At 60.0% G+C, this 121,896-nt stretch overlaps 1 protein-coding gene across 7 annotated transcripts; it reads right to left on the bottom strand.

Moving 5' to 3' along the window:
* Nucleotides 1–56,421: 56,421 nt before the first annotated feature.
* DISP3 (dispatched RND transporter family member 3) lies at nucleotides 56,422–107,742 on the bottom strand. 7 transcript variants are annotated; one of them, XM_041765258.1, is made up of 25 exons: nucleotides 107,628–107,736; nucleotides 101,686–101,840; nucleotides 100,522–101,498; nucleotides 91,160–92,222; nucleotides 89,528–89,747; nucleotides 80,851–80,987; nucleotides 79,828–79,962; nucleotides 79,392–79,552; nucleotides 78,046–78,185; nucleotides 77,039–77,187; nucleotides 76,658–76,819; nucleotides 75,716–75,877; nucleotides 73,783–73,896; nucleotides 72,991–73,127; nucleotides 72,005–72,189; nucleotides 70,395–70,525; nucleotides 70,149–70,321; nucleotides 68,922–69,048; nucleotides 68,368–68,513; nucleotides 66,580–66,709; nucleotides 66,263–66,376; nucleotides 65,681–65,847; nucleotides 59,078–65,012; nucleotides 57,635–57,849; nucleotides 56,422–57,437 (listed from the first exon to the last, which is right to left on the bottom strand). In XM_041765258.1, the coding sequence occupies exons 3-23, from the start codon at nucleotides 100,642–100,644 to the stop codon at nucleotides 64,650–64,652; spliced, it is 4,239 nt and encodes a 1,412-aa protein (XP_041621192.1). In that variant the 5' UTR covers nucleotides 100,645–101,498; nucleotides 101,686–101,840; nucleotides 107,628–107,736; the 3' UTR covers nucleotides 56,422–57,437; nucleotides 57,635–57,849; nucleotides 59,078–64,649. The 7 variants fall into 7 exon arrangements, with proteins under 7 accessions (XP_041621192.1, XP_041621190.1, XP_041621197.1 ...); XM_041765256.1 differs by having other exon boundaries at nucleotides 66,580–66,739; nucleotides 107,628–107,734; XM_041765263.1 differs by lacking the exons at nucleotides 100,522–101,498; nucleotides 101,686–101,840 and adding exons at nucleotides 105,014–105,392; nucleotides 105,503–105,614 and having other exon boundaries at nucleotides 66,580–66,739; nucleotides 107,628–107,684.
* Between the last annotated feature and the right edge of the window lie 14,154 nt (nucleotides 107,743–121,896).

The following is a 121,896-nucleotide window of genomic DNA, read 5'->3' on the forward strand; positions in this document are numbered from 1 at the left end:
GGGCCCGATGTGGGAATCGATCCCAGGACCCCAGGATCACACCCTGAGCCGAAGGCAGGTGCTAAACTGCTGAGCCCCCCAGGGATGCCCGGAGAGAGGATCTTAAGCAGACTCTACACACAGCATGGAGGCCGACATGGGATTTGATCTCATGACCCTGAGATCACAACCTGAACCAAAATCAAGTCAGATGCTTAATGGACTGATCCCCCCAGGTGCCCCTCTTCTGCCCATTTCTTAACTGGATTATTTATTTTTTGAGTGTTGAGTTTTGTTTTGTTTTGTTTTGTTTTTTGAGTGTTGAGTTTGATACGTTCTTTGTAGATCTTGGAGACTAACCCTTTACCCTGTGTGTCCTCCGCAAATACCCGCTGCCATTCCTGCTGCCTTTTAGTGTTGTTGACGGTTTCCTCCGCTGCGCAGAAGCTTCTGCCTTGATGAAGGCCCAACACTTCGTTCTTGCTTTTGTTTCCCTTGCCTCCGGGGATGTGTCTAGTGAAGTCGCTACGGCCGAGGTCGCAGAGGGGCTGCCTGGGTTCTGCTCTAGGATTTTGATGGTTTCCTGTCTCACATTTAGGTTTTTTGGCTATTTTGAATTTATTTTCGTGTGTGGTGTAAGAACGTGGTCCAGTTTCATTCTTTCGCCGTTGCTGTCCGACGCCATCTGTTGAAGAAACCGTCTTTTTCCCGTTGGATAGTCTTTCCCGCTTTGTCAATGATTAGTTGACCGTGGAGTCGTGGATCCATTCCTGGGCTCTCTATTCTGTTCATTGATCTCTGTGCCTGTTCTTGTGCGAGGACCACACTGTGTTGGGATCACAGCTTTGTAGTAGAGCCTGACGTCCAGAGTGGCGATGGCCCCAGCTTTGCCTTTCTTCTTCATGGTTGCTTTGGCGATTTGGGGTCTTTTGCGGTTCCATCCACGAACTTTAGGATCATTTGTTCTCACTCTGTGAAAAATGCTGGTGGTATTTTGATGGGGTTGCATTAAATATGCAGACAGCTTTAGGTAGTGTAGACATTTTAACGATGTTTGTTCTTCCAATCCATGAGCATGGAGTTTTTTTCCCCATTTCTCTGTGTCCTCTTCAATTTCTCTCATCAGTGTTCTACAGTTTTCAGAGTACAGGTCCTTTACCTCTTTGGTCAGGTTTACTCCTAGACATCTTATGGGTTTCGGTGCAATTGTAAATAGGATCGATTCTTTGATTCCTTTTTCTGTGGCTTCATTACTGGTGCATAGAAACGCAACAGATTTCTGTACGTTGATTTTATATCCTGTGACTTTGCTGAATTCATGTATTAGTTCTAGCACATTTTTGATATTTATAAAGATAAAGCTTTCCATCGGAGAAAATTCGGAAAACACAGGATAACATTAAGATAAACATAAAAGTCATCTTGTCGATAGGATCGCGCCGCCTTTACTTCCTTTCCTGAATTAGCCCCACCCACCTGAGCCCAAGGACCCACCTCCTCCAGCAATTATAAGTAACATTAAAACTGCCTCCTGGACCAAGTTATTACTTCCAAGAATAATAGTCTCTGTTACTACAAGAAACTAATTAACAGCATGCAATGAGGGGGAAAAATTCAATTAATTAGTAGCTTAATAAGCACTAGCAAAGACTCTGGGCTTGGCTTGGGAGTTGGGGTGGGGGGCTATGGAGGCCCCCAGAGGGCGAGGGGTGGGGACTCGAGAGGTGGGGGTAAGCACTGGCCTTGGGATCGTGGGGTGCTGAGGGAGCCTGAGCAGCTGCAAGAGCGTCGTCCCCAAGAGGAGAACCCATTTCTGTTTCTGGAGGTTTTCTCTGCCTCCGGGCTGAGGCGCTTGGTGCACTAGCCTGGCGGGACCTCCTAGGCTGATCCCAACGCCACGGCTCGCCCGGTGGCTGCAGGGGAGTCGAGGGAAAACCTTCCTTTGTCCGCTGGGTGGAAGGGGAGGTGGGCACCCAGGGTCTCCTCTTCTCCCTCACGGCCCCCGCTCCTGGAGCCCTGCTCCCCCCAGCCCTCCCACCTCTCAGCCAGAACCTCAGAGTCACCCCTGACATTGCGCCTTCCTCAATCCCACCTCCAATCTGTCCCACGTCTTGTGGTTCTCCCGCCTGGCGCTCGCGCTTCCTCTCAGCTCTCCAGCTCTTCCCGGGACCCCCGCAAAAACCTTCCCACATCCAGCCCTTCCTCTACTGTCGGCCGCCGGACACCTGCTGCGACCTCACCTTGTCACTGTCCCATTCACCACTGGTAAGTTGGATGGGTCCCAGGCCCGGCCGTCCAGCCCGCCGCCGGCCCCATCACCCTTCCAGGCCCGCTGTGCCCCAGGCACTGCACCTGCTTTGAGTTACTTGAACAGGGCAAGTGTGGATTTGCCCCAGCTCGGCGCTCAAGGCTCAGGGCGCTTCTGTTACACGGGCCCTTCCCCTAACATCGTGTCCACAAGGTCAGGTGTGTCTGCAAACGTGGCTCATGGAAACGTGCCCGTTGCAACGGTCGTCTCTGTCCACTCAGATGCTCTGCCTCCTGCGGCCTGCGGGCCGGGGGCTAGGCCGTGGCGGCGTTAGAATCCATCTAAGGCCAAGTTGAGGGGACACTTGTTTAGTGTGGGTTCAGCGGGATCTACGTATCCCAGAGTCTCTGGGTCCAGTTAGGAAGCCCTGTTCTCACCCATTCATGACTCGCCCAAGGTCGTGCGATGAAGACACGGGCCGGGGTTGGTCTGACTTGGGAGGTGTGTGTGTCCTGAGGTCTCTGTCTCAGCAGGCTTGGCGTGTGCTTCGGCACGTGTGGAGTGGGAAGCCAGTCACCAGTCGTTGGATGTGGGTGTGGAAATGGTTTTCTTTAAGTAGCCTCCACACTCAGCACGGAGCCCAGTGGGGGGCTTGAACTCACGACCCTGAGATCAAGACCTGAGCTGAGATCACCAGCCAGATGCTCAGGTCACTGGGCCATGCAGGTGCCCCAGATGTGGACATTCTTAAGTGGAGGGTTTGGTTCTCACAGAGGCCTCGTCCAAACCAGTTCTCTCCAGTCAGGACCATCTTGAGAACATGAGATACCAGTTAAACACTCTGCGTGTGTGTGTGTGTGTGTGTGTGTGTGTGTGTGTGGTTCCTTACTCAATGTGATCATGTGAACTGGAATTCATTAGAATTCCTGTGTTTGTGGGTGCATTCCTCTTTTTTTTTAAACGATTTTATTTATTCATGAGAGACAGAGAGAGAAGCAGAGACACAGGCAGAGGGAGAAGCAGGCTCCATGCAGGGAGCCCCATGCGGGACTTGATCCCGGGACCCTGGGGTCACGCCTGAGCTGAAGGCAGACGCTCCACCGCTGAGCCCCCCAGGGATCCCTTACATTCTTTTTTTTAAAGCCTCGTCTCCTACCCAGGTTGTATAAACTTCAGATCCCACAAAGCTAGGATCTCTCACCCCAGGGCCTTTGCACACACACTCTTTCCGATGCTGAGAGATCTTTAGGCTTCTCCCAGCCTCTTGTCCTGTTTTGTTCCTTTGGACCTCAGCTGGCGCTTTAGTTTTTTACGAAAATCTTTCCGACTGGGTTGGGTCTTCTGGGCTTCCCCTTTGTGGCCCCTCCACCATGTAACCAGTTCTTTTTGGTGACATTGCCTGCTGTGTCTGCTTCAACCCCACCATCTTAGGTGTCTTGCTCGCTGCCAGTGCCCCCCGTGGTTGGCAGGGTCTGGCACTCAGTCCAAACCCCATAACTATGTGCCCAGTGTGGGAATGAATGAAGGACGGGTGGACGGTGCTTTTAGGGTGGGAGGGAAGGTGGATGTTCCCGAAGGCAGACATGTGGCCACGGCCAGGCAGCTCACGTGGGCTGAGGCTGGGTTCAAACCCAGAACTCTGCGTTGTCAAAAGGCCCATCACTGTCCTGCGGCGGAGGCTGCTTGAGGAGGCCCAGGGTGTGGGCGGCTGAGGCCTGTGTCCACCGTCCACCGCTCCTAAGGCAGGAAGCTGATGAGCAGCGAGGCCAGACTAAACCCTGGGGCCACGGGAGCCGCTGGTTCTGGAGCCTCATCCTTGAGGGAGGGGCTCCCTCCTGCCCCAGCCCCTCAGCTGGGCCGGCAGCTGAGCCGAGTCCCCCCCACTGCTCCCGGAGCCCACCGGGGTCCCACAGCCCCTCCTATGCTGTCAGGGCCAGCGCAGGGCCAGCCGCCTCCACGGGGAGGCCGATAAGGCGTCTATTGAACGTATGATTTTAATTTATGACAATTCTAATCCCATTATGGGCTCCCTTTTGTCTGCCGCCGTGCAGTGGCGGAGTTAATTACAGCCAAGCAAGACTTCCCTGCTTGGGGGACCTTCCCTGTCAGGCCTGGAGGTCCTTCCCAGCTCCTTGAGGGAGTTTAATTGCTGGATGGGGAGGGAGGGGGACGGCGGAGGGCAGGGGAGGCTCCCCTAGCACTTCCTGCAGTGGCAGCCGCCGCATTGCATCCTGTAGGACGCATTGCGATGCCTAGCGAGTGACAATTAGGACTGCAGCATGTGGCGGTGCTGGGGGAGCAGTGCACAACCTGCACAGCTGTACGGACAGTCCTGGGGTATCCACCAGGGATCCAGAGTCCTGGGGAAGACCGGGGAGTGGGAGCTTGGGGATCTGCTGGGGCCTCTGTGTCAAAGGCTCTGAGAAAATTACTTTTTTTTTGAGGAGGGGCAGAGTCCAAGTCTCCGCTGCCCACTCCAGAAAACGGGGTGTCTTCCAAACGGTTGGGGTTCCCAGGGGGAGTCCAAGACAGGTCACAGTGATGTCGCAGGGCCCCTTCCTGGCTTCCACGGGGTGCAGTAGGGGAGGGGGGAGTAGAGTCAAACAGGAGTCGGGGGTCCGGGGCCAGTGGGGCTTTGGGGGAAGCAGCCGTGACCTCGGCCCTGTTCAGCTTCTCTGAGATACTCCTTCGTCCACTGGGAAATTTGGGGCAGAGTCAGCTTCGCTTCTGCCCAAGAGGAGAGCGTCACTGGGGGGGTGAACGGTGGGGCCAGGGGAGTCCATGGGAGCCCTAGGCCCGGCCCCCCACCCCGAGGCTGTGACGGGGCCAGGGCAGGGGGCAGGATGGGGCGGGCCCAGGCCTGGTCCCGGGGCTCCGGGGCTCCAAGTGTAACGAGGAGTCAGGAGGGCAGAGAGGATAAGCAGCCTGGGCTCGGGGTCAGCAAAACCCCGGGAGTGAGGGCAGCCCGAGTGTGGCGGGGAGACCCGGCCTGTTGCCCAGTGGAGTGCGGACGGGTGCCCTGGGCTCCCCACGGCCTAGGAAGGGGAGCAGGGACCTTGTGGGCGGGGAAGGGCTTCATGGGGGGGCAGCAGCAGCGTTAGTGGCTCCTGGGGCCCCAGGCTGTCGTCTGTGACCCTGTGACCCAAGGGTGAGGCCGGGATGGCTCGGACCTGGAGACGGGGGAGGGTTACTCAGGGAAGCCTTCCCGGGGAGCTGGAGGGAAAGAAGGGGAGGGCGTCGCCTCCTTTCGGACCTGTAGGCCCCGATGGGTGGGGGGCAGGGGCGGGGGCAGCGCAGGAGGAGGCAATCTGCCCCAGGGCTATAGACTCAGACACTTGCAGGGGTGAAGCAAGGCCTGCGTGGGCCCCGCGGCCGGGGTGATAGAAGTAACGGGGCCCGGGCAGACTGAAGCGGCCCTGTGCTGCCCAAAGCCGCAGCCGTTCTCTGCCGCGGGCCCTCGCCACGCGAGACGCTCACCTCTCGGTCCGGGGGTCCAAGCATCGGGCTCCGTGGCCGCCCTCGGCCTCGCCTTGTCCTGAGTGGCCGCGGACGTGAGCGAGGTGCGGGGGCGGGGGTGGGGGCGCAGATGCTGGGGGCGGGGCTGCGGCGATGCCGACTCCCCTGGATCCCTTCACCTGGGGGCTGCCGAGCCGAGACACGTGGGCAGGACGATCTGTGCGGCTGAAGCCTTGGGGCGCGGCGTCACGTGGTGAGGCTCGGACCCGCCAGCTGGAGAGGGGGTCTGATTGTGAACCTACAAGAGACTCAATTGTGTCCAAGGACGGAGCGAGCGCCGGGCGCGGGAGGCCGGTGATTGTCTAGCCCGCTCTCTACACCGCCTGCATCCCTAATCCTGCCGGGCTGGCGGCGGAAGGAGGGTGTGAACGCGTGTGAGCGCACGTGCACGCGTGTCTGGCAACCGGCTGCTCCCCCCCCGCCCCGCCTCCCCCGCCGCTCTCCTTGGTTAACCCCAGCCTGCCTGGATCCCTCCTTCGCCGCCTCTTGATTTCCCGTCCCGGATCTTTGGACATCGCGTGTGTCCTCGGGCAAGTCATTACCCCTCGTGCCTCATCTTACCCGTGTGGAAGGACAGAGGCGCATTCTGGGCCCACGGTGCCCAGGAGGTGTCGGAGGAGGCCCTCGACGGTGGGGTCCTCGGAGGAGCGCCGGGGCCCCGGTGGCTTCAAGGCTTTTTACCCCGCGGCAGGTGGGGCGGGTGCAGCCCCAGGCCCGAGACGGGGAAGTGAGGTGCAGAAGGTATTGTGGGGTCTTAGCTGTGTGAGAGCAGCGGGTCAGGGAGCAACCGCTGTTGAGGACACAGTTTGTGACTCGCAGGTCCCACCGGGGGCACAGCGGTCAGCGGGTAGGAGCTCGGGACAGTCCGGTCCCATCACCACGTCCCCCCACAGGTGTGTGGGAGACAGGGAGGGACGGGCAGGGAGGCCCCAAAAGCACCGTGGCCGAGCTCGTTCAGGGCCCCGTGGGACGGGGCGCGCTGGGAGCCGGCCCCAAGGCCCCCAGGTCAGTGCTCTTCATTCCCATCCAACAGCCTCTGCGCCGAGCGGGGCCTGGGGGGCCCGGGTTAGACCCTGCCCCGAGGCAGCTCCACGCAGGGGCCAGCGCCCAGGCAGGGAACGCGGGCTCCGCGGAACAGCACCATCACTGAACCAGGCCAAGTCCCCCGAGCCTCAGTTTCCCCATCTGTGCCAGGGTGGACTGGGCTACAGGGTCCTTAGATGGCACCAAGTGTGACCCTCTGTGAGTGATGGGCTCTGAGCAGGGTCCCCAAGCCTGCAGGCCAGACACAGGTTCCTGCGCCCCCAGACCTGCACGGTCACACTGTCTTGGGGGGAGGCCCAGGAGGGTGTATTTGGCAGGACGCTTCGGACGCAGTGGGCGAACCTGGGAGGCCTGGCTCCGTAACTGGGGCGCTGAGCGCACTCCTGTTGGGGGCACGGGGCACGTCCTCCTGTGCCGGGGCACGTCCGGGGTGCGGCCTGCGCCGGGGGGAGGCAGCAGCTGCTGACCTCCGGGTGGCGACGTGGCCACGGGGGACCCAGGCCGGCCGGCTGGTGGAGCACCTGGGAGCCGAGGCTCTGCCTGGAGCTGCCCGGGGATGGGACGGGACGCAGGCAGGAGCCTGTGACCTTGGCCACGTCAGGGCATCTCCCTGTGGCCTCGGTGTCCCCGCCCGCAGGATGAGCAGGGCAGTGGAAGAGGCGACTCGCCGGGTGCTCAGAGCTCAGACGTCCGGAGTCTGGGTGCGACCGCCGCGGGCTCGGCGGGACTCTGGGTTTTGGCTCAACCACCGGCTTTCCTGACGTGCGTGCCGTGGCGTGAGACACACACGTACTGGGCTTGGAGTCCAGGGCCTGGGTTCGAGTCTCAGCCCTGCCAGGACTTGCCCTCTGCCAGCCGGGGCCTCCGTGGTGACGACGACAGCGGCAGGACGCTGGGAGGTTTAACGGAAAGGGTCGCGCTGGGGCGCAGGGGCAGCTCCTTCGGTTAAGCATCCGACTCTTGGTTTTGGCTCAGGTCGTGATCTCAGGGTCGGGAGATCGAGCCCTGCGTGGGCTCTGCGCTGAGCAGCGGCCTGCTTGGGGTTCTCTTTCTCCCTCTCCGTCTGCCCCCCTTCTCTCTCTCTCTCTCTCTCTCTCTCTCTCTCTCTCCCCATCTCAAATAAATAAATAAATAAAATCTTTATAAAAATAAAAGAGCAGAGGTGGCTGGTGGCTTTGGATGCTGGGCCAGGCGGGCCTGCAACTGAAGACTTGAGCTCTGCCCCCCAGCAGTGGGGTGACCCCGGGCAGGTCCCCCCCTCTGAGCATCATCTCCCCCCGGGGACAGAGATGCAGGCTGCCTGGCGTGTGGTGCGTGGGAACGCGCGGTGGGGGTGAGGGCCTCGGGCCGGCCCTCGGTCAGGGGAGGCAGGACAGCTCGGGGCCCTCTCGTCCCCCCGCTGCAACCCCCCCTCCCGCCAGCTGTCCTCCCGTCTGAGTGGCTCCACTTGCTGGCTCTCCTCTCCCCTTTCCGCGTCCCCTGGAGTTTAAGATGAGACTTCAGGGCTCGCGTCTTGAGGACGTGACACGACGCGGGCGTCTGCAGGTCCCTCCCCGCCGGCCTCAGCCCCCCACGCGCCGCACAGGCCGGGGCCGGGTCCTGCTCCTCCGGCAGCGGCGCCGACCTGCAGCTACACGGGGGCCTTCCTCCGGCTGACGTGTGCCTCTGGCCTCCCTCGTGCCCTGTGCTACATGGGCCCCCCTCCCCTGTGATGCTCCAGATTCTAATTAAGTGGAAAAGGCTTTTACTCCTTACAATTCCCCGCTTATGAATAATGATACTGCCTCATAAATGAAAATTGCTTTTCTATTTAAATCCTGGTGTTATTATTATTATTTTTTTTTTGTTTAAAAAAAGAAGGTAGGAAACCAGGGCTCTTGGGTCATTTGCAAGTTATTAATTCCGAGCGGCGCTCTCCGCGAGCTTATTGGCGGCGCGGGCATCACAGCCCCGTTAAAGGGCGAGGGTATTAATTACCTGCAGGCGGTTATGTGCGGGGTAACGGCTTAGTTCCGTGCTGGCGGTGGTCTTGGTGGGAACCCGCGCCTGCCCTTCCGGGAGGCATGAGGGAAGTGGGTCCTGGGGGGACGTATAGGTAGATAGTGCGCCCGGGCACCGGTGCGGGACTCTTCCCTGGGGCCTGCGGGGTCTGGGGCGAGGTGGCTACGAATGCCGAGGCCACGTGTGCCAAAGCCGGGCGCGGGTGGGGGAGTGAGCGCCTCTTCCCGACACGCGGGACTGTGTCCCCTTGGCCCTCGCCTCGCCTGGGGACGGGCCAAGTGGACGTGGGTTGACGTGGTCGCAGGCGATATTTCGGTCAGCCCAGCGTCCCTAAAATCTGGCTTATTTCATGTCTGTTCTGGCCGTATCGACAGACTGCCTGTCCCATGATTTACGGACTATTTTTATTTCCATCGACTCACTTTTTAAAAACTTAAATTTGGTTTGAAGGGAAACTTTCTATCACCTCCGTAAATGGGAAGCCAGCGTCCCTCGTCATAAATTCAAAGCAACATAAAAATGAATACGTGACCACGAAAATAAAAAGCGTCTATTTTGGTGCCACCTGAGGGAACTCCCACGTGGGCCGCGGTGCATTCGCCTCGTGGGAGAAAAGGCCTCCGTCGGGGGTGGGGAGGTGGGGTCAGGGGACGGGAACCGAGCCGCGAGGACCAGCGCCTTCTGGGCCCTTCCCGAGGAACGCAGCTGAGGCTCGAGGCTCAGGGTGGGGTTGACCCCAGGGATGTCGTTGTATTTTGAGCTTTGGGGGACAGCACGTGAACAACACGCCGATTCCGGGCCGGCCGGCACTTCTTCTGGAAGGGCTGCGGCTCCAGGGTGTGGACTGGCAGCGGGGCGAGCCTCCCTGGCCCCTGCTCCCCCTGGTCCCCGGGCTCCCAGGGGCCACGACGGGAGCAAAGGGGCCGTGCAGAGAGCACCGGCCGGTGAGTCAGGACGCAGGCAGCCGGGCTCCGCGGCTCCCGTGCCGTGATCGTGGGTGGGCCCGCGGGCCTCTCCGGACCTCCGTGTCCTCATCTGTACCCGGGCAGCTGAACAGGGGGCATCTGGGGACCCTCTGACGTTGCTCTGTTCTGCGTGTCAGTGGACGGGGCTGTGGCGTCCAGAGAAGCGGTCCCCGCGAGGGTGTTTGGGGTGAGATGAACGTTTAAATTAGTGGGCAAGGGCCTTTGAGTAAAAACAGGTGGCCCTCGGCAGGGTGCGGCTCTCAGCCAGCCGGCGGAAGGCTTGACTAGAACACAAGACCCACCTCGGGGTCAGCAGACCCCCGTGGACCCGAGCTCCAGCCTGCTAACCGTCCCGCACGTGGGACTTGCCGCCTCCGTCATCCCGGGAGCCCAGCGCCACCTTCCTTGGACGTCTCGGGTCCTGGAGCCGCCGAGCGCCGCTTCTGCAAGAACCGGCTTGGGTGGGGCGTGGGGCGTGGGGTGTGGGGCGTGGGGCGTGGGGCGGGCACGCTCACCTTCGGCTGTGGCCCACCTCATCAGCACATACTCAGCTCTTGCTTGGGCCAGGTGTGGCCACAGGTGCTTATTGTCACCATCCCCACTTCACAGGTTGGGGACGGAAGCCCAGGGGTCGCAGCAACCTCCCCAGGGCCGTTCACCCGGCACCGGCAGAGCGGGGACCTCCGTCCTGGGCTCGCCGGGGCTGCTCCGTGCGCGCCTTTGCACCCGGAGCCCAGGTCACCGAAGCAGCCGCCAGCTGGCGTGCAGTGAGCCCCCGGGCACCGGGTTCGGAGCACTTCGCTGCAGCGGGCACCTCATTGGCCCAAAACGGCTGCATGGCCCTGTCGTACACCTGAGGTCTCGGGAGACGAGCTGGGACGATGCGGGCCGTGCTAAGGATCACCCAGCACCTACGGAACATGCGGCAGGAGCCGGCTCCTCACCGGACCCCCTGCTTCCTCATCTCTGTGGGTGGGGACGTCCCCACCCGCCCCCGCCACTTGTCTCCCCCCACCCCCAGCCTCCCAGCCGCGGCTGCTCCGGCCCCAGGACTGTTCTTCCCGCCTCCCACCTCCCGCCTCCCTTCCTGTTGCTCACCCTCCAGAGCAGCCAAAAGGATCTTGTCTTTTATGGGTCTTCAGAAAACATCTAATTCATATAACATAAAAAGCACCATTTTAAAGTCGTATCATTCAGTGGTTTTCATGTAGTCATTATGCGGCGCAGCCATCACAAGTGGTTCTAGAACGTTCCAGCCCCCGGAAGGAAATCCTGGAACCCACAGGCAGGTGGGGGCTCCTGCTCGGGGTCAGAGGGCAGCCCGTCCTCCGCCGGCCTCAGGGCGCCGCGTGGTCACCCCCGAGCCTCCACCACGCTGGCCTTCTCCCTCCCCCTGCCCGTGCCCCGTTTTGTTTGCTTTTACTTCCCCCCCTTAAAAAAAAAAAACAACAAGAGAGAAAATAATGACGCTCCCCTCCATCCATCACCCAGATCCAGTGATTATTAATTCACGACCAATCAGCCTGGTTTTATTTATAGCCCTACCCGCTTCCCCCACTGGGTTTCTCTGAGGCCAAACGCAGGCACGTTGTCATTTAATCTGCGGATATTTTAGCTTTATCTCCAAAGGATAAAAAGGCTCTTTACCAGAACCTAACCCCAGCACTATTATCACACCCAAGAAAGAAACTCTTTCTCCTTAGCATCATCTGACATCTAGGACGCGTGTACATCTCCCCTACAGGCCCACACATTCTTTTTCCCTTTTGGTGACGTTTTAATTTATTTTTATTGCGTTTCGACTTGGGACACCATGGGTTCCTGCCTATCTCCAGACTCAGCTGGCTTTTTTATTTTTATTTTTTAAGATTTTTTAATTTATTTGAAGGAGAGAGAGCATGGGAGGCAGGGGCAGTGGGAGGACGTCAAGTGGACTCCCGGCTGAGCGTGGAGCCCCATGCAGGACTGGATCGCACGACCCTGAGATGGTGACCTGAGCTGAAATCAAGAGTCGGACGCTTAGGGGCTGCTGTGAAGGCGAGAGGGCTGCGGGGCCGACTGAGGGAGAAATGACAGAGGAAAGGGCGTCTCTGCAGCGTGGATAGGGGCTTGCCCGCCCAAGCCCACCCTTGGCGGCCCTGCAGACTCATCCCTGGTCTGCTGCCCCGGCACCTCGTGCCCAGTGTGGGCAGGGCTGCCCCGTGTTGGGCAGCAGTGGGGTGGGCGGCCAAGACGCCCCGCAGAGGTCGGGGCCTCCAGTTGCTCCTGGGAAAGTGGCCCGGGGTGTGGTGCCGGGCTGGGGGCAGGAGAGGGAGCCCGTGCGTGTACGTGTGTGTGGACTCGGAGCCTCTGGTGCCACCGGCCACGATGTGCTCAGGAGCCGATGGCCGCGTGCCGCGTGGCTGCATGAGCCTGCCCTTGCTCTCCTCTTGCCCGGGCCACAGCCTAGTCTCTTACCTTTGGCCCCAAACCTACTTAACCAGGGAAGAGGGCACTGGCCACCTGGCACCCCCAGCCCTACCGGCGAGGAGCACAGCAGACCCGGCCACCTTGGTGCAGAAAAGACGCCTGGAGGTGGGGTTGGGGGCTCCCCTCCAGCTAGCGCCCCATGCCGAGGTCTAACCCAGGTGCACGATGAAGCCTCCCCCGTGAACCTGCCCTTCGCCGGGCTGCGCCCCGACCTGCTGCTGTCAGCGGGCTGCTGTCTGGGCAAGTGTTCGGGCTTTCCCCCTTTTTTCTTTTTTCCCCCTTTCTCTCCATTGAATTGAAAAAGAGTGGTCATAAACGTGGCAGCTTCATTAACTAGAAAATACACTCCAAACCACACAAATGAAATTCAACCGACTGGCAAAATAACATTTTTTATTGCTTTGCTCTTCATGGGTGAGAGGGAGGTCGTTGTGTCTGTCTTCGCGTGGTTCGGGGCGTCTTCATCGTGGGACCGACGGGCTGGCGCTTGGCCTGCGCAGCTGTGAGTCTCAAATGCTGCCCCTGGGGTGGCTCAGCCCTGCGGGGCCCCGGGGAGCAGGACAGGGGTGGGGGCTGAGGGGGCGAGCGGGCCGCTGAGGCCTCCGGAGGCTCCTTTCCGCTTTCAAGGTCACACTAGGTCTTTGGGCCTATGAACTTTTAAGGATCTTGCAAAAGTAGCTGGGAGCTTAACATATTCATTGGCTCCAAACCGGGAAAAGAAAACCGTGAGATCGAAATGAATAAATGTTAAATGTCTACGAAATGTGACGTTAGGTCAACGGCATTAATTACCACGTTAGGTATTCATAAAAGTGTCACTTCCCGCGAAGGCAATTTGTCGGCCGCGTGTTCTCACTTGCAGCCGAGAAATCCCGGGTAAGCAGGGCCCGGAGGAGAGGGAAGGCAAACCCGACTGCCAGTCCCGTCAGCGCCTGGTAGGCAAACCATTCTGAGAACAGGATGACAAAAACCCCACAGAAAATCGTTGGCAAAAGTGTTATATTTAATATGAGCTGTCGGTGCACTTTGCTCTGATCGAGGCGAGGACCTCAAAAGTCCTCCTGTCTGGGGCCTGGCCAAGGCCCGAGGTCCCCCGGCATTCGTGGGGTCCGGCCTGCACCTTCCTCACGCCTTTGCTGCCCGGGATCCGTCGCCAGGGCTGGGGGAGGGCTGTTGGCGGAGATGGGAAGAGCCCTGACTGCCCCCGATTCTTTTTTATTTTGTTTTTAAGATTTTGTTTATTTATTCATGAGAGACACAGAGAGAGGCAGAGACCCAGGCAGAGGGAGAAGCAGGCTCCCTGCGGGGACCCTGACGCAGGACTCGATCCCGGGACCCCGGGGTCATGCCCTGGGCTGGAGGCAGACTCTGCACCTGCTGAGCCCCCCGGGGTCCCAGGAAATCCGGGCTTCGGCCGCCTCTCCCCTGTAGTGGACGTGCGACTCGGAGGAGGCGCTCAACCCGATTCTGAGTTTTTCATCTATAAGAAGAAGCAGACACAGGCTCTGCTCACCCTGTGGGGTGGCGACAGCTACCAGCGGCCCTTCCCGGGTCCAGGCCTCCCCTGCAGGAGGCACCCCCTGCCCACCCGGGGGAGGGGTCCTCAAATCTATGATCCCAGTGCATCTGCAGAGGCAGCGAGAGCCGTGCCTGCGGAGCCCCTGGTGCCAGCAGCTACAGACCCCACCCTAGGGACCCGGGAGACGGGCAGGGCCCCGCTCTGACTCCCGCCTGCCCCACCCCCACCCCAGCGCCCCTCACCCCCATCAGAGAACCCGAGGGCCCAGAGTTTCTGGATGTGCCAGGAACCCCCTGATTAGCTCTTTGTGGGACCGTGGTCCTGGCTCCCCGGGGTGGGGTGGCTGGGAGGTGGGCTCCTTGCCTGGGCATTACTGTTCCGGGGGGCAGGGGCCGCACGGTGAGTAGGAACGTGTTTCCAGCCTTTGGCCAGCTGACCCTGGAGAATGTTCCGGATAACAGCGAACGAAGGCTCCCCTGAGCCGAACAATCTGGGAGGAAAGAAAGTGGGGGATGGCATCCTGGGGAAGCCGTGGTCCTCTTTCCTCCATCTCTACTTTGTTCTAAAAAGGATGAGCCCCCCGGGGGTCCCAGGAATGCCATCCCCCACTTTCTTGTTATGATTCCATCTTTGGAATCATAACAAATGTTGCTATTTCTCAAGCACTTTTGTGCCATTTTACACAGATTCTCTGACTTGATCCTGGCCTTCCCCATCCTGGGCAAGAAGTTGTCCCCATCTTCTGGGTGGAGAGGCTGAGGCTCGGGTGACTGTCCCACGGCCGCGCGGCCAGGAAGTAGCAGGGCAGGGGTTTGGGGTGGATTGGGACACGAGAGCCTGGCACTCATCTCTAGGTCCCGCTGCCCTTGCTGGCACTTTGTCGTCAGCTCCTAGGGCCCGAGGCCCCTCCGGGGACCGTTGGGATGGTGCCTCGCCTGTGAGCCTCCCGCCCCTGGATTGGGCCTGACTGGTACGGGGGCTCCAGCCGCCCTCCCGTCGGCTCTCTTCGGCGAGAGGGTCAGTGGCCGGGGCTGCGGGGCCGCGCTCGCCAGCAGGGAGCCAGGGACCAGGAGCCGTCAGGAGCGAGTGGGGTGCTCAGGAGGGGGTGTCGGGTTTAGGGAGGACCTGGCCCCACAAACGCCCCCACTAGGACAGTGTCTCCGCCTGGGGCCCTCTGGCGCGGGCTGCTGGCCCCATTCAGCCCCAGGGATTGGCCGGGGTCCCACAGAAGCTGAGGGGCAGGAGGATTGATGTCCGACGGCAGGGGTGGGGGGGTGGGGGCTGTCCCTGTGGAGCAGAGCGAGGGGAGAGGCTTGAATTGGGGCCCCGGCTGTGGTCCCGATGACCCCTCGGAGCCCTGTCTGCAGAGGGGAAGGGGGTGCCTTCCTAGGAGATCACGTGGTGGGGGTCCCACCTTCATGGGTCCCCTCTGGCCCCTGGGTCACGATCCCCGCCGGACCGTCTGGCCAGCGCTTGTCCCCAGGTTTCTCCGCCACCTGCTCGGAACCCGCTGTGGCTTCCAACTGCCCCCGGTTCTGACTGAGCCGCTTCCCGCTCTTCACGCCCTCTCGGGGGGCTCATGCGGCCCCGTGTCTCTGGCTCCCACAGCTCTCCTGAGGTCCCGGCCCGCGGGTCCCCCGCCCGAGCAGCGCTGGCCGTGCCCGTAACCTCCCCGCCTCCTGCCTCTGGGCCCCACGTCTCTCCTTTGCAGCCAGTGCCAGAGACACCCACTCGAGCAGCACGGGGACCCACGCGTGCCTCAGATGTCCCCCGGGTGCGGGGAGCCAGAGGGGCTGAGCCATGGGAGGGACCGGGGGCCCCGGAGCAAACACATCTGGTTGAGGGCCGAGTGGGGGGACCGAGTTTCCGAGCAGGGGATTCGAGCGCGGAGGCCCTGGGGTGGAAGCAGCGGGCGGAGTTTGGGAAGCGGCAGGAGGCGCAGGCGAGGCTGGCGGGTCCGGGATGCGGGAGGGGGTCCGGGGAGTCAGCGGCAGCTCCGGTTCTCTGGGTGCGGAGCCGCGGGACGCCTGGAAGCCGGGGGCCGGGGGGGGGGGGGCGGTCTCTGATTCATGTTTTTAAAAGCTCCCTGCGTGGCTGAGTGGGCCGGGCTGCTGGAAGCGTTCAGGGAGTTGACTTGGGAAAGGAATTTAGGGACAGGGGCGTCTGAGGCGGCGTATTTTGGAACATGTTTTGGAGACAGAGGGACACTAAGCAAGATAAGGAGATGAAGAGCCCTGGGGATGTTCCGTAGGGGGCTTGGGGACGTGTCTGAGGAGCCCATCTCTGAACAGAGGCCGGAGGGAAGGAGAGGCCAGCTGTGTGGTTATCCTGGGAGAAGGGCAGGGACGCAGGAGCAACAGTGAGTGCAAAGGCCCTGGGGTCGTAACACAGATGTCCCTGTGCCGGAGGCTAATGGCACGGCAGGTCAGGACGGACACACTGTGGGGCCAACCAAAGTGGGGGAGCATCTTCCTGTTTCTTATGCTCATGAAGATTCACCAGCAAGGGGGACCCCTGGGGGCTCAGCGGTCGAGCATCTGCCTTCGGTTCAGGTCATGATCCCGGGGTCCTGGGATGGACCCAGCTCCCAGCTCCCAGGTCCCAGCCGCCCCCGGACGGGGATCCCGGAGCAAGCGCTCGGGGCCTGCAGCCCTGCCCCGGCCATGCTGGACCCTGCTCTTTTCTTCCCCCAAAGAGGCTTTGACCTTCTTCTACTCAGTGGCTCTTTCTTAAACCTAGAAATAACGGGAAAGAAGAAAAACTGTTCAGCTCACGAATTTTCTTTCTTTCTTTCTTTCTTTCTTTCTTTCTTTCTTTCTTTCTTTCTTTCTTTCTTTCTTCTTTCTTTCTTTCAAGATTTTATTTATTTATTCATGAGACACAGAGAGAGACAGAGAGAGGCAGAGACCCAGGCAGTGGGAGAAGCAGGCTCCATGCAGGGAGCCCGATGCGGGACTCGATCCCGGGACCCCAGGGACACAGCCTGAGCCGAAGGCAGACGCTCACCCGCAGAGCCCCCTGGGCGCCCCTAAATCTTACTATTGATAAGATTCAGGGAGCGGTGATTCTTGGCGCACTCCGGAGTTCGAGTTAACCCCACCTTCGTTGACTCGCCAACATCCCAGGGTGCAGCTGGGGTGGCTGGCGTAGCAGACGGCTTCCGTGCTTCCAGGGGCTTGAGGAATGGGCTGCGGGTGATTGTGGCAGGCAGCACCTCGAGGGGAGTGCCAGGTGCCAGGGGGTTTGGGTGGGACAACAGCATGTCACATGGGGGGTCGTGTCAAAGAGTAGGGGGACAATCAAGAGGGTCTCGGGGGCGCAAATGCTTCCAACTGGTGGGAGTCATCCTCTAAAAGGAAGGGATCACAGTTAATACTGAGTGTGAAGCCCCCCGACGCCTACAGCACAGGGTGACCAAGGGCCAGCGCACCCGCCTGGTGTCACTCTGGGCAAAATGACAAGGGAGGCTTTGCTCGGTTTCCAGGTGAGAGATTGGCTTCCTGGGTCAGGAAGCCGCTCCTGATGTCTGGCCGCTGGGTGCTGCCAGAGGCCCCGAAGGAGCCCCCGCCCTAGGGCAGGACGCCTGCTCTCCCAACGCCCCCAGAGCTCTGCCCACCTCGGCCCGTCTCCTGTCTTCCGTGTCCCCAAAGCACGACAGAGCGGGGCAGCCTGGTGCGGCGGCCTGGGGAGAACCCGGAGGAGGAAGATCTGGGGACGTAAGGTTTCAGGCGTCCGGAACGCATCCCGTCGTCGACAGACTAGCAGGTGGGCAACAAGAGACGCTCAGTAGATTCTCCCTTAATTTGGGGGGGAGAGGAAGAGCTTTGTAAAACGTCTCCACCTTTTTTTTTCTTTTTTTTTAAAAATTAATTTATTTATTTATGATAGAGACAGGGGCGGGGGGGGGCCCAGAGACACAGGCAGAGGGAGAAGCAGGCCCCATGCAGGGAGCCCAGTGTGGGACTGGATCCCGGGTCTCCAGGATCGTGCCCTGGGCCAAAGGCAGGCGCCAAACCGCTGAGCCACCTGGGGATCACCACCTTTATTAGTGATGAATAATGACTAATAGGTAATAATGAAAACCTGGGGCCCCCCTGAGTGGCTCGGTCAGTGAAGCATCTGACTGTTGATGCTCGTGACCTCGGGATCATGAGGTCAAGCCCCTTCCAGCTCTGGGCAGGAGGTGGAGCCTGCTCTCCCTCGCCCTCTGCCCCTCCCCCACTCACACACCTGCTCTCTCTCCAAAAAAAAAAAAAAAAAAAAACAAAAGGAAGAAAAGAAAAGCACAGGTACCGTCCTCGAGCCCGAGGCACCACCCGCTTGTCGTGGGTGATTTATGACCGTCCTTCTTACTTGATCCCCTCACTCCAGAGAGGCCCCTGGTAAGGACCTTGGGGGCCTCCCCAGGGGGTTCGTCCTGCGTGGTCCCCTTTGCGGCCAGGAGGCCGTGGTGGGGATTGGGTGGTGGCACAGGCCCCTGGAACCTGGTTCCTCCGGCCAGAGCACTTGTCTCCGTGACTCGGCCTCGGGGTTACCGGGGTGGCCGGTGTCTGTAAGCCCCAGGACGAAGCCTGCTTTTCTCCCAGGCGTCTCTTTACTGTTCTCATGGTAGGATTTCATTCCTATTTGCCGAATAAATGAATAAAGAAGCCACAGGGTCTGTTTCTCCGGGACCTGTGACAGGCTCCCCCAAGGCCCAGGAGCGGCGGTTCTCCTGGGACATCTCAGTCCAAGTGGGACCACGTGAAACACAGGGGGAGCGGCCGCACCTTCTCTTTCTTTTGAAAGTCTGTGATGTGCTGATTATGACCTGCTGTGTAACAAACTGCCCCCAACTTAGTAGCTGTTTTAGTCAGTGTTCTCCGGGAAGCCAGGGCCAATAGGAGATATATATACACACGCACACATATATGTATGATTTTTTTTATAGGACTTGGCTCATGTGACTATGGAGACTGAGACATCCCACCATCTGCCGTCTGCAAGCCGGAGGAATGGGAAAGGTGGGGGGGGGGGCGGTATTCCGCGGAGTCCAAAGGCCCGAGGACCAGGGGAGCTGGTGGTGTAAGTCTGAGTCCAAAAGCCCCATAATTGGGGGGGGGGATGGTGTAAGTCCCAATCTGACCCGAAAGCCCAGGAACCGGGAGCTCCAATGTCTGAGGCAGGAGACAACGGACGTCCCAGCTCAAGCACAGAGAGGAAATTTGCCCTTCCTCTGCCTTTTTGTTCGATTCCTGCCCTGGGTGGATTGGACGATGCCCGATGCCCACGCACGTCTGCGGCCCGTCTTTTTACTCAATCTACTGATTCAAATGCTAATCTCTTGCGGAAACAGCCTCCCCGGACTAACTTTCACTGGCGATCCCGTCATCCCTTAGCCTAGTCAAACTGACACACGAGATCGGCCATCGCAAGGCCACCCCTTGTCAGCCTGTCACCCACACCTATCCCCGTAAACCACATTTAGTCTCCAAATAAAGACCGTCTCAAGCTCATAACTCCACCTACCACGGTACAGCGATGCTGCCTCCGAGCAAAGTCAGGCTAACGCCTTCCGCCTCCTCCCCAGAGGGGCCACATCCTTGGGTGATGCTTGCTCTTCCCCTGGATGCCGCATCATGTAAACACTGTGACGTAAAACCAACAAGACGCGAATCCTGACACCAAGTCGGTACATCTTATGCTACGGGATCAGGGAACAGGAGAGGAAAGAAAACAAAGGTGTTTGCTTAACACACGTCCCGGACACACAGGCGTATTCAGGACAAACAAAGAGGAGGTGCCGGTGGCGGTGGCGACCGCCCTCCTTCCCGTAAGTGGTCACGCGGTCCTTGCTGGTATTTACGAGCACCTTCCTCTACTCGCGGTCTGTGGCCCCTGCCCCTTCAGCAGGCGTCTCAGCTCTCACGGCCTTTCACCGGGTGGGACGACCCAAAGCTTCACCCTGAAGGGCCGGGCCGCTCATAGTCCCGCCTGAATTAGGTTGATAGAGTTCTCCATTGGCTTTAACCACAGGGCACCACTGAGAGATGCCCTAGGGGACCTCCCGTGTGCTGGGCATATGCTCTCCCACCCTTCATCCCGTGTGCAGCAATAGTCCAGGTTCCCCTGGAGGTCAGGATCCATCACCCCGGCCAGCACTGTGATCCCCTTCTCTGCCCATCGACCCAGAGGCTCGGAGATGGCAGAGTCACCAGGCAGCAGTCTCAGCTTCCAGTTCGCCGGGATCGTTGTGGCTTCTGGTGGATGCCTTTTCCCCTCTAGGCCAACAGAGCATGAAGTCTCTGCGACAGGAAGCAAAACTCCTGCTGGTGAGTCACCAGGTAGAACGGGGAGTGCTACCACTGTCGCTCTGCCCCTGGATTTTTGGACTGGGCACCCAGCCTGCTGGACGCCCTCGACCCAGGCCTGCAGAGCCTTGCCACCTAGCTGACACTGGACTGGGTCTTCGGAGGACCATTCCGCTGTTCCACTGAGACGGCTGCTTCAGGATAGCGGGGAACATGCTAAGACCAGTGAATCATCGCGGCTCCTTGCTACGCCTCCTTCGCCGTAAGCTGGATCCTTGCTCAGGCGCAGTGTTGCAAGGAATCCGCGACAGCGAATGAGGCATTCTCCAAATCCACGGGTGGCAGTTTTGGCCGAAGTATCACCCGCAGGAGAGGCAAGTCTAGATCCAGAAGAAGCGTCTGTTCCGCTGAGGACAAAAAGCTACGCCTTCCATGATGGAAGAGATCCGGGGTAACCAGCCTGCGGCCGGTAGCTGGCTGACCCCGTGGGGAATGGGGCTCCCCGGGGGGCTCCGTGTTGGCCTCTGCTGCTGGTAAACGGGGCACTCGGCCGTGGCCAGAGCCAAGTTGGCCTTGGCAAGTGGAAGTCACGTGGCTGAGCCCATGATCGTCTTTCATCCCTGCGTCCATGGCTGTTTGGTTTGTGGGCCCACCGGGCAACGGCAGGGCTGGCCGAGGGGAGAGGCTGACCGGGATCGTGGAAGGAGTCACCCTATCCCTCCGGTCATTAAAATCCTCCTCTGCGGACGTTGCCTTTTGGTGAGCGTTCAGGTGGAACACAAACGCCGTCACGGTTTTGCCCATCCAGAGAGGACCATCGCCTTCCCCTTCCTCAAATTTCTTTGTCACCAATTTTCAAATCGCATTTCTTCCAACCATCCAGCTGAGCCATCGGCCGCAGTCATGAACCGGTATAGAGCCACACATCTGGCCATTTTCCCTTCCGAGGAAAGCGGACAAGAAAGTGCACAGCCCAACATTTTGCCCACTTTGCCCTCTTTGGGAGCTTTTGCTTCACCGTGTCTCAGGGATGTCCCGCAGCGGGGCTGCCAGGGATGTCCCGGGGCTCACCTGCACCTGTGCAGAGCCTCGTGCAAACCGGGTCTGAGTCTTCTCTTCCTCTGTCAACCGCTCGTGGGGAACGCTCATGAGGCCACAGGTGTGGGCGGGGAGAGAAAGAAGTGTAGCAAGGACGGGGACCGTGGGCGTTTGGGCCGTTTCTTCGTGTAACTTGTGCCTCCAGGGCTCCGATCTCATATGTACCACTTCCATTTGATGACGGAGTGTCGTGTGCACACCCAACTTTATGGCCTGCCGGTCACATGACACCCAGAAATAATGTTTCACCAGCCATCTGGGCATCCCTTACACATAAAATGAACCATCACAGTAACTGAAAACAATTTATTATTAACTCTCACATTTCTGTGGGTTGACTAGACTCCGCTCCCTTGGGGTCCCTCATGTGGTTAGAGCCAGATGGTGGCTGGTGTTGGAGTCATCCAAAAACTGGCTGGGGCTGGCTTCCAAGACGGCTTCTTCATGCACACGTCTGGTGCCTCATTTGAGATGCCCCAGAATATCTGGAGGCTGCTCAGCAATCTCTCCCTCTTTTTTTTTTTCCAATTTTTAATTTTTTAATTTTTATTTATTTATTTAATTTTTAAAAAAAAATTTCCCAATTTTTTAAAGATTTATTTATTTATTTGAGAGAGCGAGCCAATGAGCGGAGGGAGCGGCAGCGGGAGAGATCTTCCAGCTGATTCCCACATGGGGCTCGATCTTATGACTCATGAGATCATGATGAGCTGAAACCAGGAGTCGGATGCTTAACCCACTGAGCCGCCCGGCGTCCCAATCTCTCCTCTTTATGCAGCTTCTCCGGGTGGCTAGCTTGGGCCTCCTCAGCGTGGAGGATACTTGGACTTCTTCCACGGTGGCGGCTTTCCCCGGAGCGTTCCAAGAGTCTTAGGTAGAAGTTATAGGGTTTCTGGTGACCCAGCCTGGAAAGTCCCGCGGCATCACTTCCATCATGTTCTGCTGGTTACGAGCAAATCATAAGGCAGCTCCGATTCAAGGGGAGGCGCCGGTTAGGGTGTGCACGTCAGGAGGTGTGGTTCCTGGGGGGTCATCTCTGGGGACCGACTAATATGGGGGAGGAGACGTGGTGAAGTAGGCAGGTCAGAGACTTTGATCCTGGCTCCACGGGCCGCCCTTGGACAAGTCTCTTAACCTTTCTGGGGCTCAGCTTCCCGAGGCATATACCATGGCAGATGTGGCCTAGCCGGGCTGGAAGGTGCCCCTCTGCTGACAGACCTGCGCTCGGCTCTCCGTGCCCTCCAGGCTGGGTCTCTGTAGGGTAGGTGGCCAGTTGCCCCCCTCCGACTCCCGGAGCCCACGAGCCCCAGCTAGGCTCCCGGCCGTGAGAACTGCAAGCAGCTGGGGCTTTAAGTCCTCGGCTTCGGGAAAAACCTCGGCCGCCCCAGCCGTCTCGGGGCACATTATTCACAAGTTCATTACTATTTAATTCAATCACCAAATGTCATCCGAATGCCATTTATCCTGCCTTCTCACCAGAGGTTTACCTATTTATTTTACATTTCAAATGAATTGCTCATTGCTCATCGTTTGGGGCTTTACGTTGTAATTCATTTGGCAAGTTCTGACAAGTTGAGAATGATGCTGTACTGCACACAGAACCTTCTGGGCCCATCCCAGCGGTCCCTTCCCTGAAAGCCACCCCCTCGGGAGGCCAGGCTGGACACTCTCCACCTTTGTGACTGGTAATGGCGAGAGAGACAACATCCTGCTCTTCCCGCAGGTCTAAGCCCTGATCCCTGTTGCCAAGGGCTGAGCGAGGTAAGGACGCCCAGCACGAGCGCTCACCCATCTGCACCACAGGGGGGGGAGGTCACCCATGCAGCCACTGCCCAGGCTGCGGTCCCCACTTACGCCCAAATAGGTTACTGTGATCCTTGAAGCTACAACTCCCAGTATCTTCGGCTCAAGAAGGTAGAAGACGAGTTCCCCAGATGCCTGGACATCGCGGCGAAGGGGCTCCATGTGCCACCAGCTTCGTTGAAGTGATGGTAGTGGCGGGGGGTTGGTTCACTTCAAGAAGAGAAGTGATGGGGCAGCCAGCCCGGGTGGCTCAGCGGTTTAGCGCTGCGTTTGGCCCAGGGTGTGACCCCGGGGTCCCGGGATCCAGTCTCATGTCGGGCTCCCTGCGTGGAGCCTGCTTCTCCCTCTGCCTGTGTCTCTGCCCCTCTCTCTCTGTGTCTCTCATGAATGAATAAGTAAAATCTTAAAAAAAAAAAAAAAAAACAGAAGAGAAGTGATGGCTACGTGGACACACAGAGCAAGTTTCCAAAGCAGGTGGCGGCCGTCAGAGCCACCTAGGCTCGGGGCTAATGGGCCCTAGAGTCCAACGACCTTGGCCCAGCCCCAAAAAGGATTGGAATGTCTTGTGGATGCCTGGTCTTTCCTTGATGTCCCCGTGGCCACCGGGAGGGGGCAGAGACTGACACCCCGGGTCCTTGCGCGTGCACGTGTGTGTGTGTATGTGTGTCCGTGTGGGGGCGTCTCTGTGTGTACGTCCCTGGGAGTGTAGCTCTGCACCCTGCCCTGCAACTTCCTCTCCCTGCTCTTCCCCAGCTTCCTGCATCCCCCCTTCTCCCTGGCACTTGGGGTGGTCCTGCTCCGGACCTCCTCGTCCAGAGGCAGCCGCGAGAGGGATCTGAGTGAGTGAGTTGCGGGTTTCAGCAGTGTTGGCAGCAGCTCACTATTTAATGACATTGGATGAGTTAAAAAAGAAAAAGAAAAAAGAAAAAATAAATAAATAAATAAATAAAAAATAAATAAATAAAAAAGTGAAAGCAAAAGAAAACAAGCTGGGGACGGGATGCACAGCGCAGAGACCTTGGTTGGGGCTCCGCCTTCACCACCTGGTTATGACCTTCAGGCCCTCCTTCCCTTGGGCGGACGGCTTAGCCCTCTGGGCCAGCTTCCTCATCCGTGTAATGGGGCAGCAGCCGACCCCGGCACCTGCAGGGCTGTTGTGAAGGTTCAGGGGATGCGGCGGTCGGGTGCTCCCCCGCCCCCGGGCGCATAGCCAGTGCTTCCAGAGGGCACGAGCTCATTTTATCCGAATCTCACCAGGATGACCCAAATCAGCGGTTGCCAAGACGTGGGACATTAAAGGTCTGAGGGCTTGAGAAACCTAATGCAGCCGTTGGTTCCAGGGCCCGGCGGTGTGCAGGGCCCTGCCGGGGTCGGGGGAGCGGTGCTGGCCCTGTCCTGCAGCCTCAGGTCTGTCTGGGAGGATCCCGGTTGCGGATCTGTCCCTTCCCAGGCGCCCTTGCCGCCGCCCGAGGGTGGGTGCTGAGCCGGCCACCCTGGAGGGGCCCTCAAGCCAAGACGGCGACGGCCTCGCAGCCTGCACCTGGTGCCCGCACCTGTACGGCCAAGCCTCCCGCGTCTCCAGGCGGCCTTACGAGCTGCGCACGAGGCCAGGAGGGCCCTCAGCGGGGCTCCCTCCAGAACCGTTGGGAACCCCCCATCATGCTCGAGATTCTGATTCTTAAGGCTGTGGGGTGGGGCTGGGGTGACTCTCAGGGGACTCAGAACGACTAACTGCCTGCGTGTGTCCTTCTCCAACCCAGAAGCTTCCCAGGCCTCCTGGAGTCTTGAAAAAAAAATGTTGTATTTGCTTTTCTAATTACAAGATCGATACCCATAGGTGGAAGGAGACTCCGGGAAAGCGCAGGAAAACCCACAGGAGGGGAGGGCCCTGCTAGACCCCGAGAGCGCGAGCGTTCCTGGTGGTCACTCCCGGGCTCTGTCTGGGTGCAGGTGACACAGAGCGCACGTCTCCAACGTGAACCGGAGCGTTTAGCTTGTCCTTTCCGTCACGGCCGCGGTGCCCGCGAACGCCCCTCCGCCCCCCGGGCTGGCTCAGTGTGCTCTTCCCTCCCTGGCAGATGTGCCTTCTCTTGGACGTCCGGCAGCCTCCCAGGTTCCCCGTCCTCTCCTCCTCTCCTCTCCCCAAGCCACGCTCCTTGTTCTCTTTCCCGCCGGCTTCCTGAAACAGCTGCCCCCGCCCCGCCCCGGCCCCCTGCCCCGGCCCCCGCCCGCAGGTGCCTCCTTGGCCTCCTCACTTCGCGGCCCCCAGATGGAGGCTCACGCTTCTCGCCGTCCCTGAGACCCCCTAGGGCAGGGCCGTCCCGGGACAGAGCTGGGATGCCGGCTACATGTGGACTCAAACAGTCCCTAGCAGCGGCCTTCAAAAAGCAAAAAGAGACAAGTAAGATTAATTTTGATTATATATTTCATTTAACTCAATATGTCCAAACTAGTATCATTTCAACCCATAACGTGGAGTCAATAAAAACATTATTAGGGGGATGTTTCCATTCTTTTTTTTTTTTTTTTTTTTTGGTACCAGCTCCTGGAGCCCCGAGCCTATTCCTGCTTCTAGCACATCCCTGAACCACGCGTGCTCAGTAGCCACGCGCAGGCAGTGACGGTGGCATCGGATGACGCATACGCAGTGTGAGTGCTCCAGCAGTCACTGATGACACGTTTCGAGAATCCAAGGGAAGGCTCAGGGGAGCTGGGTTTGGAGTTTGTGCGATAAAAGTAGGCAGGGCCACGGGGAAGGGACAGCCAGCTGCCCTGCCCGGCGTCGGAGGCGAGGGCGCTCAGACTATTTCAGGGCAAAGAGGGGACGTCTCTCAAGGTGGTCGATGGCCTGTAGACTCCTCGGGGGCTGAGGCTCCAGACTCCAGCGTGAGGCTTCAGGGCTGGGTTCTACGATCACACCTCAGAGGATTTAGAAAAGGGGAGAAGTTTCTCTTTACAACACGGAAGGGGGTGAGACTTCAGAAGTCTGGCTTTGCCACGTGAAAGGTGGAAACAGTGTCTGTACTAGTCCAGGCCGCCATCAAGGTCCCGGCCACCGTCATGGTCCTGGTCACCGTCAAGATCCAGGCCGCCGTCATGGTGCAGGCCACTGTCATGGTCCTGGTCACCATCAAGGTCCAGGCCGCTGTCATGGTCCAGGCCGCCGTCATGGTCCAGGCTGTCGTCATGGTCCAGGCCGCTGTCAAGGTCCAGGCCGCTGTCATGGTCCAGGCCGCCATCATGGTCCAGGCTGTCGTCATGGTCCAGGCCGCTGTCAAGGTCCAGGCCACCATCATGGTCCAGGCTGTCGTCAAGGTCCAGGCCACCATCAAGGTCCAGGCCGCCGTCATGGTCCAGGCTGTCGTCATGGTCCAGGCTGCTGTCATGGTCCAGGCCGTCGTCATGGTCCAGGCTGTCGTCATGGTCCAGGCCGCTGTCAAGGTCCAGGCCGCTGTCATGGTCCAGGCCGCCATCATGGTCCAGGCTGTCGTCAAGGTCCAGGCCGCTGTCAAGGTCCAGGCCGCTGTCATGGTCCAGGCCGCCATCATGGTCCAGGCTGTCGTCAAGGTCCAGGCCACCGTCAAGGTCCAGGCCGCCGTCATGGTCCAGGCTGTCGTCATGGTCCAGGCCGCTGTCAAGGTCCAGGCCGCCATCATGGTCCAGGCTGTCGTCAAGGTCCAGGCCACCGTCAAGGTCCAGGCCGCCGTCATGGTCCAGGCTGTCGTCATGGTGCAGGCCACTGTCATGGTCCTGGTCACCATCAAGGTCCAGGCCGCTGTCATGGTCCAGGCCGCCGTCATGGTCCAGGCTGTCGTCATGGTCCAGGCCGCTGTCAAGGTCCAGGCCGCTGTCATGGTCCAGGCCGCCATCATGGTCCAGGCTGTCGTCATGGTCCAGGCCGCTGTCAAGGTCCAGGCCACCATCATGGTCCAGGCTGTCGTCAAGGTCCAGGCCACCGTCAAGGTCCAGGCCGCCGTCATGGTCCAGGCTGTCGTCATGGTCCAGGCTGCTGTCATGGTCCAGGCCGTCGTCATGGTCCAGGCTGTCGTCATGGTCCAGGCCGCTGTCAAGGTCCAGGCCGCTGTCATGGTCCAGGCCGCCATCATGGTCCAGGCTGTCGTCAAGGTCCAGGCCGCTGTCAAGGTCCAGGCCGCTGTCATGGTCCAGGCCGCCATCATGGTCCAGGCTGTCGTCAAGGTCCAGGCCACCGTCAAGGTCCAGGCCGCCGTCATGGTCCAGGCTGTCGTCATGGTCCAGGCCGCTGTCAAGGTCCAGGCCGCCATCATGGTCCAGGCTGTCGTCAAGGTCCAGGCCACCGTCAAGGTCCAGGCCGCCGTCATGGTCCAGGCTGTCGTCATGGTCCAGGCTGCTGTCATGGTCCAGGCCGTCGTCATGGTGCAGGCCGCTGTCATGGTCCAGGCTGTCGTCATGGTGCAGGCCGCTGTCATGGTCCTGGTCACTGTCATGGGCCCGGCCACTGTCACAAAGTTCCTCCGACAGGGAGGCTCAAACAACAGACACGTGTTGCTAATAGTTCTGGAGGCTGAGAAGTCTGAGAGCAAGGTGCGGGCTGACCCGGTTCCTGTGAGGACTCTGCTGGCTGTGACGGCTGCCTTCCCGCAGTGTCCCCGCGTGGTGGGAGAGCGAGGGGGCCGGAGCAAGCTGTCTGGCGTCTCCCCTCTAAGGGTGCTAACCCCTCTGTGGAGGCCCCACCCTCATGACCTCATCTACTCACCTCCCAAAGTCCTACCCTCAAATCCCATTGCACTGGGGGCCAGGGCCTCCATGTATGAGTTTTGGAAGGACACGATGCAGCCCGTTGGCGCCTTTCAATCTGTAAGATCACCGGGGTTGCTGAGATGCAGGGGAGCCTGTGGAATAGAGCGGGTTTTGGGGGAGGGGCATTCCAACGCCGCCAGAAGGGGAGTTGAGTGGTGCTGGCGTCGTCTAAATGGGCATCACCCGAGGGTCCGAGTGGACCACGTGGAGCTGATGCCCCACCACAGACACCCTCAGCATCCCTCACTAACACGAACCCCTACTGCTACTGTTAGTTCTCGTCTGTGTGTGCGTGTGTGTATATGCGTGTGCATGTATGTGTGTGTATGTGTAGCACACGCAGGGGGAAGGGCAGGGGGGAGGGATAGAGAGAATCCCAAGCAGTCTCCACCCAGCGTGGAGCCTGATCCAAGACTTGATATCATGACTCTGAGACCACGACCTGGGCCAAAATCAGGAGTTGGATGCTTAACGGACTGAGCCACCTGGGCGCCCCTATTTATTTTTCACAGATCTTATTTTTATTTATTTCATTTTTTTTAAAATTTAAGAAACATTTTCTTTATTTGAGGTAGAGAGAGATGAGGGACAGAGAGAGATGAGGGACAGAGAGAGGATGAGCAGCAGGGAGGGGAGAGGGAGAGGGAGAAGCAGACGCCCCGCTGAGCAGGGAGCCCGACGCAGGACTCGATCCCAGGACCCTGAGATCATGACCTGAGCTGAAGGCAGATGCTCAACCGCTGAGCCCCCCAGGGGCCCCTCCAGGTCTTGTATATTTTAATCAATATCTATTAATACCCAGAAAAATACCGAGATCGTTCTTAACACGTAGCTCCATGACTCGTTCTCCCACTTGCCATATTGTTGAACCTTGTCTCATGTCAATAAACGTTCACACCATCAATTTAAAACAACTCCCCATATTTCAGTCTGGATAAAACCATAATTTATTGAACCAAATGCCTATTGTGAGGATTTTTTTTTAAAGAGTAAATGTAGGGGATCCCTGGGTGGCTCAGTGGTTTAGTGCCTGCCTTTGGGCCAGGGTGTGATCCTGGAGTCCTGGGATCGAGTCCCACGTCGGGCTCCCGGCATGGAGCCTGCTTCTCCCTCCTCCTGTGTCTCTGCCTCTCTCTCTCTCTCTATGTCTATCATAAATAAATAAATCTTAAAAAAATAAATAAATAATAAAGAGTAAATGTATATGGATCCTAATTGTCCCCTATTAGAAACGGAATTAGGAAACCGCAAATGAGAGAGACCTTGTTCTTGGATGTGCATCACTAATCCGTCCTCCAGAAAAATTCTATCGAGTTCTCACCGCGGATTGTGTTGGAGAGCGCTGCTTCCCCATGTCTTCGACAACATTGTGTATTATCACCCATTTTTTCCCCAATCGATAGTGAAAAATCTCCCCACCCTCCCCCACCCCTCTGGTGTTCTTCCTCTGACCTCAGTGGTGGCCCTGTCTGCACCCCCGACCCCCTTCCTTGCTCGGCCCACAAATGTCTGTGCTCCCAGCTCTCTGTCGGCCGCTTGCTTTCCTTCTTCCACATTCTGTTGTGAATTTGAGCAAAACCAATGTCTGCAGTTTTTCTACGGCTGACACCCACCCCCAAAGCCACCAGCACCACGTCTATATCCCCTCCTTGGCCCCAAATAAGTGTGTGATGAATAAGTGCATGAGAAATAATCCTTTTGGGATCCCTGGGGGGCTCAGCGGTTGAGCATCTGCCTTCGGTTCAGGGCGCGACCCCGGGGTCCCGGGATCAAGTCCGCGTCGGGCTCCCTGCATGGAGCCTGCTTCTCCCTCTGCCTGTGTCTCTGCCTCTCTCTGTGTCTCTCATGAATAAATAAATAAAATCTTAAAACAAAACAAAAAAAAAGAAATAACCCTTTTAGTGAGAACTTGCAACCAGAAGTGGAGGCGCCGTCCTTAGGCCTTGTTGAGATCCTAGTGGCCTTAAGGCGAAAGTGTTCACGCTCACCACAGTCAAGGCTACGTCACTGAGAACAAAGCAGAAAGTCTTATTTTAGAGAATCAGCTTTCAAGGGCCTTCCTGCAGCTTCCCGGGAGCACAAGACAGATTTGCAACAGAACCAGGTGGTAGTTCCTAGGAAACACATCCCCAAAGAGGGGGAGCTCAGTGCACGTCTTGTTGGAGAGCTCCTGCAACACGGTGTTTCCAGGGATGTGCTTCGGTTCAGTGTCAAACAGGTCTCGTTTCTACCTCCAACCAGACTCGGCCCAACCTATTTCTGTTTCTGTAAATCTTTGGAAAATAAAAACCAAACAATAACAAAATCCCCATCTCTTCTCTGTGGGCGATCCCCAGCGGTCTTCTCCGGTCGTTTCTCTTGAGCCTTAGATGGGACGCTAGCTGGATGCTCTGCTGGGACCCCAGGTCCAAGATGCTGTCATGTCATCAGCTCCTCCTCTTCTGACGATTGTTTTGAGACTTTATTTATTTACCTTAAAGATTTTATTTATTTATCCATGAGAGACACAGGCAGAGGGAGAGGAAGGCTCCTCATAGGGAGCCTGATGTCGTTCTCCATCCCAGGACTCCAGGATCACGATCTGAGCCGAAGACAGACGCTCAACCACGGGGCCCCCAGGCGTCCCTAAGACTTTATTAAGTCATCCCTGCACGCAGTGTGGGGCTCAAGCTTACAACCCCGAGATTAAGAGCCACATGCTCCACCAACCAAGCCAGCCAGGGGCCCCCTTCTTCCTATCTGAATAGCTGACTTCACTGAGCCTGCCTGGGCTGAGTTTCCCCAGAGGCAGGCCCAGGGAACACGGGCCGGGAGGAGCGACTTGGAAAAGGAAGGGGAAGGAAGGCGCCGCAAGGGGTGTTGAGGAGGAGGTGAGCACTTCTGGGGACCTCCGGAGCCTTCTCAGAGCAGAGTTGCCCGGCAAGGGGTGAAGAAGCCACGGATTTCTCTGCCAATTCTTTTTTTTTTTTTTTTTTAAGATTTATTTATTTATTTGAGAGAGAGAGAACGAGCACAGGAGCAGGGAGAGGGGCAGAGAGAGAATCTTCCAGCAGACTCCGTGCTGAGAGCACAGCCCTTGCTCCATGAGCCGAGCTGGAATCGAGAGTCGGATGCGTGACCGACTGATGCTGTCGGCGGCTCTTGACCATCATCCCCGTGAGCGTTGCAAGGGTCTAGGCAGAGGGTGCAGGGTTGGGGAAGGACCCACAGAGGGTTGGTTGTGGGGAGCGTTGGCTTCGGCTCGAAGGGCGCGTGCCAGGGACCCCGAGGGGCGCCCGCAGCATCCGGCACCCCAGGCCTCGTGCTATTGGACGGCTCACGCCATCCCCCAGGAAGTAGAGACTCAGGAACCTCATCGACGGGATGGAGAAACTGAGGCTTGGAAATAAATGCCAAAGGACCGGCTCGGGCTCTCGCCTGCCGACACCCGGGAGGCTTTGGCCTGCGGAGCCCGTGCGGCCCGGGGCACACCCCTGCGCCCGGCACGCGGCACCCGGTGGGGAAGCAGGAAGCAGACGGAACTCGGGAGCCGGTTTACCCCCGCGCCGTGTGTTTCCTGACATCACGGGGCTCTTGCAATTTTCCGAGCTGTCAGCTTCCCGCTTGGCGAGGTCCTAGCCCCCGAGGTGGGCGTCACGCTTGCGAAGGCCGGGGAGGGGCCGTGGCCGGCGGCACTGGGGCGCGGTAATTGCCTCAGCTTGATTTTGATGAAAGAAGATACGTGTGCGCGTGACACGTTTCCATGCTGCTGCTTTTTTCTTGCCCCTTGGCTGAAGCACAGTCGTTCTCTGTGCCTGGGTGGTCTGTTGTAAGGGAGGCTCCTCCTTCTCACGGGTTCAAAGCCTTGGTGAGGCGCAGGAGGGGGCATTTTTATTCTGATTTCTTCGGCTTCGCTCTGCCATTCCCTTTGGTAGCAGAGCAGGGGCGGTGGCAGCAGCTGGCGCCGCCGGAGGCCCTCCCGCGCCTGTGGGTGGTGCGTGGCCGCTGAGCCCCGGCCCCGGATGGCGCAGCAACGCGTCCGCTGACTCCCATCTCGCTACACGAGTGTCCCACGACTGCACCTCCTCAATAGCCTTGGGAGACACACGTCCCGGTTTCCAGAAGCTGAAACCGAGGCTCAGAGAAGTGAATTTGTCCAAGATCGCGGAGCCTGGAGCTGAGATCGATGCCCGACTGTCCGGCGCCAAACCCGGGGCTCGCACCCCTGCCCGCCTGGCCTCCCTCTCGCCCACCCCAGCACCCCTCTCGTCCTGAATGTGCGGCCCCTGCGTCCTTCGGGCTCTGATTGCTCTGCCCCATTTCCCAGACGGGACCTCGGTGGAAGCCTGGCTTCTGCTGCAGCTCACCTGGCACACTGGCAGCGAGGCCGGGCACTCCAGGAGCCGCCCCGGAACCCGGCTCCCTGCTCTGTGTCCTCGGCCTCTGCCCAGAGCCCCTCATCACACACAGATACGTCACAGTGTGATTTGTGAAGGGTGTCAGGACCGTGGGTATTTTCTTTCCCCTTTTCCTCTGACTCCCATTATTCTTTTATTTTTTTATTTTATTTTATTATTATTTTTTTTTAATTAGAGAGAGAGCAAGTGAGAGCACGGTGGGGAGAGGCAGAGGGCGAGGGAGGGGCGGGGTGGATCGTGACCCGAGCCCTAGGCAGCCCTTCGCCCATGGACCCCCGCCCCGGGGCCTCTCGATTCCCCTCGTTGCTCTCCCGCAGGTGCGCTGAGAAACCCGACACGAAGCGTTCATCTCCCCTTCCCGTTGTGTCTCCTGCTGCCTCCCTTCTGCCTGTGGCTCGTGCTGGACGCGGACCCGCAGCGCTGGCCCAGAGCAGCCCCCGACCCTCTGACCACTGCCCGGCTTGGGGACCGTGGTTCCCGCTCTACAGGCGACAGTTGCTCTGCGAAAACCTAGATGTAAATGGCTCTAGGAGATGTTCTAAACCCCTAACCCGCCGCAAAATCGGAGGCAGGGAGCCCCGCGCCCTGCGCCTCGCTGAGCCCCCGTGTGGGCCTGGAGGGAGCCGTCCAGGGCTGAGAAGGGAGGGGCACGGAGCCGAGCGCGGCTCCTCTCCCTCCGAGCTCGGCTGGGTCACCCACTGGCTCAGCGAACGTTCTCTGAGCACCTGCTGTGTTCCAGGCACAGTTCCGAGCCCCGGGCGCGGCAGCCCAGCACTCCGGCCTCTGCAGAGCCTGGGTCCTAGCGGAGAGAAAAAAAAGGAAAGAGAGGAAAGATGAATGAGGAAATGGGAAATGGAAATGGTTTGTGAGACGGTGACAAAGCAAGTAGGGGGTGGGGCTGGTTGGCGGTGGGGGGGGGGCACGGTTTAAAGCAAGAGCGGCCAGTGACGCTCTCCCTAAGGAGAGGCCTGCAGCTAGGGTGGGCCTGAGCCACGTGGGCCTGTGGGGGCGAGCGTCCCCAGTGGGAGGGGCCTGGGCCCCGAGCCATGGGCCTGCAGGGGGGCTGGCACGGGCAAGTGCGGGCGGACAAGGGGTGTGACGGGGCCAGAGCCCGCAGGAGCTCGGGGACCCCAGGACTCTGGCACCGGCTGAGCAATGTGAGCCTGAGCGATGTGAGCGACCAGAGGGTTTGAAGCGGGGCAGGGGCGTGATCTGACTTAGATCAACTGATCCTTCTGGGCCTGGTGCTGGAGAGGAGTTGTGGGGGCTGCAGGGGTCCCCGAGACGGTGGGGGAAGCAGACTGTCGGTGCCTCTGAAGGCGGTGCCCTCGGGGCTCTGCCACCGAGTTGGCTGAGGCCAGGAGGGCACGAAGCAAGGTGGCACTTGGGGTTTGGCCTGGGTGCCCAGAAGGATGGGGTTGCCTGAGATGGGACGGGCTAGGGGAGCTGTGGGTTTGGGATGGGGAGGGGGCTGCCCGGTGACACGGGAAGAGCTTCCGGGGGGTCCTGGAGGGCTGGGCCCTGTTCCCCATGGACCCCGCTCCCCACGGGCCTTGCTCCCCACAGGCCCCGACCCCCATGGTCCCCAAACCCACGGGGCCCAACTTCCACAGGCCCTGACCCCACGGGCCCCAACCCCATAGGCCCCACTCCCCATGGCCCCACTCCCCACGGGCCTTGCTCCCCATGGGCCCCGACCCCACAGGCCCCGACCCCACGACCACTCCCACTGCAGGGGATCTCGCTGAGCCTGGCTCCTCCCAGGAACCTTGGTGGCTCTTCCACGGGAGCTGTCACGAGGGTCACAGGGGTCCTGCATGGCCCCCCTGTGTGCCCGACACGCTGAGCACGCCGTGAGCGTCAGCGCCCCTACTCTTCGTGGCAATCCTTGGGGAGGTGTGATTATCATCCTGTCCCTACAGCAGGAACCGCAGAACGGAGACACAGGCTCAGCAGCTTGCCCGAGGCTGGAGCCAGGGAGAGCCAGAGGCGGGGGGTAGTGACGTGGATGGACACACCCTGGGGGGCAGTGGGAGCCCCTCCTCTCTGCTCTTGCCCCTCTGACATCTCAGATGAGCCACGAGGCTCCTCGGGCAGAGGGGGTGGCGGGCAGGGGCAGGAGCGGAGTGGGCGCTGGGGCCGAGGAGGGGTTGTCAGCGGGCACGTGGGCTCCACAGCTGGGGGACGGCCGCTGCGCTCAGGCCCCCCCGCAGGTGCGTGTCCGTGTGTCCGTAGGTGTCCGTCCGCATGTCTGCACACGTGCACAGTGGAGGTGGGGGGAGGGGGCTCTGGGTGTGGGGTCGTGCCCTCTATTCCCCCAGGTGTTGCTGTTCTCTAGAGAAAGATCACCTGGTCATTCCATTGTTTTGCTATTTTCCTTCTTTTCCTCTGGGGCTGATGCTCTAGAATTAGAAGAATAAAGGGCCACGGCTCCCGGGGTGCCTCCGAGCCCGTGTCCCCTCACGGTGCCTCCCGAAGTGCTGCCCTGACAGCTGCTCTGCTGGCTGGGAGGGTAGAGAAGTGAAGCCACTTGCCCCGGGGCGCCCCCGAGTCACGGAGAGGCCGGGATCTGGCCGAGGGAAGGGCCCGCTGGGTGGCCGTGGGGTCTCCGTGGGGCCCCAGACGGCCAGCAGCGCAGGGCCCTAGGGTGGGGGACGCCCGCACGCCTCCCCCCGCCGTGGCGAGAGCCCCCGTTCCTGAGCAGATTCCTGAGCAGCCCTAAGCGTGATGGGTGGGGGCCCCGGGAAACGTCCGGTCCTCGCTGAGAGCCGCGGGCGGGAGAGACCTGTGACACGTTTGTCCCAGCAGGCGCCCCCGCGGACCCCCGGCGAGGAGGCGGCCCGGACCGGCGGTGAAGGGCCCCGTCGGTTGGCTGTGGAGGGCGAGCTCCGGGAACCCCAGCAGGATCCCGCTTCTCGCCGGCACAGATGAACAGGTCAAGGCACCGGGGCTGGCGGGGACGCGGAGCCACAGGGCCCGGGCACGCCGCTGGTGGGGCGCGACTCGAGGGCCCCCGGGGAAGTGGGTGGGATCTCCTGCAGCGGAGCCCGACGGCCGGGCAGCGGGCGGCCGCCCCCTCGTGCTGTGCGAGGCTGGGGCAGGTTCTGGTTTTGTCTTTTTGGCGGGACCCTCGTCTAGACAGACCATTTCACTAAAATATTCTGCAGCGCGCGGGCCCGCGGGGGCCTGGTGGCTTCCTGATGGAGACTCAGATGAAGGCCGGCGAGCTCCTCGTGTGCTGGCTTCCTGCACGGTCACTTCCCTCGCGGCTCTGGCGAAGCTTCTTTCTGGTGACCGGACCCCAGGTCTTCCGTCGGCGTCCAGAAGCCCGCGCTCCGGGCTCTTCTCCGTCAGATGGGCCGTTCCCGGCTCATTTTATTTCTCCACCAGGAGGAGAGGGTAGGGACGCTGCTGTCTCAGGACTGTGGCTACGGAGGTGCGTGGGCCTTCTGGGCCCCGCGGGTCCCTGGCGCGCTTACCAGGATGCCTCCGGGGCCCCCGCGGCTGACTTCTGACGGCTCTTGGACGCTGCCACCCACCCTGGTGACAATGAGCACGGATGCGGGGCTCACCCAGCGCGTGGGCGGGAACGCGTGCTCGGGAGCGTGAGGCCTACGGCTGGGATGTTTACAGCACACACGGGCAGCGGCTCGTCTTGGGGGCCGCAGGCACGGCATTCCCAGAACATGGGGTCTTTCGGGGCCGGCTATACTCCTGCCTCCCACGCCAGCTCCCACGGGCAGAAAGTGGGGGCGTGGGCTCGAGCAAGGGGTGTTTGTCCTTTGTCCCGAACGACTCAAGGCCGATAGAGCACAGCAGCCTCCTGGACAGTGTGACAGGTGGAGCCTGGTGGAGGAGGCCGGGTCACTGGCCTGGGTGGCAGGGGCTGGAGGACACAGGGTCGGGGACACCTGCCTCCAGCCCTGCTGTCCTCGGTGCTGTAGACCAGAGGTGTCACTGCAGCCAGAAGGCAGATGGGCCCACGGCCCAAGGGGAGCTGGAGCCCCGAGCTTGCCCCATACCCAGGGTCAGTGAGGATGTGAGTCAGCATGTGAGCACCATCCTCGTGGCCTGACCTTGCACAGTCTCCCGGAGGAAGCGTGTCGGCCAGCAGGACTGTTCTGGAAGCCAGGCCGCCCCCCAGAGCCCGAGGCTCGCTGTCGGGCCCCAGGACCATCCACGGACGTGAGTCCAGAGCTCTGTGGGGGGACCTGCTTGGTCCTCTGTGCAGGGCAGGGGGCCAGAAAGCACACCAGCGGGGACACGGGGACCCAGGCCCTGCAGATCCCGGTCTGGGGGTGGGGTGCTTTGTCCAGAAAGCACCAGCTGCCTCAGCCACCAGGCGAGGGGTGAGGAATTTCAAGAGAAGTTTTCCAACGTGAGAGGCCTCCGACGGCGCAGGGCCCTAGCCTGGGTGTGAGGGGCCACCTGCCGGGGTCTCCCTCCGGGGCTGTGACTAGCCGGGGCATGACGGGCCCTGGGAACCGCTGGTCTGTATTTCGATCGGGGATCTATTTGTCTGGGCCTGGGCTTGAGGAATCCTCTGAGCTGAACGCTTGGAATGCGCGCTGGTCCAGGTGCGTGCTGAATTTCCATAAAGAGTTTATAGAAAGAAAGAAAGAAAGAAAGAAAGAGGGAGGGAAGGAAGGAAGGAATCGCAGCCAGTTCTGCCCACCCCGTCCTGCGCTCTGATTCCTGGGACCGCCCCACCCCAGGGCCCGTGGACACCAGCAGAGGCCCCGGCCCCGCTGGCGGTGGCCAGGCTGCCAGGGTCAGAGCCCACCGCATGGCGACCTGGACCCCCCAGCAGGGAGGACTCCCGATGTGGCTGGGCCTGCAAAGTCGGCTCTTCTCTCTAAGAGAAGGTGTAGGGACCGTCTGTGTGTCTATTAATGCCTCGCTTGGGGACGCCTTTTCCTTTTTCTATTTTTTAGGGCTCTACCTCCGGGGGCTGAGGGAGAGGACTCCCTTCCCACGGGAGGGCTGTGGGGACAGCGACGGGGGAACTCCCAGGGGTCTGGTACTGGTGTTGACTCTGACCCCGAACCCACCTTCGGGGCCGTAAGGCAGGAAGGTTGCGTCTGGGGCTGTGGCTGGGCGTCATCCCAGCGCTGCCCTAACAGAGGACACAGGCTGGGCGGCCTGGACGACAGAAGGTTATTGTCTCAGGGCAGCTTGGGGGGCTCAGAGGTGGAGTGTCTGCCTCCGGCCCAGGGCATGACCCCGGGGTCCCGGGTTCGAGTCCCACACCGGGCTCCCTGCATGGAGCCTGCATCTCCCTCTGCCTGTGTCTGCCCCCGCCGCTCCCGTGTCTCTCATGAACAAATAAATAAAATCTTAAAAAAAAAAAAAGAAATGTATCGTGTCACAGCTTGGAGGCTGGGAGTCCGGGATCGAGGTATCGGCGGACCTTGTTCCTCCCGAGGCCTCGGTGCCTTCTTCCCCGCGTCCTCGGGTGGGGGCAGTGGGCAGGCGGGTGGCCCACTGCCAGTCTTGGCCACTTCCCAGCCGTGTGGCCTCGAGCAAGTTGTTCGACGTCTGCGCCTCAGCTCCCTTCCCTGTCCTGCTCCCACAGAGACGGGCCGTGGGGTGAGCCTGTGATTTCACAGCACCTGACACGCGACCAGGGCTGCGCTGGGGGACACCAGAGCGGCTGGGGGCGGCGGCTTCAGAGTCCCGGCACCCGGCACCCGGCACCCGGCGGCCCCGACAGAGGAGGCAAGGTGGGTGCTCCCCGGGGACCCGGCTGCCCTGAGCGCCTCGAATCTCCTCCAGCCCGGGAGTTCCTCTCCTCCCCATTAACCCGCGTCGCGCGTGGGCTCTATTAGAGGATCTTTTGGGTTCCGTAGGCACAGACTTCAGCTCCCGGGCAAACGTGGGCCCTGCTGTGCCCCTGCACCGGCTACACGGGGCCCAGGGCTCCTGGCACCCGGAGGCCCCACAGTCGCGGCTCGAGGCGCACCTTCCCCCACCCCCACCGTGCTGCAGCCGGTTCTCCGCTGAGTCTGAGAGGACGTGGGGGCGTGTGAGGGAGAGAGCACGCACGCACATGGGAGGGGAAGTAAGCTTTTATTGATTTACTTATTTAAAAGATTTTATTGATTTATTCATGAGAGACACACAGAGAGACACACACCTCAGGCTCTGCCGACGGCCCAGGGTGACCCGCGTGCTCCCCTCGCTCCCAGGGACGTGTGTGGTCCCGTCTGGACAGTCCTCACCCGCCCGATGCCACGCTCAGGACGGGCACAAAACCCAGCTCTGGCGGCTTCCAGCAGTTTCCAGCAGCTTCCAGCTGCAAGGAGCCAGTGGGTCCCGGGCGCTGGAGAGACCCTCCCGCCCACCGCCGGCCAACAGGCTCCCATCCGCGGTGGCATCGTGGCTGCCGCAGCCCCTCCCAGGCCCAGGCCAAGGCCCGTGGTGGCCGAGGCAGTGTCACGGGTCGTAGGGCCCACCGGGGTCATGCGTTTACGGGGCTTCGGCGCCGCTCCTGTGGCTCAGGGTGCCTGGGCAGGCGTTCAGGGGGAGGGCGCAGTCTGGGCCGCCCGGTCCCTGGGGGGGTCATACCCCCCCCCTTGGGCCCCAAGCCTGGGCATCGTCTCACCGAGGCCCGATCTCCCCAAGGCGTGAGCGCTTTGGTTTTCTCGTCGGCAAGCCCAGCGCCCGTCCAGACGAGGGGAAGCTCAGTCCACCTACTGGGGGGTGTCACATGCCTCTGCACCCTGCACGTGACCCTGCCACCCCGATGGCAGCCGGTAATCGCCTGCACCGCCGGCGGGACTGACAGCTGCCAGCCCTCCCCGCAGACGCTCGGGTTCTTGGCCCCAAGTGAGGGCTTGTGTCCCGGGTTTCCTGCAGATGCGCGGAGGACAGCTCGGGGTCGGGGGGGGGGGCCCACTGTCCTGCACGCAGGGAGGCGTGGGGGGACGGCAGCGCCCTGTGAGGTCCTCCGCTTGTGCCTCGACAGGGACACCTCTTGGGGACGGTCAGCCACAGGCCCTGGGGGCTCCTCTGAGGTCGCAGAACCCCACTGCGCTGGGCCCAGACAGCGAGTCTGTGGGGCCCTCCCTTCACAGGGACGTCCTGCTGCCTCAGGCCTTCCACGCAGCCTAGGCCTGGGCCGGGCCCCCCCACTGCCCACCCGGACACCTGGCCCACCCTCGCTCGCCCCGCCCCCTTCAGCCCCCCCAGCACACCCCAAGTCCGTATCCCTCTCACCGTCGCCCTCGACGTCTGATTCTCCTCCTAGACCGTGAGCTCCACCAGGACTGAGGCGGTGCTTGAGCCGCTTGTTCAGAACACGGCCCAGGGCGCCTCCTGCAAATTCACAAGCGTGCCCCTTCCTGAGGACGGCTGACGGGCTGACCGACGTTTTAGACCACAATCCTCACCCACACACAAATCCAAGACGCCAGTGTGAGCAGTGGCTCCCAGATTTGCACAGTGCACAGCCTGCGCAGCAGGACGTGCCCACCTCAGCGGGCCTTGTATTTGTTAACTGACCCGCGGTCGTAAATAAAGCATAATTAAGATGCTCAGATATGTAAACTGAATAATTTAAATAACAAACGGAGTGTCTGCTCAGGGCTGAAGAGAATTCAACCCTTGGAACACAGGGAAGGAAACTGGGTCGGGATGAATGGACGCCGCTGGAGAGGCTGTGTTCCGAAAGGCAAGCCCGGAAGTGGGTCAGAGCCGGATCCTGTGCAAATTAGCGACTGTTTACTTAGCGGCGTTTCTCCAACTGAGTGCGGCTGCAGGGCTGGAGATTTATTGGGGGATTTAGTGTCAACAGAGTAACGAAAATCCTTTTAAAAAACACGTTTCATTCTTAAAGTGAAACATTTTCCGCGAGCGGGGGCTTGGGGCTCAGCACAACGGGCGCCCTGGGGTGTGTGGGCGACAGGGGGCAGGGAGGGAATTGGCCTCGATTTGCTAAGGATTCGAGTCTCTGGGGGGGAAGGGGCAGAGCTCTGGTGCCGGGGGTGGGGGGCGCGTGTTGGGGAGCGGCCGTGACCTGTGTTCGGGCCCCAGAGCGCCCTCGCGGCCACGGCCACCCAAGAGGCCAGAAAACCGAGGCTCCGGGCTGCAAACCTGTCCGGCTAAAGGCCCATACGGCGCATAGTTTAGGCTTTGGGGGCACCGAGGCTGCTTGCAACCTGCCCTCGCCCGAGAGCCGCCCAGGGGTGGGCAACCCGCGTGACCGTGGCCGGTAGAGGTCTCCCTGCAAAGAGAGAGGGGCCCCTGCCCCCCAGGGGACTTAGGGAGGTGAGAACACGGGGGTGGCGCTTGGCTCTCAATCCCGGCCCCTCTGTTTATCTGCTGAGCCTGGCAAATCTCGCCACGGCACCCCCCCGCCCCCCGCGCCTCGGTTTCCGCATCTGCAGGATGGGAATGGTATCCACCCGGCATAGGACAGGGGCGGGGGGGGGAGTGGGCCAGGCGAGCAAGGTGCTGGCGGGCAGCCGATGCTCGAGGGCGACGGGTGCCCAGGGCTCAGACCACAGAGCCGAGCATCTCCTGGGGGGCAGCGGCCTGAGCTCCTGGCTGGCCTTGGGGGGCCGCCGTTCACTGGCTCCCCGTGACGAGGGAGGAGGGGACGCGGTGGGAGGCTCAACCCGGCCTGCAGAGCGCACGGCCTCCTGCCTCCTGCCCGGGACCTGCCCTCAGCCACTCTCCGCCCCGACCCCCTGCGGTTCGTCCAAACCGTCCACCTGCTGCGGGGGCCTGGCTCCGGTGAGGGACCTGCTCCGCGGGCGGGTGGCGCCTGGGACTGGAGGCCGGTGGGTGCTAAGAAGTACCTGCGGTCTTTTTTTTTTTTTTTTTAAGATTTTATTTGTTTATTTGACAGAGAGCGGGAGAGCGAGAGAGGGAGCGAGAGCACAGCAGGGAGAGCGGCAGCCAAGGGAGAAGCAGGCTCCCCGCTGAGCAGGGAGCCGACGTGGGGCTCGACCCCGGGACCCCGAGGCCGTAACCTGAGCCCAAGGCAGATGCCCGAGCCCCCGGCCGCTGGGGTCTCGCTCCCGTGCCAGCCTTGTCCCCCCATGGACCCGATGACCCGCTCCGGGGAGGCAGGACCCCTCACTGCGTGGCGGTGCCGTCCGGGTGCCGTGGGCAGGTGGATGCACCCGGGGACAACTGTAAGCCGAGGATTACGGGGTGACGTGAGAGGGCGCTGCGTTGGCGCCTCAGCTTCGCGGAGCGGGGAGCAGAGGGAGACGTGGCGTGGGGGCCGTCCTGCAGAGTCGCGGCCCAGCCCACATATTTCTGCTAAAAGAGGTTTTACCGGCAGGGCCCCGGCTCGGGGGGCTGTGAAAGGAGCGTCTGCTCCTGGCCTGTAACGTCACAGTTGGCCGGACCCTAATGTCCGAGCATGATTTGCGTGGCCGTGAGCTGGCGCTGCCGGGCTGCTGGGGGCCGTGAGCGTGGCCGAGTGCTGGCGGGGGCCCGGGCCCGGGGGGCCGTGTGGGGTCCCCAGGAGCACACGGGGTGCGGGGTATCCCCGACACGGAGAGGCTATCAGCGCACACTCGCTTCACACTCGTCTTCAAACCCTCAGGACAGCCCTGCTGACGGCTCTCGCGGGCTCCCCGGTTTGCTGGGGGAGCTGAGCTCGGAGGCGCCAGGCGCCCGGTGCAGGTGGCACAGCCGGTTAGGGACGGAGCTCGAGGCTGAGCCCAGAGCTGCGGGCCTCGGGTAGGGCCCGGGCCCAGACCCTCGGGAGGCTCCCAGCCCGCCCCAGCCCTTCCCCGCTCCGCTGTGCGACCTCAGGACAGGCACGTAACCGGCTGGACCTCAGTTTCCCTGTCAGATGCGGGGGACAGAGGAGCCCGTCTCATCAGACAAATGGCGGGTACCAGGGGCTCCCCGGGTCTCACAGCTCCGGAGGCCGCAGCCTGGCTCCTTCGGGAGGCTCAGCTCCTGGTGGGCGCCCGCCGCCCCCTGCACCCCATCGCCTGGACCTCCGCCCTGCCCTGCAGGGCACCGTCACCGTCACCTCTGTGTGTCCCCGTGTCTCTCTTCTGTCTGTCGTAGGAAACGTGTCACTGGACGGACCGGGGGTGACCTCCTCTCCAGATTCTCGGTTTCATCACATCCACAAAGACGCCGTGTCCCAATCAGTCCACCTGCATCCACTCTCGGGGGCCGTTTCTTCCACCTGTGAGCCCACGGAAAGGGCTCGGGGCTGTCGCGTGTACCCTCACGCCCAGGCGCTTGCTGAGTCCCACAGCAGCCTCTGCAGGCAGCCCCACCCACCGCCCCGCCTCCCTGCATGAAAAGTCACACCCCGGTTCGGTTCCGTTTGTCTTTCCACCTCCGGGTCTCACGGGCTAAAGACGTCCAGATGCTCTGCGACCTTCAGTTACCCGCTGGCGAGCAGGGGGTAGGGGCGCGAGGGGCGGGCTGGGAGGGGCTGCCCAACTGCCAGGGAGCCTCCCCACCTTGACCCCAAAACGTGGATGGAGCATTGGCCGTGGGAACCGTTACCGGGGCGTCGGCCTTGAGCTTCCGGGGAGAGTAATGGGCTCAGGGACGCGGCTCAGGGCAGGAGACGCGGGTCTGGGCCTCAGGCGGGTTGGGCCTCGGCCTGTCCTCACCCCGTGACAGCAGGAAGGAGCAAGCTCACGTGCTGAAGAGACTTAAAGTCTTTTTATTTTAAAAGTAAAGTTTGGGGGCCCCTGGGGGGCTCGGTCAGTGAAGCGTCTGCCTTCGGCTCAGGTCGTGACCCCGGGGTCCTGGGACCGAGCCCCAGGTCGGGCGCCCCGCTCAGCGAGGAGCCTGTTTCTCCTTCTCCCTCTACCCTCCCCCACTCATCCTCTCTCTCGTCTCTCAAATACATAAAATCTTTCAAAAAAAAAAAAAAAAAGAGTAACGTTTGTTGCCGCCAGTACAGGAGCTGTCACGCTCCGCGCGGGGAAATCCGGGGAACGTGGAACAGAGGGGGTGCAGGTCGCGGTCGCTCAGCCCCGGGGCCGCCGCCGTCACTTTGCAGAGTGTTTCCTTCCAGTTTGCCGTCTGCTCCCCGCGCGTCGCTTGCTTCCCCCCGGCGGATGCTGTTCACGCAACTTCACGTCTTGCTCGTCCTGCACCCGCCGTCGCGGCGGCTGAGGGGTTTCCCGTGTGTCGAGTTCCGTGTACATATGCTGCCCGGTGGCCGGCCGGGGGCCTGAGGGCCCTGCAGCATCGGCCAGACGTCCTGGGCCGTGAGGGGCCGGGGTCGCCCCGCGCCTGGCCCGGGCTGCGCAGCTGCCGTCGGGCCTCCTCACCGCCAGCGGCTTCTTCTCCGTTTCTGGCGGCGGGACGCCCGCGGGGCCTGGCGCTGCCTCTCCGTGTCTCCCGCCCCCGGGGCCTCCCTGCCCAGAGCCAGTGAACCCTAAGCGGATCCCGCAGGCCCTGGGCCTCCAGGGAGCTCCGGGCGCTGGCCGCAGGCGCAGGGGTGCGGGGCAGCGGGTGTCGGGCACGTGCCCTCCCTGCGGGTGGACAGCGGAGGGCGGCCCGGCCCCACCTGCTCTCTCCCTCCCTCCAGCTCAGCCCCTCCCGGTCTCCCGGGGACGCCTTCTGGAAGATGCCGACTGCCAGGCTCTCCACCCTGGAGACGGGGACTCCGTGGGTCCCAGGGGGCCTCTGCTCAGCTAGACCAGCAAGTCCCTGTGGGAACCCCCGGGGTGGGCCGAGGACACCCCCCCAGCTCTGCTCAGAAGCCCCCCTCGGTCTGAGCTTGGCGCCACGTGCCAGCCGGGCGAGTCCCCACATCCCCGCCCTCTGGGACGCTCCGGCTGGAAAATCGCTGACTTGACTCCATTTCCTCATTTTATAACTGAGCGAACTAATTCCAGGGCGAGGAAGGGCTCATCCAGCGTCTCGATAGCACCCACCTCCCATCCCCTAAGTCATGGCCCTGTGGCCCCGGAGGCTCAGGGTCCCTCCACCTCCCGCCCCCGGTTCTCCAGCCCTCCCTTGGCCACGCACGGCCGAGGACCGACCGAGTGGCCCGCGCCTGCTGCCCCCTGTACTGTCCAGCTGGCTCCTCGGCCAAGCTACTAAGATCCCGCAGTTTCCATAGGTTGTTGGGTCCTGCCAAGCCCTCTGGCTGCTGTAGTTTCTAGTCGGTTCTGCAAGGAGGGAGAAAGAAGGCAAATGCCCATCACTCTGCTGGTGGAGGGAGAAAATGAAGAGCCGTTCCCGGATCTCCGAGGTCGTTTTCATGCTTGAAAATCCCTGATCTTGTCCTAGATCGGCCTGTGGGGACTCAAGATGGGCCCCCACCCCCCCATCCCCAGGGCTGATTTGCCGACACCATCAGGTTTGTGGCCAGCACCAGGTCCCCTGGGGAGGGGGGACACCGGGTGGGGGGTGCAGCGCAGCAGCGGTCTGGGCTCCAGGGGGTGGGGCGCAGGGGGTGGGGGCAGCCTTCGGGCAGTTGGCTGTGGGCTCCGGGCCGGCGTGTGCCCCTCGGTCCGGGGCCGTCTCTGAGGCAGGGAGGCGGGGAACGGGCCCGCTGAAGGAAGGGACAGCAGCTGAGGACGCCGAGTGCCTGAGATGAAATATGGATGAGCCTTTTCCATCCCAGTAAATTGGTAGCTGGGGCTGTGGGCGGTGCTGGCTGGAGGCCGCGGGGTTGTCTAATCTGATAATGGCCATTTTCGGCAGCGCTCCCTCCCTCACCTCTGGTCTCTCATTCTGTGAGCTTCCTGGGGAGGGACGGGGGCTGGAGGGAGCTGCTCCTCTGGGGGGACGGCGGGGGGCTAAGCTCTGCTCTGAGCCGGGGCAGAGGCGTCCTCGTCCACCAGGGCAGCTCCTTCCATCCCACGGGGACTGGGACCGTCCCTGCCCTGATCCCCCGCATTTCAGCGCCTAGCACAGAGCCCGCGTGTAGGCTCGACTGGCGTTTGGCACGCGTGTGAATGAAGGGCCTCTGTACGCAGCCCTTTAAGAACTTGCTCTCTTGGGGTGCCCGGGGCGGGGGGGGGGGGGCTCAGTGGGTGAGCATCTGCCTTCGGCTCAGGGTGTGACCCTGGGGTCCCGGGATCGAGTCCTGCGTCCGGCTCCCTGCATGGAGCCTGCTTCTCCCTCTGCCTGTGTCTCTGCCTCTCTGTGTCTCTCATGAATAAATAAATAAAATCTTTAAAAAAAAAAAAAAAAAGAACTTGCTCTCTGCCGGGTGTCAGAGCAACATGATCTACTTTAATCTAGGCGCTTCCATCAGTGGGTACGTTTAGTCATTCAGTCCACATTCACGGGGCACCTACTATGTGCCAGACAAAGAGCCTGTGGTCAAGACACTCACATCCCAGTGCCAGGGGGCCCTGCTCTCAGGGAATGTTTAGGAGGCAATTTCCCAAACCAAAGAATTAAGCTGAATGGTGGGGTGCTGGAAGCTGCGGTCGGTGGGTGGCGGGAGATCTCCTGTTGAGGACAGGGGAAGGCGGACTTCCAAGGTGCTGCCTTGTTTGAGTGCCACGTCGGTCTGGGCTAGGCTGGGCAGGCGGGTGAGACCTCATGGGCTCATTCCAATTTGCACTGGGATTTGGTAGCGGGGCCAGCGTCCTGGCTCTGGAGTGAGACTAAGAGCATCACCGGGCTGTTTCCCAACGTCCTAGGCTGGTTGCTATGAACAGCTGGGGCCGAGAGAAGGAAAACTTTCTCCCCGTGGCAGCGCCCCAGCTCTGTGATGTGCTGCGGTCCCCCGTGAATCAGAGTTGGAGCGATGCCTCATAAATGTCAAGCCGAGAACGTTGATGTCCTGGGAAGAAGAGAGACACTAGCCACGGAGGGTCCTTGTCACGCTCACGGGGGTTTGACAGGGCAGAGAGGGTTAAGCTGGGGTGTCCCCAGGTGTCCCTGCCCACCCGATAAAGGGGGTTCTCTTCTCCTGGGTTCCTTCCACCCCTATTTGTCCCTCTCCCCAATCCACGCCATCAGTCCAGCTCTTTGGCTTTTGAGATATAGAATCAGGGAAAATAGGCTGGAAAATCTGTAGCTCAGGAGCTGGAGTGAGGGCTCGGGGATTTGGCAGGAAGGAGACACCAGGGGAACTGAATACTGTACGGACATAGGTGAGAAAGACAAGGAGACTGGGATGTTCCTCTGCCCATGTGTCCCCTTCAAAAGGCCTGAAATATGCAGTTGCAGAATGGAAATAATTTTAAGTGACTTTTTTGGTTCCTGGATTCCTTCATCATGGTGCCACTGACCGTTTGGATGGAGGCTTTAGGAGGGTTACGTGTCATAAGCACGAAGACCGAGATAACTCCTACCACGTAGTAAAGGTTATTATGTGCAATATATGAATAAAAATGATCAAATACCCCACATTTCATTTAACAACACTGTTCTGCTTTTTTACTCTTTTATATTGTAAGTTTTGACCTCCTCAAGACTGCTTTTTTCCCCCTTCTGTGCTGACTAATAGAATTCCAATATTGGGTCTTGAAACTGTAGGTCCTTATAACTGCTGGTGAAAGAAATCTCAGCAAGATAAGAGGTAAAAAAAAAAAAAAAAAAAAGAAAAAAAAAGAAAAGAAAAAAAGTCCCCACTTTCCCTGTAGCTATAGGAAAGCAGATTCTAGTCTGCATGAAAAATCCATCCTTGCAAATGTTATTATTATTTTTTTTTATGATAGTCACAGAGAGAGAGAGAGGCAGAGACACAGGCAGAGGGAGAAGCAGGCTCCAAGCACCGGGAGCCCGACGTGGGATTCGATCCTGGGTCTCCAGGATCGCGCCCTGGGCCAAAGGCAGGCGCCAAACCGCTGTGCCACCCAGGGATCCCTGTTATTTTGAACAAAAGAGTTTTATATGGCAGCCTGACTTCGGAGATGGTTGCGATACTCCTTAGTAAACAGTTTTCACTCTTAAAGAAACCCCCTCATAATTTTGATTGATTGTCTTGCTTAATAATTTATGACCCTGGTGATAATATGTAAGTGGGTATGTCTGTTTTCTGGAAGGCGTAAATATCTGTGAGTTGTTTTTGTGAAACCAGAGGGGGGTGATGGGCACTGCCTCTCTTCTCCTGCATGGATGAGCACGAACAAACCCAGCATTGTTGGAATTCATATTTAAACAGGGAGTTTGAGAGCCCCTGCCTCATTTCAATTAATGGGAGCAAGGTGCAGAGTCCTTTACCTGGGTTATCTCGCTCTAAGCCTCATAGCAACGGCACAAGGTGGGAGCCGTTGTCATTTCTCTTTCACAGGCAGGACAATGAGACACAGTGAGACTAAGGTGCCAGGGAACACACAGCTGGCAGGGGACAGAGCCAGGAGTTAGAGCCAGGCTGGCTTACAGACCACACTCTTAGCCTCAGTGCTGTGTACCTGGGGGAAGGCAGTTCGATTTTGTCTTGTGGATTGATGATTCTGGGAGGTAGAGGATGAAAAACTGGGGACCTCGTGAGCATCTGAGCATTCAGGAAAACAGAGAGAGAAACCTCAGACAGGCCAGTTTTGCAAAGCCTGAAAGGAAGGAATAAGCACAGAAATGAAAACAACAACAACAACAGCAAACCAAAAAACAGAGGAGCTGCATTTAAAGAGTGTTCCTGAGTCTGAATCCAGGAGGCTGTGGGGGGAGCAGGGGAGTGAGGGGAGCCCAGGAAGGGGCTGGATGGGTTGTGAGAAGGACTGGCCTGGGTTTGGTGGGTTAAAAGGACATGGACCTCAAGGTCAATGCCACTGACATAGTATAACGGGGGGAAGGGGGCACCACTGATAAGGAAAAAATAGGTGAGTGGTAAACCCTGGACTTGGGCAGCTTGGAGACCCTGTCTGGGGACATGGTTTGGAGAAGCAGCCAGTTCACTGGATAGAAGAAGAGGGAATATACAGAAGAGCTTCTAAGTGCTCTAACGCTCTGCCAAGATAATAGGGCAACATGAGGCCTAACACCTGGAGCGGATCACGTAATCTCTTTCACATAATCACTCCTGCCAGTGGTGAAAGTTGGTACCTTTGGAAATGGTGGGCCCCATGGGCAGTTCTTCAGGTGTTAGATGTAGTGCTTGTTTGTTTGATGTGCTTATGCAGCCACCTTCTAAGTCCCATGGGAAACAATCTAACACCCTCCCCACACACGTACGCACACGCACACGTGTACACAAACAGTTCTAGTTATCATTTTTAAAAAATTTTTTATTTATTTATGATAGTCACACAGAGAGAGAGAGAGAGGCAGAGACACAGGCAGAGGGAGAAGCAGGCTCCATGCACCGGGAGCCTGACGTGGGATTCGATCCCGGGTCTCCAGGATCGCGCCCTGGGCCAAAGGCAGGCGCCAAACCACTGCGCCACTCAGGGATCCCTCTAGTTATCTTTTGCTGCATAACCCATCACACCTAGACTTAGTCGCTTAAAACAACCATTTTATTATGATCCCGGATTCTGTGGGCCAGGAATTGGGGAAGGACATAGCAGGGGTGGCTTGTCTTTGTTCACATGACGTGTGGGAGCTTTCCAAAGATGACTCACTCCAGGGGCAGGAATCATCTTGAGGCAATGTCGCACATGTCTGGTACTGGTGTTGGTTGTCTAACCTGCTCTGGGGCCATCAGTCCGAACACCTGCCCTTGGCCTCTCTACGTGCCCTGGGCTTCCTCAAAAACATGGTAGCCTTGAACTTCTTAAGTGGGGGGCCCAGAGCTTTAGAGGTGAGTGTCTCAAGAGGCAAAAACAATGGAAACAGCCAGTTTCTAAGGGCTGGACCTGGAAATAGGGAAAGCGTTACTTTTGCCATATTATGGCGGTCGAAGGAGCCGCGAAATCTGTCTGGATTCAAGGAGAAGGCCCATAAACTCGACCATGAGATGGAAGGAGGGTCAATGTTACATTGTAAAGGAGCATGTGGGATGGGACCCATTGTGGGGGCCACGAATGGAAAAATACAACACACATATACCTAATCTTGGCGTGGTTGTCAACAATGGTGTTCCTCTTGTCTGGGAGCATGAAATTTTGGGCCTATGGTGACCCTCTGGGCTACTGGCTGGGGCAGCTCCACCTGCAGAATAATTCCAAGCAGACAGATGTGGAGCTGAGACAGAGACAGAGATCTAACGACATTGCTGAGCCTCTGGATAGAGTCAGGGCCCCATCCGGGTCTCGTCCAGGATTTTCATGTTTCTGGCACAACTGAAAGAATTCTTAACAATAAAGCAAGGGAGAAAGGGATGGTTGTACCACAAAACTAGTGAAAGGGCCAAGATTTGGAGCCCAAGTCTCATTCTGTGGGGGAGAAACTTCCCCCAGAGGGAGGAAGAACATCTTCCAGGGGAGAAATAGTGGGAGAATGCTTTGGGGGGTTTCCACCTCCCGTGGAGTATCTCACCCCCATTCCTTCCTCTCCTCTCACCGTGATTTTATCCCCGAAAGGATCCGGGAACCGTGGAGATAACCTAGAAGTTGGGCAATTACAAGCAGCTGCTTTCCATTCCTGTGATATTGAGCAAGACACTTAAATCTCCCCTAGGCTCGCTGCTCTCATCTAAAATGTGGAGATCGTAGGGTTATGGGAAGTTCAAACGGGATGACACACATGGGAATCCCTGAGCACAGTCCTGGGCACACTGCAAGCTCTTGACGACTGGAACCCGTTACATGAGCTCTGGGTGGTCGAGATTCCTGCGATGTGAGCACAGATGGAGGTCCCTCGCCTCCCACATAGCCTCCCTCGGCTCTGCCCAGCCTCCTCTCACTGCAGCCTGTGGAACTATTAGAAATGACAAGAGGCTCTCTTGCAGATTTATATGTACGGGTGAGTGGTAATTTCCACAACAAACACAGGCACAAGCAGGCGGGGCGCAGATTCCTCCAAGGCCCAGGCGCTGCAAAGGGAACACCTCCTAAATCAGGCTGGGCGAATAAAGCCCCGCGCTGTCCTCTCTCTCCATGCTAATGAGCTGACACATTCCAATTATGAGCCCAATGGAAGGGCCTGGTCATGATGGAATTTGCCCATGGCCTCAAGCCTGAAGTGACCTGGGGGTGACCAGAGATGTTGCAGGACAGCCAGGGGCCCGCAGGGGCTCGAAGGGGATGGGAAAGGGGAAGGGGCTATCCGGGGTGAGGTGAGGAAGCCTCGCAGAATGCGCTGCTGTCAGCTGCTCCTGAAAGAGTTAGGATTTACCCGAGTGAGTTGTAATTGCATCTAAGTCCCCTCTCATTCACTTGGTAAAATTTGTGAAATAGTACGTGTGACCTCGAGGCCTCAGTTTTCCATCCTGAACGATAGCCATGATATCACATGCTTCCCATACTTTTTTGGGATTTGGGGAGTACAAGAAGAGATACCAAAGAATGTGGGAAATTACGGTCCTAGGGCCATTGCAGCTCTAAAGACTTCTTGATCTGGAAGGTAATGAAATTCAAACCCCTCATTTCACAGTTGAGAAAAATGAGGCCCAGGGAAAGGAAAGGATCCGCCTGACATCCTCAAGTGAGTTAGTGAATGAGATGAGATCAAATGCCAGAGGCCCTGATGCGAAGTCAAGTGATCTTTGTCCCCTCGTTGCTCAGTTTGCTCCCTTCCTGGTGGTCGTATTAGACGCAAATTCCCAAGGTACCCATGGCTGGCAAGCCTAGTTGGGTAGAGCATGGGCTTGTACACTATGCATGGTGGTCTTCCTGGGTCTTCTGGTTGGTTTGGGAAGTAATGTCCCTGTTACATTAATGCTCTAAATATCATATATGTTGATGCTGTTGTTCACTGCATAACTGATAGTGTATAGTCTCCCCCCTTGACATCCCATCAGCATGAGCCTACAATTCCCACCGGCTGGATGGGGCTATTTCTCAGATGATGGACCATAGGGAGTGGATTAAGTGCTCTGCATGTCCTTCCTCCCCAAGTGGTAGCCCAGAAATTGAAAGAGTGAGAAAAACTGGCATCAAAGAGGCAACAGATCCTATTTCTGGATGAGACGGGTGTCTCTAAAGCCACCGTTTATTCATTCTTTCAATGGTAAATAAACCATAATATGTGACCCTGTGCATGTTCTCTCATAATATCTCACAATAACCGGTGTGTGGCACTGGTTACAAGAGGGACTGGAGAAAGGGAGTGTGGATGGCTCAGAGAAGTGCATTCTTAATTTTGGAGATAAAATTCTGAGTGGTGGGAGGTGAGAAGGGATTGTCATCACCACCGTCTCTCAGTGGGCCATTGCAGCAGCCTGACTTGGTCTGCTAGCTTCCTCTCCCACTCCCCCAGTCCTTCTCCACAAAGCAGCCAAAAAGGCAGGCTGCTTGGAACATGAATCAGATCCCCCCCATGCTTAGGATCCGAACGTCTTGTATGACCCACAAGGCCCATGAGGTCGGGTTCCTTCCACTCCTCCAACCTTATTTCCTCCGTGTCTTCCCTTCATGCACTGTACGCCGTCGGCACTGGACTCCTTGCCACCCTTTGAACATGTCACGTTTGTTTCCAGCTCAGCCCTTTTCCTGGAACCCACTTCTGACAGCTCTTCCCAAGTCTGGCTCCTTCTCATTGTTCAAAACGCAAGTCGTACATCATCCCTTGAGAGCAGCCTTCCTTGACTCTCCTAGTGAGAGTAGTCCTCGCCCTGTCACCACACAGCCCATTTCTCTACTTACTTTCTTTACAGAACTTACAGTAGAACTGAAATTATCCTCGTTATTGATATATTTATGTGTTTACTGTCTTCTCCTCCCACTAGACTGTACGCTCATGAGAGCAGAGAATTTATTTGGCTCACCACTCTATCTCCAGGGCTTAGCACAAGGCCTGGCACACGCTAGGCTCTCAATAAATATTAAATGAGTGGATTAATTAATTGATAGTGCACATATATTAAAGGAAAGATATCTTTTTTAAAAAAGATTTTATTTATTTATTCATGAGAGACAGAGAGAGAGAGAGAGAGAGAGAGAGGAAGAGACACAGGCAGAGGGAGGAGGCTCCACGCAGGGAGCCCAATGTGGTGGGCTGAAGGCAGATGCTCAACCACCGAGCCACCCAGGTGTCCCTAAAGGAAAGATTTCTAAATGACCTTGCTCTTCACTCTCTCAGAGAGGAAGGTGTTCTTTTGCATCTAGGTTTCAAAGGGAAAATAAGTTGGGTCCCAGGGGTTCTGTTCTTCTACCCGTGTGCTCCACTGACAATTCTATATATGAGAAACCCTATTTACCTGGGCATTCCCTGTAGTGCGGGTCCCTCGGGAAGCACCTGGATTGGAGGAAGGAGGTGGAGGTGGAAGGGAGGTAAGTAAGTGTTGAGTGTTTTCCAAGCCAATCTTCCCATCACACATACATTTTTAACGCTGTCAGAATTTAATTTGTTATAGGAAGCTGGAGGCAGTGGCGGTGTGTGTAAATAGGCAGCTGTGGGAAGACTGCGAACGTTTCCGCAGACCAGGCGACGACGTCTGAAGCCATTTGATGCATGGGTCGCTGTCCCTGGTGCTGAAATAATAGGCTCCGCTGGGCACCGGGGCCTCCCGGGCGGGCCACCTCTGTCGGAGGTGCTGAAACAGCCTCTGCGAGCCCCCCGGGGCACGCGGTCACCAAGGCCCGCCAGGGTTGGGTCACCGTAATGACAGCTGTTGGAGACCACCAGGCTGGTCTGTAATTCAATTCTAATTTGGCATCTCTTGAAGTTAATCCAGGAGCTGCTGCGACAGCCATCCTATTCTGCTCTAGGGAGAGTGGCAGGGCTATGGGATGATGAGAACTTTTGGCAGCTCCACGGGGCATGTCCAGCCTCAGGCGTTGTGAGCCACATCAATAATGCCACGAGGAAGGACAGAGGTGCCACAGGTCGTGGTTCACAGTCTGCGTTCACCATGACACCTGTCAGTCGAGCCTTACGCTGCATGGCCTGCAGTGGTGCCTCTGCCTGAAGATCCCCAAGCCTCATTATCCTCATTTGCGCAATGGGCAGGTGTGTTTCCCGTTTCCCTCAAGATGGAAGATAAAGCACAAGCTCTGTGAATTTCATGGCCCTCAAGAAGTGATTGACAGATGATGGTTCAAGTTTTGGACTGATGGAGTGGAGTGACCATTTAAAAATATCTGCTAGTCATTTTGAGGAGTGACTTGTATAAAATACACACATCCTAAGTATACAGCTTAAAAGTGTGTGTGTGTGTGTGTGTAACCGCCATCCAGTTAAAAATATGAAACACTTTTAGCACCACCTCTTTGTGTTGCTTCCCACCCCTTTTCTTTCTTTCTTTTTTTTTAATTAATTTATTTATTTATGATAGTCACAGAGAGAGAGAGAGAGGCAGAGACACAGGCGGAGGGAGAAGCAGGCTCCATGCACCGGGAGCCCGACGTGGGATTCGATCCTGGGTCTCCAGGATCGCGCCCTGGGCCAAAGGCAGGCGCCAAACCGCTGCGCCACCCAGGGATCCCTCCCACCCCTTCTCTGACATGTCATCATAGATGAGTCGTTCTTGTTCTTGGACTTCACATAAATGTATTTGCTCTTCTGTGTCTGGCTTCTTCCGTTCAACATTGTGTCTTGAGATTCATCTATGTCACTGCATAGAAGTAGTTCATTCTTTTTTTTGATTTCTGTATAATACTCTTTTGTGTAAATAAACCACAGTCTATTGATCCATTCTACTGTTGATGGACATTTGAGTTGTTCCCAGTTTGAGGCTGTTATGAATAAAGCTGTGAACATTCCTGTGCGTGCCTTTTGATGGACAAAGCACTCATTTATGTTGGGTTTATACCCAGGAGTGAAATTGCGGATCATAGTATACAAATATGTTTCTAAAGGGGGTTGCATCAATTCACAGTCATTTTTTAAAAATGAATTTCTCCCTTCTGGTTTTGCCTTTCTTCATTCTTTTGATCAACAGAGAAGCTGTTCTAGGGGAAAACTCTGTTTCAATAACGTGGCTTTAGATTTTCCTGGGACATTTTATGGATCAATATTGATTCAATGACTGTTCCCCACTAGTCTCTTCCTAGAAACCAGAGACGTTCTTCTCTCAGAACCTTTCCTGTCTTTGGTCATCGCCATGACTGACTCCTGTGATGGAATGTGAACGAGACGATGCAGAGCCTCAATTGAATAACCTTCTCCTTCCTCCTCCACGCCCCAGTTACATGTCTCAGAGAAGAATCTGTTCAAGAAGAGCTGAGAACGTGGAATTTATCTCCCAGTGCAATGGAGGACTCTTGGGAGCTCAGTTAAAAATCTGCAAGGAATCTTACGCTCCAAGAATGAGATGGCGATAGGTAGCAGGGAAAATATCAAGCTCCTTCTCCTTTGTTCTTTCCCATTCTTGTCTTTTCTCCAGATTTTATGAGATTTGGGAGCATTGTGTCTACTGCTAGTTTACAATGTTTAAATAATTTTAGGATTCAAATTTGGACTGTGTTATTGACAGCTCAACAATCTCAAGGGCACACGTGGAGTATTTTACAGATCGTCTTAAACATTGATCCATTCATTGGAAGACCCAGTGCTCACAGTCTGCCTCACCTCCCTAGCTATACTCCCTGGCCTTGGGGTCATGAGGTTTTCCATTACACGTCTACTTCCTTGTAAAATCTCTCTCAGTTGTTCTATGCTCCCCTCTTAAAAACACTGGTTCCCTGTCCTTCTCCCTCACTCCTTTCCTCTGGACCTCTTGTTTTCCCTCTCTGCTTCCCCTCTCGCTTCCTTTTGTCTGGCATACCCTTTGGAGAAAAGATGTTTGGGTTCTGAACAGCCCAAATGGCTGGTAAAAAATAAAACGAGACTCCAGTGTTCTCCTGAGATGGAGCTAAGGGTTCTCATAGCCCCTTTAGAGGTAACAATAGAGATGGATAATGGTTTGTACTTTATGAAATGGAAGCAATCAGGGCTATGCCAACAAAAACCAAAGACCTTCCACCCTGCCTTTCTGCGTTGAGGTTGGAGAAGCTCTTGGCCTGAGAGTTAAAGGACTTGCAACTTAGGATGAGGAAGGATAATAGAACACATTTGTGGTGTACCTTGACTTGGATCCCTCTGGCCTAGGGAGTTGGGGGTCAGGCAGGCAATGGTGGGACAAAAGAGGGTGCGGTGTTTACCGTGGGGCCCTGGGAATCTTGGAGGGTCGCATAGGTCCTCGACATGTCTGTAGGGAGTCCCTGCAGGACTGGGATTAAGAGCTCTGCCTGTCTCAAGGTTATTTAACTTCTTCATCAGCCATCAGGGCTACCTGCAGGTCATACAAAAAGTGATCTCACAGCTGCAGGATTCTCTCCTGGCCCACCCTGCCCCCCTGGCCTGAAGATGGTCACTGTCAGCACTTTCCCTCTCTATGTAGATCAATAGGGCCCTTGGATATGACCTCGAGTTCAATTATAGCTTCAATTATGGAATAAAGAGGCTGTTATTGCACACCTACCTCTTATTAAAAACACTACACTGGGGGGCTGGCAGAGACTGGACCTGGGGGAAATCATTAGCCCACTAATTTGAAATCAATTTAAAATGCATTTGCTTAATGGCATAAGCCTAGTGAATTATCTATAAATTGTTAATTTAGTTGAATGTCACACCAGATTTTCATTTTATAAATTGCATTTTGGTGTTGGCAAATGTATGTGTCCTTTCTCTCCCCTCCACCCATGCTTCCTCTCTTTTCCTAAAACAAACCTTGATAATCCATCTTCTGGGATTCAACCTGTAACAGGAGGGTTGGACACAATTCGAGCCATAGTAAGAGGCCTCGTGCACTCCCACTCCTTCCCCGGGAACCACGACACCGCCTTGTGAATAAGCCCGGTGAGTGACACATCGCCCCGTGACCCCTGTTCCTCCAGCCTGACGGTCAGCCGAGCCCCCAAAGCAAAACCACTCAGCTAACCGACAGCTGACTGCAGACGCAGGAGGGAGCATCTAGGATCAGAACAACCACCCAGATGAGCCCAGCTTAATTTAATTAGCCTACAGACTCATGAGCTAAATAAATGGCCGTTGTCTTAAGCCACTGGTGTTTGAAGTGGTCTGGCAGGCAGCAGTGGAGACTGGTATGTCGGGACTCAGCTCATGTGGCTTCCACGGGTTGGAACCCAGGCAGCCTGATGGTCTGACCACGGGGAAAGGATGTGTCCCAAGGTATCAGATGCCTCAAAGCCCCCCTGCGGCCCAGAGTCCCCGAGTGGGACCCTTGGAATTCAGGGATCCAGGGGACAAGGTGGGGGGAGTCTCGCCTCAGCTTCGCCATTTACTGTGGGATCTTGGAAGAAATCACTTCACCTCCTGAGCCTCTTGCTTCTCCTCCGTAAAGTGGGGCGCTGGGGGGCCTGCTTGGCAAAGTCGTGAGAAACTGATGAGACGGCAGCCGGGAACCGCAGAGTGCTGTACACACTTTAGCACATCTCTCTTTTTATTGTGATAGTGTCATCGATGCTCTCTGTCCCCGTCGACGCTGCCGGCACCACCGAGGCACAGCAGATCGTCGCCGGGTGCAGAGGCCATTGCATGCAGGAGGAACTGACCTTGGGGTCAGCCAGCCTGGGTTAGAATCCCACCCCTGGAGAAGGTGGGTGATTCACTTTCTTCTTTGAAAGATGGGGGATACAATCCTCCTTTCGGAGAGGGTGGTAGGGATGAAGCGACTTCAAGGCATGTGGGAGGGACCCAGTTACGCGTCAGCTGCCCCCAGTCCTCCCTCTCCGCCCGCCCTGCAGAGTTGTTTCCGTCAAGCCAAGGCAGATGCGCCCAGAGGGCACTGCGGCGGGCGGAGCGGGGCGCCCGGGGGCAGCCTGGGCCCTTTCCTCCCCACGCAAGCCAGGTAGGTACAAGCAGCACCTCCGCCAGGTGGCCTGTGCAGAACAAAGGCTCCCCGGTCTGCTGAGAAGCCGCGTCCTTCACCTCGGGTCCTTCTGACAAGAGCCAGGGAGGAGGTGACGGCAACGAGGGATGGCGTGGCTGGAGAGCAACAGGCACCTGTTCATTCCTCCTCCTGCAGCGAAGCAACGCAAGGGCAGCGCTCTGGCCCGGTTCTGACGGGGCAGTCCCCATTCTACAGGTGGGCAGACGGAGGCTTCAAGGCGCAGGGAATTCATTCGGTCAACACATATGTACCGTGAGTGTATCTATGCCAGGAGCTGGGGATGTTCAGTCTCTGCCTTCATGGACTATGACCTCGTGGGGAGAGAGAGACAAGTAGAAGGTCACTGAAAATACAGGGCAGAAGCAATCCACAGGGCTATGGGGTCACATCGCAGGACAACCAGCCCAGACTTGGGGCACCCCTGAAGGCGACCTGGCGGGAGCGGAGTCCTGAGGGGCAGAGAGTTGCGGTGAAGGTGCAGTAGGGGAGGAGCGCTCGAGGCAGGGGGGACGGTCTGCGGAGCTGGGGATGAGCCACGGCACCACCTGAGGTACAAAATGGAGGCAGTGGCGTGAGATAAAGATGGGGAAATTGTCAATGAGATGCTAAAAGACCTTGAAGGACCTTCAACTTTATTGTGCAAGTCATGGTCGGTGCTTCCATCAGCTATTATCGCAATAAAGCAGCAAAAAAAAAAAAAAAAAAAAAAAAAAAAAAATCCAACCAGCCAACCAAAAACTACCTAAACTTGGTGGCTTCGATCACTAGGGTCCGCTGGGCGTCATGAGATCTGTGCAAGGACCAGCTTCTCTTGGCTCCGGGCTCCAGCTGGGGTCAAGTCTGTGCCACAGCTCTCGGCCTCTGGGAACCAGCGGGCTCCCTGGGCATGGCTTTCCCTCGGAGGAGCCGTCAAGTCCCCGCAGGCTCCCATATTTCAGGTCTTGGCTTGCTCTACTCCTGCCAGCATCCCAACAGACAACTTAGAGTCACAAAGCTAGACCCAGCATCGGTGGCCCAAGAAAACACAGTCCCCCCACAGCTGAAGAAAAGCTAATTGGGGAGCAAATGGCTCCTGTTTATTGAGGTGCTTTGCAACTCCAAGCACATAAATGCTGCCCTGAGTTGGTTGAAACCTGCTTTGTAACAATGACGGTGGTCGTGACGATGGTTCAGCGGGTCTCGCTGCGGCCAAGCCCTCGGCATTATCTTACCTCGTTCAAAATGCGACAACCATGCACGTGGGTTATTCTATTTAATGGAGGAGCAAACAGGCGGAGGTAGAGCAAATGACTTGCTCAAATTCACACGGTTAATGGAGGCGGAAGGAGGACACAAAACCCCGGGTTCCATCACCCCATCACCCCGGGCTGCCTGTCCCAAGCACCCCCTGCCTGCCGGACTCCGGGGGAGGGGGAGGGACGGGCGCCAGGCAGCGCCACACTCCCCATCACTCCAAAGGCTCTGATGCAACTGGCTCCACAGCGGGTGATTGCCCCTTGTTCCTGCTCAGTGACGGGGCAGGGAGCAGCTGCCACCCAGCCAGCTCCCAGCGGTGCCCGGATTTGGCGGTGCCTCTTCTGGGAGGGGGGGTGCTCCCTCCCCTTCTTGCTCACTGCTCTCCCTGACTCGCTCCCCCTCCTCCAGGCCCCCCTCTGCCCTGCAGCCCGAGTGAGCTCTCTAAGGAGCAAATGAAACCTACAGCTCTCCTCTGCTTAAAAAAAAAAAAAGAAAGAAAAATCCAGGTACTGCATTCCTGCGGTCAAAAAATCCAAGAATGTGAAAAGATTTATTAAAAAAAGTCTTCCTGGGGATCCCTGGGTGGCGCAGCGGTTTAGCGCCTGCCTTTGGCCCAGGGCGCGATCCTGGAGACCCGGGATCGAATCCCACGTCGGGTTCCCGGTGCATGGAGCCTGCTTCTCCCTCTGCCTGTGTCTCTGCCTCTCTCTCTCTCTCTGTGTGACTATCATAAAAAAAAAAAAAAAAAATTTAAAAAAAGTCTTCCTTCAGCTGTTGCCGGCCGTCTGCGGGGTCGGCCCATACCCGCAGGTAGCCCCGGTGTTCGGGCTCGTCCCGTGCTTCCCTCAGGGCTTCCTAATGCTGAACAAGCAGAAGTGAGTATCTGTCCTCTCACCCCCACTTCCTTTTTTTTTTTTTTTAGACACACGAGCCAGCAGGTCTTACACACACTTTGCAGCGGTGGGTGCCCTGTGCGAAGGTTTCACGGGCACGCAGCTCCCTTGCTCTCCTATAGCTGGCGTGTCCTGGTGTCGGGAGGGGCCAGCGCATCCCACCGGCCCGTGCTGAGGGACAGTTAGGGGTCCCAGGCCTTGGTGACACCGGCTCGGCTTCCGTAACGTCTACACTTGACCAGCGCAAGCTTATCTGCGGGATAAATTCTCAGAAGTGGGCCTGCTGAGTCCAAAGGACCACGTGGCGTGATTTTGACGGTTAGTTGGGTTCCCCCATAGCTCTGCCGACGGAGGGTGTCATCAGATGCTTCGATTTTTAACAATTGGATAAACTTAAATGTTCTCTTGCTTTAAAAGAGAAAACCCTTCATCACATTCCCATTGGGCTGGGATAGAGTCCAGCTTCCTTGGGCCGTCGGGGGTCGGGGGGGCGGGCACAGCATTGTCCTGCCTCAGGGGCCTCCTGCCCGCCAGGAAGGCAGATGCAGGAGCAAGTCAGGGTCGCACGGACTCGGTGCTCCCACAGCCGCGAGAGAAGAGGGAGGCTGCTCGGAGAAGGCAGCGTCTGAGCTAACCTTGGGCCACAGGTCGTAGTTTGACGGGTGTTAGTGGGGAGAAGAGCGGGGCCCGAGCGCCCGTCCAGTGGACAAAGCCTGGGACAGGTGAGCAGTCTGGGAGGCCGGAGGACCCGGGAGGTGACCTGAGGGGCCTTGAGGCTGGTCCCGGCAGGCCTTGAATGTAACCCGTAAGAGCTGCGCTTAAACTCGTGAATGATAAACGCCTGAAGCCTTGGGGGAGACTCTTGATTCAAAGTGAGAGCCTCCCTCAGTGGCTTACGGGAAAGGAGATTGATTGGCATAAGAAAGAGATCTAGGTGTGTTCAGCTTCAGGCACCGCTGGATCCAGGGGCTTAAGTGACGTTATCAGAAATTTGACTTCTATCCTGAGGTCTGCTCTCCTCTGTTTTGGCCTCACTCCTAGGTAGGCTCTCGGCTTTCCTCCCACGATGTGGAAATAATGGTCAAAAGAGAGTCTATCTTTGCCAGAATCCCAGCAAGTCCCCAGGAAGACACTCATTGGACTGACTTGGGCGGGGTGTCCAGCCCTCAACAGAGCACTGCGGCCCGCAGGCGGAATGCGCTGATTGGGCGACCCTGGGTTACAAGGGGGGGTAACGTAAGGGGGTAATCGGGGCAGTGTGCGCGGGGGACGGTGGCCAGCTTCTGCCCACAGGTCTGGGATGGGGGAAGATCCTCAAAATAAAAATCGAGGCACGGAGACCAGAAGAGGGAAGGATGAGCGTGTATGAAGGACAGATCAAAGGTGGGCGAGCCACGGAGGAGACGGTCAAGTCTGCACAGAGGATGGGGGAACCGGAGGAGGCTCCCCGGGCACCCCTCTGCGGAGCCTTGAAGGGCGGGGCGGTGCGAAGGCTAGGCCTGAGCCCCCCAAGACGCGGTGGAGGGTGGACCCTCGGCCCCCAGAGGCTGGCCTCATATGCACATCCGTCCGGAGCGGCTAGCATTTCACAGGCCTCCGTGGGGCCTTGAATGCCAACGGCAATGGTGTTTAGCCCACTGAGCAGGTGTGACCGGCACCTGAACTCCGCTGGGCGCCCCAGGAGGCAGAGGACACTGTTCTTCGGTGCGTCTTTCTCGGCAGTGGCCGGGGCCGCCCCACGGGTGCTGCTCCTTTGGTTCACCCGGCGGGTTGCATGTCACTCTGAGCCGGGTGCCCGGTCCTGGGCCAGCAGGTTGCCCCTTTCTGAGTCTGCTGCCCCAGGGAGGCTCTGGCTTCATCCCCTCTAAAGTCCAACAAACCCCTTGTTTTGTGCCCTAACAGCGGCCTGGGAGGCAGTCCTTCGGCCCCAGGCGGCCTGTGTCTGGTGGACCAGCTCCCCAGAGGCGAGGACAGTGGTCCTCAGGCTCCGCAGGGACCCCTCCGCCAGCCCCGCCCCATAGCTTCGGGCCGTATCCCTCACCGCCCTCTGGTTCTTTTACCAAAGCTCCTTTCCCGGCACGAGGTAAGGTCCACGAGGTCGGGGTGGGTGTCTGCCCTCCTGCATCCCCGTGCCCGGCCCACGGCGGGTGCGCAGGAAGTCCCCGCGCCGTGGAGCTCCAGCGGGCATCCGGTACGTGAACAGTGACGAGAACAAGACTGGCAGGGCACGGCCGCCGCGGGAGGGCAGGGACGCAGGGGCCTCCTTGACTTCAGGAGACTCCCGTCCCACCGGCGTAGCAGTGGGGGGTCAGGGCTCTGGGCGTCACTCTGTGCCCTGCCCCGTCCCCAGGCTGAATCATCGTCCAGAGCTTGCTCACGGCCCCCGGGCAGGGCTGGGGCTCGCCCTCGGGCGCTGGACTGTCAGCTCTGGGCCCGGAGCTCCCTTCCCTCGGGGCAGCACGCAGGTGGGGGACGGCCACTGAGGGCAGTGGGTCGGGGGCCCTGGAGTCAGACGCGGGGCCTGCCCAGGAATGCTGCGGGAGTGCCCAGGAATGCAGGGAAAGGACCAGGACGCGGCAGGCGCCCCCAAACAAGCGGCCTTCATCAGGATGTCCCGGCCTCCAGGGGAGGAGGGGGAGAAGCAGCGGCTCAGGGAACTTCTGCAGGTGACGGGTGCTCCCCGGCACCCCGAGCTGAGCAAGGGCGTCTCGTGGACGCTCAGCCAAAGTGCACGGACCCCCGAGCTGTGCGTCAGCAGCAAAGGGAGGTCAAGGTTCTTGCAAGGGGCTGGCGCCCCCGGGGCCCTGCGAGCCGCTCCCGGACACGAGAAAGGGGCACTTGTTTATCGGCAACTGGATGGCCCAGTGTGTGGCCCCGGGGAGTTGCCCACACCCTCCCCCTGCCCCAGGACGGAGGGGGCAGAGCGTGACTGGCCGGGGGCTGGACAGGTGCAGGGCCTGAGGGACCGGGACAGGTCAGTTCCCGTGAGGAAATGAAGGCCTGGAGTTGAGACGTCCCCGCAGAGGGCGAGCGTGGGGGGGGGGGGCAGGGTGCTGCCCGCATCTGCCTCCCCCTACCCGCCCCCCCCCCCACCCGGGCCCAGGTGCTCATCTGTAGGCTGTGGACCGGCTCCCGGGGCAGCCTGAGGGTCACCAGGGTTACCTAGTGGGCAGCCCGTGCCCGGGGCAACGGAGACACCGAGGCGCCCACAACACTCTGAAAAAAGCAGAGGCCGAGAGGGAGGAAGAGGATGGTTTCTTCAGAGGCAACATCTACGTGAGGGTCTCTACAGACGGGCATCACCGGGCTGCGGGCAAACCATCTGCACCGACTCCGCCTCCGCGCTAGGCCAGGTGACGACGGGATTGCTCGAGCACGTCCTGGGGGGTCTGGTCACCTTGCCAGCCGCCTCCCGGCCCCGCTCCCACCCGAACCCCCCCAGAAGCCGGCCTGTTCCTCCCACGGCGGCAACCACCAGAAGGGACGCCGGCCCGTGCCCCCGAGCAGCCCCCTGGGGGCTGTGCACCCCACGTGTGACCTGCCCCCGGGCCTCCGTGCTCCCTGCTGGGCCTCCGGGGGCTCGGCCTTCACTGAAGGCCACCAGGCAAGCGTTCAGGGTGACGAGCGTCCATCCCGGGGCCTCTGGACTTGACCACCAACCTGAGCGTCCCCGCCACCAGGCCTTGCTCCTGTCCTCCCGGAGGCTGTGACCCTTAGTGCTTGAGCGCAGCCCTGGGGCAGACTGGCTGCGGTCCCGTCTGGCCCCACTGCGACCGGCTGTGTGACCCAGCCCGTCCGTCTCAGGGCCTCGGCTTCCCCATCCGAACGGCGGGAGCGCCAGCACGCACTCCGGATGGCGGACGGGGGAGCAGAGGCGTGCCGGGCCCTGCCTGTCCTGGGGTGAAACGTGTCCCCCCAAGATGCACCGAAGTCCTAACCCTGGTGCCTGGGACCGGCGCCTACTTGGAGACAGGGTCTCTGCAGGTGACCACGTGGCGTCTCGGGGGTGAGCCCTGACGCGACACCACTGTGTCCTTGGGAAGGGACGGTGGGCACGTGACGACGGAGGCAGAGACGGGACTGACGTGTCTGCGAGCCAGGGCCTCCCCGACCCGGGCGGCTGGGAGAAAGGCCTGGAACCGACTCCCGCAGAAGCTCCAGGAGGAGCCACCCTGCCCACACCCTGATTCTGGGCCTCCAGCCTCCACAGCTGAGCGTCGGTCTGTTGTTTAAGCCCCGCCAGGCGGCTCCAGATCCCGAGGGGGACGTGGGGTACGGTAACCGGTGCCATGAATTGCTCGGGGTCTGGCTTCGGAGCCGCCGAGTCCAAAGGTGTGCTGCTCCCCCTACACGTACGGAGACCCCACCTGGTCCCAGGCGGCACCTCTCCTTGCAGACCCAGCCCCCCAGTTAGTATTTACAGACGACCAGGCGAGCTTGCCTGGGGGCCACCCATGACATCCGTCCCACCCTCAGGGCTCCGAGGTTCCAGCCCAGCCTGTGTCCGGCCTCCTCATGCCCAGGGGGCAACGTCCACCCCATGGGGGCATAGTACCTGGCACACCAGAGGTGCTCACAGGTGTCCGCCTTTCGCTCAGGCCATGATCCCAGGGTCCTGGGGTCGAGTCCCTGCTCCAGGGAGCCTGCGTCCCCCCGCCCCGCCCCTCTCTAATAAATACAATCTTTTTAAAAAAATGCCCGAGGTAATGAGCCAGACGAGGCCCTTAAGAAGGTGCATCTACTGAGCCGCACCCCCACCCCCTCCCCGAGGCCCCCAACCTTGCCTGGGCAGGCAGGGGCTCCGGGACCGGGGTCCCTGGGGGCACCCTGTACCCACCTCCATCTCCGTCCAGGCCCAGCCCCACCCCTCGTGCCAGGTCCTGGCTGAGCACCGGCGACCCTGTAGCTACTACAACGTGAAGAACGCGGTGGAGCCAGCGGTGCTTGCAGTGCTCGTGTTAGTGGCGGCGGCCGGCAGTGTCACTGCCACAGGAATCCCTGCGGCACAGCCAGCAACCCCCGGGGCCGCCTCCCCCAAGTCCACCCCTGGAGTCGAGGGGGGAGACGGGGGCTCGGGTCAGTAGGAAGCTGCGCCGGGCCCCGCAGCTCCCGGGAGGAGCAGCCCCTGGCGGCTGGGGCTGGGGCAGGACATGCAGAGCCCCAGGCCGGGCCCTGCACTCGCACCAGGACCGGGAGGCCTGGGAGGGACACAGGACCAGCCAGCGCTGGCGCCAGGGAGCGGGGGGCGGGGAGGCGGGGGGGGCTGCGAGACCCCTGCCCTCGGACCGCTGTGCTCTTCCTGCAAGTTCCCCGAGGGAGGCGCGGAGGCAGCCCAGCCACGTGTCAGTCCACCCGCCGCCCGGTGCCTCAGTGTTCACGTCTGTAGGACGGGGGCCCCGTGACGCCCCCACGGGAGAGCTGCGGGCAGCGCTGAGGCACTACGAGAGGGTCACCCCTGGGGCACCCGGCACGGAGGGCGCCGGCTCTCCCGCCGTCGCATGGGCTGGTGGCTGGTTTCCCACGGGCCCCGCACCGAGCGACGCGGCCTGTCCAGCCCGGGCCCGGGCCAGCTGCCTCGTCCCACACCCGCCGGACCCAGGGAGCGCCAGTCGGGGCCCGGCGCCGGGGCTATAGGGAGGCCCCAGCGGGCAGCGGGATCTTGTAGCCGCTCCGGAGCAGCGCGAGGCAGGCGGCCAGCCCCAGGGCCCCCGCCAGGAGCACGGCGCCCAGGGCCTTGAGGAAGGAAGTCCTGGTCCGGGTGAAGGAGCCGGGGGCCATGACGCCGAGCAGGGCCGTGCTGACCGTGAGCGTGTAGAGGATGGACACGCCTGTGTTGAGCGCCACGATCTTGCCGAACTTGGCAAACGGGGCGATGATGCAGAAGAAGAGCGGCACCGTGGCGATGACCGTGGTGAGGGCGCTGGACACGATGGCCACCCCCACGTGCCGCACGGCCTCCAGCGTCCGCCACTGGCGCTGCGAGTGGGCGTCCTGCGTGCGAGGTGAAGACAAGGCTGGGGCCGGGGCCCTGACGCGCCGGCGGGGCCCCTCCCTGCCTGGGGCCGGCGCGCTCCCAGGCGCCCCAGGTTTGCTGCCATAGACGGGGCCGCGACGGCACCTCCGCCCCGGCTCGGCGGGAAGACGCGCCTGACGAGGGCGCACAGACCGCGTGAAGGCTGCGGGGACCCCAGGCTGCGGCCGGCGTGCGCAGCAGGTCCTCGTAAACGGCCCTGGCTGGCGCGGGTTTCCTTCTCTTGACCAAAAGCAGCTAAAAACATAGCTGGTTTGAGGTACGTTCATGAATGTTTCGCGCCAATTAGGTAAAAAACATACGAGACCCAGCGCTGGTGCTGGCACTGAGCGCACGAGGTCCGGAGGGGCGGTGGGGGCCCCGGGCAGGGCCGGGGACACTCGGACGCAGGGAAGCAGGGAGGCCGTGGCCGCCGTCCGCCCGCACCCGCCTGCTCGCTAGACACAGGCGGGAGGGAGGCGCCCAGGGCCCACTGCGCTGCCCTGGCCCAGCGGCCTTTGAACCTGGGTCCCCTGGGCACGGAGATGAGGCGTGAAGACCTCAACCCGGGGCCGTCCCGCCGGCTCAGGGACCCCTTCGCGGCACCGGGGACAGGGCGCGTGCTGGGCACGGCCGGCAGGGTGCTCACCTCGGCCTGGTTGGGGGGCAGGTTCTCTCCGGCCAGCAGGTAGCCCTCAACCAGATGGACGCAGTAGTCCACGGAGGAGCCGACGAGGATGGACAGGGAGATGGCCTCGACGGCGCCCATCTCCCAGCCGCTCCAGTACATGATGGTCACCACGAGGCAGACGATGCCTGCAGGGGCAGGGCAGGGACGGGCAGGCGGCTTGCACCCGGCCTCACCCACACAGTCCTGGAGGGCGGCGGGCGAGCCCAGAGGGCCCCGGGAACAGGCGACGCCTACGGTGGGGCCCCCGCCTCTGGTGACAGGAGGGATCAGGAGGGCCAGGCTCCGGGGGAGGGCAGGTGCAGCAGCAGGTCACTGGGCCAGGAGCGACCACCCAGCGACACCCGGGTCCCTTCCAGGAGGACAGACTGGGGGGCCGGTCCTGTGAGCATCTGTTACAGAGGGTCCTTCTGCCTGGGGGCGGGGGCTGGGAAACCTTCACTGAGGACATGGACAGCCAAGGGTGGGGAGGAGCCTGCTGGCCTGCACCCCCGCCCCTCCTGGCCCCACGGCCTGATGCCTGCCCCCGCCCCCCCGACATACCCAGGATACTCAGGAGCACGGGCAGCAGGAGCAGCACGTGGGTGGTGAACACGGCCACCGCGGCCACACAGATGAGCAAGGACAGGGCCAGGCCGTACAGGGCGCTCTGCACCCCTGGAAGGCAAGGGCAGAGGGGCCTCAGCCGGGCTTCCACGGGTGGGCGGTCACAGCCAGCTGGTCTACTCCCTGGGCCGTACGAGGACCCACCCGCGGGCCTCCAGGGCAGGCCCTCGCCAGGATGGCAGGCACGACGCGGGCCACCTCCCCACCTCCAGGCCTGGGGACGCGGGGGAGCGGGGGGCTGGGCTGCCGCTTGCCTATGATCTCCATGAAGATCTGCTTCCAGTGCTCACAGGTCTGGAAGCCTCGGCGCAGGGCCGAGCCCTCGGGGAACGTCTGCAGCTGCTGCTGGAGGAAGCTCTCCCAGCGCAGGTAGTCCGAGTACGTCTGGAAGGAGGACTTGCCCTTGTACGTGGTCTGGGGGGCACACGAGCCGGTGAGATGGGGGCAGCGCCCACTCCCCCTGCCAGGTGACGGCTGGGCCCCCGGCCACCTCCGAGCAGCCATGTGCGGGCAGCAGGTCCTGGTGCAACCACAGCGCCCGTCCCTTTCCAACAGGCCCAGTGGCCGCTCCCGGAGCCCCCAAGCGCTCGGCTCCCGCCCGGGCCCACACGGCGCCCCACCCGCACGGCCACTCCCGGGTTCCAGCTCGCCCAGGAAAGCTTCCTGAAGCCCCAGATGTGCTGGGCTCTGCCGGGCTCGGGCCTCCCTGGGAGCTGCGGCCCCCGCCCAGCGGCCTCCCGGTCTCCAGCCCCGTGGGGGCCTTCGGGGGCATGGGGGAGACCGGGACCCCCACCCTTCTAGGACCTGCCCCGGGCGCTCACACGCCCACTTCTGGGCTCCCCGAGCGCAGCCCAGGCTCCAGGGTGTCCGTGGGCACGGGTGTGTGTGAGCGTCCATGGGGTCGGCGTGGAAGGGACATCCCGCTGTGTGGATGCGCCTGAAGGGCTCCGTCCTCCCTGAACCACCCAGGGCTTCAGCCCTCGAGAGGACGGGGATTGTGACACGGGAGGCGGCCACGCTGGGGGAAACGAGCTGGCAGGGACCGGGGGCGGCCCCGTTCAGGAGCACCAGTATCCGCGTGGCGCAGGCCTGGGGCGGGTGGCGCGGGGCCAGCGGGCGACGTAAGTACACTCGGTACCACTGAGCTGCACTTCAGAAACGTTAAGACGGTCCACTCTGACATGCGGATTTTGCCCAATTAAAAAACCTGCCCGGGGCTTTGAAGTGGGGTCTCCGTGGCCTGGGGCTCCCTGGAGGGGGACCCGGAGGGGCTCTGGGGGCCTCTGGACTCTGGCCTGGTGCGTCTGTGGTGGGAAGGAGAGCAGGGCTGGAGGCCAGAGACTGAGCTGGTTGTCACTCCCGCGTCCGTACGGGACGGCACAGCTGCTTCCCGGGGATGGCGGAGCCCCCTCCTCAGGGAGGAGCCTGAGGCCGGCCGGGAAGAGGGATTTGCCAAGGAGACGCGGAGCACACCAGGATCAGAGCCGGACTGGGCCCGGGTCTCCGCACGCGGCGGCAGGTGCAGGCTCAGGACCACGGGGCCGCAGACACCCAGATCAGGTGCGCTGGCCCTCGTGTGTGCGTGTGGGTGTGCACGTGTGCGGGTGTGCACGGGGGCCTCCCCCCTTGGGCAGGGTCCAGGGAGCCTCGGCATGACAGAGGAAGTAGTGAGGTGCGTGCACCGTGCATGGCTGGTCCTGGCTCCCGAGCTCTCCCGGGGGAGGCCCAGCACCCGGCCCCCCCCCCCCCCCCCCGAGAACGTCCGGGACTCCCAGCAGCGCAGCGGCATCCCAGCCCGGAGGCCACAGAACAGACCCCAGGCTGGTGGGAACAGCCTCCGTGGAAGAAAGGGCAGCGCTGTGCTCAGCTGCCTGGTGTGACGCTTGACGCCGACACACACAAGCTGTGACCTGCGGGGAGTCCCCTCACCTCTTGGCTGCTGTATCCGCCCCCCAAGAGCAACCCCCGTGATCTGGGCCAGGGGCTGGGCCTCGGGACACACGCGAGGTGAGCACTGGGCCCGGGGGCCACCGCGAGCTCACCGACTCAAAGGCCATGGAGATCCACTGCACCCGGCCCTCCTTGACGCCCACCGCGCCGTGGGACAGCTGCCCCGGGAGCAGGTTGGGCTCGGGCAGCTCCCTGCACTCGGGGTGCAGCATCTGCAGGAAGGAGGAGGTGCTGTAGCCTGCAGGGAGAGGGGCAGACAGGTCGGGCCGGGGACCCCGCAGAGCACGGCCCTGCCCGAACTCCCAGCCTGGACTCTGGCCTGCGGCGGCGCTGCAAGGAAACCTCCACAGTCGGTCGCCATCGGGTGGACAAGGGCACCGGGCGTGACCGTGCCAGGTCACCTGTGCCAACCCCTGCCCTGGCTCCTGCAGCTGTGCCCACACACCCGGCGCTCGCCCCCGCACACGTGCAGCTCGGCACCAATTCGTGCTGATGCACAACACGGCTCCAGAGGCCTCACACACCCTCACCCGGTGTGGACAGACCGGCAGACGCACCCGCAGGACCCAGGCCAGGCGCCCGTGCCCTCGCGCTGTGTGCCCTTGGAGCAGCACGGCCTCCCCAGGCTGTCCTCCCTCGGACGCACCTGAGGGCAGGCACTGGGCCCCGCCCGGCTTCACCAGCTCCGAGTTCCCCGCGATGGCCTTGCACAGGCGACACAGGTGCCCGAGTTCTTTGAAGAGATCAAAGCCGCTGTCATAGACGACGCTGCCCTTTCCCGAGGAGACACAAGCGGGCGCGGGCGGCTCAATGAGTCGGGAATGTGGTCCTGGGAAGAACCCCAGAGCTCCCCGCCGCAGCCACACACACACACACACACACACACACACACACACACACACACACGCATGCGCCAGGTTGGAGCCCCGGCAGGTGGCCTGACGTCCCTGCCCAGGCCTGCTCTGTCCTGCTCCACCAGCACCTTCTGCTCCCATCGCCACCCACCCACCACGGGGCCCCTGGGCTCACCCCTGCTTTGAGTCACACACTCCTTTTTCTATTTGTAAAGATTTATTTGAAAGAGTGAGCGAGCAGGGGGGAGGGGGGAGGGAGGGGGACAAGCAGGCCCTGCTGAGCACGGAGCCCGACTCGGGGCTCGATCCCAGGACCCTGGGACCATTACCTGAGCTGAAATGAGGAGTCAGAGGCTCAACAGACTGACTCATGCTCTCACCAGGGCTTCCTGCCATCTCCTGGCTCTGCCCAGCCAAACCCCCGAGGTCCCTCACCTGCCGCGTCCGCTCCCCCCTTCCCACCCTCCTCTGAACACCTGGGGGCTCCCGGTCAGGACTGAGCACACGGATCTCCAACCACCCGGCTCCCGAGTTACCTTGGGTGTGAACCCCGTACACCCCGTACACCCAGACCGACCGCTCGGGGCAGGAGCTCTGACCGCACGGGCTCGGCCCCACCCCGAGCCGCAGGGACCCAGCAGCTCCTCAGTTTCTCTGCCTCCAGACACTCAAGAGGCCAGCCCAGGGCACCACGCAGCAACCCAATGCAGTGGGGGCTGTGGGCGCGGGGGGGGACCTCCCGCAGGGAGGGTGCAGGGGGGCAGTCTACACACTTGCATCTCCCTCGGCTCCGTTCCAGCCCCTCAACACAAGGGGCAACCAGCTCGGGCCCAAAATGTACCCAGAGTCCTGGGTGATCCTGAGCTCAATCCCGAAGGCTGTCCCCAGGACCCGCGGTGGCCGCGTCTGGGCCTCGTGAGCTGTGCAAGGAGCCAGAGGGCATGTGGGGCGCTGGGCTGGTGGCCTCCCGGGCGGCTGTGCCCCAGCTCCTTGGAGCTGCCGGACCTGGGCCCACGTACCGGGTCTCCGATGACATGGTTGTCCACCTGCCGCGTGCGGTTGATGCCGATGATGCCGAAGACCACGAAGACCATGGCCCCTGTGTCCACCAGCGGCCGCACGGCTGGCTTCCCGCAGCCCGTGTTCACGCAGGGGTTGAAGCCGAAGGTGGCCGAGAGGCGGGCCTTGGGCGCTGCGGGGGGAGTCACATCCGTGTGGGGCCGGGCCCGGCCTCCCAGGCCCCGCGGCAGCCTCCCTGCACGTACCTTTCTCGCTGGGCACGTAGAAGAAGCCTTTGGTGGGGCCGTCGGGGCTGGAGCTGAGCAGGCAGCCGGGAGGGGCCGCGCACACGCGCCCGTGGAAGGGAGGCTTGTGGGACTGAGCGAAGTACACCTTCCTGCGGAGGCAACGGGGCCCGGCTGAGGCGGGAAGGCACGCACGGCCCCCACGTGAGAGGGCGGGAGGGTGGGGGGGGCTGCACCGGGTGGGGGTTGGCGGGTCCCTGTGGTCTCACCACAGCCGGGACATACCATGCGCCTGCTCAATGGCCTCCCCATCGCATGAAGGGTGGAGACCAGGAGCCTCCAGGCCACCCCCAGGGGGTGCGAGCGTCCCCAGAGGGCCCCGGCTGCCTCGCGTCCCCGCTCGGGAGCACGCCCGCCTGAACCTCAGCCGGGGCTGAGCCTCAAGGTTCCGTGGGAAGCAGAGGCTCTGTGGTTGGCCTGTTCGCCCCTGGACCTGATGTGGCCCCAGGTTCTTTCTAGAAGGTTCTAAGCTCGTGTGGGCAGCCTGATCCCGCTGCTGTGTGTGCACAGGGTGAGCCGAGCCCTGGGCTCCAGAAGCACAGGCAGGGGGACCCGCAGCCCCTGAGCCGAGGTACCTGGGCCGGGAGGGCCCAGCGAGCCATCACGGCCACCTCTCCCCATGGGGCTTCGGGGCTGTGTGGGTGCCCGGCACCCGGAGGCCGCGCTCTGTTGGGGACCAGAGCCCCGCGTGTCAGCAGCGCAGGGCCCGCGGCCACAGCGTCCCTCCTTGCGGAGCGGGGCCCGCGCCATCGTTTGCAAGGATGCTGTGGATGACCGGCTACCCGCTGTCCCCCCGCAGCCGCCTGAGGCCGGAGCCACATCTGTCCTGGTCACCCCGTACCCCCGGCACCAGCACGGTGCCCGCACACGTCGGCACCCCAGGTTTGTTCCAGGAACCATGGGATCGGCCTCAAGGGACACACAAACGCGGGGCCCTGGCAGAACACGGGGCGCCCGGCTGCTCGGAGCCCGTCTTCCCGGGAGGAGCACCAGGAGCTGCGCATGCAGGTAAACACAGACGCGGCCGCTCCGGAGTCCTCGGTCCTGCGTCAGGGGCGAGGGCACGTTGGTCAAATACTGAATTAACCATGTACAGAGCGTGAGGACGGCGCCCGGAGAGGAGGTGCAGCGCGGCCGCACCCCCTCGTCCGGCGAGTGCTCGCTGAGACCTGGGGGCCGACCCTGCACCGGGTGCTGGGGACACAGCGGGGGAGACGGGCAGGTCCCTGCTGCACCTGAGAGGCCTCAACCCCGCGGCAGAGCGATTCCAGGGCCGGGGGGGCCGGGAAGGGGGAACGCCGCGGGGGGCCGCGTGCTTCTCCCCGGGACGGGGCTCGGGCAGGGACCGGCCCTCCCAGGGGGACGTCGTGCCCCCGGAGCCAGGGAAGAGCCTGGCAGGCAGGGCGCGGGGGGCGCAGGCTGGGGACGGGAGCTGCCCAGGGCACGGACGAGCAGCAGAGCCGCGGGAGGCGGGCCCGGCCGAGAACCGGCTGAAGGCGGGTGGGCGAGGACGTGCCCGGCCCGAGGTGCCCGAGGTGCCCCAGGTCCCGCGGGCCGGCGCAGGCCGCTACCTGGTGTGCTGCTGCTCCTTGGCGGCCGCGTAGAAGCTGAAGTCGAACTTCCAGCCCCGCTTGGCGTCGCAGGCCAGGGTCGTCACCATCCACCTGCGGGAGGGGCTCGCCGGCTGGAGCAGCCCTACTGTAGACATACAAGCGGTCAGCTTCTTGGTGAAGTTACCCAAAGGCGCTCTATACACCTACGCAGTGGATCAACAGAGACAAGACTCGTGACTCCGGGGCTCGGCCGCCCCGCAGGCCCCGCCCCTCCCAGCGGCCGGGGCAGAGGCTCCGGGGGCCTGGGTTCGAGTCCGCACACCGGGCAGATGCTCCTCCTGTCTGAGCCTCCGCTGAGCACGTCCTGGGCCGGGGCGGAGCGGGGCCCTGAGCCCGCAGCAGCCGGGGCCGCGGCCTGGGCCACCATGAAGGGGTGGGGTGAGAGGATCGGTGGGGGGGGGGGGTAGACGTCCGCTGGGGCTTCGTGAGGGGCCGGCTTTGTGCACGTTGCAGGGGCAGCTTTCTAGGCCCAAACCGTGGGGCGGCCTCAGCCGTGTCATCACTCAAAGGGAAATGTGACCCCTCAACAAGCTGACTGTGCCCCTGGACGGCACAACTTGTCAAAGAAATGGACGATTCCTGAGGGCGACACGGGAGGCCGGCCCTGGGAGGCTGTCCTCTGGGGGCTGGAGCACTTCCCGTGTCCCGTGTGCTTCGTCCCCCACAGGCCCCCCCCCCCAGCTGCACCCCACTTCACAGAGGACGACAGGGAGGCTCAGAGAGGTGAAGGATCTGCCCAGACACAGATTACAAATGGCAGCAGGACTCGAACCCAGGTCTGGCTGCCTGGAAGCCCCTGCTGGCCCCTCTGCAGGGGCCACAGACCCGGCTGGGGGGTGGTCACGTGCCTCCAGCTGCTCCGTCCTCACAGACCCTGCCTCCCCCCTCCACGTGGTCAGCCCCCTGCCCAACCCGGTGGTGCTTGGCACGGCAGCCCCGCTCACCTGGAAGGAGGGCACCTCCCCGTCCCCGGGGGACACGATCTGCCACGGGGCGGGCAGGCTGGCGTTGAGGGAGAACCTGTACACGGCCGGGTGGCCTCTACTCTTCATCTTGGAGACATACACGGTGCCTGGGGAGTCTGGGAGACAAGCAGGGGTGGGGGGGCTGCACGGTCACCGTGCCGGCCTCCCCCGACCCAGCGCGGCCCCCCTCGGTTCCTCTTGCAGACAGAGCCTGCGGCGCTGATCGGGGGTGTGGGGTGGACGTGGGGATGCAGCGAGCTGAGGGGCTTGGCAGGGACGGGCCGCGTGGGGGTGAAGAGCTGCCACAGGGCTAGGGCAGTGGTGCTGCAGCCCGAGAGGGGAGAAGGTGAAGGGGGGGCTGGAGCTGCGAAGGACGATGGCAGGCACAGAGGGCTGGTGGGGTGACCGGGACACGCACGACTCCTGCATGTGCCCCAGCATCCCACCTCTGAGGGGGCCCTGGGCAGGGAGGAGCCGGCCCCGGGGGCTCGGGATGGGTCTGGCACACACGGCGGGATCCTGGGTGCCGGAGGCCTGGCTGGGACGGCGGCAGGAGGGGATGCCAGCGTTCGGAGCTGGGGGATAGTGGGCAGCGCCCCGAGTTCACCCCCCAACCCAACCCCTTCTCAGTGACCCCCAAGAACAGACTCTCGTTCTCACAGGGGAACCAGAGCATGAACAGAACGTGCTCTCCCCACGGGCCCCGACACCCCGGCAGGGGGTGAGATCTCCCGAAGCCCCCACCCCAGCCAGACCACACTCCCCACTAACCCTGTGGGGTGGCCTCAGTCCGGCTGGCCCAGGGGACCCCTGAGCCCCGCTTCTTCTTCTCCAGGGACGTGCGGATGTTGTTCTGCAGGCTGTGGGGCTTCTCCTGGAACAGACCTGCCCCCACATCCCGTTAGGGACAGCGGCAGGGGAGGGCAGAGCTTGAGAGAGACGGCAACCCTAGCGACACGGGACATGGGTCCCTCGGCTTGGGGAGGGTGACAGGGGTCTGAGACACTGGATGCCACGGAAAACAATGCCAAATGCTGAATTTGCAGGAATCTTAAGGCAGAAGGAAGGCACCTGTCAGCTTCGTCCAGGGACACTCTGACGCCTTCCCTCCTCGTCCCTGCCATGCCCCAAGACCTCCTCCGGCAGCGGGGCGACACCAAACCAACAGGGCGGCAGGAAGGCCGAACGGGAGGCTGCATCTCATGCACTGAGCTCCTGATAAACGCTCGGTGAGTGGAACGATCAGAGACGGAACCTCAGCAACCAGTGGAGACCACAGGACACCGTCCTCTTTTGCCTCAATCACTGGGGATGAATCTTCTGTTTTCTTTTGTTGTCATTTAATAAGAAGTTTTACACCTTCGAAGATGCAATCGTCACAATACTCCTAGAGGTATGACCCCAGTGACAGGAGAAAGCAGAGGTCGGGGAGGTCCTGTGCCCTACCCAGGGAGCGAGAGGCACAGCCTCATCTGGGTCCAGCCTTGGCCCTGAAAGCCCTTTTCACTACAACACCATCAGGTCCCCGAGGGCAAGAGCCCCGAGGGCCGGGGGCCGAACTTGGGGGCGCCCTGGGTCTCCTCCAGACGTCTCCAGGAGCTTCGGCCCCAGCTGTGAGTCGGGGGAGTGGCTTTTCGACAGTGGGCCCTGAGGGGTGGCAGGTGGCCTCACGGCACGGGTGATGATGGAGTCTGGTGCCTGTGCCCAGGGGGTGGGAGGGGACCCGGGGCTGCGGCCGGGGCTGGCTCCAGTTCAGGAGGGGCCTTCGGGCTCCTCTCTGAGCTGCGGCCGATTATCACGCGTGGGCTAAGGCCCTTACCGAGGGGAGGCCGGGATAACGTGAACGCCGCCCTAATTAAGTGGAGGCAATTACAGCACCAGCGGACCTTCTCCTAAGAGCCTGAGCGCTGACCCGGCAGCTCCTACGGGTTCTCACTGACCTGGCCACGTGGAGTGACCTGGGGCCAACCTGCCCGGGCCTCGGCGCCCGTGTCCTGAGGGCCTGCACCAGACCACTCACCTCCTCGCTCGTCCCCGACGCCCACTCCATCATCGGATCCTCCGGATTCCACCTCCTGGCACCTCCCGACTCCACTGCCTCCCACCTGGTCTCCCGCCCGCCCCACACAGCGCCTGGAGACTCGGTCACGGCCCTTGTCCGCTCAGCACCCCCAGTGGCTCCCCCGGCAAACAGAGTAACACGCAGAGCGCTCACTCCGGCGCTCCGTTCCGGCCGGGTCCACCCGGCTGGCCTCAGCGCCTGCGACCAACTCTCAAACTTGGCCCCAGCCTTGTCCTCCTGGGTGCTTCCCTCTGCCTGGCCCTCTTCTCTTCTCTCTCAGCCTGGCTAGCTCCTTCCCTTTCCTTGAGTCTCAGCTTAGATACAGCCTCCTCCAGGAAGCCTTCGTGATGCTGAGCTCCCCAGGCTCCCCGTTCTTCTCTTACAACCCTGGCCCGCCCCTGGCAGGCAAATGCACTCCCCGAGCTCGGGAAGCCTGTCCTACCCACTATGGTTTCCCAAGCACCCGGTAAATACCCGTCTCAGGAAATGGGAAAACACTGAGGCTCAGAGGCACAGGGATGTGCTGAGGTTGCACAGTGACAGGAAGCCTGGACCTCGCATCTCTCACAGCCCCACGGTTTTTGAGGCCTGAACTCCAAAGGGAGCAGGAGCCCCAGGGGACCCCCCCGACTGAACTCTCACCTGAACAGGTGATGCAGGATATGCCCTCCGCGCTCAGGTTGTACTTGAGATCCAGCAGCACCTGGATGTTGGTATCAGGCCGGAAGAGCAAGGGGGCCCGGCTGGCGGGGCGGAGCCGGCTGGCAAACACCAGGGACAGGATGAGGACGGAGACGAAGAGCCCTGCCAGGAAAGGATGCACATGCATACCAGGCGGGGCCGGGCCCGGGGGCATTCACGGCCCTGGGTCAGAGATGCTCCCTTCACGGGGGGGGGGGGGGGGGGGGCTCCCCAGGGAGCCGGCCCGCGGTGAAGCCTGTCAGGGACTGGCCATCCGGGTGGGGGTCAGGGCTGGCCGCTACCTGCGTCACGTGGGGGTCAGACTATAAGCTACGAGCGCACAGTCTTGGACACTGAGCAGTTTACCAGGAGCCGGCACGTGCAGCTGATCCACGGCCTCAGACACCGCCGGCAATTACGGGAACAGCACCCAGTGTTTGCTGAGCCCCCCTGCATGCCACGCGCTGCCCTGAGCTCCGCGCCTGCACGGGCCTGCCCTGCCACTGCCTTAGTGCAGACGCTGCTCTTATCCCCAGCTGCGGGAAGGAGGCGAGGCTCTGGCTGACGCGGCCACGGTCGACCGGCCGGTACATGGGAGAATCAGGATTCCAACCCGGCTGAGCGGCTCTGACTCAGGGCGCAGGCATTAAGTGCTCTGCTCCACCGCCCGGGCGGGGGGGGGGGGGGGGCCGCACAGGAGGCTCCAGAAACAGCAGCTCTGTGGGCCCAGCTCCATTCCGCGTGGGGGGGTGAGGCCCAGGGAGCCGGGCGCCAACCAAGGGTCATTTGCAGGAGGGGGCTGGGCTCCCAGTGCCTCTGTGTCCCTTGGGGGGTCTGTCCCCCTGCCTCGGGCGCTGGGGAAAAGCCCAGGTCAGAGGGAAGGAGAGTGGAGAACCCACTTACCCACGATCACCCAGCGGCTCTTGACGGCGGACCACAGGGCCCAGTGGTGCAGCAGCTCCTGCAGCTGGGCGATGAGCTGGCCCCGGCTGCCCCGGTCAGGGGCTGGCTGGAGGCTCTCAGGGGGCACAGACACCAGGGACACGTCCCCCAGCTCCAGCGACACTGCCAGGGCAGAGCCGCGGCCCATCAGAGGCTGGCCCAGAGCCAGGGCAAGGTGCACCCCAGGCCCCGCCCTCTCCAGGGCAGCCCAAGCACTCGGTGGGGATCCCCGAGGCCCTCAGGACCCACCTGTCCTCACACCACCTCGTCCAAAGTGACGCCCCGGCAGACGCGGGCCGGGTGTCGCCAGGGCCCACAGGGCAGGCCTGCACCAGGACTCACCAGGCTCCTCCTCGACGTTCAGCAAGGGGATGTCATCGTCCAGGTAGGGCAGGGGGCCCTGGGAGGGGCTGCCCCCGGCCCGCTCGGCAGCGGCGAACACGTCCCCGGGGAAGTGCAGGGAGCTCTTGCGCCCACACTTGTGGTGGCAGCTGTGGAGAGAGTGGGGCGGAGGGGTGAGCCTCGAGGGCCCGGGCGTGCAGGGACGGTAGGGCAAGGCCCGGCCACCACCGGCTGAGACACCTCCCGGGGGCCTTCGCCACAGACCCCAGGAGCCTGCTGCCTCGTTTCCTGCACGTGCCATCTCCCCCCCGACCGTGGGTGCCACTCCTCCAGGAGACAAGGGTGACGGCAGCCATGACCCAGGAAGAGGGTCCCCTGCGTGGTGTGCCCTGCCCCCAGCCAGAGCCCCGGTCCTCCCGGCACCCAACCCCAGCCAGCTGCCCAGGCCTGACTCCGTGTGGCCACCCTACTTCCCCGGCCCCCAAGACCCCAAGACCCCAACGCCTGGGCCTCCGGCAGCAACCATGGGTGACCCATTCAGCTCCGCACACAGCTCGCTGTGTCTGAAGAGGATTTCTCCACCAGGGCGAGAATATGAGACGCACCTGACGTGGCGGCTGCCCGGGCCCGGTCACAGCACGGGGTTCAAATGTCCTCTTTGCTGCCTACTGAATGGGTGACCCTGAGAATGCCGCCCGCCCCGGCCCTTGTGTCATCATCGGTGAAATGGGCAAAGCAAGGGAACCCCACTCCGAGGGCCCCGGGGACTAAGGCCGCAGACCGCGCTGCCCACTGCCAGGCACCGGGCAGGACCTCCCGGCTGGTGACCACCGGGCCGGGCGCTCTTTCCACCCTCGTCCCCGCAGTAGGGGCCCGCACAGAGCTGGGCACACAGAAGGTGCTCAGTAAAGGGTCACCGAGCTTTTCGACATGCGGGTGGTGACCTGGGTGGCCCCGGAGGGCCCGTTATGCAGGCTCCGTGAGCGGAGGGCGCAGCCACTGAGCACCTGGTCTGGCAGGCAGTCTCCAGCGGCGCCACGTAGAGGCTCCAGATGCCCAGGGCGGCCGGCATGGTGAAGAGCACGGCCAGCCAGCAGCAGGACACGATGAGGGACATGAACAGGCCAAAGTCGTGGACGGCCGGGATCTGGCAACGGAGAGGTGGAGGGGGTGTGGGTGGGGTGTGGCGCGGTCAGGCCCGGGGCCGGGAGCCTGGGACTCTGCAGCCACAGGCACTCAGGACCCCAGACCGCTCGCAGGATGAGGGGGTGAGGAGGCCCAGGAGGACATGGGGAGCCCCAGCTCTGGGGTGGAGGCTCTGGTCCATACCCACGGCGGTGCCTGGCACGGGGCACGCGCACTAACGGCCCTCACACAGTGAGGGTGTCCGAGGGAGGCAGCCCGTGAGGCCGTGCGTCAGGGAGGGGAGGGAGAGAAGGCCCACACGTGGCCCAGGGCCGGGGAGCAGCAGGCGTGCTCCAGGGTGTCCCAGGGACCCGCGCGGGGATGTGGTGGCCAGAGGGAAGCTGTACCCCCAGCACACAGGCCTTCACCGTTGGTGGAAAACACTGACGATCAGCTCATTTCAGTCCCTGAATAATCCACACGTGAGGCGAGTGAGGCTGAGGTCCCGGGCCACACCCGGCCAGTCACAAAGTGGACCTAGCACCCAGCCCGGCCTGTTTTCTGCACGCAGTTCTCTAGCAAGGCCTGGATAATCCCAAAGCATCTAGGGGTTTCTAGACGGGATACTCGACCCAAGTCACTAAATGTTTCAAAGACTCAGGGATGCGGGGCCGGGGTCACTGCCTCTCGGGTTCTCCTGGCACCAAGGACCTGGCCCCAACTCAGATCCTTCTCCCGAGCCAACTCAGGGGCCTGATGGAGCATGGGGCCGGTGACAGGGATGACGACGTGGGGTGAAGCTGGCGGGTGGAAAGAGCCCCAGCGGGGGTCAGGGGCCTAGGTCAGGCTCACCACTTACCGGCTATGTCACTTTGCCTCTCTGGGCCTCAGTTTCTGTGTTAGGAAAACAGGGATGTGGTTGTACCTTTGTCCTATGTCTTGAAAACTAAACGTGGACGAGCTTTGGAAACTGCCACACACCCTTCCGGGCGGAGGTTGGATGCTATTAATGAGCATCAGTAATAAACACTATTTGTATCCTTGTGATTTTCACATTTGTCAAGCTCTGGGAATGGCAACCAGTAGCAAGAACGGAGTCTCGGGACATGGCAAGTGCCTTGAGGCAACGGCTGTACTGGCTGCAAGAGAAGGGGTGCGTGGGAGGAGCGGAGGCCGGGGCCCACGGGAGGAGGGGGAGGCCGGGCCGCGGACAAAGGCAGTCTCTCACCTGGGAGAAAACATTAGCTGCATAGGCGGCAGCTGTGGTCAGGGAGGTGAAGAAGGTGGCCTTGCCCGCCGTCTGGATGGTGTGGATCATCCGCAGCTGTGGGTCTTCCAGGTGGGTGGCCTGGCGGTAGGTGTTGATGAACACAAAGACGTCGTCCACACCTAAGGGTGGGAGCCCCAGGCCAGCAGGGGCAGGCTCAGGACCATTTTGCTGCCTCCACGATGGGCCCACACCAACCCTGAGCGGCCGCCCGACAGGTCAGGCTGGAGTTTGGAAAGACCCATCCGACTCTGGGCTCTACCCACCAAGAGTCCACACCCCACCATCCATGCTCCCTGGCCCTACCCCGTCCCCACCCCATCCCCAGGACGAGGCCCCTTATTCCCAATCTTCGCCTCCTTCCCACCCTTCGCACCCTGCCACAGAGGCAACTCACCGATGCCCACTATCACAAAGGCAGCCACCCCATTGAGGATGCCCAGGTACTGGATACCAAAGACCACGTGGTACAGAAAGAGCGCCACCAGACAGCTGAGGCCAATGCTGGCGATCCCGAAGAAGGACAGGAACACTGGGCAGGGCGAGAGGCACACGGGGTAGAGTGGGAGGACCCAGAGCGGGGTCCTGCCTCACGCCCTCTGACCCCACAGAGTGCCCTTCACCACCCTGGTATGCCCTGAACAGTTCTCATGCCCGGGGAGCAGGGGCCAGGCAGGAGGCCAGTGTGCCAGAGGAAGCCGTCTGAGTGGGTGGTTCGCGGGCCCTCAGCTTCGTAGAACAACTTGGCTTGGTTGCCAATAGGGACTTATTATATATTTAACATCCGTCACCCCGTACACTAGAGGCTCCCTGGGGGTAGTGTGTCTGCGATGTGCACCACTGGATCTCTGGTGCCTCGGAGCATCTGACACACAGTTGGTGCCCAATTTGTTACAGGGATGAATGAATGTCTTTTCCGTTTTTGGAGGTATTACTAATCTGTCATTCACTTGGGCAACAGAGAGTGCCTACTGTATACACAGTAAGAAATAACCAGGGTACATGGGAAGGTGAGATGTTAAAGTGAACTGAGGGACAAATGGGCAGCTGACCTGGGACTGTGAAACAGGCTACAGAATAATCCATAAAAGAGGCTCCGAAAAAAAAAAAAAAGAGGCTCCGATACTCCAGACTCCCCAAAACAAAATTTTTGGCAAGGAAAAGATGGTCAAAGAGAAAAAGGTTAACTACATGAGGTCCCGGGAGCAGGGCCCTTGGGTATGAGCCGAGCTGTGTCTGGACCTCAGTCCACCTGCCTGGGGTTGGAAGGTGACTTCTGAGCACCCCAACCCACCGGCGCTGACACAGCAGATTCGAGACGATTTCTGGCATTCTGGAGAAGGCAGGCTTTGGTGGGACAGAAGAGCGTGGGGAGGAAAAAAGGGGGCAGGCTCCTGCTGGGCCTTCTGAGGAGGCCTACCTGAGCAGGAGGTGAGGATGTAGACGAGGGCCGCGATGCAGCTGCTGCTGATGAAGGCCAGGAGCATGTCATTGTTGAAGGTTCTGCGTACCTCGTAATCAAAGAGGTCCGTCCCCCCGTACAGAACCTGGACTTTGCTGGGGGGTGGAGAGGAAAGATATAAGTGTGTTGCAGACAGCTGTTGACACCTGGAGGACCACAATCCACCTCCACAGTGGCTCTTTACCTTGGTTCTACATTGAGTCACCTGGGGGCTTCCAAAAATCCTGATGTCCAGGCTGTACTCTAGACAAATTAAACCAGAATTTCTGTGGTGGGGCCGAGTCATCAGTGTTTAAAAATCTCCCAGGTGAGTCAAATGTATGGCCAAGGTTGAGACCCTGCTTGACACAGATAATAATCAATTATAGTCAAATCCTACATCATCTCTCAATTCTCAGTATTCTCTACAAAATCCTGAATTCAAGCCACCTTCCAAACATGCAGTTTTACACGGATATTCAGTATGCAGGTCACATCAACTATTCTTAATAATAACAAAAACATTACTGGCTGGTCACGTTGAGTTTTAAAATACAAACAGGAGTGACACCTGCTTCTGGCCAAGATAAAATGATGGGGTGAAATCTAGATTTGGCCTCCTCATGAAACTAAGAACAAAAAAAGAGAAAATACATAAAATAAGACATGAGACAACATAGGATGATAATCCCCAAGAGATGAGAAGCAAAATGGGTCCTATAGTTATCCTGACTTACCCCCTTGAGAGTTGCTGGACCCCAGTGCAGCCTAATATATGGGTTATTGGGCTCCCCAACTTCCCCAAAGTTGACGAAAACTATAAACCTGCTGATTCAAGAAGCCTGAACAACTAACTCCAAGCACAAAAATAACCCATGAATGAAAGGATAATACTGTACATAATCAAATTGCTCAAAACCAGTGACCAAAAGAAAGGTTTTTTTAAAAAAATATTTTATTTATTTGAGAGACAGAACACAAACAAGGTGAGGGGTAGAGGGAGAAGCAGGCTCCCCCCTGAGCAGGGAGCCCAATGACTCCAGGATCATGACCTGAGACAAAAGCAGACACTTAGCTGACTGAGCCACCCAGGTGCCCCCAAAAGACAGTCTTAAAAGCAGCCTGAGGAAAAAGATGCATCACACACAGAAGAACAAAATAAGGATGACTTCTCATCAGCAACAGTGTAAGTGAGCAGACAATGGAGCTATATTCACCTACTGGGACAACAGTTGACCCAGAATTCTATACCCAGCAAAAATATATTTTAAAAGCAAAGGCAAAATGAAGACTTTTTCAACTTCATGAAAACAGACGGAACTCATCTCCTGTACCTCTCCACTACAAGAGATGTTAAAGGATTCTCTCCCTCTGTCTCCCTCTCATGAATAAATAAATAAAATCATAAAAAAAAATAAGGGATGCCTGGATGGCTCAGCAGTTGAGCAGCTATCTGCCTTTGGCTCAGGGTGTGATCCCAGATCCAGGAATCAAATCTCACATTGGGCTCCCCACATGGAATCAGCTTCTTCCTCTGTGTCTCTGCCTCTCCCTGTGTCTCTCATGAATAAATTTTAAAAATCTTAAAAAAAGAGAGAGATGTTAAAGGAAGTCCTTTGGGTACAAAGAGAAGGATAACAGATGGAAACATAAATCTATACAAAGGAAGAAAAAGGACTAGAAATAGTAAGGCATGAACAAATATATAAAACTTCCTTATTAAGTCTTATAAAAAGACTTATTTAAGTCTTTTTTTATCAGAAAATTGACCATTTAAGCAAAAATTAATAATAACGTAGTCTGGTATTTACAATATGTATGAAAATAAAACACATGACAACAATAACATAAAGGCCAGGAGGAAAAAAAGGTAGTATACCACTGTAAGGGTATCACAATATATATGAAGTGGTATAAAATCATCTGAAGGTTTGCTGTGATAATCTAAGGTTGCATACTGTGAGCCCTAAAGCAAGCACTAAAATAAATAAAAAATCATGGCTAAAAGGCTAAGAAAGGAAATAAAATAATGAAAAATATTGAATTAGTCCAAAAGAAGGCAAAAGAGAGGAAAAGAGGAACAAAGCATGTATGACAAGTAGAATAAAATAAGACTTATGAAGTCTAACCGTATTAATAATTGCATTACCTAAAATGGTTTAAACACCCCAAGTAAAAAACAGAGACAACCAGGCTAGCTTTAAAAAAAAAAAAACACCCAAGACCTAGCTGCCTACAATAAGCATATTTTATTATTTACGAAAATATTTATTTAAGGAATCTCTACACCCAATGTGGGGCTCAAACTCACGACCTTGAGATCAAGAGTCACATGCTCCTCTGAAACCCACCTTAAATATAGACATAAATAGGTTAAAACCAAAAGGATAGAAAAAGATGTTCCCTGCTAACTCAAATCAAAAGGAAGTGGGAATGGTTATGCTAATAACAAATGAACTAAATTTCAGAGCAAAGAATATTCCTAGGGATAAAGAAGACAATTTCAAAATGATAAAGGGTTCAAGTCATCCAGACAACACAATCAACCAATTTGACCTAATTGATATTTATTGAACACCCCACCCAACAATAGCAGAATATGTATTCTTCTAAAGGGTACAAGGGAACATTTAGCAAGACAGACCAAAATCTGGACCACAAAAGAAGACTCAATACATTTAAAATGACTGAAGCCATACAAAGTATGTTTTGTGACCACAAAAGAATTAACTTAAAAATCAGCCACAAAACGGTATCTGGAAAATTACCAAGTATTTGGAAACTAAATAACATACTTTTCAATAACACCTGGGTCAAAAAAAGATATCAGAAGAGAAAATAGAAAGTATTTTGAGGGGTGGCTGGGTGGCTCAGTTGGTTAGGTGTCTGCCTTTGGCTCAGGTCATGATCCCAGAGTTCTGGGATCAAGTCCACCTCTGGCTCCTTGCCAGGAGAGGGGAGACTGCTTCTCCCTCTCTCTCTGCCTGCCACTCCCCCTGCTTGTGCTTTCTCTGTGTCAAATAAATAAATAAAATCTTTAAAAAAATATAGTAAGGGAAATATTATGAACTACCTTATGCTAAGAAATCTGACAATTTAAATGAAGTGGACAAATTTCATGAAAGACTCAAAAATACCAAAGCCCATGTGAGAGCAAATAGATAACTTCAATAACCCTATGTATAGTTTTTAATTGGATTTTTAAAAAATTGAAATAGCTCTGTGCGTGTGTCTATTTTTTCAAGTGTGCAAATAAATATATTGGTGGAACAGAACAGAGAATCCAGAAATAAACTCACATATATATAGACAATAGATTTTTGTCCTAGGTGCAAAGGCAATCTTTGTTGAAGGGATAATCTTTTCAAGAGATGATGCTAGAACAATTAGATAGCTTTAAAAAAATATGTGGCATCTCCATACCCTGGATTACTCTCAATATCTAAAAATAATGAACTATTGATACATCAAACAATGTGGATATAACTCAAAGTAATTAGGCTGAAAGAGGTAATCTAAATGGGTGCATACCATATGATGCCAAGGATATAAAAATCTAGAAAACAAAAACCAGTATATGGTGATAGAAAACAGAAAATGGTGCCTAGGGTGGGGGTGGAGAGACAAAAAGAGGCAAGATGGGTACACAGGAAACTTTTGGGGGTGATGGATATGTTCACTATCTTGATTATGGTTAAGGTTTCATGCTGTATACATGCATCAAAATTAACGACACTGTAAACTTTACATATGTGCAGTTAGTTTATGTCAATTATGTCTCAATAAAGCTGTTTTAAAAACCAAATGGAACATTTAAAAGTCAAGTAGAAAATATCTTTGGATTATCTACTTTGTTTAACTAAATATGTTAATTGATCATTCATTATATAACACTGAAAGTTCAAGCAACTGTTAATTAATTAATTAATTAGTACTGTATTTATAGAGTGCCTTAAAAATTCTAGGTCCTATCTTAGTTGCTGGCTATAAAAACACACAGGCCCACATTTTTACTCTCTGATATAAAGGAATAGCTCATGGAAGACAAGTATTTCTGCCAAGAACTATAAAAAGTCAGATAAAATCCAGAAATTACCTATTTGATGACAGTAGAGAGTTCCTAAAGTAATGAGAAGTAGAGGAACTCCAGAAAGAGAACCCAGGAAAGGTAAGTTGCCCTTCTATAGCTGTTTTTCTCCTGGAGGCATCTGCTGATTCTGCACACAGACAGAAGGCTGCAACTCAAGACTAGAAGTCAGAGGAATTAACAGTTTTGGGCAGAAACTTGTAGACCAGCAGAGTGTGTAGTCAGTTTCCCCTTGAGCACTTGTACTGAGTACTGGAAATACATGAAGCATTAGGCTAAAATCCTAGGCAGAAAGCCTCTGAAAAAGTGGCATGGAGTTTTTGTTTTTGTAGTTTTGAGAAACAAATATTAGAGTTTGTAACCTGTCAGGAGAAAGAGTTCTACAGAATACACCGGGATCCCGGTTGAAAATTCTAGAGAACCAAGGGCAAACACAAGGTAGATTGAGACTTGGCAGGATTGCAAGACAGCCTTGACTCAGTGAAATGGTTGGCTATCTAAGGTGATCAGTCACGACTCTGTCTGCCTAGTGGAGGGAAGGATAAACTTTCTGTGCAGGAAATAACATCATCTGGACCTCTTTGTTTTTTATACACAATGTTCATCACTCAATAAAAGTTACCAGGCATACTCATAGGCAGGACCCCATGACCAAAAACCAAGGGAAAGAACAGACTACAGAAACAAATCCACAGGTTATCCCTATATTGAAAGTCAGCTGATAAGAACTTTAAAATAATGATAATATGTTTAAAGACAGAAAGGATAATATGGATAAAATAAATAAAATGATGAATTTAGATCAGTAACAAAGAATCAAATGGAAATTTTCCACAGAAAAGCATAACATCAACATTAAAGTCTCAATAGATATTAATTGGCAGCTTAGATATAATAGAAGATTGAACTAGAACAGTGAACTGGAATATCTAAAACAGAAAGCAATGAAGTATGGAAAGTAACATACACCAGAACATAGAAAAAAATTTTAATAGCCAAACTGTAGAAAGAGACTCAGTGTCCATCGAAAGATGAATGGATAAAGAAGCTGTGGTCTGTGTATACGATGGAATATTCCTCAGCCATTAGAAATGACAAATACCCACCATTTGCTTAGACGTGGATGGAACTGGAGGGTATGATGCTGAGTTAAATAAGTCAATCAGAGAAGAACAAACATTATATGGTCTCATTCATTTGGGGAATATAAAAAATAGTGAAAGGGAATAAAGGGGAAAGGAGAGAAAATGAGTGGGAAATATCAGAGAGGGAGACAGAACATGAGAGACTCCTCACTCTGGGAAATGAACAAGGGGTAGTGGAAGGGGAGGTGGGTGGGGGGATGGGGTGGCTGGGTGACGGGCACTGAGGGGGACATTCGACGGGATGAGCACTGGGTGTTATGCTATATGTTGGCAAACTGAACTCCAATAAAAATAAATTTTAAAAAATATTGGAAAGAACACTGAAGACACATGGGACTCAGTGAAAAGATCTAACATTTGTGTAATTAAAATCCTAAAAAAGAATCCTAAAAGGTAGAAGCAATATTTGAATAGGGAATAGCCAGGAAACTCCTAAAACCAATGAAAGTTATCAATCTACAGATTCACAAAGTTCGATGCACCCAAAGCACAACAAACACAAAGAAAACACCACCAACATAAATCATCGTTTCACCAGTCTTGGTGAAATCAAAGTCAAAAAGAAATCTTAAATGCAGCCAGAGGGGAAAAAAAGACAAATTTTCAAAGGGGCAATGAAAATATTTACAGATGACTTTTCCACAAAAATGATGGAAGTCAGAACACAATGGATTAACAGCTTTAAAGCATTAAAAGAACTGCCCATTGATAATTTTATAACAGCAGAAATATGCTTCAGAAATGAAAGTAAAATAAAGATGTTTTGTAAGCAAAGCAACACAATTTATTACCAGCAAACCTATGCTAAAAAAAAAAATACTAAAGAGAGTTCTTCAGATACAAGCAAAATGATTCCAGAGGGAAACATGAAGTTGTAGAAACTAATGAAGAGCAACCGGAAAAGTAAATATGTGAGTAAATATAAATGAGTACTGACTCAGTAAAATGATAATGTAATGTCTTACGGGGTTTAAATGTATATAGAATTAAAATGCATGCAACAAAATGCAAATGGCTGAAGGGATATAAATGCAGTGAACATGTTCTAAGATTCTAGTATTGTCAGGGAAGTAGTAAAAGTGATCATTTGTATTATTCTGTAATAAGTCAAGGTGATGTTGCTGTCTCTTGGGTAACCAATAATACAGTAATAAAAAGATCTGATTATTCCACGAGAAGATACTAAAGTCAACTCTATAGGGACTCGGCTTGTCACCACACCTATGAAGCTCTAGAGGGATGGGAAGGGGAAGAGAGGCTTTTCTACCCAAGAAGTTTTTTTTTTTTTTTGGAAGAGGGTTTTTTAAAAAATATTTTATTTATTTGCTCATGAGAGACACAGAAAGAGGCAGAGACACAGACAGAGGGAGAAGCAGGCTCCCTGCGGGGAGCCCGAGGTGGGACTCGATCCCGGGACCCCAGGATCACACCTTGAGCCAAAGGCAGGCAGACAACCACTGAGCCACCCAGGTGTCCCCAGGCAAAGATTTTTGACTCAGCAGCTGAACATATCATGCAGAGGGAATTATCGGTACCTGAAACCCTAAAGATCCTCCTGTAGCCAGCCCCTCCCAGCTTCCCAACCCAGCCAAGTACCTCTCTCAGGAGCACCTCCATTTATCCATCCATCCATCCATCCATCCACTCACTCATTCCCAAGACAAATCCCTACTAAGGGCTTCCTGGCACTGTACTAGGGGCTAGGCCTACAGAAGTGAGCCAGGAACAATCCCAGGCCCCCACAAACTCACACTCTACTGAAACATAATGCAACTAGACCGTCCTCAAACGTTCACGTGCAAACAAGTCACCGGGGAATCCTGCAGGTCAAGGAAAGGCCGTGAGATTCTGCAGCGATAACACGCCCCCAGGAGACGCTGATGCTGCTGATCTGAGGACAGCCCTTTGAGCGACAAGGAAGTAAACGACTCAAAAACAGACAGCCAAGGGCTATGGCGAACTGCAGCTCAGAGGTGAGAGAGCTCGCTGAAACTCCCCCACCTAAGTGGAGTCGCTGGGATGTGACCCCAGACGCATCTAACTCCGCATATGCTCTCTCCTGCCTCCTGAGGGAGAAGGAAGGGCACAGTGGGAGGGGGTACAGCAGCCCTTTGATCCAGCTTCAGGGAAAAACTGCCCAGGCTGCATCTTAGTGGATGAACGCGGGCTTCTTTGGCAAAGAGACGTGGCTGGGAGCAGGCTCCTAGCACCGTGACTGGCATAAAAACCCAAAGGGCAAAGGACTTCAGATTAGAAAGCTTGGATTGTTTGTTTGTTTCTTTCTTTCTTTCTTTCAGAGCTAGAGAGAGAGAGCACATGCATGGCGGCATGTAAGTGGGGAGAGGGAGAGAATCTTCAGCAGGCTCCACATCCGGCCCGGAGCCCAACGTGGGGCTCCATCTCACAGCCCTGAGATCATACCCTGAGCTGAAATCAAGAGCTGGAGGCTTAACTCACTGAGCCACCGCTTTTAATGCCGGATTTTAATTGCCGGGATTTTAATGCCGTTCCACCATTTACGAGCTTTATCATTTCGGACAACTGACTGAATTGTGCTGTGCCTCAATTTCCTCAGCTGTAAAACGGAGGTAACCATAGTAGCATCTACCTCACTGGGTCGGTGTGAAGATTACATGAGACGCTGCGTACGAGGGGCTTGTACCTGCATCAACGCTGGCTCTGATTTCACGGTAATTGCTCAGTGTAATGGATGAGTGATGGAAGGGGCAAGGGCATTCCAAGCAGAATGATTCCTCCCGGGTCTGGGACTGGCCTCCTCAGGGCAGGGGACTGAGAGTCACTCCAGTTACTGTCCATCAGGACGGACAAACGATCTAGTGCCCTTTCTGGGTGAGGAAGGGGCTAGTTGTATTGTTAGACACACATCCCAAGGTTTGGACAACCGAGGTGCCCATGGCCTGGGAGCACCTTCACATCTCTTGGCTCAGCTCCTCCTGATGCCTCCAGAAGGGTAACAGGACTCACCATCCCCATTTTACAAGTAGCCCAGAGAAGTAGACTGACTTGCCAACTATCTCCCTGGATAGTAGAGGCAGAGAGGCCAATACTCCCTGGGCAATACTCTTTCCAGAAAACCCTGTAGCACCGTCTCAGGAGAAAAATCAAGACCCCCACACCTGCAGGGGCAAGAACTATGGGATTTCCTGCCTCCGCCAAAATGGCCATGTTCACTATCCACTAGCACTGATGAAGAAATGGGGCCTTTCAGCTGTCACGGTGACGGTGAGGACGCATCTGGCTCCGCCCCTGATTCAGGCAGAAAGATTTCCTAGGGAGAAGTTTGAGGGCAGGTGATCTGGGGTTTAGCAGAAAGCAGCACCTGGAAGACAATCTCTTACCCTAGCACAGCCTGCCCTGGTATGCACAGGGGCAAACACACACGGGGTGCAGCTGGACCTCCTACCTAGTAGACTGCTTGGCCAGCATGGCCACGTAGGTGACCACAAAGCTCTGAAACTTGGCCCGCTGCTCCTCCCAGCGATCATCCACCGAGTAGTAGTTGGGCAGGGGTGCTCCAAACAGGATCTCGCTGCGCAGGAGGGAGCTCTTGAGGTTTTCTGCCGAGAGGCCCTCGTCCACATACCAGTAGAACTCAGGGTGAGTCATGGCCAGCTCCAGGGAGCCTGCAGGGGTGGGGCCCCAGGAGCTCAGAGGGGCAGCTCCCCCCAGCCCTCCATCAACGTCACCCTGCCCGCCCGACTCCTTTCTCACGATGGAGGAAACTCCTCCTCAGGCTGCCTCCAACTGTCCCTAATGGGACTGGGTGAGGGTTTAAAGAACTCACTGCCCGGGGCAGCAGCACCCAGACCTGCTCGGGCAGCTCCTGATAAATTCACGTTTTGTTTGCATGTGAGCTTCACCTAATTCCAAGGCTCAGTCTTTGCAGTCCTAAAGCTCCACCTTCCCGTTCCGGTCCCCCTCTGCCTAGAACCCTGTCCACGGGTCCCTTAGGAATCACACCCAAGCACCCGCACCCCGCCCTGCACCCATTCTCTAGCCTCCTTCAAGTCTCATCTTCCAAACTGCCTCGACCCAACCCCACGCTGGTCCCCCTCCACCCCAGTCGGCCCCATCTTCCTCTGAGGATTGCCCCATCCGTCAATGCACCTGGGCTTCCTGCTAACCAGTGGGGAGCCCCACTCCATGCTTTCTATAACCCCCACCGCCCCCAACCCGGGGGTGCGCCCAGACCTCCCTCCTGTACCCCCGGAGCCCCTCTCGCCCCAGCCCTTGGACCTACCAGGTCAGGTCACCTGGCTCGGCCCGCACAGCCCAGTCCCACCGCATCCTCCAGGGGTGAGATCCAGGCCAGGTTTCACCTCTTACCAGCCTCCAGGAGGCCCCGCCCCCTCCAGGCCCCGCCCCCGCTCACCTCGGATGTCCACCAGGTCCTGGCCCTCCTCCCAGCCTCCAGGAAGCCTCCCAGGCCCCGCCCCCTCCCAGGCCCCGCCCCCGCTCACCGCGGATGTCTGCCAGGTCCTGGCCCTCCTCCCAGCCTCCAGGAGGCCCCCAGGCCCCGCCCCCGCCAGGCCCCGCCCCCTCCAGGCCACGCCCCCGCTCACCACGGATGTCCGCCAGGTCCTGGCCCTCCTCCCAGCCTCCAGGAGGCCCCCCAGGCCCCGCCCCCCCAGGCCACGCCCCCGCTCACCGCGGATGTCCGCCAGGTCCTGGCCCTCCTCCCAGCCTCCAGGAGGCCCCCAGGCCCCGCCCCCGCCAGGCCCCGCCCCCTCCCAGGCCCCGCCCCCACTCACCGCGGATGTCCGCCAGGTCCTGGCTCTCCCAGCCCCAGGCCCCGCCCCTCCCAGGCCCCGCCCCTCCCAGGCCCCGCCCCCGCTCACCGCGGATGTCCGCCAGGTCCTGGCCCTCCTCCCAGCCCCCAGGCCCCGCCCTCCCAGGCCCCGCCCCCTCCCAGGCCCCGCCCCTCCAGGCCCCGCCCCCGCTCACCGCGGATGTCCGCCAGGTCCTGGCCCTCCTCCCAGCCCCCAGGCCCCGCCCTCCCAGGCCCCGCCCCCTCCCAGGCCCCGCCCCCGCTCACCGCGGATGTCCGCCAGGTCCTGGCCCATGCCGTCGTAGTAGATCTTGCCGCCTCTCTCGGTGGGGAAGAAGTAGGTCATGAGCGAGCTGGGCGGGGAGCAGTAGGAGTAGGAGCCCAGCGGCAGGTCCTTGAGCACCTCGTGGGGCTTCCAGCAGAACTCGCGGAAGCCCGGGTGGTCCATGATCTTGCGCTCAATCTCGTGGATCGTGACCAGCCGCTCGCTCGTGAAGATGTTGCGCTCCGCGTCGCCGCGCGCCAGGAAGATGAGCTCGATGCGCCAGTGCGCATGCGTCTGCGTGTTGGCGCTCACGTACGAGCGCGAGTAGTCCCAGCGCGAGGCCCCTCGGCGGGCCCGGCTCTGATTGGCCGCGGCCGCGGCGGGGGGCGGGGCGCTGCGTCGGCACCGCCCCCTCTCGGGCCGCCCATTCAGCGGGCCTTCGCTCTGGTTGGCTGCCTGGTCCCGCGGGGGCGGGGCCTCGCGCCGAACACGCCCCCCGCGCCTGGCAGGCGGCTCGTGGCCGGGGTCGCCCCCGGGGGCCGCGCGCGGGGACCGGGTCACCGGCCGGGAGCGGTTGCCCAGGTGCAGCAGCTGCAGCTGCTCCGAGATGAGGCGCTGCAGCGTCTCGGAGGTGAAGTCGGCCAGGTCGCGCCGGTTGCGCCCCCAGGACCCGAACTGGGACTTGAGCGCCAGCGCCAGGGCGTCGAAGCGCTGGGAGGCCTCGTGGTTGCGGATCTCGAAGGCGTTGTAGGAGATGTCGATGTCCAGCGGCGGGTAGTAGAGGAACATGAAGGCCGACAGCGCCATGGGGATGCTGCAGCCCAGGAAGAGCACCAGCCCCGCGCAGCACGGGTTGGTGAAGGCCCAGCCCAGGGTGCTCCAGAAGCCCGAGGCCGGCGGCCCAGAGGGCCAGGCCCAGCGCCGCCAGCAACACTGCCCCGCGGGCTCGGCGCGCGGCCCTGCCCGCGGGGCCCTCCCGGAGGCCTCGCCCGCCGCCTCCTCCTCCTCCTGCTCCTCCTCTAGCCACACGTCTTGCAGCAAGGGGTCATCCTCCGAGTCCATAGCCTACAGGAGAGGGAGAGGGTCAGCAGGCTGCAGGGAGGGAGAGGATGGTGCCCGCCCCGGTACCCACCGTCCACAAACACTATGACGGAATTGCATCCAGCAGACATTCACCTCCACTGCACTTAATCTCTCGGGCACGAGACAAAGAAAAAAAAAATGTTTATTTGCCCATCACCTCCCGCAGCTAGGTCTTGGCTTTCAAGGTCACAGAAAAGGGAGCAATCACAGCCCAGGTGCAAACGGAAGACACACGTCCTCCCCACGGAAGGGGACGTCATGTATGACGGAAATCGTGGACCACGCAGGACGTCCCAACTCTGGCTTCACGCTCGGATTTTAGAACTCCGGGCCGACGTGAGGCGTCTGTCACTCCACCATAACCTCTCTTATTTAATCAACGCCGAAGTACCTTGCGGAAGTTACCAGGGTAGAGGGGGAAAGAACAGGATCTTTGGAGTCAGATGGACCCGAGTTTGGGTCTCGGTAGTGTGGACGCCGGCATGTTCTCCGAACCTCAGTCTTTGTGTATAAAATAGAGGTGGCCCTTCCCGCCTCCCACGACGGCGGGGGTCAGAGGGGGAAGCGCTCTGCAGTCTGTGTAGCATGTTATTATCTGTCACTTACACAGATTTCTTTGCTCCCCTCTGGGAGCTGTAACGTGCTCAGCCAGGGCCCACGGGGCTGTGCCCGAGCTGGCTGCCTGTCACAGCTCTCCTCAAGAACTCTCGATGGCTCCCCACCCCCCTCTTTGGGACGCCGCAGCTGCAGCCACTGTTTGTCAGGCTCGGGCCACTTAACATGCAGCTCCAGCAACGTCAGACCTTTGGGCATGAGCAGGGGCCGGGCATCTGTCTCCCCAAGACTTGGGCACAAGCAGCAGGAGGGCCTGGCAGGAGAGGGCAGGCTGGGCAGCCTGAGGACTCCAGCAGGGTGGCCCGAAGGCAGGAGGCCTTCCAGCATCCCCGGGCATGGCCTGTCCCCCTTGTCCCTCCTGTCCTCTGTTTGGACGGAGAGAGACTCATTATCCAGTTAGACGCCAGGCATTGAGAAGAGGAAGCTAATTATGCCAGAGCTGGCTAATTAATGCTGCCTTTCCTATTAACATTCTCTAGAGTGCTCCATTTCAATTAGACGGTCTGTCCAGGAAGAGAGGGGGCTGCCGACAGCCCAAAGAAAGTGAGGAAGAGAGGGTGAGGGGAAGGAGGGAAGCAGAGACAGAGAGACAGGAAAGGGGAGAGATGAGAGACAGAGACGGTTGGAAAGAGGAGCCAGCGGGGAGGGTGGAATTGGGTGGCGGTGGGCAGACAGCGATGCAAATAGGAAAGCAAAGGGACAGAGACACAGAGTGGGGCAGGCGGGTGGTGGGTGGGGGAACAAGGAGGGCAAAGCAGAAGATGGGAAAGGGAGAGAGGCCCCGAGGGGGCGGGGACTGCTCCCCGAATATGCAAGATGCCTGTGATGGGACAGCCACAGTGCACTCGCCTGCCCCAAGCACGCCTGCCACGGGGATGCTACCCGCCGCGGGGCCGTCTGCACCCGCAGAAACTCCTGAGCTCGGCCTCACCCCGCATCCAGAGGGCGGCACAAGGGGGCCCGTGCAGGTGGGGCAGGTGGGAACCGTGGCCCCACTCTCAGCCTGGGGAGGAGGATGCCGACGCCACTTTTGCCTTTTTTCTGGGGTCCATGTGCCCTGTCTCTAGCTTTTCGGGGTGTACAGTTTACAATGTGTTGATGTATGAGTGGGGGGGGGGGTCCGAGGCCAGGATTCTGGGTCACAGCCGCACTCTGAGTGGTGTGGGATCCTCTCAGCCACTCTTCCCCAGGCGTCCGGGTCTGTGGTCTGTGGCCGTGGAGGCAGAGCTGGCTGCCGACCCCAGCTGTGTGGCTTCCAGCAGGCTTACGAGCCTCAGCTGTCCCACCTGCAGAATGGGGCTCACGGTACCCCTCACAGAGGGGGCTGGATGACGTCCACAGGGGGTGACCCCAGCCCCCGGCCACCTCCTGCGAGACCCACGTGGCCCATTGCACTTGCCGCCGTGATCACAGCAGCATCCCTCATCTCGTGTGCTCTTCTCACGGGATGACTGGGCTTCCTCATCCAGTGGTGACGTCTGTACTCCGTCCCCTTGTGTCTGGGGGCCAGGGTGGGGCGTCGTGACCGCAGCAGCAAGGGTGCTCTGAGACGAGGCCAAGGGACAGGAGGCAGCTTCCCCCCGGCTGCCTTGGGACACTTTGTCCTTGGAACCCAGCTGCTGTGCTGGGAGGAAGCCGAGAGACCATGGCAGAAGCTCCTGCCGACAGCGGCAACCACCGGACGTGTGAGCAAAGACCCCTCTGGTCGAGGAGTCACCCGAGCCCTCAGGCCTTCCCAGCTGAGACCCAGGTGCCAGGAGAGCCAAGCCACCCCGTCCTGGACCCCGTCCTGGCCCACAGCTCCATGAGCATAATGCACTGGTTGCCATTCCTCACCAAGTTTGGGGGTGACTGCTTACACAGGAATGGTCCCTGAAACACTTGCAATGGAGCCCTGTCCCCTACCTATGACCCCAGGCCCCACAGACGACATTTGCTGGATTTAAGCGACCAGAAAATTGGGCACAGCCATTCTGCCTCCCGGTGAGAGCCCCCCAGCTGGGTGGGCCTGGGCTCCGCAAGAGCAGGGACTTCGCTGTTAGGTTCGCTGCTGGGTTCCTGTGGCCTAAAGTACCTGGTGGGGGCAGGGTGACGGGCGCTTAGCACATGTTGTCGCATGGAGGAAGGCAAAGGAATCTCGGGAGAATCTGAGCTAGACGTTGGAGAGAACTTCCTCCTGGACAGAGAGTCGCCAAACAATACGACCACATGGCCGGGAGTTGGGCTATTTGTGCCCGGGGTGGGGACGGGGAGGACCTTAAAGGGCACGAAATGGACATGCAGAAGTGGATGGGGTGCATTCCGTGTCTACCATGCTCCCTCCCGGCCCCACCCCACCTTCTCAGTCCCCCCTGAAAAGAGAAGCTGCCACGTGAGAAGTGACACCAGACCGGTGGGCAAAGGGCTTGGCCTGGCTCAGCCCCCAATGTCCTGTGTGGCCTTGGGCATGTCCCTCCCATCCCGGGCCCTGTCTCCGCCCTCCGGGATTGGGGTGGTGAAGACCCGGGTCCTCCCGGTGGGGCCATCCCCCCCAGAGAGCAGACAGGAGCCCTGGTCCACGGGCCGACAAGGGTGGGTGAGGTCTGAGGCCCTCCGGCGCCCAGGGAGGCCGGCCCCCGGGGTGGGGGCTGACAGCGACGCCTCAGTGGGCGACCACCCAGCTCCCCGGGCCCTCCCCAGCGGGGGCAGCAAACTGCACATGGATTCTCCTTTCTCAAGCCACGGGAACTGATTATCTTCGCAAGGAGCTCCAGCTGCTCCGTGGAAAGGCGCTACGGACACGTCCACGGCGCCCGTCATGAGCCGACTCCCATCGGGGTCCCCGGCCTCCCGTTAGGGTGGGCCCGGGGGTGCTTCTAACGACTGCGCCATCCGCCTGCCCCGCTCTGCCTCTGTCACACGCACACGCACTCACACTCGCAGACGTGGCCAGAGTTCAACTCTGGGCCTCGGGGAGCCCAGGAGCCAAGCTGGACACCCGTCCACGAAACAAGCTCTCCCTTCTCCTGGGAAAAGCCAGCGGGCAGCCGCCTGCCGCGGAACAGCAGCCCCTGGGGCCTGGGAAGGAGGAGCCTGGCTCAGCTTTAAGGACGGCGCGCGGGCAACCCACAGCCACATTTGAAACATGATCTCGATCCTATAACAACAAAAAATCCACATGTATATGTATTAAAAAACAAACAACCATTTACACTGGTTTATCTCCATCTGGGAGGATTACGGGTGATTTCTATTTTCTTTTTCATACTTCGTGATTTCCAATTTTTCCGCGATCACCTAGGTGCAGCCTCACTTTTAGAACGAGAATTGTTTAAAAATAGAATGTGTATGTATGCGTGTGGACGGGATTTTGCCAACAGCCTTCAACTCTTTGAGGAGCAGTTCCTATCGCGGGCCTGGGAGGAGGGTTCCGTCCACTAAGGAGACAACACGAGGAGGGGGAGGCCGAGCCGCAGCAGGACAGACCCTGGCGAGACAGCAGAAGGACCGGCAAACGCCCAGTGAATGACTGGCTGTGGAAACCCCCGGGTCCCCCGAGACGAACAGAGGGGGGATCCCAGGGCACAGCCAGCCCCACTCTTTCATCCTCCAGCTAGGGAAACCGAGGCCCGGCCAAGGGAGGGGACGTTCCGCAGCTCTTATTTCAGGGGCAGAGCCAGGACTGCGGCTCCATCCACTCCATCGCCCAATTCGGGGGGCAGGTGGCAGTCCCCAGGACAAACCACACAGGTGCCCCCGAAAAAGCCAAACAGGGAAGCAATTTTTAAGGTCTAGGGAAAGAAGCGTTCTTCAAGTCCAGGCCAGGCAGACGGAGTGGGGCTTTGATGGGAGGCGACGGCGCCACCAAGATCCCCCAAGCCCCCCGCTGCCCTCCGGCCTACGGCTCCGCCTGCAGCCCCGGTGACCGTGTCCCTCCTCCCCATCGCGGGCGACAGAAGCCTTCCTTCTTCATCCCCTTATCCCAGCCAGACTATTAAAATGTAATGAAAAAGATCACATTAGACATGCAGATTCGACTTAAAATACATATATGTATATACAACTTAATGGCAATTAGGAGCTAATCAGCTTTTTCTTCCCGGCTCGGGGCGTCTTGCCTCCCCCGGGCAGCCAGTCCTTGGGGGCATCTCGGGGGCTCAGGTTCTCCTACCCTTCGGCTGGGAGATTTGGGTGCAAGTTGGAAACGAGATCCAGTCCCGCTTCCCCCGGCGCCGAGGAGGGGACCTGTGTCGTCTGCTCCCTGCCCCTGGGTCTGGTCCTTTGGCGAAGGCAGCTCATCCGCGGTGGGGAAGGGAGGGGAGGGTCCTCCTGAGTCCCAATGTCCCATCATCTGAGAGACCGCCACCCCCCCCCCCCCCCCCCGGTGCCCTGGCTAAGTGCCTGCCCTGCCGGCGCCCAGGCCCCTCTGACACCAGTCACCCCCTCTCAGCCCAAGAGCCGTATTAGGGACGCGGGGGCTTCCTACAGTCTTCTCTCCCAAACCCCGGAGTCTTACCAAGTATCTCAAATGAGATGAGGAATGGCCTCCAAATCCGCGGAGGGAGGGGTGTGGTTAGGTGGCTCCCGGGGCTCGTCCGAGCCCCTCCGTCAGCCTGAAGACCCCAAATCTCCCATCCTCCCTGCCCCAGCCCCGGGGAGTCCTGGGCTGCGGGGACGGAGCGCGTGAAGGACAGCTGGCCTCCCCGGGCTGACAGCTGGTGAGGAAACTAGGCCCCGGCTCGGCAGCCCAGCGGCGCGATATAAATCCGGCAAACAAGCTTCGCTCTGGTCAATACATCACCCGGGGACTCCAGTACCGGCGCGCGCCAGGGCCCGGCCGGCTCCCCCCACCCGGTGCGTTCTCGTACCCCGCGCTGGAGGATGTGGGGTACTGAGACACAGGGCCGGGCCCGGGGTGGGGGGCTAAGCACGGACTTTGCAGTCGGAGAAACCTGGCTTCAAACCGCGGCTCTGCCACCGGCGGGGGGCCTGGAGCTGCGGTGTCCTCCTCTGTAAAATGGCAATGGTGACACCGTGCTTGCTGAGTCACGGCTGCAGGTACGATCATGATGAACTTCAGAGGCCCGGAGACCCCCAAACCTGCCCCTGACACGGGCAGGGCCCTAGGCTGGCCACAGCCCACTCGTATTCTCTACCACCTTGGCCTTCACCTCCACGATGGGTCCGTCGGCAGGTGCACTCGTTAAAACCACCAGATCCGGTCAATCAGACTCTGGGGGGTGCGGCGGGGGGCGGGGGGCAAGGGGGAGCCCCAGGAATCTGCGGTCACACCTGCTCCGTAGCTGATTCTGTTGCAAGCGGCCCAGGATCATTCCCTGAAAGACCCTGCCGCCCGGTCACCCTCCCCAGTCCCCAGTGACTTCTCCCAGCGGGGGCTCTAGGCTGCAGCCTCCCCCATCCCAGGGCCCACACCTGCCCCCCTGCAGGCTTGCCGCACCCCTCCCCGGTCCCGGGATGGACTTGGCCTCCCGGATCTCTGGCCAGGGCTCACTCCTCCAGCCGCCGGGAGGGAAGGAGTGATGGCATCCGGGCCCAGCACGGGACGTCAGTCAGAGAGAGGGACGCGGGCTGCCCACATCGGCCAATCTGCTCTTCAACGAGCAGCGAAAGACGCCCGAAGGCCTAGGGAGAAGCTGCGGGGGAGGGGGGTGCTTTGTGGCACCAGGCACCGGGCACTAGGCCACGGCGGATCCAGCCTCAGCTCTGGGAGGGTGGGGCTGGGGTCGGGCCCCTGCAGCCGATGTCAGAGCCCAGAGCCTCTGTGCTCCACTGGCCAGAGGAAAGCCCCCCGGGTGGCCCCCTCTTGCCCTCCGCCACCCCCATTCGCCACCTTGGAGCTCAGGCCCCCTGGCCCAGACCCACGAGTCCTGCTCCCCGAGCCTGCCAAGCAGCCTCGGCATCTCTAAAGAAAAGGCAACGAAAGCTTAATAAAACCGGTAACACAGAGCCCATAAAATACAGCCAGGCCCCAGGCGCCCCTTGCCTGAAGGGCCGGAAGGTTCCTGAAATCCCTCACTACATGCCTTGGCCAACCTGTCCCCCTCCCACCGTCTCCCAAGTCCTGGCCGCCGTCTGGACTTCAGCGTGAGCCCGGAGGACCCCCTGGGCCCCGCAGCCAGTCGGCTCCTCAGCCCCCAGACCACTGGGTTAATGAAAAATAAAAAGATCCCCACAAAATACGACCAATAACCAAGGCCATAAAAGCCAAATTGGATTCCTTCGTGGATGATGAGCTTGGGGTCCTTCTCTTCCTCTGAGGCCTGATTAACAAAAATGTAAAACAATTCCCCTGCCATCCCTGGCTGCAGCCGGCTGTCCCCGCGGCTCAGAGCTCAGGGACGAGGAAGGAGGCGGAAGCAGGGGGTCCCCATCTGGGGCAGAAGCAGCGGCCCCCGGGGCTGGGCGTAGGGATGCCCCCCCCACAGCCACCGCCAACCTGCTCTGTGACTCAGAGCAAGTCACTTAATACCCCTGAATGGTGCTCCCTCCCCTCTCTGGGGCGAGACGCCCTCAAACCCTCTCCCTTAGGATTCTCAGCCTCTGCCCGAGACAAGGAGACAAAGGACGGGGAAAGGGCTCCCTTTCACCCCATTTGGGAGCTGTTGTGTAACTGGGGGCTCGGGGACATGCAGGGAGGGGCCTGCAATGACACCAGCTAAGCAATGTGCTGGCTGCCAGCAGCTTCGCTGGGACATAGCAGGTGGCCACGGGTCCTTAGGTCTGGGGGTGGCTTTGGAGGCCCTAACCCTCCCCGCAGCACACCCAGACCACATCTGTGGGTGCAGGGACATAGTAAGAGTCTTCTTGACCTCACGGCACAGGAGATAAGCTTGGAGGTAAACTGGAAGCTGAACGACACAAGGCACATAATGCAAAGGGCTCAAGGCCAGAGAGGCCACTGCGACTGGGAAGGCTGTGCCCCAGCCTGACTGCCTGGAAAAAAGGGAGAAAGCTCAGGGCCACTGTCCCCTCTGAGCCCTTGGGGCTGCCCCAGCCCCTGCTATGGGGCTCGCCGGGGGCCAAGGGTGAGAGCCGGATGAGAGCACCCAGCAAGGAGATGCCCTCGCGTCCCCAGGCCCCCATGTCCCAGGCCAGAGCCACCCCCTGCCCCTGCCCTCCAGGGGGACCGAACAATCTCGCGTCTCTGCAGCAACTTACAGCCTGTCCGTCATTCCCATGGGGTTTTCAAGTCTTAGGGATTATTTCTAATTTGCAAACAAGAAAACGGAGGCTAAAAGAAGCGAAGGGATTATTTGAACCAGATTTCTGATCAGCTTGCCACTCTCGTCACCGCACCACATTTCCTCCGGGTCCTCTGTGTTTGAAACGCTCCAAGCTCCACCTTCCTGACCCGCGGCCTCCCCGTCTCCCTCGGGGCTTGTGGCCGTGCAGGGAAGGGGGACGGGGGCGCTATGGACGGATGAGCGCGCGTCAGCTGGGGCGTCCAGGGGGGCACCGGCCTGTGGGGGGGCCGCACCCCTGCACACACGGGCAGGCACGCGGGCTCAGCCCACGCTCCGCGATGACGCACCTGCCCAGAGACGCAGGACTTGAGGGTGGGAGCCGGGCAGTCAGGGCCAGGGCCCGGCGAGGAGCGGATCTCACCCCTCCGCTCAGCTGCCTTTCCCCTAGGAGGCCTGGGAGAGTCGGCGCCCCAGGAACTCACCGCTGCTCCCAGCCCCGGAGGCCAGGAGAGACCCCAGTGAAGTTTCCGGGGCTCAAGAACCTCAGCCCCTTTCTGCGCACCCCTGCCCTGCTCAGTGGGGCAGCGCCCCCCAAATCCTTCCATGATAACGGGGCTCTGGCTCCTATTTGCCTGCGATCTCGGGCTAAGCCCTCCTTCCTGGGTCTCAGTTTGCACTTTGTCAAACGGGAGGGCTGGACTCCGGGAGCTTTCAGACACACCTCCCAGCTGTCGAAAATCCCCAAAGGGCCAGGACACAGAAGCGAGAAAGCAGGGCGGCCTAGGGCTCGGGGAGCACCTGGGAAGGTGGGGAGCGCTGCACGTCCCAGGTGCTGGGGCGGCCACCTCCAGCAGCTTTGCAGCCCCCGGTCCCGATGGCCAGGGGCCAGAGGAGCTCAGTGACCAGAGGGTCCTGCAGAGCGGGGTGGGGGTGGGGTGTGCAGCGGGAGGGCAAGGGTCAAGGGCGCCCAGGGGGCACGGTCAGGTCCCTTCCCTTTGCCAGTACTTGGGGCCAGGCTCTGTCCAATCAAGGCCCTGGCCATCGACGTCCACTTAGCAGCGCTGCATTCGCCACTCACTCACTCGCCCGCGAATCCGTTCATTCATGTCTTAGCGCACTCGCTCCTCGGCGCTTGCTAGATGCCATGAAGACGTGCTGTGACGTGGCCGGCACCCGGAACTCCTCTCCTCCAGGAGGCTCTGGAACCCTCGCCAGGCAGCTTCCTTCCTGCTCCCCCGGTGAAGACGGGCCAGGGGGCTCTTCTCCGGCTGCTGTCCCAAAGCCTGGCTTCTTTCCAGGTTAGCCTAATGTGTCTCGGGCCCGGAGGGTGGACGGGGACTGAAACCACCACCCTGCCTTTGGGAAGTCACAGGACGATGCTCCAAAACCAGCAAACGCCTTTCAACCAGGGATTTCACACACGCAGGCATGTCCAGGGGGACCCAAGTCCCAGCTGTGTCTACACGGGATGAAAAGGGGAAACATCTGGAGGAAAGCCAGACAAGTCCTGCCAGCCTGCCAGATGTTGCTCACATCTGGACACCCCAACACGATCCACTTGGCTGCCTGGCAGTCAAGAAGCAAGTGGTCAAGCCGTGTTGCCCTGCCAACCGGGACACAGCCCCATGCGACGTTACTCAGATTACCGAAGGATCCAAAGGGACTGCGGCTGCAATCCTCAGACTCGAATCAACCCGGTCGTCATATGGTGGCTGTGATTACGGCCCCTGAGGCCAGCTGGCCCACGTTCCACGGCTCCCCAGCAAGCTGCTTCTCCTCTCTGCCTTTCACACTGCTGATCCTTAAAATGGAATAATGATAGCGACGCCCTCGTAGGGCAGGTGTGAGGATGAAACCGTAATGCCCCATAAGGCTCCAAGCCTAGTGCCTGGCAGGTAGTAAACATTCCGAATACCTCGGCTGTTAGTAGAATCGTCACCATCGGGGGGGGGGGGGGGGGGGGGGGGGGGGGGAGGGGGGGGGGGGGGGGGGGAGGGCGGGAGGGGTCGCCCTGCAGAGCTCTCCAGCTAAGAACACGAGAGATCCTTCGGGACGGTGCCAAGGCCAGGAGGCAGGACAGGGACACAGCCCCCCCCCAAACATCCCAGGAGCACCCGTCTGCCCAACGCTTTGCCCATCTCAGCCCCACTGAAGCGGCCTCCCCCAGAGACAAGATCACCACGCTCTCCTCCAAGTAGGAGCGGCTTCCAGCTGGCATTCACGTCTCCTCCATCAGCAAGGTTTGGCAAAGGACGCGTTGTCCAGGTGCCAGCACGTGTGTGGGGTGCCTCGGGCAGACGGGTGGGCGGGGATGAGCCTTCCCTACCACCCCCCACCCCCGCCGAGACCTCAAACTGGGAAGAGCACCCAAGTGTGCTCCCCTGACCCTTAGAACACCTGCTTGCTTGATCATGTGCTCTGAGCCCCAGAGGACACCTGGGTCCCCCTTCTACTTCTGTCAGGGGACCTAGAGAAGCCGTCACTTTCGTCTGTCACCTCTGCTCCAGGCAGGAGATGCCGGGAGGGGATGGGAGACTCTGGTGAGCAATACAGAGACACACACAGGCTTTTCTGCTTCTGCAGCCGGGCCTGGCACGCAATGGGGCTGCCCGGGCCGACTGTGGGGTGGGGGATTGAGGAGAAGACTTCTTCCGGCAGAGGAGGCTTAGGCCTCTGGACACTGTCTCCCAGGACCCCATCCCTGGTTCCAAGGAGCATCCCCTATAAGAGACCTAGATCCGGCTGCCGGCATCTGAACCCAAGCCCCTCCTTTTCCCTCGGCCCCCACTACTTCCTCATTCCCAGGGGTCAAGTTCGAGGCACACGGCAAGACCCTAGATCCGCCATGCGACGACGGCTTTTTCTGAATTTCCCAGGTTCCGGGTCCGGTTCCCTCAGGGGGAGGAACAAAGGAGGGAAGCGGGATGCCAGGATCAAAGGCGTGCTCCAGGGTTCCACATGCCCAGTGGGTTCTCCCCGAGTCCAGGGAGACCCGACGCTGTGGTCAAGGCCCCCGGGGACGGTCCCGGGATCCCGCACCCGGCTTCTTCCTTCCAGGCTTTGGCAGAGTGGCAGCTCCTGCTGGCGCCGATGCCCGCGAGCGTGACAAGGCCCGGAGGTTTAACAGAAGCAGCCTGCTGCTGCCCAGCAGCTCCTCCTCCCTCTGGCTTTGGTTCCAGATTTTCTCCTCCCTTGCCCCCAGAACAAAGCTGCTAACGGGGCTGTGTGGGCTCCACCTACCTCCTAGCCAGCTGCTCGACCCTGGGGAGGTGAGCCAAGCTCTCCCGCCTCGGTCCCTTCAGCCGCGAGGTGGAATAAGAACACCCGCCTCTGGGATGCTGTGGGGTTCACGTCAATTAATGGGCGTAAAGCATCTAGTGGTGCCCGGCACATGACACATGTCCTGTATTTGCTTGACTTGTGGTTTGTGTGATGATGCGTAGGTGGGGACGTGGGCAGGTCAGCAGGGCCAGGCTCGCGGTGGGGGCACGGGATGCAGCACCCCGAGAGCCAGTGGCACTGCACCCCGACGCAGGGGGCTCAGCTCCCCCACGGGGCCCCCGGACGCCGCCTGCACACTCAGTGGCCTGGCTCCCGGCGACGCCGGGCAGCTCGGCCCCTCCAAGTAACTCCCCATCCGCCCCTTGAAGCCCCGACCTCTCCTATCCATGCTTCTGCGGGGGCTCCCACCCGAGCCCGTGCACAGGCGACAGCTGTGGGCTCCCGTGGTCGGGGACACAGTGCAAGACGCGGAGGCCAAACCCCCAGCCGCAGCCCAGCCCAGTGACCTCAGGTGCCCAGCTCCGGGCCCTGAGGGACGGCGAGGGTTGAACCCAGGCCACAGCAGCGCCCGTCACCCGTCACCCTGGGTGGGGCCAGCAGACGAGTCCACACGCTTTTGCAAACGGTGGTGTAAACGGTTTCTTGACTAAGACTATTCACTCCACGAATGGGCGGATGAGTGAGTGGACACTCGAAACAGTACCGGGCGGAACAGGGGCTTCCGGTTTATTTGATCACAGTCTGTCCCCAACTTGGTCTCCTCTGGGTGTGTGGCCTTGGTCAAGCCTCGTCGCTTCTCTGAACCTTGGTTTCCCGTATATTAAACGGGAATAACGATCCCTGCTCCGTGAGGTGGTCGCAGGGCTGAGCGAAATCGCGTCTGTAAATACCGGGTGGGGACTCAACCCCTGGTGGCCTCAGGGTCGGCACCGCTGGTGCCAGCTGCTCCCGTCGGGAGGCAGGGGACCTGAGGCCCGGAGCCTTGGACGGTGCCCGTTTCCAAGGAGCTTCGGCGACCACACGGACGCAGGCCAGCGGCAGCCCTCCCGCCCTGGGCCCGCCTTCCGGCTGCCGCGGAGCAGCAGTGGGCGCCGGCGTCCCCGTGGCCAGGCAGGGCCACCTTCCCGGGCCGTCCCGCAGCATCCACGCCTCTGGCCTTTGTGGAGCAGCTGGAGTGGGAGCCGCGCCGTCTGCCCGTGAAATGCGACTTTGAGAAAACATGCATATTTGTGAGTTGGTGCATGTTTCTATTTCGGGCCGACACTGCCCTCTTTATTTATTTTCCCTGGGCTTGGCAATTGGAACCCAGCTTGGAAGGGTGTTTTGACAGACTTTGACACCGCTCCCGGCTCCTCTGGCAGAAGACGGGCTCTGGTGAGGGCGGGTGGACAGGGGAGGAGGATTTAAAATGACAAGCTCTCTCTCAGCTGGGACCCACTAACAATCAGACACCCTTGCCTCCCCGGTCCAGCCCTCGGTCTCTCTATATCTGGGTGGGGGAGGAGCACAACAGGTTCAGGTGGGGCAATAATTTCAAAGAAAAGGAAAATAAAATGAAAAAAAAAACAAAAACAAAAACAAAGAGGCTAATCACCGAGCTTCCAATCCTAATAACGCTGGCATCCTTGGCAACCCGATACTGTCAGCCTCAACCACCACCGCCGCCTTGGGGTGCCTATTTTTATGACTGACCGTGGCCCGCAGGGCTGCCCTTAGGAAGGCCACCTCCTCTCTCGGCATCTCACTGTGCTCATCCGTAAAGGCGATTCTGCAGGACTCAGCTCGTGGGGCTGTAAGAAGTGGCCACTCAGTCAAATGGCAGCGGCGACTGTCTTCCCTCCTGGCCTCGGATCTTGGCCAGCTGCCCGCGGACAGCTGACTTGGTCCAGTCTTCGGGATTTGGGGCTGCTTGCCAAGACCCTACCCACCGGGCAGGCCTCTCACGCTGCTCTCAGCCAGTCCCGTCTCTGTGGCCATTTACAACCAGCCCAGAGTGACCTCAACTCAGGAGGAGGGACCTTCCCTCAGACAACTCCAGCTGCCTTCACGTGACCGGACGAGTGAAGGGGAGCTGGGGAGACCAGAGGAATGTGCTTAACCCATCATTCCAAGGCCCTGAGGGTCAGGAGATCCAGGTTCACCGGATCCACTCACTCATTCATTCATCCACCGAGCACCCACCGGCGGAATCAGTGGTTCACGCAGATGTACCCACAGTAGAAACAGCGTCTGCCTCACTGGCCAATGCGCTTCAGCAACGTGACCCCAAGAAAACTACTTGACGTCTCTGGTCCTATGAAGGAAATGGCCTGAACGTCCCTCGTTTGGGGGACGGGATGAATTCACCGGTGGGGGGTGCTTTGAGCAGGCGGGGAAGGTGCTATAACCTCTGAGGTTACAACCCTGATGTTTCAATCCTAGCCACACTCTAGAATGAGTTAATGTTCCACATTAGGGCCAAACAGACACCCTTGAAGGTCAGTCAGCCAGCCCTGTCCTTGCACAGATGGGGAGCCTGAAGCTCAGGGAAGGGAGGTAACTTGACCGAGGACACACTGGGAGACTGTGGCCAAGCCGAGACTGGAATGCAGGTGTCCCTACTTCTGCTCCAGGGCTCCTTGCACCACATCACACTGGGACACCTCTGCTTCCATCACAGTTTTGGATTTTTAAGGGCAAAAGCAGAAGAGGTTTCAAAGGGGATGCAAGAACCTGGGTACCGGGTCCTTCAAAATCCCCTTGGGGTGGGGGGCTCGCTGTGATCCCAGAACACAGGAATCTGGGCCCCTTGGAGAGGCTGCTGGGCTCTAGGGCACCTGGCCCTAGACAGGTGCCCTGGGAGGGGCTGGAAGCTGCTGTGGCCCTGGGCAGGGAGGGGTGGGGTCAGACTCTCAGAGAGAGGGGAGGAGGGGCAAGGAAGCCGCCTGGAGGATGGGGTCGGCTCCCCCTAAGGGTCACTGTGTCCATGTTGGAGCAAAGACGTGCTGGGTCACATCCAGGCTGAGGGAAAGTTGGTGAGAGAGACTGAAGGTAGCTGGGAAGGACGAACTGGGAAAGACCAAAAAAGGGGGGAGGGAGGGAGATACACATGGGGGAGAAGAACAGAGCGGGGAACAAAGAGAGTGCAAGCACAGAATGATGCAGAGGGAGGGCTGCGGCCTGGGTGCAGGAGATTTGTCTGGAGTAAGGCCGGAGGAAGGGGAGCCGCTCGGCGTGGTGAGCTAAGCGGAGTGGACTCTGCGCCTAGAATCAGACTCCCGAGGGCCCGGCTTCTGCCGCGGCTCCCCCGGGGCCACAGCCTCCTCCTCCATTGGGCAGATGCCAGCTCAGGTCTGCATGGGGGGGGGGGCTGCGTCTCCGTGTTCTGGTCCCCAAGGAGGTGCGCGCCGTGCGGGGAGCTGAGCGGCTCTGGGTCCCGGGGCAGCCCCGTGGGCGTCCAGGGAGGGTGCACGGGTGCGCGGGTGTGCACGGGGTGCTCGGGGTGTGCGGGGTGTGCACGGGGTGCGCGGGTGTGCACAGGTGTGCAGGGTGTGCACGGGTGCGCGGGTGTGTGCGGGGTGCGCGGGGTGTGCGGGGTGTGCACGGGGTGCGCGGGTGTGCACAGGTGTGCAGGGTGTGCACAGGTGTGCAGGGTGTGCACGGGTGCACGGGTGTGTGCGGGGTGCGTCGGTGTGCACGGGTGTGCAGGGGGTGCGCGGGGTGTGCACGGGATGTGCGGGGTGTGCGCGGTGTGCACGGGTGTGCGGTGTGCACGGGTGCGTCGGTGTGCGCGGGGCGCGCGGGGTGCGAGTGGCGCGGGGTGGGGTCCGCGGGGCCGCGGGAGCCCGAGAGGAGTCTCCAGGCCCGTCCCGCCGCCGCGGGTCTCCCCGGGGAGTTGGGAAAAGTTCTCCCGGGCCCCGGCCCCTCGCCCCGGGCTGAGCCCGCGTGTGCGCAGGACCCGCCCCGCCCCGCCCCGCCCCGCCGCGGCCGCTCCCCGGGGCTCCGAGCCGAGGAGCCGCCGGCCTGTGCCCTCCGAGGGGGCCGCGCCTCCGGGACCGACGCTCAACTTCCGCGGGGTCCGCTGTGCCCCGAGCGCCCGGCGAGGACCGCGCGGACCCGCAGACCCGGAGCCCCCGGGCAGTCGGCGCCGAGCAGGGGCGCGGGGGTCGCTCCGCAGGCCCCAGGGGTCGCCCGCAGCCGCAGCCCGAGCCCCGCAGCCGCAGCCCGCAGCCCCCGCAGCCCCGCAGCCGCAGCCCGGCCCCGCTCGCGCTCCCCCAGCCCCGCAGCCCGAGCCCCGCAGCCCGACCCGGGGCGCCCGCGCACTCACCTCGGCCGGGGGCGGCGCCCGGAGAACGCCCCGCGGGACCCCGCGCCCTCGCCCGCGCCCGCGCCCGCGCCCTCGCCCCGCGGCGGCAGGAGGCGGGGCCGCCGACCCCGAGCACGGCGCGGCCCGAGCGGGTCCGGGTCCCAGCGCAGCCCGAGCGCCCGCCGCCGCCGCCTTTTATCCGCCGCCGCCTTTGTTTGGGTCCCGGCGCTACCACGGGGGCCGGGGGGGCCCGGGCAGGCCTCCGAGCCGCGCCGCCGCCCCCCGCGCCCGCCGCCCCCGCCCCCGCGCCGCCGGGCCGCCCGCCCCAGGCCGACGACGCCCGCGCCCCGCCCGCGCCCCGCCGCCCCCGGGCCCCGCCGCCCCGCGCCGCCGCCGCCGCCGCCCCCCCCGCGGAGCCGCAGTGGTACAGCCCGGCCCGGAGCCGGCGGGAACCGGCGCCCCCTGCGGGCGGGCGCGCGCCCTGCACCCGCCGGCCCCGCCGCGCCCGGGAGCCCGGTCGGCCGCCCGCGCTCCTGCCCCGCCGCGTCCTCGCCCCAGGCCTCCACCCCCCAGCCCTCCAGCCCTCAGCCCTCCAGCCCTCCATCCCCCCAGCCCTCCAGCCCTCCAGCCCCCCAGGCCTCCAGTCCTCCGTCCCTCCAGCCCTCCAGCCCTCCGTCCCTCAGCCCTCCAGCCCTCCACCCCCGAGCCCTCCATCCCTCAGCCCTCCAGCCCTCCATCCCCCCAGGCCTCCATCCCTCCATCCCCCCAGCTCTCCATCCCCCCAGCTCTCCATCCCCCCAGCCCTCCATCCCTCCATCCCCCCAGCTCTCCATCCCCCCAGCCCTCCATCCCCCCAGCCCTCCAGCCCTCCACCCCCCCAGCCCTCCAGCCCTCAGCCCTCCAGCCCTCCACCCCCCCAGCCCTCCATCCCCCCAGCCCTCCAGCCCCCCAGCCCCCCAGCCCTCCACCCCCCCAGCCCTCCAGCCCTCAGCCCTCCAGCCCTCCACCCCCCCAGCCCTCCAGCCCTCCACCCCCCAGCCCCCCAGCCCACCAGCCCCCCAGGCCCCCACCCCCCAGCCCTCCATCCTCCACCCCTCAGCCCTCCATCCCTCAGCCCTCCAGCCCTCCAGCCCTCCATCCCCCCAGGCCTCCATCCCTCAGCCCTCCATCCCCCCAGCCCTCCATCCCCCCAGCCCTCCAGCCCCCCAGCCGCCCAGCCCTCCAGCCCCCCAGTCCTCCGTCCCTCCATCCCCCCAGCCCTCCAGCCCCCCAGCCCTCCAGCCCTCCAGCCCTCCAGCCCCCCAGCCCTCCAGCCGCACATCCCACCCACCAGACCCCCACCCCCAAGGCCACGAGGACACGGAGCCCAGGCCTGGGCCACCCCTCCCCACCAGGGCTGCAGCACACTGGCCTCAGCAGCCCCAGCAGGGGGAGAGCCCAAGGGTCGCCCCAGAGGCCGCACCAGCTGCAAGGCCACGGCACACAGTGGGGCCCAGGCCACTGCTGGGTGGCAAGAGCTTCCCCGCATCTGGAGCACATGCAGGGGAGAGCAAGGAAGGGGGAAGGGGCCCACAGGTGACCCGCAGCAGGTTCCGAGCCTGCACAAAGACTCAGCCCCAGAGGGCTTGGATGAAGCACCAGGGGCTACGCAGCCAGGCCAGCTTCCCAGTCCTTCCCTTTAACACAGGGAAACTGAGGCAAGGGCACCTCTAAGTGGAGCTCCCACTAGGTGGCCCACCTGCCGTTCCTGCTCTGCAGCCAGCAGTCCCTGGAAGCTGTAGCCGCCCACCCGCTGCCCACCAGACACATCCGTGTGTCACCCAGGATGCCTTGAGGGCTCATCTATGCAGAAGAACCTGCCCAGGCACCCGCACCCTGTGTGTTCAGGACCCTCAGCAGAGCCGTTGGCAGGCAGGCCAAGCCTGTTAGGAGACTCCTAGTGGCTTCACGGGGCCTTGACGACCTTTAGGGCTGGAGGCAGCTCCTAACTAGAAGGATGCCACCCTGAGCTGCAAGAGGAGACAGACAGAGACCAGAGGCCTCTCCTGAGCCTTGGCAGGGGGGTATGTGCATTGCTGTCCCCAACAGCAGTGGCCGAATCTGACAGAGGAGTGCAAAGAGACAGACCCAGCACCACCCTGCACACGTCCCATCTCTCCTGCCACATCCCAGAGGGAAGCCAGAAAACAGGGAGCCACAGCGGGCGGGGTGTGTGTGTGGGGGGGGGGGGTTGGGTTAGGGAACAGGGAAAAGATTGCTTTTAAGGGAGCAATAGGGGAGAAGATACAAAATGTGTTCCCAGGCCCAGCTGAGAGCAAAGGGTTTCCTTTGCTGGGTGAACGGCTTCCTCTTCTCAGCTGGTGCGATGGCTGCTTCCAGAAGCCTCCTCAAAGTTCTACAAGCTTCCCACACTGTTCCTTTCAGTCTGACCGATCCACAGGGGATGCCGTTGGCACCTGCCATGGTGCTGGGCCGTCCTGAGGACACGGCCCCCACTCCCCCGGGAACTATTACTAGCGGATTGGGGTCCTAGCCCCATGTCGCGTAGCGAGCCACAGCTCTCCAAGGCCTCCCTGCCGTGGGGTCTCCAGATGATCCCTAGTGGGGGTGGGCTTGCCGTGCCCCTGTCGGGGGCCTTCTGGGTACCCGGGGGCCGCAGAGGCAGGGGCCCGCAGAGTGGGGGAGGAGGTAGGCAGCCTGGAGCCCAAGAGCACTGAAAGGAAGCAATTTTCCCAGGCCATCAGCAGAGTTTTAAAAATGCAAATGGACCCGGGCCTTTGAAATACGCCTGCCATAAAGTGGAGCCGGCGGGTGCGGAAGTCCCGGCAGCCTCCTGCAGGCCTCATCCTCAGGCTTCCTGCCCTCCAGTCCCCACTCCGCCTGCAGGATGTGCGTTTACGGGGCCGGGGACGCTGGGCTCAGAGACCCCTGCCCAACCTCGGGGCACCTCCCGAAGCCTCCTTAGCCCGAGATCTGCCCAACAGGAAGGCGGCGGCGCACGGATGCTGCCCCCCGCAGCCCCTGCCCCAGCGCCGTCTGCTGGAAGTTCTTCCTGGGTCTGATTTAAATGCCTCTTGGCGACGATACGCGGCTTCCCTTATACTCTGTCTGCACGACTAATTGAAAAGCTTCTCTTGTAAGGGGTTTGCTATAAAGGCCGCTTTGTCCTTCGTTCCCATCCCTTTATTTCTGTTTTGATTTCCCTTCAACCGTGTCTGAGGCAGGGCCTCTGAGCCCATCACTCGCTGTAAAGCCGTATTTCTGTTCCACCCCTTACTGACTGTGTGACCTTGGGGAAGTCACTTCACCTTGCTGAGCTCGGTTATTTGGTCTATAAAATGGGGATGGAAGAAGTGCGTCTCTGGGGGGGGGGCGGCTATAAACGAGGAGTTTGTTAAGTGAGCAAATCTCGGTGCACAAACAGCATTCAGCACGGCGGACGGCATAAAGGAAGCTCTAAATAAACACCAGGTGGTAGTGAAGATGATGATGACGGTGATGAGGATGAGGACGAGCTGCTGAGCAAGAGGTGGCCTGGAGGTGTGTTGCTGGAGGCCACCGTGACACTTCTCACTTCTTTGCCCCACCCCTGCTGAGATGAACTGTGTGCAAACCAAGTCCTCCGGCCAGATGGTTGAGCAGCTCAGGGGAAGGGCACGTGGGGAGGCTTGGAGGTGTTTTTCCTGAAAAACATGGTAGATTAAGACAGTTGCTCCATTGTTCCAGCCTCGGGGAACAGAATAACTACATTTAAAGGTGATTGTGTCTTCAATCTGCTAACACACTGGCTTCGGGACTCTTGGCCCCCACGTCTCCAGGAAACTCCTGGCGCTCTAGATGCAGGCGTCTTTTACCAACCGCGTGACCTGGGGTAAGTCGCTATTTCTCCGAGACTCAGTTTCCTCATCTGCAAAATGAGAGTATAATGAACTGTGCCTATAAGATGCCTGCCGTGATCTTTCCGGCTGAGGCGGAGCACAGATTTATAGGCAACAATCGGATGATCACAGAGATAGGTTGAATGATCAATCCCTCTTTCCGTGACTCTCAGGGTTGACTGCACTTCATTTGATATAACGGGTGCAAAGATGCTCAGGAAACTTGCCCGGGTTCATGGCGAATGGATTTCCGGCTGAAGGTCACGTAGGAAGTCCGTGAAGAGTTGGGTTGGACCCAGCCCTGAACTTCTCCCGAGGCACCATCTTGCCTTGTTCTCCCTGGAGCTCCGCTCAGGAGGTCGGGGGCACAGGGTGGAAGGGCCAGTAATTCAAGAGAAGAGAAAAAGGTCTGGAGAAAGGCGATAGGGCCAGACTGGGGAAAGGGCGCTGCAAGACAGGGCCTGGGGGAGGCTGGCAGATGGCAAACCTTCCTCTTGCCTCCAGAATGCTGCAAGCATCCGGCCCTAGCATCCTCGCCCAGCCTTGCCTGCCTCCTCCAAGGAAGCAAGCAGCCTGCGCCAGAGTGAATACAATCCAAGTTATTAATTGCCTGCAACAATTAGCCCCAGTGCCTGGCCTGCAGACACCCAGGCTCGGAAGAAAAAAAAAGAAAAGAAAGAAAAAGAAAAGCCAATTACAGTTTTATCAATATTCGCTTTGCTGCGTAATCCTCCCCCAGCAGCACGGGCCACCCTACTCCCCGTTCGTGTTTCCGGGGGCCTTTGCTCTGGCTCCAGCGTCTGGAGAGGACCAGGTTTTCCTGGGGTCTTCAAGAGCGGAAGTCACTCAAGGGCTGGACCCTAAGGGGCCAAAGCACTGCCAGGGAGGAGCAAGACCCGCCCAAGGTCTGGACTGGGTGGCCTTGGCCGAAGACTAGCCCCCTGCGCAGGAGAGCGCTCACCCTCCAGGCTGAAGGTTTTAAATAGGCTCCCCGAGGGTCCTGCTGTCATACCGCAAGGGAGAGATGGGGAACTGGGGAACGTCCCCGAAGTTCTGGTTTGAATCTGTTCAGTCACAGACTAGCTCCGTGGCTTTGGGAAAACCCTTTCATGACTCTGAGCTCATGTCCTTATCTGCAGACGGGGCGCGGTGGTCGCACGCGTCCGTGGAGGGAGGTTCAGGGAAAGGCCGTGCAGGGGCACGAGGCAACCCGGGGCGGGGGGTGGGGGAGCACGGGGTGAGCTGCAAGTAAATGGCAGCTATTTTGTTCTATATGGACAGAGCCTGCCTGCAGGCGCCCGACCCCCGGCAGGCGAGAAGTGGGAGGCAACGGGACTCGGGACTCGGGGGACCTGGATGCTGAGCGAGCCTCGCTGTGCCTCACACCGCGGTCCCGGTGCCCCTGGCGCTCCGGCCTCTTGCTCCGACCCGCCTACTAGGGGCACGGGGCTGCTGAGCCCGAGGGCCCCTCTAACCCATCTTTTAGGAGAGTGTGAGCAGAGGGCCTGGGTGCAGGATGGGTTGGGGGTCGTGGGGAGACTCCGCGATTACTCAGGGGCGCACGGCAGCCGCGGGGAATGTACTGGAACTGCCAGGACAACATGAAGCCGGTTACGTAAATAGTTAAGCCTGGACGCACGCATCTGTTGGTTCCGCAGCAGTAAAAGAAAGCAGCTCGCTTTTATCAGGACGGGGCATGAAGGTCGTCACCTGGGGCAAATGGACTCAGGGGACGCCGGGTCCGAGGCCCCAGCTCGGCCCTCCCCCGTGGGGCGTCTCAGGACCACGAACGGCGGCAGATGCCAGCCTCCGAGCTCCTGGCCTGTGGCGGAGGTGAGGGCAGAGGGAGGGGGGACACCGACGTGGCCTCTGGGTCCTCAGAGACGGTGCGACGATCCTGGCGTTCAAGAAAAGCTCCGTCACCCTCGGGGGTGGGGGCGGCGGGGCTCTGAGTGCGCAGCGGACCCGCGGGAGAGTCGGAGGGAAGCCACGCGGAGGGCCTGCCTCGAGCCTCTCCCGGGAGCACGTTCGGCTCCCGCTGCACCTGTCTGCGCGACAGCGTCCATGCCTCGGCGTGGCATCCCAGCTCCAGTCCCCCACCCGCTGCCCCACCCTGACCCCATGTCCCGCTGGCCTCAGCTTCCTGGCACGAGTTGGCCGGCGCCTCCTTTGCCTCGGTCGGCCTGGCTGGCCCACTGGCGCCGGGAGCCGAGCCAGCGTTAACCCTGCCCGCCAGCCTCCATCTGGGCCGCAGCCGTGACGGCAGGAAGGAGCTCCTCGGGCTTCCCCCCAGCTGGAGAAGCGCACGGCCCTGCGGGGCGGCCCCAGCGCCAGCCCCTGTCCGGCACACCCGGCGTGGGCGGGGGCCGAGGCCCGTCCAGAGGGCCCGTGGTCGGGGCCTTGGGCTGGAACGAGGGGCTGCGGAGAGACCAGCCGCGCTCGGGCGTTAGGGCACCTTGCAGGCAGCATTGGCGTCAGCAATAAGGAGTGGCTGCGTGTGTCAGTGCCAGGCCCCGCGGACGCGGTACTTCCTCTAAACTCACAGCCGCCCGGGGACGGGCCTGCACCATCCTCATTCCCAGGTGAGGAGATTGAGGCTCGGCTCCCGGCAGTGGGATTCGTTACCACGTTAATCGTTCCCATTTTTCAGACGGACAAACTGAGGGTCGGAGAGGTGAGGGACGTGGTTGAGGTCACAGAAGAGTCCGTGACGGAGATGTGCCTGGCGTCAGAGGTGGCACATTAATGTGTCGCACTCTGCTGCCCGGCACGAGCTAGGTCCCCGAGGGGCACCCACCCCGAGCCCTCCACGGTGCCGCCTGGGTCTCTTCCCGGGTCGCAAACACAACCAAGCCAAGCTCGGCGCTCTCCCCTGGGGGAGTCACCGCCTCCCTCGGAGCCCCCCACCCTCCAAGGGCGCAGGCCAAGGCGGTCCCCGTTCCGATCTGAGAGTGGCCGTGTCTGGTGCCATTCCCCCGCGGAGACGAGCAGGGCCATCCTGCGACGTGGCAGGACAGTCCCCGGGCCCCGGGAGGCGGGGTCACCCCTGGGCCCCAGGCCTGGACGCGGGGCCACTGGCTGCACGACTGCCATCCCCCGACACCCGACGCGGCCGACTCCGCGCTCTCACCAGGGAGGAGGTTAAGGCACGGGGCCGGCGACCACAGCGGTGGCTGCCTCCCGACAGCACCGTCGCTGGGGCCGTGGCTCCGAGGCTTCCGTGTCCGTGTCCTTCCCGGCCCCCTGAGTCCTCGTTCTGCAGCTGGGCGCGTCGGGGACAGCCGTTCTCGCCCGCACCCAGGGCCCCGTGAGGCTGGGGCGGGGGGTGCCTCAGGCTGCAGCAGGAAGGCGTGAACCACCCAACGGCCCTGGGGGCGCAGCCTGGGCGGGTAGCCTGGCGGGCTGAGCCTGGGGAGCCGGGCTGCACCTGTCCCCCTCGCCCTGCCGGCCCCCCAATGCTCCTCCTCCCCCACCTCTCTTCCCTCCCGTCTCCGCCCCCCCGCCCCGCCCACCGCCTCCACCTCCTCATCCTCCCTCCTTTACACTTACTCCTCCCCTGATAATGAGCACAGTCGATGTTTGCTGAGCACTCGCTGTGTGACAAGCCCCGTACCAGGCATTTCTTCTGCACCCTCCTCTTCAACCTTCGCCACAGGCCCTTGGAGAATAACCCTCTCTCTGCTACAGATAAGGACAACGTGGCTCAGGGACGTCAGGATGCAAGGCTCACCCTGTCCCGTCCGTCGTTCTGCTGGGTCTGTGATCACGGTCATTCCAAAGCTTTTTTTTTTTTTTTTTTTTAGAGAGAGAGAGAGAGAACCCCAAGCAGCCCCCACGCCCAGCGTGTGAGCCCAGCGTGGAGCTCGATCCCACCACCTCGAGGTCATGACCCGAGCTGAGATCGAAAGTCAGACGCTTCACCTGCTGAGCGCCCAGGTGCCCGTGACCCCGGCCACTTCGATCCGCGGATACCTAGGGCCTGCGGAGCGTGGGGGCTGCGGTCAGAGTCCTGAGTCCGCTCACAGCCGTGCCAGGTGACGGGGGACGCTGCCCGAGTTCTCGGAGCCTCGGCCTCCTCCCCGCACACCGGAGACGGCGCTCTGGAGGCGTGGCCGAGAGCAACAGCGAGGCAGTGCACGTAGCTGTGCGCCCCGCGGCCCGCGGACCGGGGCCTTCCCCCTCTCACGGTGGGTCAAGAGAATCAGAGAACATGCTCCCTCTCGTCCGGGGCGGCCCCCCGGTGCTCGTGCCCCGGAATCGTTCTCCCAAGTATCTCGTTGGTAAGATTCAGGCAGGACGGTCACAGCTGGCGTTGCTCTGCGTGTCGCGTGCGATGTGTGAGTCGCTCGCGTCATCTTGTATGGAACGTGTGGGTTCTGAGCAGGCGTCCTGGAGCCTGTGTTCACACCCCGGCTCTGGCACTTGCTGGCTGTGTGCCCCAGGGGGGACTCAGCTGACCCCCCTGCGCTTCACCGTCCTCATCTGTAAGAGACGAGGAGGAAGCGCCGCGGTCGGGCTGAGCCTCGATGGGTGCTCACCGTGAATATGTCACGTCCACAGCAACCTCGGAGGGTAGACGTTGCTGTCCTCGTTTTACAAAAGGAGCAACCGGCAGAGGTTCAGTCCCTGGCCCGAGGTCATATAACTAGTCAGCGGCAGAGCAGGATTTGAACTCAGCTCTGGATGATTCCCAGCCTTCTGGGTTTCGCTGCAGCCGCACGTCTGGGAGGGAAGAGGAGACGGGGCCTTGAGGCTCGGTCAGCCTCCGACGCCGTGACCCCGATGAGCTGACCTGCCGCCCTCTTGCTTCCTCTGGTCGTTCCCATTTATCTCAGAGGCTCCTGTTTAAGGGGTGGATTCCCGGGCTGCCCGTCCTCCCCAGCCCGCTGAGCCTGCCGGGGCCCTGAATCCAGCCTTGTCTGCCCCCCGTGGGCGGGGAAGCCAGGAGAGCCCCCCAGGACCCCTTCTGTTCCCCGCTGGGGGCTCTGCTGCTCCAGGTGCTCCGTGGCGCCGCCCTCCCTGCTGCCCCAGGACACCGCCCGACCCAGCACGGCCGACCCTGTCACTGCGGCCCCTCCGCGCCCCCGTAGCCCCGACTCCGCTCCCGTCCCGAGAGCCCGTGTCGCTCAGACGCGCCTCCCAGCCTTCTCACGTCACTCCATCTGCCCGAGAGCTTCTTTAGCTTCTTCTCCACCAGCTCAAGTATTACTCATCCCGGAGGCCCTGCATCCCTTCCACGGTGGAGCCTCCCCCCAACCCTCCACCCACTCTTCCCCCAGAGTCGTCAGCTCTCTCTTCTTTGCTCCCGGAACAATTTCACACATCTATTTCTGCATTCGTCACAGTCTGACTTGTTTTCTATATGGAGTCTGTTGCGTGAGGGCACACAAGGTGTGAGGGTGCAGGACGTCTCTGCGGGGGTAGGGGCACCTCCTGGGCAGAGGCCGGGGGCACAGACGGGCAGATCCTAAGCAGGAGCAGAGCCCGGAGCTCCTGAGGCCCTGGTTACGGAGGCCGAGCGTCGGGCTCAGGTGTTACCCTCCCATGGTCACGTGGCACTTCATGGGAGAGCTACGGAACTGGGGCGCCCTACTCCCGATCCCGTGGGGCCCCCCAAACTCCCAGTTGTACATCTGGGCTGATGCACACACGCACTCTCTGTCACCCAGAGCCTCCAATCCGTCTTGCTACCTTTATTAGTCAGCTATCGCCCTACTAGTGCTGTGTAACAAGCACTTCAGAGTCTCAGCAGCATTTAACGTTAACGTGTATGTTTTTTTAAAGATTTTTATTTATTCATAAGACACAGAGAGAGGGAGAGAGGCAGAGACACAGACAGAGGGAGAAGCAGGCTCCATGCAGGGAGCCCGATGCAGGACTCGATCCCAGGACCCCGGGGTATGTGAGATGCCCAGCTGCTGAGCCCCCCGGGCGTCCCTAACACGTGTATTTTGCCCACAGGTCCGAACCTGACTGGAGAACCCTGCTCCAGGCCGCGGCCCAGCTCATGTCTGCTCCACGCGTCCCATGAGGAACCCCTCATTAGGTTCCTTTTGTGGCAGAAACACAAGAACCCAAGGGCAGCCGCGTAAACACATCTCAAGGCTCTTCTCTCGTTGCGTTGCTACGACCCCATTGAGGAGAGCAACCCCCCAGCGAAGCCAAAGTCGCGTGGTGACGAAGGAGACCCAGCCCACACGCAGCCACGGCCAGGCTGTGCTGGGAGGCTGCAGAATTAAGACCAATAATTCAGGCTTCTGTGCCACGTTTATGCCTCCACCTTCCCTCTTACAGATCCCGATTGGTCGCTGACACCCCAAGCCGCTCCATGGGTCTCTTCAGCTTCCTCCCCTGCAGCCACTTACCCGCAGAGCTTGCAGCCGACTCTCCACCTTCCCCATCTGAAACCTAGCCATGCCGATGGCAAAGTGACGACGGCAAAGAAATGTGAAGAGAACATTCAGGCGGAAGGGTTGCAGGTAGAGGAAGAGGAAGGAGGCACACGATCGTGTCATTTTGGAAGGGTGGAGAGTGGGAGAGGCCGAGCTTCACCCCATCTTCCAGCACTACCCATTGTCCCGAATCTGAGTGGTGAGCTCTGGGGTCCCCTCAAAGCTCTCGGTCAAGTTCTCATAGGACCTCCCACCTCCAGGGCTTCAGAACCTTGATGTGGGGACGCTTTTCTTAGCAATCTTTATCTATCTTCATCAGTTGACCATTATTTGATAGCAGCCCACCAGTTTCCAATGGAGAACCACCGTGTACCCCGTAGGCCACGTGATGCGGCGGGCGGCCTGCACATAGGACCCCGGCCGAAGCCAAGCAGAGCATCCCATTGTCTCCTGGGCTGCAGAGGTTGAATCAGGGACAGACACAAGGCAAATCCAGGTCAATGAGAATTCAGGCTTTTGTCAAACTTCTGGGCATGACGTGAGGAGTTAGAGGAAGCCGGGAAGAGACCCTGTTTGTCCTGCAGGACTTGGATCTGAGAGGCTCCAGGCTTTGTGTCTCTAGCAGCCATCACGGCGCCCACTGACACCAGAATGAGGTGTGCCGGCCTCACCCGACTGACGGGCGAAGAGAGGCTCGACTTAAGCTCCGTGGTCGGGCTATGCCCACGTCCTCGTTGGCGACTTCTCAGCCATGCGGTGGAGTGGAACAGCTTTTCTGTTGCTTGTAACTGAAGGAGTCCTGATTAAATACCCTTGGAATCCTATCACCGTGCAATCTGGGGCCGCTAAAGCCAAGGGTGTCTGGAACGATAAATTTGTTGGGTGCAGTTGGTCGGGGACCCGACTCCTTTTGGCTCAGGTCGTGATCTCCGTGTTGTAGACCCAGCCCCACACCACGCTCTATGCTCAGCGGGGCGTCTGCCTGGTGTTCTCTCTCCCTCTGTCCCTCCCGCTTGTGCACTCTTGTGCTCTCAAATACACAGACAAATCTTAAAGAAAACAGAGGAATAGATTTACCGACGCTCAGGGAGTTAGTCCTTGGAGACTAAGCCCGGCAGAAAGGAACACGGCGAGGGCCTCAAAGCTCTGGGCGGGGAGCACGGAGGACCCAAGGGGCCGTTCTGCACCCCCACCCCTGCCGGTGCATCCACCCCGTACCAGGAGCTCCTCCAGGTCCAAGCACTAGACCTTGATGGCCTGGGTGAGCCTTGAGCACCGAGGCGCACAACCCCAGCTTCCTCATCTCAGCCACGGCCCTTCACAGTTGCATCTCGGCATGGCACCTCTTGTCCTTTCACCCGGGGGCACGGGGTCTGAGCCGGCCTGGAGCGGTGCAAGCCACGTTGCTGGGAGAGGCTGCTGCCAACAGCATCACCGTCTAGAGGGAGAGGCGGACGGTGGGGACATCCCTTAGAGGAGCTGCATTCAGGGCAGCCCGGGGGGCTCAGCGGTTTGGCGCCGCCTTCAGCCCAGGGTGTGATCCTGGAGACCCGGGATCGAGTCCTACGTTGGGCTCCCTGCCTGGAGCCTGCTTCCCCCTCTGCCTGTGTCTCTGCCTCTCTCTCTCTCTCTCTCTTTCTCTCTGAGTCTCTCATGAATAAATAAAATTGAAAAAAAAAAAAAAAGAGCTGCATTCGGCCAGCGGAGACGCCGACCCCAAACGAGACTGCTCCGAGCCAGGCGCCCAGCCCGTGTGCCACCCTCCATCCTGGCATCAGGGCCCGCTCTTGCTGGCTGACCTTCCCAAGCAGATATTTCAGGAAAGGGACTGGAAGTTCACACCTCGCTCTGGCTTCCCCACCTGCTGAGACAATCTTCCAAAGGTGCCAATGGCTGAACTGGCTGCTGGGCCACTTCTCTCTGCCAGGACTGGGGCTGCCATTGGCCGTGTTCCCTTCCAGCCCACAGGGCCGCCCACCTGGCTGCAGCTCCTGGATCCAGCTTCCTCCCCTGGCCACTCTTCTTCACAAGGCAAACAGCTCTTTGCCCTGCATGGAGGTTCCTGAATATACTACCTTGGGTCCTAGTTCCATTTTCCCCAGCGACTTGCTCCTTCTACATATCAGTGTCAGCCTGTCCACTTGGAAGCCAGAGTTGCCGGCTTCCTTCGATGGTGGCAAGCCTCACTACACCTCTATGAAATGGGCCCTTGCACTCCCATCCTATAGGCAAAGACGCCAAGGCTCTGAGGTCCCCGACGCCATTCACCCCGCAGGCTCAATAAACAAATACTGGTTGAGCACAGTCTACTAGCCGGGCACCGTACTAAGTTCTCAGGACATTACGGTGACTAAAACGAGGTCCCGATCCACAGGCTACTCGGTGGGGGTGGGTAACACACTCGCTGAAGGGCATAGAGCAAATGATCATCGCCCCTGCACACAGAAGGTGCCCAATGAATGCACAGATTGGCTGAAACGCCTTATGGGCAACTGACGAGGAGCGATCACGGGCAAAAAGGCAGCGGCGGGCAAGGGATGCATTGGGAGGAAGGCGGGCGTCAGCTTCCAGCCTGGAGGCTGCGGCTCTTGGCTCCTGCCTGACCAAGCAGCTGGGGGGCCGCAGGGCTGTGGACTGGCCCGGGTCCCCCCAGCCAGGGCTGCAGAGAGGATGGAGGCAGTGCAGCCAGGCTGGCCTGCTGGTCCGGGGAGGGACGGTTTGCAAAGAGGAGGATGAGCCCTCGGGATGGACCAGCCTCAGAAACGATAGCAGCAGGCTCTCTCTCGCCTCCGGAGCTTGCTTCCCAAAGCGCGGCCCGTGGACCAGCAGCATCGGCAACACCTGGGCATTCGTTTAAAGAAATCCCACCTCGCACCTACTGAATGTGAGTCTGCGATGCCAGCAGGGCTCCCCACCGCCTCCCAAGGCTGGCCGCGCACCGCGCATTAGAACCACCCCGGAGGTTTGGAAACCCCTGGCGCCTGGATCTGTCCCGGAGACTCTGATTGCATTGGTCTGGGCTGTGGCCGGGGCAGCAGGACCCTCTCGAGGCATAACTGACCTGTGACACTGTGTGAGTGCAAGGTGTGCAAGCGATCACTTGACGCACCCCCGTCTTGCAAAACCGTCACCACCGCAGCATCCGCTAACACCTCCTTCACATCACGCGGTCATCATCCCTTTCCTTTTCAAAGATTTTATTTATTCATGAGAGACAGAGAGAGAGAGAGAGAGAGAGAGAGAGGCAGAGACCCAGGCAGAGGGAGAAGCAGGCTCCATGCAGGGAGCCCGGTGCAGGACTCGATTCTGGGATCCTGGGGTCACACCCTGGGCTGAAGGTGGCGCTTAACCGCTGAGCCCCCCCCCTCCCTGGCTGCCCTCATCATCCCTTTTCAAGCCGGGACCCTTTCGGGGGGGCCCAAGAGCTGATCCCCCATGCTGGCGGCCGCCCCTTTAACCTTGCAGGGTACATCCTGAAACTTGACCCCTCAGGCCCGCCCCACAGCCCTGGTGGCTCAGGAGGGCCTGGCCCTCCCCATCTTTCAGAAATGGCCTCATCCTCCTTTCTCAGCCCAGCAGGCTGGCGTACAACCGCGGTTCTCCGGTTCTCCGAGGCCCCAGTCGAGCAGCGTTGCCCCGGAGCTTATTAAGAATGGGAACATCTGAATCAGAAACCCTGGTGATGGGGTCCGGCATCTGTGTTCTGACGGCCTCCCCGGTGCTTCTGGGGCAGGCTCAGGGTTAGGAGAGGGGCGCTGGCCCCTGTCCCGGCTCCGGGTGTCCTTGGGTGGGAGACTCGTCCTCTTTGGGCTTCATGCGTGCAGATGAGGGAGGCGTGGGCCACATGGGGGCTGTCACCCTCCGTAGTCACTGCCCCTCGGCCACAGCACCCAGACGGACCCGCACTCCCCTAGCACCCCCCACCCCGCACCCCCCAGCCAGTACGGCCCTCCCCAGTGGTGGTGGTGTCTGAGGTCAGCATCGGAATTTAAGCCTCTTTAGCATCCCAGGCGCTGGCTC

This window comes from Vulpes lagopus, chromosome 8 (assembly GCF_018345385.1).
Source record: "Vulpes lagopus strain Blue_001 chromosome 8, ASM1834538v1, whole genome shotgun sequence".
In the NCBI taxonomy this organism is placed as follows: domain Eukaryota; kingdom Metazoa; phylum Chordata; class Mammalia; order Carnivora; family Canidae; genus Vulpes; species Vulpes lagopus.

Excerpts from the sequence above, each read along its gene's own strand:
- DISP3 (XM_041765256.1), bottom strand. The coding sequence starts at position 100,644 with ATGGAAGGATTTGGGGGGCGCTGCCCCACTGAGCAGGGCAGGGGTGCG. Across the intron at positions 89,748-91,159 it reads GGACCTGGCGGACATCCGCG|GCTCCCTGGAGCTGGCCATG; the intron begins GTGAGCGGGGGC and ends CCACCCCTGCAG. Across the intron at positions 77,188-78,045 it reads GAGACTGCCTGCCAGACCAG|CTGCCACCACAAGTGTGGGC; the intron begins GTGCTCAGTGGC and ends CTCTCTCCACAG.